The 108,932-nt window shown below is 32.3% G+C and overlaps 23 protein-coding genes across 35 annotated transcripts; 12 read left to right on the forward strand and 11 right to left on the reverse strand.

Moving 5' to 3' along the window:
- Window positions 1-4,754: 4,754 nt before the first annotated feature.
- LOC137819292 (putative WRKY transcription factor 40) lies at window positions 4,755-7,029 on the forward strand. Its single transcript, XM_068623095.2, has 5 exons — window positions 4,755-5,087; window positions 5,233-5,292; window positions 5,456-5,794; window positions 5,910-6,026; window positions 6,132-7,029. Exons 1-5 carry the CDS (start codon window positions 5,013-5,015, stop codon window positions 6,483-6,485), a joined length of 945 nt encoding a protein of 314 aa, XP_068479196.1. The 5' UTR covers window positions 4,755-5,012; the 3' UTR covers window positions 6,486-7,029.
- Window positions 7,030-7,682: 653 nt separating this feature from the next.
- Window positions 7,683-12,779, reverse strand: LOC137819291 (DNA glycosylase superfamily protein). 4 transcript variants are annotated; one of them, XM_090296829.1, is made up of 5 exons: window positions 11,903-12,779; window positions 9,113-9,170; window positions 8,953-9,036; window positions 8,585-8,726; window positions 7,683-8,402 (listed from the first exon to the last, which is right to left on the reverse strand). In XM_090296829.1, exons 1-5 carry the CDS (start codon window positions 12,387-12,389, stop codon window positions 8,310-8,312), a joined length of 864 nt encoding a protein of 287 aa, XP_090152955.1. In that variant the 5' UTR covers window positions 12,390-12,779; the 3' UTR covers window positions 7,683-8,309. The 4 variants fall into 4 exon arrangements, with proteins under 4 accessions (XP_090152955.1, XP_090152957.1, XP_090152956.1 ...); XM_090296831.1 differs by having other exon boundaries at window positions 7,683-8,427; XM_090296830.1 differs by having other exon boundaries at window positions 7,683-8,506.
- On the forward strand, window positions 12,777-16,244 carry PNSB1 (NDH-dependent cyclic electron flow 1). Its single transcript, XM_068623093.2, has 6 exons — window positions 12,777-13,803; window positions 14,540-14,730; window positions 14,877-15,134; window positions 15,354-15,459; window positions 15,673-15,758; window positions 15,871-16,244. Exons 1-6 carry the CDS (start codon window positions 13,213-13,215, stop codon window positions 16,034-16,036), a joined length of 1,398 nt encoding a protein of 465 aa, XP_068479194.1. The 5' UTR covers window positions 12,777-13,212; the 3' UTR covers window positions 16,037-16,244.
- A 66-nt stretch (window positions 16,245-16,310) lies between these two features.
- On the reverse strand, window positions 16,311-18,442 carry PLMT (phospholipid N-methyltransferase). Its single transcript, XM_068623096.2, has 2 exons — window positions 18,073-18,442; window positions 16,311-16,728 (listed from the first exon to the last, which is right to left on the reverse strand). Exons 1-2 carry the CDS (start codon window positions 18,315-18,317, stop codon window positions 16,479-16,481), a joined length of 495 nt encoding a protein of 164 aa, XP_068479197.1. The 5' UTR covers window positions 18,318-18,442; the 3' UTR covers window positions 16,311-16,478.
- A 7,815-nt stretch (window positions 18,443-26,257) lies between these two features.
- Window positions 26,258-28,866, forward strand: LOC137818322 (putative N-acetyltransferase HLS1). Its single transcript, XM_068621668.2, has 3 exons — window positions 26,258-26,733; window positions 26,977-27,107; window positions 27,888-28,866. The coding sequence occupies exons 1-3, from the start codon at window positions 26,509-26,511 to the stop codon at window positions 28,735-28,737; spliced, it is 1,206 nt and encodes a 401-aa protein (XP_068477769.1). The 5' UTR covers window positions 26,258-26,508; the 3' UTR covers window positions 28,738-28,866.
- A 1,979-nt stretch (window positions 28,867-30,845) lies between these two features.
- LOC137818323 (ACT domain-containing protein ACR11) lies at window positions 30,846-35,454 on the reverse strand. 2 transcript variants are annotated; one of them, XM_068621669.2, is made up of 10 exons: window positions 34,970-35,454; window positions 34,513-34,570; window positions 34,214-34,339; window positions 33,899-33,993; window positions 32,771-32,855; window positions 32,616-32,675; window positions 31,844-31,899; window positions 31,556-31,661; window positions 31,338-31,406; window positions 30,846-31,168 (listed from the first exon to the last, which is right to left on the reverse strand). In XM_068621669.2, the coding sequence occupies exons 1-10, from the start codon at window positions 35,104-35,106 to the stop codon at window positions 31,106-31,108; spliced, it is 855 nt and encodes a 284-aa protein (XP_068477770.1). In that variant the 5' UTR covers window positions 35,107-35,454; the 3' UTR covers window positions 30,846-31,105. The 2 variants fall into 2 exon arrangements, 1 of the variants encoding a protein (XP_068477770.1); XR_016516281.1 differs by lacking the exon at window positions 31,844-31,899 and having other exon boundaries at window positions 34,970-35,339.
- A 2,118-nt stretch (window positions 35,455-37,572) lies between these two features.
- Window positions 37,573-41,477, forward strand: LPA3 (Low PSII Accumulation 3). 5 transcript variants are annotated; one of them, XR_016516284.1, is made up of 12 exons: window positions 37,573-37,915; window positions 38,073-38,103; window positions 38,469-38,561; window positions 38,658-38,720; window positions 38,842-38,953; window positions 39,148-39,226; window positions 39,627-39,685; window positions 39,773-39,897; window positions 39,984-40,044; window positions 40,400-40,482; window positions 40,591-40,671; window positions 41,210-41,477. XR_016516284.1 is itself a non-coding variant. In XM_068621732.1 (12 exons), exons 1-12 carry the CDS (start codon window positions 37,638-37,640, stop codon window positions 41,267-41,269), a joined length of 1,110 nt encoding a protein of 369 aa, XP_068477833.1. In that variant the 5' UTR covers window positions 37,576-37,637; the 3' UTR covers window positions 41,270-41,477. The 5 variants fall into 5 exon arrangements, 2 of the variants coding, with proteins under 2 accessions (XP_068477833.1, XP_090152534.1); XR_016516282.1 differs by having other exon boundaries at window positions 37,574-37,915; window positions 39,148-39,233; XR_016516283.1 differs by having other exon boundaries at window positions 37,574-37,915; window positions 39,795-39,897.
- LOC137818358 (putative cyclic nucleotide-gated ion channel 7) lies at window positions 41,455-45,018 on the reverse strand. The gene is made up of 7 exons (XM_068621729.2): window positions 44,921-45,018; window positions 44,103-44,691; window positions 43,765-43,977; window positions 43,329-43,639; window positions 43,039-43,150; window positions 42,674-42,910; window positions 41,455-42,578 (listed from the first exon to the last, which is right to left on the reverse strand). Exons 1-7 carry the CDS (start codon window positions 44,977-44,979, stop codon window positions 41,844-41,846), a joined length of 2,256 nt encoding a protein of 751 aa, XP_068477830.1. The 5' UTR covers window positions 44,980-45,018; the 3' UTR covers window positions 41,455-41,843.
- A 1,580-nt stretch (window positions 45,019-46,598) lies between these two features.
- On the reverse strand, window positions 46,599-50,155 carry LOC137819455 (galactoside 2-alpha-L-fucosyltransferase-like). 2 transcript variants are annotated; one of them, XM_090295983.1, is made up of 3 exons: window positions 49,822-50,155; window positions 49,034-49,120; window positions 46,599-48,242 (listed from the first exon to the last, which is right to left on the reverse strand). In XM_090295983.1, exons 1-3 carry the CDS (start codon window positions 50,078-50,080, stop codon window positions 46,789-46,791), a joined length of 1,800 nt encoding a protein of 599 aa, XP_090152109.1. In that variant the 5' UTR covers window positions 50,081-50,155; the 3' UTR covers window positions 46,599-46,788. The 2 variants fall into 2 exon arrangements, with proteins under 2 accessions (XP_090152109.1, XP_090152110.1); XM_090295984.1 differs by having other exon boundaries at window positions 49,818-50,105.
- Window positions 50,156-52,567: 2,412 nt separating this feature from the next.
- On the forward strand, window positions 52,568-55,473 carry LOC137819572 (putative fucosyltransferase 7). The gene is made up of 2 exons (XM_068623456.2): window positions 52,568-52,796; window positions 53,886-55,473. The coding sequence occupies exons 1-2, from the start codon at window positions 52,568-52,570 to the stop codon at window positions 55,346-55,348; spliced, it is 1,692 nt and encodes a 563-aa protein (XP_068479557.1). The 3' UTR covers window positions 55,349-55,473.
- Window positions 55,474-56,449: 976 nt separating this feature from the next.
- LOC137819666 (putative fucosyltransferase 10) lies at window positions 56,450-58,648 on the forward strand. 2 transcript variants are annotated; one of them, XM_068623568.2, is made up of 3 exons: window positions 56,450-56,748; window positions 56,818-56,901; window positions 57,165-58,648. In XM_068623568.2, the coding sequence occupies exons 1-3, from the start codon at window positions 56,514-56,516 to the stop codon at window positions 58,631-58,633; spliced, it is 1,788 nt and encodes a 595-aa protein (XP_068479669.1). In that variant the 5' UTR covers window positions 56,450-56,513; the 3' UTR covers window positions 58,634-58,648. The 2 variants fall into 2 exon arrangements, with proteins under 2 accessions (XP_068479669.1, XP_068479670.1); XM_068623569.2 differs by having other exon boundaries at window positions 56,824-56,901.
- Window positions 58,649-59,671: 1,023 nt separating this feature from the next.
- On the forward strand, window positions 59,672-60,912 carry LOC150024846 (uncharacterized). The gene is made up of 2 exons (XM_090296484.1): window positions 59,672-59,812; window positions 60,393-60,912. Exon 2 carries the CDS (start codon window positions 60,446-60,448, stop codon window positions 60,599-60,601), a length of 156 nt encoding a protein of 51 aa, XP_090152610.1. The 5' UTR covers window positions 59,672-59,812; window positions 60,393-60,445; the 3' UTR covers window positions 60,602-60,912.
- Window positions 60,913-61,100: 188 nt separating this feature from the next.
- Window positions 61,101-63,272, reverse strand: LOC137818089 (putative F-box protein At3g23950). The gene has a single exon (XM_068621310.2). It carries the CDS (start codon window positions 62,957-62,959, stop codon window positions 61,793-61,795), a length of 1,167 nt encoding a protein of 388 aa, XP_068477411.2. The 5' UTR covers window positions 62,960-63,272; the 3' UTR covers window positions 61,101-61,792.
- Window positions 63,273-64,885: 1,613 nt separating this feature from the next.
- On the forward strand, window positions 64,886-66,036 carry LOC137819281 (uncharacterized). Of its 2 annotated transcripts, XM_090296813.1 has the most exons (3): window positions 64,905-65,025; window positions 65,301-65,410; window positions 65,578-66,036. In XM_090296813.1, exon 3 carries the CDS (start codon window positions 65,638-65,640, stop codon window positions 65,812-65,814), a length of 177 nt encoding a protein of 58 aa, XP_090152939.1. In that variant the 5' UTR covers window positions 64,905-65,025; window positions 65,301-65,410; window positions 65,578-65,637; the 3' UTR covers window positions 65,815-66,036. The 2 variants fall into 2 exon arrangements, with proteins under 2 accessions (XP_090152938.1, XP_090152939.1); XM_090296812.1 differs by lacking the exon at window positions 65,301-65,410 and having other exon boundaries at window positions 64,886-65,025.
- Window positions 66,037-67,560: 1,524 nt separating this feature from the next.
- On the reverse strand, window positions 67,561-69,178 carry LOC150024847 (putative F-box protein At3g23950). Its single transcript, XM_090296814.1, has one exon. The coding sequence runs from the start codon at window positions 68,971-68,973 to the stop codon at window positions 67,807-67,809; it is 1,167 nt and encodes a 388-aa protein (XP_090152940.1). The 5' UTR covers window positions 68,974-69,178; the 3' UTR covers window positions 67,561-67,806.
- Window positions 69,179-73,061: 3,883 nt separating this feature from the next.
- On the reverse strand, window positions 73,062-73,940 carry LOC137818305 (early nodulin-like protein 17). Its single transcript, XM_068621638.2, has 2 exons — window positions 73,777-73,940; window positions 73,062-73,531 (listed from the first exon to the last, which is right to left on the reverse strand). Exons 1-2 carry the CDS (start codon window positions 73,934-73,936, stop codon window positions 73,203-73,205), a joined length of 489 nt encoding a protein of 162 aa, XP_068477739.1. The 5' UTR covers window positions 73,937-73,940; the 3' UTR covers window positions 73,062-73,202.
- A 1,001-nt stretch (window positions 73,941-74,941) lies between these two features.
- Window positions 74,942-77,736, forward strand: LOC137818307 (uncharacterized). 2 transcript variants are annotated; one of them, XM_068621642.2, is made up of 3 exons: window positions 74,942-75,172; window positions 76,935-77,049; window positions 77,237-77,736. In XM_068621642.2, exons 1-2 carry the CDS (start codon window positions 75,013-75,015, stop codon window positions 77,024-77,026), a joined length of 252 nt encoding a protein of 83 aa, XP_068477743.1. In that variant the 5' UTR covers window positions 74,942-75,012; the 3' UTR covers window positions 77,027-77,049; window positions 77,237-77,736. The 2 variants fall into 2 exon arrangements, with proteins under 2 accessions (XP_068477743.1, XP_068477742.1); XM_068621641.2 differs by having other exon boundaries at window positions 77,400-77,736.
- Window positions 77,737-78,624: 888 nt separating this feature from the next.
- On the reverse strand, window positions 78,625-80,324 carry J8 (Chaperone DnaJ-domain superfamily protein). The gene is made up of 3 exons (XM_068621639.1): window positions 79,683-80,324; window positions 79,409-79,477; window positions 78,625-79,041 (listed from the first exon to the last, which is right to left on the reverse strand). Exons 1-3 carry the CDS (start codon window positions 79,899-79,901, stop codon window positions 78,856-78,858), a joined length of 474 nt encoding a protein of 157 aa, XP_068477740.1. The 5' UTR covers window positions 79,902-80,324; the 3' UTR covers window positions 78,625-78,855.
- Window positions 80,325-85,793: 5,469 nt separating this feature from the next.
- Window positions 85,794-88,851, forward strand: LOC137818308 (shikimate O-hydroxycinnamoyltransferase). Its single transcript, XM_068621643.2, has 2 exons — window positions 85,794-86,484; window positions 87,802-88,851. Exons 1-2 carry the CDS (start codon window positions 86,077-86,079, stop codon window positions 88,693-88,695), a joined length of 1,302 nt encoding a protein of 433 aa, XP_068477744.1. The 5' UTR covers window positions 85,794-86,076; the 3' UTR covers window positions 88,696-88,851.
- Window positions 88,852-89,178: 327 nt separating this feature from the next.
- On the reverse strand, window positions 89,179-90,081 carry LOC137818309 (uncharacterized). The gene is made up of 2 exons (XM_068621644.2): window positions 89,760-90,081; window positions 89,179-89,687 (listed from the first exon to the last, which is right to left on the reverse strand). The coding sequence occupies exons 1-2, from the start codon at window positions 89,953-89,955 to the stop codon at window positions 89,398-89,400; spliced, it is 486 nt and encodes a 161-aa protein (XP_068477745.1). The 5' UTR covers window positions 89,956-90,081; the 3' UTR covers window positions 89,179-89,397.
- A 1,670-nt stretch (window positions 90,082-91,751) lies between these two features.
- LOC137819648 (Glucose-methanol-choline (GMC) oxidoreductase family protein) lies at window positions 91,752-93,775 on the reverse strand. Its single transcript, XM_068623552.2, has 2 exons — window positions 93,515-93,775; window positions 91,752-93,431 (listed from the first exon to the last, which is right to left on the reverse strand). The coding sequence occupies exons 1-2, from the start codon at window positions 93,633-93,635 to the stop codon at window positions 91,903-91,905; spliced, it is 1,650 nt and encodes a 549-aa protein (XP_068479653.1). The 5' UTR covers window positions 93,636-93,775; the 3' UTR covers window positions 91,752-91,902.
- Window positions 93,776-96,717: 2,942 nt separating this feature from the next.
- Window positions 96,718-98,627, forward strand: LOC137818152 (mitogen-activated protein kinase kinase 5). Its single transcript, XM_068621404.2, has one exon. The coding sequence runs from the start codon at window positions 97,274-97,276 to the stop codon at window positions 98,363-98,365; it is 1,092 nt and encodes a 363-aa protein (XP_068477505.1). The 5' UTR covers window positions 96,718-97,273; the 3' UTR covers window positions 98,366-98,627.
- Window positions 98,628-103,297: 4,670 nt separating this feature from the next.
- On the forward strand, window positions 103,298-105,894 carry LOC137818153 (putative glucose-6-phosphate 1-epimerase). Its single transcript, XM_068621405.2, has 8 exons — window positions 103,298-103,558; window positions 103,642-103,716; window positions 103,811-103,867; window positions 103,955-104,115; window positions 104,198-104,338; window positions 104,628-104,730; window positions 104,830-104,929; window positions 105,540-105,894. The coding sequence occupies exons 1-8, from the start codon at window positions 103,466-103,468 to the stop codon at window positions 105,752-105,754; spliced, it is 945 nt and encodes a 314-aa protein (XP_068477506.1). The 5' UTR covers window positions 103,298-103,465; the 3' UTR covers window positions 105,755-105,894.
- The last annotated feature ends 3,038 nt before the right edge of the window (window positions 105,895-108,932 follow it).

The following is a 108,932-nucleotide window of genomic DNA, read 5'->3' on the forward strand; positions in this document are numbered from 1 at the left end:
TACCACACAATAAATTAGCATTCAGATTTTTAAATACCAATTTTCGTGCTTGTGTGATTCTTTATCAGTGAAATGCTTGCAACTTTACGTTTTTCTTTCTCTTTTTGAAAAAAAAAGTATTTTTCACAGTAAATAAACATAAAATAATGTTTTAAACTCTAAGATAAGAAATCATTGACCGAACATAGATTCTTATCCTGTTCAAATTGCACGTACGTAAGATAAATTATAATTTATCTTAATTATAAGGTTACCTTTGTTAAAAATTGTGAACCTGGTTGACTAATTAAATCATGCAATGAATAAACTCATTGAGGATATTTATAACATTCCTAAAGAATTGTGTATGAAGGAATCACATTGACGTGTATTAAAATTGAAGTTTAACAGTTAAGTACGTTAGATAATTATCTATCTAACTAATTTTTAATCGAAGTATATTTTGAGTTTCTCGTTTCATGAGAAGACAAGATAAAACTTAAGAAGAATTATAAAAAAAATATTTATAGATAGAATATGCAGAAATAGAGGAAATAAAAAAGGTTAAATATGACGTGGCAAGCTATGGTAACTGAGTTTGAGGGAATGAATGAAAGAGCCGACATAAGTTGACAAAGTCAAACAAAAGTCTCTCTGAGGTCAAATAATGTGTGATTGGTTCCATTGTTTCATTTGAAAACCAAAATGCTACACTGTTTCTGTCTCTCTGTACCTAGTTGCATGCACCAATCAAATCTCTATTGTCATCCAAACGAAACCACCAAAGGGTCAAAGAAACCACTTGTTCTCACACGTATGCTCTTCAACCAAATTTTTTTGTATAACATGTAAATAAATTTTAATTTATGAAAACTATTAACATTCATTATACATCACACAAAATTGTTTGAGGTTATAATGATTGGTGTTGTGAGAAAGTTTGTATTGGCTTCTATTTCTAGAAAATTTGTGATCCATTAAATAAGTTATAATTGTATAGATAAAATGAGCCTAAATAATATTGGAAGTGGTTGTATAATTACTGACATGTCTGTTGTTTGGTCGTTTTTTTCTTCCCACTCTAAGTCTCATTTTTTAATTGTTAGTGCTGAGTTGAGATTGATTTGAAAAAGTACTCCGATGATCAAGTAAATACTCGATTTACAAAGTCTATATTAAGAGCTGCTGATTAAAAACTTACCTTATATTTTTGTAGATGATTTATTTATAGTGTTTAGTCATTGACGGTTGTAATGGGTCAAATCTATTATATATTAGTGTTAGCTTATTTTTAAAAAGATTCTTTTTCGAGATGTTACCCAAATTTGATGGGACGTATCCCGTATTTTTAGGGAGTCTTGTAACTGCCTTAATTGCTATTTACTATTTACTGTAGCTATTTTAAATATGTCTTCAACCGGTCGATGAATCATTATCGAGACCGAATGACATGGTTTGTCTGATACTGACCGTTATGTTAATGATTATTTTTGAAGTTCTAGAGAGAGAAAGAAAGACCTTCTGGTTGAAGTTGAACGAATCCATTTGTTTTTTCAAGGGCATGTGTTGAGAAGGAAGACCATAAAGATTTGAATTCAAAAGGAGTAATTGTCTATAATTGGGTGCTGTAATTAAATGGACGTGGACATGGAGAAGTCCATGACTATGAATGTGCCGCAAACAAATTTTCTGGATTTGGTTTTCTAGCTTCAATTCAGTGGATTGACTTGTTGCCTTCATACCCGTCTCACTCCTTCTCTAAGTCTCTCACTTTTTATTATTCTGGTTAAAATAAATTCTGCATAGAATTTATTTTTGTACTGTACCAGTCAAGACTGGACGATCAAATAGGAGTCCAATGTTCGGTCAAGGCCGACCGACACCACCACATCCTAAGAAAATTAGCAAGGTTAATCAACAACTAAATATTAGGTAATATGTTCTTAATTACGTCCATATCCTTAATTCGGCCAAATAACAAAAAAACTCGTGATAATCATATATGTAGGCACAAGAATCAGGTACGTCATCATTATACACTAAATATACCAAGTGAATATCAAAATCTCACTTGAACGTCGAAGTATCTTTATCATCAACTTTGAGTTCACAGAGACGAGAGATAAAGAGATAAGAGGAGTGAAATAAATTCAAGTAGAATTCCCTTACTTCCAATCCTATTTGAGAACATCAATAAAAACCTACAATTTTTTTTTTTATTTCAAATCAAATACTTATCTACTATTATCATGCAAAACACACAATTTCACATAATTACCATTTCTTAAATCTTGTGTGGTATTCTCAGGATATGATAGCACCACACGAAACCTCTTAATTAGCACCCATTTTTTTTCATTTACTTACTTAATTAATTAATTATTACCCCTTAAAACAATATCCATTATCTGAATTTTGCTTTTCTCTCTTCTATGCTCATTTATCAGCACGATCAATCAAAAGCAAATGAAAATTTATAAATAAATATCACAAGACTTTATAAATATTATTTTTTGTTAAGAATTAAAACAGAGATACGCCAAACTTTGTGCCGCGATTTCTTCTTTGGCAAGAGATTTTCGCGTGAAAATCGTTAAGAAAGTCAATTTTTTATTTTGCTAATTTCTTCGTCGATCATTTCATATAACTTACCTGTAATTATATTATGTATTTATATATTTTATTCACTTTTGTTTTAATAATTTTTTATGCTCAGTTTTGCATATAAATTAAATGGTTACATTTAATATTTATCACGGTGAGAACAAATTATATTCTAATATATATATGTACAGAGGCAGATTAAATCTAAAAAAAATTAAAATTAGTTATATATTAATATTATTACCTAATACTGTCACTGAATTGTTTTTGTTAATTTAAACATGTTTAAAGTTGTTAATAATTTTTTTAGGGTTACCTTTTTCTAAAGTATTCTTTAGAAAGTGGAGGACTTGATTAAGAAAGACCGCACCCAAAACATGACTTGGTGCATCGTTGTGACTGAATTGTCACATTAATTAGTGAAAGGTCAAATATAACCTTATTTACAAACTAATTTCTACCAAAAAGTAAAAGCACTTTTTTATTTGACGATAATGTTTCTACTTTTTACACCTTCTCCATTTAATTACTTTCACCACACACTGATACATAGATATACATGATCTCTAAAATATGAATACGAATCTATATATTATATAATTATAAATTATATAAATTGATAAATAAAAATTTATATATAAAAGTATGTTTCAATCTTTTAGTAAAAAGATAGAAAGATGTTTCTCATGACTGGTTCAAAATGATTTATTTCTTATTTTTGTAATCATAATAAAAACCTATATAATAAATTTAAATTTTTAGAAAATTAGTGTATTTTTTATTTTTGAAATTGTGTCAAAATCGTGATAGAATTATTAGAAATTCAACAATTATTTTTTGAATTAGAAACTTCATCGATACGTGTGTTATATGAGTGTCCTACTTATATCGATGTCTGATACGAGTATCTTACTTACATCGATATTTGATACGTGTGTCCGATACAAATACACTATTTAAGAAAGATGTCCGAATATAATATAATAAGTGAGAAAAGTGCCTCTTGACCTTATAGAAAGTAAATAAATAATTGAAGTGTGGCCTTAGAAAATAGGTTATAATAGATGGAACGTGGAAAATGTTTGAAATAGCTAAAGTGAAAACAGAGAAAGAAGGGGCCACATGCAGAGAACCCCCACAACTTCAAAACAACAAAACACTTGCCTTCGGTCAACACACTTATCTTTTCAATTTTTCATTTTTCTATACTATGAAAATTAAGTTTTTCATTTATATAATTTAGGGTCAACTTATAAATTTACATAATTTTAATTAATTTTTTATATTGAATATCCAAAAGATCTTTTTAAAATATTTTGTTATTTTATTTTTACTATCAATAGACCTAAATTATCGTTATTTTTTTTGTCTCTAATTTATTCATCAACTTCTTTAATATTCTTCCAAACTTGTGGGTCAAGAGTGAGTTGACAGAAGAATTAAAAAAAACATAAATAACCATTATATGATCTTATTAAAAAATAAATAGAGTACATAGGTAACTGTAAGAAATTGAAAATAAATGCATAGCAAAGATCTTAATCAAGTTCAGGCGACACATTGGCCCATTGAACCCACAATTTATTAAGAATTGATTTAATGAAGAGGTTTGGTTTGACTTGGAAATCAAATTTCCTTATGAAGAATTCACCTCAGAGCATATATAATATTTTAATTTAAAAATGGATCCACAGATCTTATCTCTTATCTGCATAAGAGATAATAAACACTGAGACAAAAATTAATACGTATTTTACGAGTCGATATATGATACGTGTGTTCAACTCATGAAGTACCGAGCTTTATAGTTTTTTTTGGACTTCTAGTACTTATCTCTTATCTGCATAAGAGTGTTAAAAGGTAATAAATACTGACACGAAAACTGATAAGTATGTCTATTGAAAAAGAAAAATATTTATCATGATTATTGAAGAGATGTGCTAGAATTGTATTAGAATTGTCAAAAATTTATTAAATATTTTTAAAATTAAACACTTCATCGATACGTATTTTATGAGTGTCGATATATGATACGTGTTCAACTCATGACGTACAGAGCTTCATAGTCTCTTTTGGACTTCTAGTACTTATCACTTTGAGTTAAAATTAGAAACAAAACAAAGAAAAGAAAAAAAAACAGGAACAGAACAGCTTCATGGTTAATTAATGTTGGGGCCAGATCTTTAAATAAGCAAGTGGCTTTTATTTCGCATGTGTCTGTTTCCACTCAGTTTCCTTCTTCAACTTGAGTTCCTATAGTGCTGCCTTCGCTACCTACTCTATATATATGCTTCTTCTTCCTTCCACCTTCTGAAACTTTAGCCATTCATCTCCTTCCAATACACTAAACTAGAAACAAAGAAAAAAAACCAGTTGGGTTGGTTTAGATTTGAGCAACAGCTTTGCTACTTGTTTGAGTTTTGTTGCAGATGGATTGTTCATCATGGATTAACACTTCCTTGGATCTCAACATTAATCCACGCAGAGTTCATGAAGATGTTCCCGTGAGTATATATAAAAATAAAGATCGAATAATATATGCCATTCTTCTTGTGAAGAAGCTCTTATGGGAAAAGCTTTCATTCAGAATATTGTAGTTTGATATATATATATGGAAGTAGCTCATTCATTGTCGTGTGTTGATTTCAGAAGGAGGTAGAAAGCAAGCTTTTCTCGTTGGGAATGCCCAAGTTTAACGTGGAAGAAGAGGTTAGTTCAGCCACTTAATTGTTTCTTTCTTAACTTCCTTCAAGATCCTATTTTAGAATAGTTTGTTATTTGTTTGATGATGTTCCCTGAGACAAGGAATGGTCTTCAGGATCAAATTCTATGAATGATTCTAACATGGATAATGCTATTGGCAACATTTCAGTGTACTAATGAGTTGGAGGAGGAACTGAAGCGGGTGACAGCAGAAAACAAGAAGTTGGGTGAAATGCTCTCTGTGGTGTGTGAGAACTACAACACTTTGCGAAGCCATTTGATGGAATATACGAAGAAAAATGGTGAAAAAGAGACCAGCCCAACATCAAAGAAAAGGAAGTCTGAAAGCAGCAACAACAACAATAGTATTTGTGTTATGGGGACTAACAATGGAAACTCCGAGAGCAGCTCCACTGATGAAGAATCTTGCAAGAAACCGAGGGAAGAAACCATCAAACCAAAAATTTCGAGAGTTTATGTCAGAACCGAAGCTTCTGACACTACCCTTGTAAGACTTTCTACACTCTCCCCATTCACTCACTATTGGGTTATTAGGCATAGCAAATAGCATAGAATATTTAGGAGTAACTGTTTGACAGGTTTTTCATTGTATGTGGTTTCAGATTGTGAAAGATGGATACCAGTGGAGGAAATATGGGCAAAAGGTGACCAGAGATAACCCTTGTCCAAGAGCATATTTCAAATGCTCTTTTGCTCCAAGCTGCCCTGTCAAAAAGAAGGTAAATATAAGTAGGATCTGGTTATTCACATGGTAGTAGTAGGGTACTGGATCTTAAGCTAAGTTGCTTTTGCTTATTCTTCTTCTTCTTTTTCTGGTTATTCAGGTGCAAAGAAGTGTGGATGATCAATCTGTTCTGGTGGCTACTTATGAAGGAGAGCACAATCATCCCCAAGCTTCTTCCCAAATGGAGGCAACATCAGGTTCTGGCCGTAGTGTGACCCTTGCTTCAGTGCCTTGTTCCGCATCTCTCAGCACTGCAACTCCAACACTTGTTACCCTTGACTTGACTAAATCTAAGGGTAGCAACAACAATTTCAAGAGCACAAGAACTAAAGTAGATTCACCTAAAGTAAAGCAGGTTTTGGTGGAACAGATGGCAACTTCTTTGACCACGGATCCTAATTTCAGAGCAGCACTTGTTGCTGCCATCTCAGGAAGATTGTTGCACAATTATTAAATGGAAATTTGGTTGATGTTGCTAATTTAGTGTCAAACGTTTAAGTATATTCCAGAAAATAGAGATCATTCTTCAGAGCATAGGATCTCTCTATGTAAATACAACATGGAAGGCTGGCACATCTTTGATCCTTCAAGTGGAAAAAAGTTCTGCTAAGGATACCATGTTGAGCTGATTGAACAACAGAAAATCAAGTTCTGCACCACCCATCTGCCTCATCATGATGGTAAAGATTTAGCAAGCCTTTTTTGGACAATATATCTAGGATACCTCGGAGTAGGTTGTAGTAAACTTTATCAGAGATATTTCATACACTGCATCTTTACGGGTTTTGAATTTCTACTCCTTATTCTTCCACCACTCATTGTCTGGCAAGCCTATAACTCCATGTTTAACTGTACAGACTCAGGATCCTAGTACTAGTTTTAGAATTTTATTTCGAGAAATTATCTTATACCTTGATCAAGTATTGTAAGTGATAGTTTGTAACTCAAAACATGGAAGAAAGAAAAAAGAAAATCTGCATGATTAGAGTTTTGGACTATGATTGAATTTTTTTAGTAGTGGTTCCTAATAATTGAGTTTGAAATTGATTCAGTTTTGGACTCATTTAAATTGATCATATAATTCTCATAACAGTGTCTAGTTTTCTATAAAGGTCATTGAAATATAATTTCAAGCAGTCCATGCGCGTTATACAAATTAGAATGATTGTTTATTGAAAGCAAATTGCCACTCAAACAATAGTGTAAGCAAAAATCACCCTTTACGATGAACTGTTGAGGGTTTCAAATTTGAATAAAATATGGTAAAGAATCATTTTGGGTTACAAGGATTTCAAATGTGATTTTGAGACTTCCTAGTGAAATCATGAGCTTACCAAGGCAATATTTTAACTCTGATTTCCTGAAATTAGGTAATCCTGAAGTGTTCAAACATTAGTTAGAAAAGTCCAGCACTGTTCCTTGATGACCACTGACCAAGTAGGTAATGCAGAGCATAGTTGACGGTAAGACGGCGAAGACTTAGAAAGCAAAGTGCCAAAGTGAAGAAAAATTCTCAAGGGGCATGCTTGGTCTGGTCCCAATCATAGGATAAAGACCTAAAAGGAACTATTCATGGCCACAAAATAAAATAAAGGGAAAGTGAAGACAATTGCAACTATGGCTACTTAATATATCTTTAATACACAAGAACTTGAAGAAATGCCAAAGGTCATTTACTCATTTTTCTCTTCAAATACAATGCAACTAACTGTCTTCTGGCTATTTCATTCACATATGTATCGATTTTGTACACTCCACAATCTACTCATCTCCCCTTACAACTACTTGATTAACCACCATGTGATCTTTTTACTCAAAGCCATTGTAGTACTACTTAGAGGTGAAATTCATTTTGTTCACAGCCAGCAACAGACCCACCTCAGTTGGCTCCTCGTTTGCCTTCTCTTTGACCTTAGAGTTGAGGGAGCTTTCGTTGGCCATTGCTTCTGCATTGGAGGCACACTCCTTGAATCTGAAGCAACTCATAAGGTGGTCATTTGTTAGGCCAGCAACTTGCATGAAAGTATAGATTACTGTTGGTCCAACACTCCTGAAACCTCTCCTTATAAGGTCTTTACTTATGACTTCAGCTTTTGGAGATTTCACAGGTACTTGGCGTGGGTACCTGAACTGGTTGACTATAGGCTTGTGGTTAACAAAGTTCCAAATAAATGTATTGAAAGATCCAAACTCTTCAATTACCTGTGTAGCAATGGAAAAAAAAGATGTGCTTAAAAAGAGAAAATAAGTAATGCCCTCAATGTTTGACTCTTATAAACTAAAAAAAATCATGATACCACCGCCCCTTAAAACAAGTTGATTTGAGAATTTGTCTTTCTTCTTCCCAAAGTCTTCTTTTCATAATATTCGTCTGTGGGTCAGGAAGCAGGTTTGTTCTTAAAATTTTCCAAGGTAGGTAGCAGAAAAGTTTGAAAAGTAAGGTAAGTGTATGAGTTGCTTCACTTCAGCAAGAGCCTTTTGATTCAGAAAAAATTATAAGAAAATTAAAATTGAAAGTTTTAGAATAAAAATATCAGATAGAGAGAGGTTTACCTTACACATCTGACGTGCATTTTCAATTATTGATCGCAACCTGAGTTCTGATAGCAATGAGTTTGCAGGACTTCCTGGTGCAGCTATTTTTTTCTCATTCATTCTAGAAACAGCACTAGGATCAAAATCCAAAAAGACTTCCCTGTGTTCATGAATACACTAGAACAGTTAATCCAAAACTACATGCCAAACATTTTGTGTATATTCCACACAAAAGATCTTCTGAATCAATAAAAAACAAAACGAAGCACAGAAAGGAAATATAACGAGGCAATTATTTAATGAGCAACCTTTTCAGATGTGTATGTCTCTAATATGCCAATAACATATTTAAATCCAGAAAATATATTTAAAAGAACAACATATACCGAAATAGCTGCCTTTTGTTAAGAATAGTAGGCCATGTAAGCTCAGCCAAGGCTCCAGAGAAGCTGAGCACCTCAAACAGTTTCCTGCAAAAACCGAATTTCAGCATTGAGACAGTACCCTCAACGAAGACTCTACCCTCAACGAAGCAAACCCACGTACCTGTCGTCATGAACAGGAACTCCCCACTCGTTGTCATGAAAAGCAGCATAGCATGGCTCTGAAACAAAACACAACTAGTTAGAAATAAAAAATAAAAAAATAAATTTGCAATTATATGTTACTGTACCCTTTTATTCCTATTTAAAATTCAAACATTCTATTTATCCTTCCACTCTAGGCTGTCACAGTTGGAATATCAATCAAGAAAAATAAGGTATATGCACTCAGTGAAATTCAGAAGCACTAGTAGTATATAATGTAAAGCCATTTCATAGAAATATGTCATGTGCGAAATTTTCACCTCAGTGTCCGAAGTTGAAGTCTTGAAGAATGACTGAATTTTAGTGATGCTAACAGGCACTAGAGTACATCTAACCGACTTGATTTTACCAAATTGACAGGAAAAAAGAGCAATAGTAGTAACTACTGTCTACTCCAGTGCAACAAAATAAACAATTTAAACAGCCTCAGACTTTAGTGGTAAGGACAGGGGCTAAATTCCAAAAACTACAAGGGAGAAGGTAAGGGAAGGAAAACCTTTTCATGCTATGAAACACAAACACTGACAACTGACCTGAAGCATTACACGGGTACATCAAATGCTAAAAATTGGAGGACACAAGTATGACACACACATAAGGAGTATATTAGGTGGGATGCTCTTAACGAGAAAAAGCAATTCCTGACCATACAACCATAAATGGATGGTCAAGATTATTTCTAAGTAAAACAATCTCAATCATCCATACATGGTTATAAAATCAAATATTAATTCTTACCTCTCACATTGTCACTAGATTCAATCTCTCTATAGTCTATATACTAACTTCATATATCATATTCAAGTCTGACATTATGCAAAAAAAATCCTAAACAAACTTTTCATGGTAAAACTATATATGCACAAATAAAATAAATAATTTATAAATTTGAAGACAATATGCCCATGCGGGATCTGAGTTGAAAAAAACAACTTTTAAATTGGAAACTTAGGAGATGCGTGTTAGATGAGAAGCCAATCTGTCATACAAGTGTCCGTAATAAACACTTGTCTGACATGCATATATAGCACCAAAATGGAGTGTTTGTACTTCAAAGTTAGCATGCAATCCGCGAGACATTGAAAGAATGTAGGAGGGTCGACCAGAGTTCAGGGAGATAATCTGTAGCAACATGATTTGAGTTAACTAGGCTAACTTCCAAACGGCTGATTTCCATATACCTAGCAAGCACTAATACAATAGGACATATACAACAAATTAACACAATTAAACGACGTGACAAGGTTATAATACAATATGTAAAAATAGTATTAAATTAATATAAAACACAAATCTTAAATCAAAAGAGAAAATTGATGTTTTAAATTGTGCAAATATTACTGTTGACGTTAAAAAATGTTTTGATTTATTTAGATTTTAGTACGGTATTCTCATTTGTATTGGTACAAAAAGAAATTACCAAAAATTCTAAAAATGAAGCTAGGATTTTGGAGTATCCAAAGTTTCCTTGAGGTGTTCAAGAGAAAGACACAAGAGTCATGGATAAGTCCGAGTACCCATAACCTGAGTTATACAAGAAGAAACCCCAATTCTAACAAATTGCAAACTTTAACTCTTCACCACTATGGTAAGCCATGTCACTTATTAAAGTATCTTCATATTGACAACTGTGCGTGAACAGAAATTGTTCATAGATTTACCAGATATACTTATAGTTTTACAGATAAGAAATCTACTGCTATATAATGATTTTAAATTTAAGTGTATATGAAAATTTTAAGGGAATCTACGTGAGTAACACTTGTTTCCTTTGTCAAGAAAATTGTTGGATATCCTATATCAACTAGAGATATAGTTAAACTATAAGTATATAATTGGGTGTAAATTTCACCTTACCAGCCAGTTTTGTGAGGTTAAGTTAGATTAAAAATCTACTTTCTATTATGGTATCAAAGTCTATTTTATCAAGGTTTATTGAACCTATTGGATCACACACAAATATTTAATCTCATGCTCGAGATGTTCAGTTCTCAGGGTGAGGGGTTGTCTGAAAGATCTCATATCAACTAGAGATATGACAAAGTCATAAGTACATAAGTGAATGCAAATCTTATCTTACAAACTAGTTTTGTGAGGTTGAGAATTTCAATAAGTGCATATTAATGCTAAAATTATGAATTGCTTTATATAAATAAAATACCCCAGAGATTTTAGGACACCTGTTCATAATGTTTGATTAAAAATGAACAGCAGAGAATGCAGAAATCTAATCAAGAGATCATAGTAAATAACAGAGATGAAACAATAGTTAGTACTATACTGTTTCATTATGCACTTCACTCATACATGGAATAAAATCTAAGCATATCAGGCTTCCAACCTATCAAAATTAGCAATGTTCTTGACATTGACACATGCAAGCAGTCATACATACACATAAAAGGACAAAATCGTGCATTATTTCCGAGTCAAATGACTAGTTAACTAACTAAACTGCTAAATGACAAGGAGGCTTACTAAAGCTTAAACACAGGAATATTCCTAAAAACAACGTGCTTACTTTCCTATCCTGAAATCTCTCACTTTGCACAATGCAGTCAATTACAAGTTTACAAGCAAATGCAGCTTTTGTAACATCTTTCTCTTCATTCTCCACACTCATACAAAGGGGAATACACAGCAAACATGAACACAAATCCATCGTTTCCAAATTCACACTCACGCCTCAAAATCCATACTAGCAATGTCAGACCCAACAATAGATCAAACAAATAAGGAACAAAGATACCTGTATTTGGTGTAACCCAAGCACACCGTTTCTTGCCCTCCAAGCTATCACTCAAATCGGCATCATCAGAACCACCCACATTGTCAATACTCACCTTATCCGTCTTGGGACCACACTGCTTCTTCCTCAACTGCACACTAACCCGACGAGCCACCTTCCCACTTGACGACGCGCCGCTACTATGAGTGGAGGAATCCGTCGACGACGCGTCGGAGGAGTACGAAGCGTTCATCGAAGACAGATTTTTCAGCACGGCCTGGTGACGCTCCTGCCGCCGCAAAATAAACGGCGGAGGAACGGAGATGCATTGCGGTGGCGCATTTGAATGCGCCACCGGCTTCTTCTCTGCTTCCGGCGTCGATTTCTTCACCGGCTTGCGTACGTCGACGGCGGCTCGGACCTTGTTGCCTGCCGGAACGAGCACCGGACGCGCGTCGGGGTCGGCGACCGCGACGTTCATGGATCGGACTCTGGGTGGGCCCGACATTGCAAACCCTGCACTCAAAAAACCTTCTTCTCGAACTCACTCTCAGGTCAATGCCGAATTCGAAATTCAAAATTTAAACTTTCTCAAAGAGAATAAAAAAGCTATTTGTTTTTTACGAGTAAAGGCTTGGGATTTTGAAATTTGAGTAGTGGGATTTGAATTTCAAATGCAAAACAAAACCAAACCCTAAAGGGAGTGTGAGAAGAACTCTTTCAGCTGCTTCGTGCTGGTAACTACTCGCTCTCTCTTACTGAAAAAGGTAGAAGCTTTAGATTGAATGTTTGTGTGGTTCAGTCATGGAAGCTGAAATGGGAGTGTAGAGTGCTGAGAAAGTTGCGGAGAAAAGCAAGAGTGAGAGAAAGTTAATGGGTGGGAGAAATTTTTTTTTTTTGTGAATGGAAATTTCTGATGGTAAGTTGGTGGTGAAAGCAACGAATCAAAAGGAGCGTGTTGTGTGAGAGAAAGAGACGAAGGGGAGAGGAAAGTTGAAGGGTCACCATTCAGGGAGTGACACGTAGGAAAGAGAAATTTTCGACAGCCGGACACTTTTGTCGGATTCTTAATTGTTAATTCAACTGTGCTGCTGAGAGTGAAATTGGAGACTGGCACCCTTTGCCGCTGTTTTTGTAATTTTGTAACATTAAAACGACAACCATTGGTGTCGTCTTTGAGAGCAGCCAGCAGAAGAAGATTGGTGGGACCCCTTATCCAACGCTTTTCCACACATTCAAACCAGAGCTAAATTCTAATCTATGAAATAACTTGTAATATAGCATCAGTTCAGTACAACCATGGCAAAACTATAGCAACTTTGAAAAGCTCAATGGCTGCAACTTATTATAAACTGCAGAGTCCGAAAACTTTCCCACCTCTTCTTAGAAACCTACCTTCCATTCCTTCCAGCCATGTTTCACTGTTGGGTTCATTGGATTATCCCTTCCATTGTTCAACTAGAAGAGGATGCCATGTTGAAGTCAATGCTAAGAAGAAGAATCCTTGGTTAGACCCTTTTGATGATGGAGATGACCCTGAGATGGAGACTGGTTCCTTGTTTGCAAATGGGATGCAGGAGGAGGATCCTAGGCCACCAGATAACCCTGACAGCCCTTATGGCTTTTTGAAGTTCCCTTATGGATATTCTGTGGAGATAGCGTCCCTTGCATTGAAAGTGAGAGGGGATGTGAGGAGATGCTGCTGTGTGATATCAGGGGGGGTTTATGAGAATCTCTTGTTCTTTCCAGTTATTCAGCTGATAAAGACTAGGTATCCTGGTGTTCAGATTGATGTGGTGACTACCGAGAGGGGGAAGCAGACCTATGAAATGAACAAGAACGTTAGGTGGGCAAATGTTTATGACCCTGATGATGATTCTCCAGAGCCTGCTGAGTATGCTGATATGATTGGAGTTCTAAAGGTTGGCCACCATATATATTCTCTAAATATCGTGTGTGAATTAACAACTTTTCATGTTTAATCTACAGAACTATGGGACACCTTTTTATGGGCCCTAGTGATGGTTGATCCGTATTGCCTAAAATAATTATCCTTTCTATATGCATATGCAGATATAGAAAAAAGAAGAACCAAGTTAATTATCATCTCAGGATTAGATTATGGGTGAAATGAAACTGCTTATGAATAAAATTACAAGTCACGTTATCAGACAGCATGCTGGTTTTTGTCACGAAATTGTGATAATTTTATGGACAAATACAGGATTTAGATTTTAGAACATGCTATCTTGATTGAATTCTAACGAAATTTGCACCTGCTGGGGCTTGGGTGTACATATACTGCAACCAAATCTAACAATTCCGCTGTATTTTGCATGCTACTTCCCAAGATCCTCTTGAATGCAAAAACTTAACTTCAGTTCTAGACTAGTTTCTTAGTGAATCTCTTATTGTCTCATAGAATTTTAAAAATTCACTATTTTTCACTCCAATGAAAAATCTTACTTGAAGTCTTTACTTATTTTTAATGAGTCTCTTTTTATATCCCTGTTCATCAAGAACTCTTTTTGACTGCAAAAAATGTATTTTTGATGGTTAAGCAGCCTTGGTCGTTCTTGCTTACTTCTGTTCTTCCAATGGTATTCTTTAAGTTATTTGTTTGAAAAACTAACATAAGTTGCTGCATTCTGCTTACAGAATAGGTACTATGACATGGTCTTAAGCACCAAATTGGCAGGTCTCGGCCATGCAGCATTTTTGTTTATGACAACGGCCAGAGATCTAGTTAGCTACATCTACCCAAATGTGAATGCTGCAGGAGCCGGATTACTTTTATCTGAAACATTTGTACCAGATAGTTTAAATCTCTCGGAAGGAGGATATTATATGTGAGTTTATATAGTACACCACAAATACCTTATACTTAGGTAGATTTTGATGCCTTGGCTAAACTTGAAATAAAAAATAATCTTTAACTGAATTGAAGTTTTTCAGCATACAACTGAGAAAATTTTCAATGAGTTTGCTGGACTAGGTATCATCAGATGGTTGACTGGCTGGGAAGACCATTTCGAGATGTTCCAAGACAAACAGTGCCACCCCTTAGGGTGTCAATCTCAAGGAAGCTGAAGGAGGTTGTGGAGGCAAAATACCAAAAAGCAGGTGTAAGAAAAGGAAAATTTGTTGTAATTCATGGGATAAAATCAGATTCAAAGGCCTCCATGCAGTCTAAGGGTGATCTTGATAGCTTGCTACCCATTGAAGTGTGGGCTGAAATTGCTGATGTTATAAGGTATGCAATGCTTCCGAATGGAACTCTTGTTGAACTACAATTATTCTCAATGTCATAAAGAGTCTAACACCATGGACCATCTTTTGGACTTGTGTTACTTATTGTTTCTTAATGTATAAGACTTAATGATGTTCAATGAGTAAGTTCTCTAATGTAATTTTTTGCTTGTCTTCTATCATTGTCTGGTATGAATGTTACTGACAATATTTTGAGTGACAGAGATGTTACGCCACTTTTTGTCATTCCTCATGAAAAGGAAAGAGAAAATGTGGAGGAAAACTTCGGAGAAGAGGCTTCTATCATCTTCATCACCACCCCTGGACAGGTACTCAAATATCTTCTAGTTATTTCGCAGGCACCAAACACATAAAGAAGAAAGTAAAAGCAAAAAAAGGACAATGTAACACTGAAACAGTAAGTGAATAAATTATGAAATAAGAATCTTGAAGTAAAGAAAAACGGAAAGAAAAGAAAAGGCAAAATATAAGAGACAAAGCAATGAGTTTTGGAATCTTCACTCTTTGGTTGTATGGTTCAGTTGGCTGCACTTATCAATGACTCAGCTGGAGTGATAGCTACAAACACAGCTGCCATTCAACTTGCAAATGCACGCGAGAAACCAAGGTGATTTTATCATTCAAATAAATTATGATGCCTTTGTTTATTAGCATTGAAGGAATCATGCAACATAGAATCAGATTAATTAAATAATAGAAATGTTCCTCTTATTGTGCAGTATTGGACTGTTTTGCTCTGAAGAGATGGGAAACAAGTTTGTTCCGCAGGCTGAAGAGAAGAAATGCGTTATTATATCATCCAAGACTGGAAAGTTGATAGATATTGATGTTGAGGCCATAAAAACAGCAGTTCAAACATTCAATTTGGCTCCAATTTTAGTATAATGGAAGAGAGAAAAGGGGAAGTATTCTGTACTTCTGGTAAAGGGGTTATATTAATTGTCTTTTGTAATTAAGACAAATGTATATCTACATAATTATGGTTTAGTTCGTGTTCTGATAGAAAACAGAAAAGAAAAAATTGTAAAAATTTGGGTTGAGAAAACAGTGAAAGACAGAAATAAAACTACTGAAAAAAAGAGAGGATAAATCATTTTCTTCTTTGTTGCATTCATTAAAGTTAACCACTTAACGCTATGACTCGTTTGAATACATGTAATGAGAACCAGAAAGAAGTGTGCAGTTCATTAGAAGTAATTTGATGGAATCAGAACATACAAATAGAAATGTTCATTCCAGAGCTGTGGAAAGAAACAGCAGCATACAAGAATTTGGAGTTTCAGGTGCTACCAAATCCTCAAGTTCTTTCTAATCTACTGAAATTCAATCAGAGGAGTGGTTTGGCACGAGTAGATTGATCTTCCTTTGATTCCACATGCATGATAAACACATATGCTAAAACCCAAAGGAGAATGTATTGAAAAGGAGCAAACCAGAGGCATGCAAGAAGACTCATAATGCTGCCAACATATTGAGGATCTTTGATGAAACCAAAAGGGAACTCAGTAACCCAGGGGATATTTTTTCCAAAACGTACACCGTAGTATGTGCCGGCCTCGCCGAGTAGCTGATAAACCCTGTTATTTGACAATATTATCATTAGCCATAGACAAACTTCAAAGCAACAAAGTCAAGTAAATGCACCCTAATTAAAATTAAGGAAGGCTCATGAGATTATTTGGTAACATCAGAAGCTTTTCAAAATAAAAATGATATGGGAAACAAGCTAGAAAATTCTTAAAGTATTTCATCAAAAAAGCTGCCATTCCTCCAACTATTTCTACCTTTAGTATTTCATCCTGGGAAATCAATTTGTAAACCAGTATTTCATCTATTGGATTCACAATTTGTAAAACAAGGCCATTATTATACCATTTTTATTAATCACACACAGGAGTTTTGTGTTTTCTAGTCCATGATGAGACTTGGCAGTGAAAACTTGCCTTCTGCAATTATGACATGCTTATACAGAGAATCTGTTTAATTCTGGTTGCATTAAAGCTATAGTCATCCCAACAGAGACATCACAACTTCATACCACAACAAGATACAATATTTTTCATAAGCACTTCTTGTTGAAAAAGTAAAATACAATAAAATGAGTTTCTTCATAAACTAATTTTAACATAAAGATAAACTAATTTCAAATTTTATTCTTATTTTTCTTTTATGAAGAAACTTGTTCAAACATATCTGTATTCTTCAAAACATTTCCATCCCACCTCTTACATAGAAACTTAATCCATTAGACCAATTTTCAAATCAAACTGAGTGATTTGCTTCACAAGCATTCATAATGACTGCAGCTTACTACAACACCAGTAAGATCTGATTTGCATATTTCAGTTTTAGTAGACGCGGCACTAGTATAAATAATGTCTCACACAGTTAAAGTCTAACTAACCAGCCAACAAAATCACTGAATAACAAGGCTAGAATTAAGTTACACTAACCACACATTGTCCATAACTTAATCAGTTCGACAAGATTCCCAGAATAATGCCTTTATGTCACCACCAAATATACTAAACTAAACACTGCCAAAACTTTACAAGTATGAAATTCATCACCGTATGTTTAATTGCAGTTAGAGGGGTTCAAAAGTACTTTAACTCTCAGAAGTACAAAATTTTCTTTCTTTCTTTTGTGTCCTGAAATTCCCAGAAGTACTTTTCCAACTTTAATCCAAAGGTGGCCTAAACAAACTCCTTTTTCAAAAAGCCAACAGAGATCGTCAAACTTTCCTCATAATATTAAATGAACAACCCAGTTAAAAAGATGTTCCATTTCAGCATCCAATAGTAAAGTACATGAAAATAAAGGAAGCAACTTGGTAAACCGCAGTATAAGATCCAGAAAGTTGCAACATACCCAGAAGAGAAAACAAGGCAGAAATGAGATTTTAGAGAGGAAAAGAGAACCTGAAGTTTAGGAATTGGCCAAAAGCCAAAAGGGGCCAAAAGTAAAATGGAGGAGGCCAGTGAAATGTGGAGACAGAGAAGAGGGAGATGAACTGAAGGAGCTTCAAGAAATGAGCAACGTGAGCCATAACAGTAGAAGGGTCTCGGCCTCTACCACAGAGCTCCACCCATGATTGGGGCCAATTCCAGAGACAGTAATAGAAGGGAAACGGTGACAACATTCCAACAGCCGCTGCTATTCCCATAACTCTGCAGATCCTCTTTTTCGGTAACACACACCTTCTTCACATATCATATGCTGTCTTTTTCTCGCTTCTCACCAACCCGGGACACAAACACTGTCCATGTTTTTTTTGTTGGGTCCAAAATAATTATTGTGAAAATTACAATTTCTAAATATGGACTTAGTTGTGCGCCAGGATTTGTCTGGACCCTCTTAAATAATGTCTACGTCGCTTAAATAATGTATCTCGTTTCTCAGCTATATGCGATATTATATACACGATAGTGAAATGTTTAATTTAAAATATATTTATTAACATTTTTATATAAAATACTAATTTTTTAATGATGTATTTGTATTATTAAATGTTTAATTTAAAATATATTTATTAACATTTTTATATAAAATACTAATTTTTTAATGATGTATTTGTATTATTAAATGTTTAATTTAAAATATATTTAATAATTTTTTTATAATTTTAATACAATTAATATATATATATATATATATATTAATTTTAAAAAAATATTTTGAACCAGTAATAAGAACATTTTTTATTAAAAAAATTGAAACAAATATAGTTATTCACATAGTATATTTTTGTTGTGAAATTTATATAATTTATAATTATATAATATAGGTGAATTTAAAAAAAAAATGAGAAGAGAAAAACAAATGAACCTGTATAGATAATAAAATGTTAATTGGTAAAAAGAGTTAAGTGGCTGTTTTAGAATATTGATAAAATCTATATATTTTAATATCATGTGTAAAAAAATTAAATTAAATTTTCGTTATTTACATTTATCACTCTATTTGATTTCTTAGGTTAGCTTCTTGCACAATATTTTTTTCAAAGTGATGTAATTCTATCTGTTTGATTATGAGAATTATATTTGCGTTTAAAATTCTTTTCCTTTATAAATTTTGGTTTTGTTGTGTAATATGTAATTTTTTGTAACGTTAATAAAGCTCAATTAAAAAATAAATACAAACATAATGATCTAATTGAAAAAAGTAAACTTTATATTAGATTTTTATATTAGGAATTATAGAATGTGAAAGATATTTTCGGATTTAAAAACATATTTTGAATTTAAAAATGTATTTCAGATTCTATAATTCAAAAGTATTTTTTTTAAAAAAAATGGATTACAAAATTTAAAAGATATTTTTGAATTTAAAAATATTCTTTTACATGTTATGGAATGTGGGAAGAAGCTATGAAGGTGCAAAAAGATACAGACATAGAAGAGATCCTAAGTCCAATGAGATTACAAATACAAAACCCAACACTGTAAAGACTGTTTCTTTCTGCACCTCCATATCTTCTTCTCTCACCTCCATACACAACATGAAAATATATTTTTATTCTTTTTGTGTCACCTCCATAAACTAGTTTCTGGATAATCCGGAATACATTTGAAAAAAGACTTCCGGATTACATAATTCATAAGCTAAATAAGACTTTCAGATTATATAATTCGGAAAGTAATCATGCATATGAAGAAAGGCTTCCGGATTACATAATCTGGAAGCTAATTATAAATTTGAAAAATGACTTCCAGATTATATAATCCGGAATTTTATAGAAGGACATTTTTGGAAATTTAAAAATTTATGGAGGTGAGAGAAGAAGGTATGGAGGTACAGGAAGAAACAGTCCACTGTAAAAAAGTTATGAAAATGAAGGTTAGAAGAAAATTTGTGTATCCAACATTTTCCTGGGCTTCAAGCCCTTCTCCAAATATGTTTATTAATTTTAAGAATTTATAATATTTAATGAATAAAATGTGTAAACTTTTTAAAGTAGGAAAAAATTGACTAATATTATTTAGGTGTTATTTTATTTATTTTGGGAATTAATTTAATTTTTTACTACAGTTTAAAGGGCCAAAATAATTAACATATTTTAATGATTAATTTATCAATTCATTATTTTGAAGACTAATTTAAAAGGAAAAATTAATGGTGAGATTGAATCGGACATTTAATCGTTTATTAAAAATAAATTTATTGCTGTGTAATTAATGGTAACATCATTGTGCACACACCAAAGAAATAGAATGGCTTTAAATTACTTAAGTGGAAAAAATAAATTAGTTTAATAGTCTCTTTATCATTTATATGTTAAAGTTAAAGAACATTACAAATACATCTATTGTACCAAAGTAATAATAATTAGAAATATTTTTTATAATGGAGTAAATAATATGATATTTCTTGTAATTATTTGTGGAAATATTTTGTTTTCAAATTATCTATAACAATTATGTGAAAATGTAGTTTAAACTATATAATAAATGTTAAGTAAAATATAAATTATTATGGTTTAAATATGTACCATAACACGAAATTGGTTTTCGTCCATTGTACTTGTAGTATGAAATGATTGGAATAAGTTTTTTTTTACGTGAAAATGATTCAACTCAAAGTTCCACTTTATCAATCTATTGAAAGTAGTTGAATTGGAGATCAATCTCTAATCAAAACAACAATGAATTTAAAAAAAATATCAATTTGAAAAAAAAAAAAACAATCATTTCACACACAGAAGAATACAATTCAATCATTTTCATATTAAGTTTAAGACACAATTCAATCATTTCCGCACTAAGTTTAAGACACAATTCAATCATTTTTGTACTAAGTTTAAACCAGGAACGAAAACCAATTTCGTGTTATAATACACATACACTATCTAACCCAAAAACCAATTTCGTGTTATAATACACATACACGTATCTAACCCGATTATTATTTAATTTATGCATTTAGTTATTAAAGCAGAATATTGATGATTATGATGAAATGGGTGTGAGGTAGGAGATTATTTTGTAGGGTATGGACCACCTTTGGTATTGCAATGTATGTGATGCCATGCGCAACAATAAAAGTGAGAAACCCAAACTTTGATGCATCTTAGTAATCTCACTAAAACAAATCAAATAGATAGCTTTCAAGAAGTGAGTGAGGTTGGCACATCAATGCCTTTCGGCAACCATATTTGTGTTTATCATTAATCAAGATTTCTTAACACTCTAATTATTAACACCCCATAAAGATGGGCCACTTTAATTCAACTAACACTAAACAAATAACATGCATTCTTTTATAACCCTAACCTAAACTTTCATTCATCTCTTCTCATTAATATATTCTCACTCCATATACACATTATTCTACCCAAGTGATCAATTATTTGGGTCAACATATATAGATTAAACCTCATCTCCCCTTTTTCTTTTTTAATAAATAGGGAGAGATTCTTGATGCATGCAATTGACCAATCTTAGCTAAAGATGTGACTGATGTTTTAAAGAAGATTTATGTAATATCTACAATAATTTTATTTAAGGGTTAAATATATTTTTCGTCTTTTTATTATAATACGAAATTGATTTTTATCCTTAATTTAAACTTTAGACAATCGAGGTACTTGTAATATGAAAATAATTGGAATACGTGTCTTTATGCATGTGGAATCACTCCAGTTTGAGATTCCACTTACATCAATTCTTGAAAATAGTTACAGTGAAAATCAGTCTGCAATCAAAACAATAATAAAATTTGAAAAAAAAACAAACAATTTTTAAAAAAATACTAATAATAATTTCACATACAGAATGATCCATTCTAATCATTTTCATATTAAGTATCCGAATGGTCTAAAATTTATATTAAGGATGAAAATCAATTTAGTGTTATAATACAAAGACCAAAAATATATTTAATCTTTTATTTAATTACAATAGTTGATTTTCCTTAATGGGTTAATCTATTATTAAGAAAATTTTAATGAATAATAATATAGTCCATTTCTTTATAAATTGTTAGTTATATATAGGTATATGTTTTGGTCAATAGTTAACTCATATCCAAACAGCATGACATTCTTAATTGTTTATGTGCAGTTGGATGAGAAAGCCAATGATTTGAGACCACATAAGCTAAGGTGATAATAAAGTCTCCTCATATATTTATTTATTTATATGAATAAGTATATTACATAGCTTAAGGTGTTGTTTGCTTTAGTTAACATTTTTTTATATGGTTAGTTCTGTCGGTATGCATCCCTACACAAATTTACCTAAGAGTACATCTTTTTTCTATTTCTTAGACTTTCAAATACTAAACTTGCTTTTGGACTAATGGGGGAATATTTTTATAAGTATGGTTAGTATAATGATTAGGGATAAACCATATTTATTTTATATTTTAAAATTTTCCTACTTTTTAGGTGATGGACCACCTTGTTCATGTGATGCCAAACGCCACAACTTAAAGGAAGCTCACCATTGTTTAAACACAATGTAAATAATTTCATGTGTTTTACTAATTAATGTGAACATAGAAGAAACTAGATGCATGCTTATCACTAATTTGGAATGTTACTTTATGTAGTGCCTCATTCTTTCAACTTGCACACCTCTTCTGACTCTTTTCTTGTGTTCTTATGGAAGATTTTATTCACTCATACACCTATGCTTATTAGCCTCTTCTAGATTTCATCTTGCTTTTTTCTTTCTTCAACAATTTTACTTGTTTATGCTCACAAAATTGTACTTTTCTAAGAAATAAAGTTATGCCCTATAAATAAGTTTTGGTGCAAACTATGAAATATCATTTCTTGATGCATGTCAACCCTTGAAAAGAAATTGTATTTAAAAATAGAGTTAAATATATTTTTGTTCATTTACTATATCACGGAGTTGATTTTTATTCCTTGTCCAAACTTTATACCATTCATATACTTGTAGTATGGAAATAATTAGAATGAATCATTTTGTATGTGAAATAATTGTTAGTCTTTTTTAAAATATTGTTAATTTTTTTTCAAAATTAGTTGTTGTTTCGATTGCAGACCGATGCTCACTATAACTATTTTCAATGAATTGATGAAGTAGAACTTCAAATTGAATTAATTTCACATATAGAAAGACTCATTCCAATGGGTCTTTCTATATGTGAAATAATTGTTAATTTCTTTTAAAAGATTGTTAATTTTTCTACTGTTTCGATTGCAGACGGATGCTCACTGTAACTACTTCCAATGAGTTGATGAAGTGAAACCTCAAATTGAATTAATTACACATATAAAAAGATTCATTCTAATTATTTTCATACTATAAGCACTCAGATGGTACAGAGTGTGAACTAAAAACAATAATCAATTTCGTGTTATAGCATAGAGACGGAAAAATATATTTAATCCTTTTAAAACATTAATTTTGAGTCTAAATTGAAGAGTAAAAGTTTGTGGACTGAAAAAGTTTGAGGGTGAGTCCATAAAGTTTAAGAAACTAATAAACTCATAAACCATGGAATTTAATAATGTAAAGTTAGTTTTTTTGAACAGAATTTGCATAAATTCCTTGGCAGTCACGCCCACTTGGGCATTACTAATGTTAATTTTTGTTGAATCTTATATTCAGAAAAGATTGGTTAGTGTCAAAGTTATTGCAATTTCGATTTAGTCATTAATTTACTCAAAGAAGGAACACGAGAATATAGTCAATATAATTCTTCAAGTGAAATCAGAATCGAATATAATTTATTTGCACATTGTTATGGCCAGTCACAGACAAATCAAATTTTGTATGGTAATCTAAAATATAATAAACGAGCATTAATTAATGCTATCCCATTTGCAATATCATCTTTTACATATGATTAGTAAAATTAAATTTTAATTAAATTTCATAATTAACATGATTTATTATTTTTTTTTTATAATGGTGACTGGATTGAATACTTTTGTACTTTTGAAAGTAGATATTGTATAATGATATACTTTGTCTGTATTTTTATTTTTTAAAAATGCAAAACCAGCTCTTTCTGAAGATTTATTAAGAATAAACAGATAATAAATAAAATACAATTTGTAATTGATAAGTTTTTAAATATCTATTTAAATATATTTTATTTCTTAATTTCTTGAGAGAAAAAAATATTAGAATCTTGTATATTATAACCAATTTGTTTGAAGAGAAAATGTGTATTCTTGAAATAATGATTGATTCTAAACCTGAAGCTAAAATTATACCTGAATTAGAAATTTTCTAACAATCACTTTGTTGTCTCTGTCTTGTTTATTCTTTGTTTTTATTTTCATGCTCAAACCCCTTTTGTATTTATGGTTTGCTTTCAATTTGATAAAAAGTAAACTTTATGTGTTCATGCAAATTCGACCACATTCACCACTTTACTCAAATCATTTTATGAAAAGAATAACAGTAAAATTGATTCGATTGAGACTCTTGTTCTTTTGACAGAATTGATACTGTTGGAAAACATATTTTCAAGAAAAATTAGTATCAAAGATATGGCAGGAAGGTCATATGCAACATTAATGCAGTCACATCAGTTTTTCTATGTTTTCTAGGCATCAAAGTTCTGCAACCATGGCCTTAAAAAGAACATACGTGTAGCTTTGAGAATTAGGTGTTTTTTCAGATTAAGACTTTGATGTTCAGCTTTGACTATAATGGTTTCAAGAGAAAATTCAGGAAAACTAAAAGTGATAAAAGCTGAAGAACAATGAAACATATTTACCACACCCTTGATTATGAATTACCAAAGTTACAAAAACATTGATGATTGAGAACACAAATTCCTGATGTCAAAGTATATGCTTTGGACATATTATTAATATGGCAAATCAGAATTTGCAGCTCTATCTTGACCAGCTTCTGATTTTGGTGATAGTGCATTGATCATGCAAGTCCAATCAGAACCTTGGTATATGCATAGCTTTCTTCTGTATTAAGACCTCTCTGTGTTTTGATGTTGAGAGAGTTGTTTTTTGCTTTTGTACCATTTGCATGTATCATTTGGAGCAAGTGGTTCCAGTGATAGGACTCAAAGTGTCTAAAATTTTAGATTAAATTTTGCATTCCTTAAGAGGTAAGTTGTAGTACAATTGGACCACAGTGTAGCAGTTATGAATGAAGAAACTTCATCCCAATTTAGAAACAAGACACATCAGCTAATGAGATATGGGCTTGGGGTGAATGAAGGTTCTAGGGAGGCGCGTAGCCATTGAAAGAGTTGTTCTCTCACAACACTTGGCACCATTCTTTTAGAACATAAACAAACAAAGGAATGGTACGGTTTGAATTGAAAAAAGAGCTCAATTTGTGCATATGATGATGGTGATCAAAACCCCACTTTTAAGCCGCACAGTAGCATCCCACATGTTCACCAAAAACGTGGTGAAAGGCATGCTTTCTATACCACCTCCCCCAATAATTGGTGAAAGGAAAGTAATAAGATAAGGCCTTTATTTATGTATGCTTCAGGCTTCTAGTCTTCAAACACCTGGGCGAATCTTGCAGAAAATTTGCCATCATGATTCTAAAGAACACTAAATGACCCACCATCTCTTTTTTCATTCAACACCAATAAGCAATGAGCAATGAGCAATAACAAGACAGAACTAACTAGAGATGACACAAATGGTAACTAGTACTCAGTTAAATCACACTTCTGATCTTAAATCACATAGTTTGAAAGTGGAGCTTTTTTCTTTGGATAGGGATAAGTGATAACTACTCTTGTATGAGGAAGAAGGGACAATTATTCAATAGTTAAGGCACTACTTTGACTGCAGATAAACTTTACCTTAAACTGCTATTGCTGTCATTGTTGTTATCATTATTAGGACATCATTATCCTCATATGGGCATAACACATTGTGAATGCGAAGACTGGTTAGTGCACCTATCGTTGTTATTTCTCTTCCTTGTGCACATTCAATGGGAATGCTAAATGAATTTGAAATTTCAACCCTGGCATAGTTATCGAAAATAATGTGGTTTATTATCATCACAAAAAGTGTGCAGCCGCACCAGTGCTTATTTAATTTCGATATGTACATGATGTATTGGATCACGCACTACAAACAAAAGAAGATATGAACATGATGTAATATTATGGAATAGAAATAACAGAATACAAGTTTAGATTTTTTCCATCTTTTTCTTTGCATTTTTGCCAAAAGAACAAGGTCCACTAAACATTGGGGAGGTGCCACGTATGCATATTCTTGGGGCTTCTAAGATATATATATGCACATACAGATAGGGAGATGAGCATCAAAAGCTGATTGAAGCTAGCACAAGTGAGAAGAAGCAAGGGATAATTATTCATCTTCTTTCTCTTTGGCTTACTATTCATTGTTCTAATCATCTATACCATACCATATTACCATGTCTCTAAAGATAGCAGCAGAAATTTATCCAAAATCACCATCAGAGACAGTGGAGGAGCCATTGATTGTGGTAAACGAGTATGATGAAGATAGACACAAGGTGGCAGTAGAGAAACTTGAGAGGCTTTGTGAAGTTGGGCAGAGTGGAAAGCCATCTCTTGTCACTGACCTCATGGGAGACCCCATATGCCGTATCCGTCACTTTCAATTGCATGTCATGCTGGTAAGTAACCAGCTACAAATCTAACTAAAAATCTCATTATTTTTCAGTTTTGCACTGTCTTCAACTTCAATTGGAACACACAAAAAATATGTGAGTTTGGAATAATACTAGTTTCACACTTTGAAATTGTATGATAACCAGCTTGCATTTCTTCAAAACCAAAGTAGGATTTTTATTCTTTATATAGATCTGTTGCTGGTTTTGAGCAAGGCTAACGAGTGTTGCATTTGGTAAAAATAATAGGTTGCAGAATATGGAGAAGAAGGAGAAGTTGTTGGGGTGATAAGAGGGTGTGTAAAAACAGTTACAAGAGGGAATTCGGTTTATGTAAAACTGGCCTATATTTTGGGGCTCAGAGTCTCCCCTCGACACAGGTTCTATTCCACTCTGCTCATATGTTATTGGTTTGCTTGCTTCAATCTTTTTCTGCACTGCACATTAAAGTCATCAAAAGGAACTCAGAATGAGTACTTTTGATTAGTCCTTTTGGATTTTAATGTGCATGTGTATCAGATAAATACCAAAAGGACGAGTCATAATCAGTTTTCCTCCAACTTGTAAAAGCAAAAGTCAGTTCTGAAACTGGTTTTGCTTCTGTTCTGTTTGGCATTGGCAACTCCTCTTTCTTTCCTATTCCATCCCTTTCTCTTCAACTAGTTGTGTGCTTTCTTGGTTCTAATCTCATTCTGACCTTATAAAATAAGGGAAACCAAAAAATGAGAAAAAAAAGAAGCGGTGGAGGATTAGATTCTAAGAAAAAGAGAAGGCAATGTTCCTCGTATCATGGAAAGGTGAAAAAAGTATGGTTAAGCTAGCCTGTCATTGACACATGTATGATGTATCCACTAAGACTACTTTAATAAGAAACTGCAATTGGATATGATGTCTTATTCTTATATTCAACCATCTCACTGAATTTCGTACAAAGTTCTTCATCTAGACACCAAGGTCCACACAAACCTTACTTTTCCATTCAGTTCAAATATTCCTCATGATCCACCTCTAGTGCACTTCATTTTAATTTCCATTTCATCACTTTTAATTGCATATCTATTTCTAGATAAAAACATACCGAGACCAAAAAGCAGTAGGTATACATGTTTAGATACTTGATGAGGCAACAACAAGTAAAAGACTTATCTTGGCATATGCAGGAGATTTGGCATTGGCACAAAACTAGTTCAACATTTAGAGGACTGGTGCAAGCAAAAAGGGGCTAAGTATGCATATATGGCAACTGATTGTACCAATGAGCCTTCAGTGAATTTGTTCACAAAAAAATGTGGGTACTCAAAGTTCAGGACTCTAACCATACTAGTGCAACCTGTGCATGCTCACTACAAACCAATCAGCTCCAATGTTGCTGTGCTTCGCCTTCCACCACGCCTAGCAGGGTCCATGTATAACCAGTTGTTTGCCAATTCAGAATTTTACCCAAAAGACATAGACTTAATCTTGTCCAACAACCTTAACTTGGGGACTTTCATGGCCATCCCCAAGAAGTACTTGTCCAAGTTTGATCCAAAAAGGGGCATTCTTCCTCCAAGCTATGCAATATTAAGCGTGTGGAACACCAAGGATGTGTTCAAGTTGCAAGTGAAGGGTGTGTCACCATTGGCACATGCCTGCTGTGTAGGTACGAGGTTGTTGGATGAATGGATGCCATGGCTAAGGCTTCCTTCATTTCCTGATGTTTTTAGGCCATTTGGGGTTTATTTTGTGTATGGACTGCACATGGAGGGAAAGTGTGGTGCTCAACTAATGAAGTGCTTGTGTGCATTTGTGCATAACATGGCAAGAGATGGTGGTGGTTGTGGGGCCATTGTGGCTGAACTGGGCCAAAGGGACCCAGTCAGAGACGCAGTCCCACATTGGAGCAAGTTCTCATGGGCAGAGGACATGTGGTGCATTAAGAATCTTCACAAGGGTTCTTCTCAAACCTCTGATTGGTTCACTTCTAGATCCTCTTCACCAGTAATATTTGTTGATCCTCGAGATTTTTGACACTCTTATGGTTAACTTTTATAGAGGAACAAGATGAAAATGTGGCTAATGCCTTTTCTTCTGCAACTGTAAGCTGTAAATTAAGTAACTATTTCATCAAGTGAGAATGATATACATGTCTCCCATCAATCTGCATCTTAATCTGTTTAAAAATTTGAAGAATTTGCTATAATTGACCAATCTGATGAAAGAACAATGATTTCAGCAATGCATCTAATATTACACACACAAGCAAATATAGTTTTACTAACTGAAAATGTAGGACATGAAGACACAAAGATCGAGTTTCTAAAAAATTAATGTATTTTTTTTTAAAATTATGTTAAAACTGTTATAGAATTGTTAGAAATCCAATAAACATTTTTTGAATTAGACACTTTACCGATACATGTCCTATGAGTGTTGTGTCCAATACGTCCGAGCCTCATAGGTTATAAGCGGTTTTTTGTTTTTGTCACACTGCAAATAGTTTTCTTAAAAAGACATAAGTATATATGTTAGGTTTTCTATTAGGAGCTATGAGGAGGGTTAGGGAAGATGCTTACATGCTATAATATATATTAAGAAATGAACTTTAAGCTTAACTCAATCTTATAAAATCGGTTTATAAAGTAAAATTTGCACCACCCACTCCAACACACTCTCCTCATGTCGAGGTTATCAACTCATACATTATACTACATATTATAAGTGATCTGATAAGATAACAACTCAATAACGAGTTGACTGATAAGTCCAACAAACACTCATTAGAATAGACTGAAGATGACTCTAATAAAATCGACTTATAATGTGAAATTTGCATCCGCTCTAACCATATAAACCAAAATACTCATGAAATATATTGAAACAACTTTCTCCACAACATCTTTTAGGAAAAAATGAGCTTATACATTAATTAATTTATACTAATTAATACTCATTTTCTTATGTAGTTTTTCAAAATTTTGTTTTTAACTTATGGATAACCTAATTTAGTTTATGAATAAAGTTTGAATTTGTTTAATATTTGTCTAGAAGTCTTTAAAAATTTTCGTCGAAACAAGCTCATAATATTTTTCATTAAGATTTATCACAGATTTTAAAGGTAGATAAAGAAAATACACTAAACATTAATGTAAATCACAAAACATTTAACAAAACTTATAAACTAAAGAGTGTGGATGGACTCAATATGTTACTTCAGTTAAAGAGAAAATTTATTTGGTAACAATGAATAAATATATTAGAAATAAGTGGATGGAAATAGAAAAATAGGATGATTAAAACATTTGAAAACTAGGGTGAAAATGAGTGCTAGTTTAACAAAAGTAGAAAAAGAACAAAAATAATTTATTAAACCCAAAATAGTGAGTGCTATTGATGAGAAATCGATTTTTTGACATTAAATCAATAATTATAAGTAAAAATAGATTGTTTTCTCTAAAATATTAAAAATAGATTACTTTATCTAAAACACAGGTCAACAGCAGATTATAAACCATAATCGTTAATTATTTTGTAAGAGAAATATGAAAACAATTTAACCAAAAAATTAAAATACTCGAGCTTATACCTTTTATTTCTTTCTTCTTCCATTTTCATTATGCCATACATTTCTATTTCTGATCTTCTATTTCTATTTTCTTTGATCTATTTCCGATCTATTTTAAGGAAAAATAATGAAAAATAGAAACAAGAAAAAAAAATTAATACTTTCAATTAATTTCTTAAGAGAAGTAGATAGTAAGTGAAGGAGTTGTAAGAAAACAGTATTAGAAGATTATAAAATACATGGAAGTCAAATTGAAAATCAGTAAAATATTTTAACAGATGGTTAACATACATATTTCATTAAATTTATTTTAAAAATATAATAATTTTATGAATTTTATTTTTCAAAATTACTTATATTGCATGCCCCTTATAGATATATATTAATAAAATCCAATCACTATTAAGTGATTGAAATATTAAATTAGAATATGATATATAATACATGTTAATTTTTTGGTATTTATTTATAATTTATTAAAAAAAGATAAAACAGGATTCAAATAATAAATTTTGAGTATGATTTGTTAGGTGAGTAAGTAATATATAGGCACTATTGGTTGAAGAAAAGTAAAGAAACTAGAAACCTCTTTTTTGTAATTAGAAACTTGAGATACATATTATAAGTATTTTCAAGAATAAATACTCAAATTATTATATAAGAGTGGATTTATAATCCTATTCATGTTAATTCAACTTTATGATTTGATGCAGTGTGGCTATCAGGTAGCTGTATTCATCATAGGTCTTTCATATGACAAAAACAGTGCAAACATTATACAATCCCATGGGAGAGAGAACACAATGTGCTGCACCATGTTCTAAGAAGTCACACTCAAAAACTAGATTCCTCAGTTGTTGGACGCCTCAAGAAATATCTAAAGCTGTTAGCAAGAACCTGCCATATCATAAACATGAATCTAATTCAGTTTAAAAACTAACATGTTTGATAAAATTGGTTTCTATTTAGAGATTTTCTTGTAGTGATGACCAAATTTCATTAGAACCTAATTGCATGGCAATGTATGATTTTATTTTGATTTTTATCATTACAAGATTAAGCTTACCTGCTGCAGAGGCTTGATGATTGCTTTACCATTGTAGCTGACATGAAACTTTGCCTTAGCCAAGAGCCCCTGGGTTCAATGAAGTCAATGACAGATTTTTTATCAGAATGGCAATTCCATTGTTTTTTGGGGTCCAATTATTGAAGTGATCCATTCATTTTGAATGAGCATGTCAAAAAAAGTTGCAGGTTTTGGAAAAATGTTGTAAACATACACACCTCGGTGTCAAATTCTCCTGATTCAACATCAATGTTTACGTCAGTAATAATCTTTACAAGATCAACCAATAATCCAGGCCGGTCAGCAGTCTCCACATACAGCAAACTGCAGAATGGAAAACCAGTGAGTAACCACATCCATGTATTGCTAATGCAAAACTAGCACAGAACTTGCTTTTCTAAAGCCTCAAATATTTTGAAAGTGTAATATCATCAACCAGGCAATTTTTTTGGTTCAATTAGGATTTCTAGTATTGGTGTTAAGGAAGAACCAAATGAATGTATCACCTTCGATCTGGGCCATCATCGGAAATATTTATGTGGGTTGCTATATCTACATCAACCTGACAGATATTAACAAAGTATAAACAAGATTGTAGAAGACCAATATAGTCAGACAATTAGTTATAACATGAGTCCATTATTCATGTTAATGAATTTTACAGAGATGCACACGAGTTATCATCAAAGCTTTCTCATACACAAGTTAACACACCTCCAACTCTTTAAACAAGTTTTTTTTTTTCTCACTTTCAACCGCTAGCTTCTTGTTATCCTTCTTTGTAAACCTCCTATCCTTGAAAAAAATTGTCCTAACCTTGAAAAGTATTGCTTTGAACCTCACATGTAAAATAGGGGAGAATTGCTCTTCATTTTTCTATCCAAATTCCCAAACCATCTAGATTTAAACATTCTCTTTTCTATGTTATGTTAGAGGACAAACTATGAAAGGTATACATTAACATTGCTATAAGGAGAAACCAACATGCTTAACTCATTGCATGCCAAACAACACAAAGCTGCGGATACTGTTAGGAGTCCCGCATTCTTCAGGGTAAGTTATTTGGTACTAAAGTCTAGAAGTTCTCCCACCAAATGCTCTTGGGATTTTGTGGTTTCATATATAAAGAAAATATTTCCTGGCAGCTAGGATATCTTTTAACACCACAAAACAAAACTTCTGCACCTCACACTGAGTGAAAAAATAGAATCATATTTTACAATTCTTTTAGGTATTCATATTATACAATTGAAACTGAAAAGTATAGGCATTCATCACCTGCTCTTTTGGAGGCAAAAGTCCAAAAGCTGCTCCCAATGCTAACCGGTAACTTGACTCCTGGGCCACCAGTTTCAAAAGTCAAATTAGCAACTTCCTTTTGTCTTCTAACAAAATTAAGCTCCAACAAAAAATAGGGTAGTTGGTAAGTTTACCGGATGATATTGAATAAGATTATTTATAATTGTCAAACGAATTGCCTCTAACAACTCTGGATCTTCCACTTTTCTGCCAGTATCACTGCAAAGAAATTTCCACCAGCATATCCAATGAATTAAGATACTAGTTCAAGACTTGATTCAAGATAATTGTTGTTTAAAAAGTGAAATTGAGCCCAAGTTCCAGCAAGTTTCGCTTTTTAGAGTGAATTTCTAAAGTTTACGGGCCAAGCCAGTTCTGAGGTTGTGTTTCGCTACATATACTTGTGTAACTTGTAATCAGACACTAGAAATTTTCAACAATAATAGTGATTGTTATTTTGATCTTGCAATATATGATTCTAATATATATAATCAGATTATAGTATATAAATGAGTATAAACCTCACTTTAGAAATTAGTTTTGTAGATTAAGTTAGGCTTAAATTCACTTTTCAGGATAATATCAGAGTTTGTCCTAGTAAAGTTTGTTTTGGTAGGCCAGGCCTATATACACTTTATTAGAAAAATATTATCTAATTTTGACCACTCTTCATCGTGTTGGAATTTCTCCTTGATTGATGGAACATTTCTCAAGAAAAGTCATATCTCTTCATGAAGAATTACATCTTTTCATCAAGAGTAACACCTTTTCATAACCCTATATGTTCAATATACACAAGAGAAAGAGAGTTGTGTTTCCATCATACTTGGTGAGAATTGAAAGATGGTCATCTAAGAGAGATTAGGTTCTTAAAGAGAGACTACTTGTATTCTTATTTTCATATTGGAGATCTTTTACTGGGCTAGGTCCCATAGTTTTTCCTTGCTCACATAGAGAAGGTATTTACTTTAAAATTATTAGTGTTATTCTTCTTCCCTACTTTTAATTTATGCTTCAGCATAGTTCGTATTTTGCGTTCACAGGAGAGGGAATTTAGTATGTTAATTCCCAACACATCTACCTCTTTATAGAGGAGCCAACTCAGTTCAGACAAGAAGAAATGACTCACATCAGCTAAACAACATAATCATTCTTAGATACCATTTAGCATACATCAGTAATAACACACGAAGACCAATACTGGGAGCAACAAAAGCATTATAACGGTCACATACATAATGCATAATGCATGTAAAACTTACGCTTTTGTGATGGAAAACTTGTTGTGCTTGCCAGATGAATCCAGAAAGACATTTGCCTTAACAACATTGAGACCTAAGTTTTTTAATGCATTCATCTGCAACCCAAGTAGAGAGTTCGTTTTTGATATCCTCTTTCTATTACTGAACACTATCAGATGTGTTTTGACAAAATAAAACAACAGTAATAGAATAACACAATTAGACATTTCTTACCCTCATAATTTCTGTATTAAAATTATTAGAACATACATCCAAAAGTAAAAAGGAAAAACATTAGATAAGTGAACAATCTAATTTACTAAGAGAATGACTTACTGTGTCAAGAAGTGCCCCAAGCCGATCACCAAAAGTTATCTCCACCATGGTTGCATCAGGATCAGAGTCTTGGTCAATTATAACTATGGGAGTTGGAATGGTGTCAGTCTCGCCTTGATTTCCATCCTGTTCTTCACATAAAACAAATTGAAAGCAAATCTGTTACTGATCTGTGAACACAATCAGCAAGCATCAGAAGAATAAAGTTTTGGCTGTTCAGAACTCTGAAACTCTGATTGCTGTTTGAAAGGGTTTACATAGATTGCTATGCTAATCCGTTATCTGATCAAGACACATACCTCCACATCAGTAACAGGTGCCGCTCGAGGGATAATTGTAGTTCCAGAATATGACAATCTGACAAAAGTGCACATACAATTAACAAACACAATGTACACACATCATCGGGGTACAATCCCACTCACTTCAAATTTTAAACTTTTACTAGTCTTTCAGAAAAAAAAGGACAAGGGTGCAAAAGTATTTTGAGAAACTGTGAAGTGAATATTTGTCAGGAAACACTCAACATAGTCCTCCAAGTGTTCTACACAAACTAACAACAATAAAGGTAAATAATTACTTTCCTGAATAAACATGTCTAAGCAAAGGAACCATATACAGAGCAAGTTCCACTCGATCAAATTAAGAAAATAGAATACAGAAGCATTATAACAGCAACACAAAATCAGAAACATAACAAGAACATTAATAATCATAAATAAAAACTTGAACAGTGATGAATCAAATGAAGCATACCCTCTTGTGCTAGGGATGCGAAATGGTTTAGTAGCAGCAAACCCAGGCAAGACCCTCGAGAAAGGGGCGCTGCAAATGGGTTTCTCCCAAGCTCTCCAGCTACTGAAGTGGAGACCAACACTCATAACCACGACCATTTTGTGTTTTTGTTAGAAAAAAGCTTTCTTTAGAGCAATAACCTTGAAATGTTGAAGAAAGGAGCTGAGATGAAGAAATCAAAGTGTTGAAGAAGGCATCAGAGAGAAGAACTGAAATTGGGTTGAGAAAAGATTGATGCTTGGCATCGCACGTTACTCTCTAACAAAATCTGAAACGTCGATTCATAATCTGTTTGGGCATCTTTTGTTTTCGTGTGGATATGATGTTGTCCATTTGGAGTCACGACAACCAACCTTATTAACAACGTCTCGTGATTAAGGATTTCACTCAAACAAATTAAACTTTCATTTTGAAACATTTTTCAAGATTAAAGTATCTCTTCTTACATTGTTTGATTTTCTCTTGAAACAAGAAAAATTATACTTTGAGAATTGCATAATTAAATACACCACTCTACAATCTCTCAAAATTTCTTTGTCAATTTAGTGTTGGTTGGTAATAGACCACCACTCTCATCACAAATGCTTTATCTTTATTGATTATGTTTTTGGAAAAATCTTTATGTGTTTGGATTGCCTAATTAATATAAAACATTTTTTTTTCTTATAACATTATTTAAAGAAATTAACTTGATTTTGTATTTATTACATCCTTATCCCTTCCCAACTACCAACTTTCATGACTCATCCAATTTAGCTACCAACTTTCATGACTCATCCAATTTAGCTAACAAGTAAGAGTCATAATGCATGACTCATCCAACGGAACTCTAAAAATATTTAGAGTGGATTCACTATTTTAATATGCTAACTTAAATTAAATTCACATAATCTATCAAGTGTGGGGTGAGACAAGCTAGTTCGCTGCGTAATAAGCATCTATACCTATATATAAAGGGGATTCTCCTCTTAACTGCTCTTAATTTTTTTTTCTATTTTATTTTTATATTAATATTTAATTTTATTATTGTATTATGGTCATTGTGTCATTTTTTATTCTCCTCTTAACTGCTCTTAATTTTTTTCCATTTTATCCTTACTTAATAATATATTGTATTAATTTATTTTGGTTATTTGGACATTTTATAATTTCAAAAATTAATAAAATAATTTTAAAATTTATTTTATTTGTTATTATTTAACTGGAGAGTGGAGAAAATGGAGAGAGTGGAGAGATTGATTAATTACTTTTCTGGTTTAAAGATCTTTTTCTCTATTAAATACAAAAATTAAAAATATTTGTAATATTTTGTGGACCACGAGTGAAGATTTGCTACGTTACTTTTCTGATTTAAACTAATATTTTTTTTTATTAAAATTGATTTAAGAAACCGATTTTATGATTATCCATTGCACATAACCCACATATCCTACTTCTCACTTTCTCTCTCCACTACTCTTTAACTTCTCATTTTAATGTTATTAAGACAAATTGTTTTTGAAAAATAAAAAAAATACTAAAGAAATAAAAAATCGGATACACAGCACATCAGTGCATGTGTTCCCGCTAGTATTAATAAAAAAGATTTTTTTTAGTATCCCATCAAATTTTTTTCTGCATATCGTCAATCAAGAAATCAAAATAGTTGTTTCAGATTCTGAAAGATAAAATAGTTGTTTGGGAAAGATTTTTTTGAAATAATTTTTTTTCTTCTAAATTTTCATTTATCGACTTTATATTATGAAATTTAAATTCCAAAATTAATGAGATGCAGAAAAAAATTAATAAGACACCAAAATAATATTATAATAAAAAATATTTTTTTTTCTTATGACAGTTGTGGATCGCAACACTTATGGAGGACGAACCAACCCAATTTGTATTTTTCAGATCAAATGTTGACCAATAGTGAGAGCCTGCATTGTCTAATCACAAGCACCACAACCTATGCAACTCAGACACTTCTCTAAAATGGCGTGTCTGTGTCAGATACTCGTATCGGACACCGACACTCGTATAACACTTGTAGGACACGTATCCATGAAGTGTCCAATTCAAAAAGTATTTGTTGGATTTTTGAAAATTTTAGTACGGTTCTAACACAATTTTAAAAAGAAAAAATATATTAATTTTCTAAAAACTCAAACTTATTGCATAAATTTTTATTATGATTATAAAATAAGAAACAAATCTTTTTGAAACAGTCATGAAAAACATCTTTCTGGTCCAAAAAATAATCTGAAACATATTTGTGCACATAAATCTTGATTGTCAATTTATATAATTCATAATTATATAATATATAGATAGTGTCCCCGTGTCCTACATTTTAGAGATTATACGTATCTTCATATCCGTGTCCGTGTCGTATAAGTGTCCATGTATGTACTACATAGACCACAACACTTTATATTTGTAGAATTAGATTCTTAATTTTTATTATTTTTTGTGTTTTTATACAAATGTATTATTTGTTGAAAATAATTTTAGGGATTTGGAGGGATATTTGAGTAAAATGTATGTGATGAAGAGAATAAGATTATAAAAGGGACACGTCATCAAGAATCCTATCCTGTTAGTTAGTTGGTGGGAGTGAGAGTAGAGAGCAGAGAGCAGAGAGTAAGAAAGAATGGCGATTTCAATGACTTCATCTCTCTCTCACAACCTCACTTTCCTTCGCCAATGTCAATTCTCTTTTTCCTCTTCTCCTTTGCCTCAAACCCTTCCACGAAGCTTCACTGCAAAAATCCATAGCCTTCGACTTGGAAGAGAAGGTGCACCCTCCGATCCTAAGGCCGGTGTTTCCATTTACAAACCCAAATCCTACCAAGTTCTCGTCACTGATGCTGCCAATTCCCTTGCTTTCGCTCTTCAAGACGGAAAAATTCGCCTCGAAATCGATTTCCCGTAAACATTCTCTCCCACTTTCATTATGATTCATTCATTTTCCTTTTGTGTGATGTATGAATTACATGTTTTCCTGGTTTTGAGTCAATCCAAATAGGCAACAACTAGGTTTTGGTTGTGTTTTCCTGATTTTTCATCTGGGCTTTTTTGTATGCAGGCCTTTGCCCAGCAACATATCTTCCTATAAGGTACCATTCTTTGCAGTCTTTCACTAAATCATTGCCACTTTTGCGCCTTTCATTGTATCATCTAGTCTAGGCATTATAAGAACCTTGTGGTTGATAGACTTACTCAATAAGACTACATGTGTTTCAATGATTTTGATGAGATTGTTTAAAGAAGTTAATAAGTTCCTTCCATGGAAGCTTTTCCAAACACCCCCAATTAGATCTTAAGTTTTACTAAATAGTTCCCTGACTATATGCCAGGCTAACAATGATTGCATGCTTCAAGAAAAGAAACGTTCTAATTCATGATAGTTACTTGATCTTTGTGTTACACTCTTATCTGATTAAATTGCACATAATTTTCTTAAATTCCTAAATATTTCAAGGGATCTTCAGATGATTTCATTGATGCCAACATTCAACTTGCCTTGGCTGTTGTGAGAAAGCTCCAGGAAAAAAAGGAAACCAGAGCTTGCATAGTAAGAAAATACATTCTTTTCTTCCCTTCAAAAGAAATCCACAGATATATTTTACTCTGTTTTAAAAAATGTAACTACATTTGTTCCTCTTTGTAGGTATTCCCCGATAAACCAGAAAAGCGCCGAGCCTCTGAATTGTTCAAAACAGCTCTAGATTCCGTAATGAAAAAATAACTCATTATGAATTTCTTTCCCATCTGTCTAGTGACCCAATTCACATTCCACTCAACATTTTTCTAAAATCATGCCAGCAAAAGATCACACCATATTTTTCTTCCAGATTGATGGCATTACCATAGGTTCCTTAGATGATGTCCCAGCTGGACCTATGACTTCATTTTTCAGATCTGTCAGGAACACCCTTGATTTTGACTTCGAAGATGAAAATGAAGGTTAGTTCTTGGGGAAATGGCATAGTCATAGCTTTCTAAGTAATGGCGTTTTCCTAGTTACCATGTAAGATAAACTTAGGGGTAACAATTTATCAAATTATTCTTGGGACATTTATTGGTGGGGCAGTATTGCTTTCTAAATCATGATCATGATAACATAATAATGTTTTGACCATTTTCTTTCTTAAACGCAGGTCGTTGGCAATCTAGTGAACCTCCATCAATCTACATATTCCTTAACTGTAGTACTCGTGAACTTGGATATATAGAGAAGTATGTGGTATGGTGTTTCTGCCGTTAGATGGTTTACTGAAACTCTCTTTTTTCCTTTTCAATTATTCAATGTGCTGATTAAATTTCACTCTTATCTGCATTTGCTATTTTGCTTAGTCTTGGCGTGTTTAGTGAGAAATATTTAGTTTTTGTTCATCGGTGATCAATATTATGCAATAATTGTTCGTTGATTTGAGTTCCTTCATCTGATTTTCGGTCAATACATAATATTTTGCAACATACCTAGTTTAACTTCTAATTATATCCCTTCCAGTAGCATCATCTTAGATGTTGAAACTTGATCTAGGTTCTGCAATTTAAAAAGAATTTATTCTGCACACTTTTATTAGCTGCTTTATTTTGATGGATATCTTCTAATTTTGCTACTTGGGTTTTACAGGAAAAAATTGCTACATCAACACCAACACTTTTATTTAATCTTGAACTAGACACACTACGGTATATGTTGTACTCCTTGAGTTTTTTTCTGATAAGTTTTCATGCATGCCTAATTTCTTAACTATTTTGTATACTTATGCTTGACAGAGAATAATTATTGAATTTACAGTGCTGATTTAGGCCTTCCAGGCTTTCCTGCAAAAGATTTGCACTACCGCTTCCTTTCTCAATTCACTCCAGTTTTCTACATCCGAATCCGTGATTATTCTAAGGTACCACTTCTTTATTGAATTGTCTCCGTATATTGATCTTTTTATCAAATAATAAACATTGACTGTTTCCTCTTTTTGTTTTCAAGACAGTTGCAATAGCGCCTTATATTGTCAATTATTCTGGAGCCGTGTTCCGCCAGTACCCAGGTGCAACTATGTATATGTATGGGTATATGTATATGCATGCACAAACACCCACACACCCAACTTATGCAAGTTCAGATCATTTTTTTTTTCAATCTATTAACGCAATCACATTATATAAAATAAATATTGAGGTTAAAGAAAACTAAAATAAATATGTAATGCATTACTGAGAAATACGTGGAAGAAATATGATAGACTAATAAGTGACAACATTAATTTTATATTTTTATTTTTTTATTGTGATTACTTGCTTCTCTTTGTTGCTAGGGACAATTTGTTTCTTTTTGTATGACTACCACACTTTTATTTGTTGATATGGATGATGCACTAATTTGTTCCTTCATAAACTGTTCAGGTCCTTGGCAGGTGATGCTTAAACAAGCAGATGGTTCTTATGCTTGCATAGCAGAAAGTGCTGACCGGTTCAGCCTTGGCGAGGTAATTTCAAAATAATCCTAACATCATTTACTTATTAATTGGAAATAATTAGCCTCGTTTTCTTATTAGTTGTAAATAGTTTTCATGTTAATCCATTGACTGATATAGGCAAAAGAGGAGTTGCTAAGGGTCTTGGGACTTCAAGAAGAAGAGGGGAGCTCTCTAGAATTTCTTCGAAGAGGCTACAAGGTGTTAATCAGTTTCTGTTCCTTATATGCATGCTTCTGTCTTGTTTATTTCTGTTCTTTTAGTCCCGGGTAAAATTTGCATATTCATGATACACTGAATCCTTTATAATGTTTATGTCGTACATTAAGATCCAAAATACAATTCTTTACAGTCTGTTCACAAAGCTGAGGCAGCACAGGTTTCCATGTGCTGTCAGATTATATTCTATCCGTCTTCTTTTATTTGTTAATATACCAATGATTGAAGTGTAAAGTAGATTTGCATTCTCAATAAAATCTAATGGTAGACGCACTAGATAACTTCTTGTGGGTTTTATGTAGTGTTATTTTTCATTTTATTATTCTGACATGCATATGTAATCACCTTTTTCAAATATTTATACAAATGATCGAGCATATTCCCATTATGTTTTGTTTGAGCATTGAGTTGACTCACTTCCCTGCTACAGTGGGTTATTATTAGATATTATATCTTATTTGGCCTGTCTCTAGTTCAGTTATAAATAATAATCTATTGCCTGCTTTCTGTGATACTGCAGGCAAGCACGTGGTGGGAAGAAAATTTTGATTCAGAAGTATCTTCTGCATGGCGGACTTGAGTAGTGCAGTGTTAGCAGAGATTGTGTGTGTCGGCATATAGTGGGCAATGGATGTACTCATATATTCAAGGAAGATGGAACAGCCCAATATTTATTTTTCATCAGTAATCCTTAGTGTTTGATCGGAACGCTTCATCACAAGTACACAGATAATTTGACTTGCTTGGTATAGGAGACAAGAAAAATGGACATGAGTCTTATTGACGTATTTTATTGAGTCTTAAGCTGCTTGAAAATACTAAATATGATTAATGATTGTGAGAAGTAATACTCCACGCACAGTATAATCATTTAAACTTTTTGTACACTGTTAATAGAAAGCATATTTTGCGTATGCTCATAGGTAAATATTTTGATATTAATAGACATAACACGACAGCTGATACTAGCAAGCCTGCAGACGTGTGCAAAATGGCGTGCAATTAGATTATAGCTAAAAAACACCAGTAGAAATTAAACAAACCTAGACTCATGTTCTAGGTTACCCAAATCAAAATTTGTCAAACCATATAAGCTAACACCGTCAGTGATATCAGCTGATGAATGCATATCTTGCAAGTCAGGTGAAGGAGGATCAGTGTTCACCAAAATCACTGAAGTCAGGTTCTGGGGGCTTTTGGAGTTTGATCATGTCCTTGGAACTTGAACCACGAAGCCTGTGACCACGAAGTGCATTTGCTGCAAAGCGAGATGCATAGACGGTTGTACCAAGTCCAAGGGTAGATGAGGAAAAAGCAGCAGGTTCAGGACGCTTTACCAAGGCTCTTGCAGAATCATCACTGTTGTCATAATCAGAGTCATATAATTCTTCTTCCTCCCTCCTCCGCTGTTCTGCTATCTTCCTCCTGCAATGCCGCCTCCATGCAGCTTGAATGTAGATAGCAGCCCATGTTCTCCACTGCTGTGAATAGAAACGGAAGGTGTGCTGAACCTGTCTACTGTGGATGTGCCTAAACTGGGAAGCAACAAACTTCAACTCCTCTGCTTCCAAAGCAAATGCCTCCACCTCATTCATAGCCTTCACCGTCCTTGTTGATGATGGCAAGTTAGCTGCAGATTTGGGGTCCAATGCCCACGTTAGTAGCTCTTCTCCACAGAAGTCAGCTTCCTTCAGAAGACCTCTGTTGAAAAACCCACTTCTTCCACCATCTGTGGTGACACTCTCTAGACGCCCACGTATGATGAAGTGCATCTCATTAACTGGGTCCCCTTCCCTCACTATGTAAGTTCCCTCTGTATATAAACTAGGCTTCAATCGCTCACATATAGCATCAAGCAAACGTTCATCCATGTTGGCAAAGAGAGGAACCTGAATGAAAATACACGGCGTCATATTCACAAGACTTATCAGCACACGAAGACTTATATCTCAAAGCACAGCTATTATACTCAGTACTCACTCACCCTTCTGACTAAATTCAAACAAAGATGCCGTTTGATATCTCTCCTGAGATCTTTTGGAAGACTCTGAACTAAGCTCTCTTCATCTACTCCACGGGTGTTCAGCCACTTGTATTGGTCATAGCGTCTCACTCTTTCCCTTAGCTCTGGAGGAAGTAAACGATGATGCATCCATTGCTCAGAGTCACGTCTTTTGATCCTCATTTCCTCAAGACGAACTGACATTGATTGAAGGTACGTCTGTCCAGTTGCATGATAGCAGAAAGATTAGAATCCTGGTAGTAACTGACTCTAAGTCTTTTATTAATTTAAGACATCGATAATCTTCATTGACATATAAATACCTATAGTGCAAACTTTTTGTTTACCTGCATGTTTCCAATCAGAAGAGCAAAAAGGATAAGCCCCATAATAGCTATTACTATGGAAAACATAACCTCTCCAGGGTATGTACTGGTTAGAAGCCCCTGACCAAGTGTACTGTGGAACGCAAAACAGAAGGTGCTTTTTAGGCTTGGAAAATTTGGAAACTATAGCAATTTCATGTTATTCAAATGCACAGTGCTAGGTGTAGGCATAAATTAAAAAATAAGAATATGATTCTTCACCAACTTATCAAACGTATGTATTAACAACTGCAATTGTTGAGATTCTATACCTCAAGTTTTGAAGGCCCCACCATAAACAGTAGCAGAATTTAGGAAAAACTTCTATGGAAGCAACAATATCAGACTCTATAGCTTGAGAGAAGATTCCATAGCTAAATTCTGAGGAACCATCCTCCACATAGCAACGACTTTTCAGAACACCTTCGCTGACATTTCTCCAACTATCATACCCTGGCATATGCTTGTTCGAATTCGCACAGTACAAGAAATGTGTATTGCACCTTTCTACTTCTTTACAAGCATTCTTCCAGCAGGTGTCATTACGTTCAATGGCTAGTAAGTACCAGCAAGAGCCAGTTATCTGTGACATTGGAGAGTTGTCAGAAGAATGAACTTTCTACTTCATAAATTAATAAATTTTCTTCAAAAATAAATTGATTAGCCTGTGAACTAGGAAAGAAGGATTGTTTTATAACATGCACTTACATGACTAGCAAGCATATACCAGATCAAATAGTACATGGCCCCGAGCAATGCGTTCTCAGAAAAAACACCAGCTGTCTTTTTAACTTCTGAAGCTAAAGGTAGAAAACGTATAAACCTTGGAAAATATTGCAGGATCACAATTCTCAACAGTAACGTTTTTGTTTCCAATACCTCTACACGTCCTGATCTGTAAAGATATTTCCACACTACAATCTGCACCAAACATGCAGACAATAACTGAACCTCATGCACAAAAAATTTCCAAATATAACAACTTCATTCATAATTTACATCATTCTGTTTGTTAATATTCAGTAATGCAAGGTTCTTTCTCAAACCTGTGGTATAGGGAGCACAGAAATGAAGTCAACGATGAAGTAACGTCGTAAATATCTCTTGGCTATCTTTGTAGGATCTATGACAAGTTCACCTCGTCCAAATACCCGAGATGAAGGCGCAATGTAAGCAGTTCGGAACTGAAAACTTATGCGGATGAGATAAATGGCATCGCATATTGTTCTCATTGTGACAGCAAAGCTTGCTAGCTCATTATCTATGGCGAGGCAAAATGATTTGTGGTTGAAATAAGGAAGATAAAAGAAGAAGGGATCACAAGCCACAGAAAAAATGCATAGAATCTCAAAAAACTTGTTCCAGTACAGAAGGGTCTTGTCTTGAGGGTCAAATACTTTTTTCTCTGAAACTTTAAGGTCTTCAGGGAACACTGCCCATGTTGTCACCCCTGTCTTCAGTGATCTTCCAAATGTTTTTAGTCCATCCGAACCCTTCTTCACTCCTTGCCTAAACGATTTCGATGCTTTTTTTCTTCCTCGACCAGGAAGTGGCAGAGAATCTAAACTGAATCTTAATCTTTTCATCCCACTTGAGCTTGCTGGCATCGACAAATTCGAATCCAGATCATCCAACCTACATCATCCACTGTACGTCAGATTCAGAGACACTTACGTTAACAACTCACTCTTTGGATTCACACTACACAATCATTATTAATCAAAATGAAATTCATATAATAACCAAATTCACAGAACAATACAATTTGAACTCTGACATAATCGTATTCAACATTCTACATTCTACATTCAAACACAAACAGAACAGTAAAATAAATGTGCTTTTGTATTATATATATATATACCTTACGAACTTCTCCTTCTGGCCTCCAATATACTGTGACTTGTAACCAGAGTCAAACATTTTGAAGAAATTACATAACCGCCAGGAATACCAAATCTATCCAGCAGTTTCCTGAAATAAGAGAAAGTTCAATGTTTAACCACATACGATGCAGATAATCACAGATATGTCAGAAATTTTGTTTTGTACATGTAATATAACTCTAAACTATGAAATCCAAAGGAAGATAATGCTTTGAAAACATTGATAAAAACGCGGGAAGGAAACTAATGATCAAACATGCCACATTCTATGTTTTCATAAACCACGTCAATCCACAATTCTAAGAATGATGTTTTTCAACAATTCCATTCCCAGATCTAGATGGACAAAGACATGATAATATGAACAGTTTTCCATGATTTAAAGAGAAAATTGGAATATAACTACTTTTTTTTCCAATTCATGAAAGATGGAAAATTGGATCACAAAAAAGAATGAACAGAAAAATGTGGGTATGAACTTACTTTGATAATGTTTGAAGGGTTTGATTGTACAATGTTAAGGTATATTGGGGTGTGTGGAGGAATGGGAAGAGATGAAATTAGAGGGAAAAAAGGGATTGGTGGAACCTTTGACCGTTAAGACGGTTGAAGTTAAATGGGTTACCACTCATGCAGCTTTTTTTGGTAAAACAAAATTATCAAATCAAATAATGCTACTATTTCTAATTTCTGTGTCTAAAAAAAAAGGGACTCCAACTATTTTTTTCTCTGTTTAAGTCTCTTTCCAAGTGAATTTACAATAAAAACTTCATCTAATCATTCAGATATCACAATAAAATTATTAAATATAAATTAATTTTAAAGGCTAAAATAATCGATCATTATATTAATTAAATTAGACACAATTTTATAAACTAAAAAATTATTAATATTTAAAATAGTTTTTATTATTAATAAAAATTTATAAAATAATTTTTAAATTGTTATTTAACTATTAACTATAAAGCTTTTAGTTACTAACTATTTATATTCTAAATTAATCTCTATTAGTCTTTTAGAAACTAATTTAAAATATAAAATATTAGTAGTTAAAATTTTGATATATAAAGTATTTTATAATATTTTATTAATAATAGAAACCACATTAAATATAATAATTTTTTAGTGTTTAAATTAATATATAATTTATTCAGTATAAAAAATAATTTTATATTGATTAATGTTTAGTGTAAAAAGTTGTTAGATTCAGTATTATTTTTTATTCGCGTAAAATATGTTTCGTGCACTTATAATAAAAGAGGTATGACGTAATATATTTTTTACATGTAATAATTAACTCCTAAACGTAATAAAAAGTTGGGTAATATTTCCAAATAAGCAAAAATTTAGTTACTACTTTGCATTCTTATAATTTATATCCTTTTTATTTTAAAAAGTTTATTACTACAATTGCGACAAGTAGTATATAATAAAATAATAAATAGAATAAGTGAATATGATTTCTTTAACTGAATATGACTACAGTTGACTTCCTTTTTGGTTGAAACAATTTTCATATTCAGTTTATTTATAAAGATAGTTTTAAAACAAAATGATTTAATACGTGTAAATACAAAATGATTCAATACATGTCAGTGTATTTTTTTCTCATATTCAATAAAAAAATTAAATACATATCAATATTCAGAATTAAAGTTGGACATATTGAAATGAATTCATTCTGAATAAATAAACATAATTTATGTGTTCTGAAGTTAATCTCAGTCACAGTTTTGTACTCAAACTATTTGACATGGGAGCAATTCATAAACAGGAATTTGAATTCTTTTGCTACGAACTTGAAGATTCACAGAAAAAATGAAAGACAAAAAGGAGAGAACTACAACTATGTTCTATCATCAACCAGCTTCACACCAAAACTAAAATCCTTGCATTCCTTCAAACTTGAAAAAGAAGCAAAATCCTTCAATGGCTTTCCATCACAGTAATGCTTGGGAGGATGATGATAACAAGGTTCCACTGAGAAATCTTGTTCACAGGCTGGGAAATGAGTCTCATTACTCACTAGCTTGTAAAGAAGCCATGGCTTTAGATTTCCCAAACCTTGAGCAACATAGCCAAAAGTGGAGAGAGAGGTAGTCACCAACACATCAGATAAACTCAGCAGATACATCTCCATCCAAGCTTTTAAATTATGCTTATCATCGTTAAACATTTGCTTTCTTTCATGACTTGGCTGATAAACTTCTATGGATTCCCCACTACCCTTTGGTTTCTTTTGATACATCCTCCTTAAATTGTCTCCATACTCTTCATACAAAGATGCCACAAGAACTGCTTTTACACTTCCATTTTTTCCAACGGAGGAAGTTGAAGTTTGCAAATCCACTTTTGGTAGTATCTTATGATTCAATATGCAGCTCAAAACTAAGTCCATAATTGCCTGTTGTGGAGTGGAAACAGCATTGAATACTCTTATCTGCAAGCCTATCAGTTCATCTGCTTTGGCCAAGTGTGCTTGATAGTAACTGCTGATCAGTTCCCATGCCTCATTTGAAGGGTGAAAAAGGTAGCGACCCAGATGGTGAAAGACCGTGTCTTTCTCTGGGAACATTTTGTTAATCTCTAAGTTGAAAAGTGGGTTCATGAATAGAGAAGGAACAAAGTATTGATCAGACCTCAAGATCAGCAGAGGAGTCTTACGGATAAGATTTTGAAGATGGTCACAGTGAAATTTTTCCTTATGGCTGCTGTCGGAGTGGGAGTGTTGCAGATTGATAAACAGAACTGATTTTGAATTGCTGGCATTATCCTTCTCGATCTGATACGTTTGAATATAAATTTCTTTCCAGAAAGGAGAGTTGTGAGGTAATATCCAAGTTGAATTGAGAAAGGGCTCACAGAACAGTGCAAGCTTGTCTTTCCCAAATTTGAGAAGCAGAACTCGATCAGTGAGAATGGCATAAAGAAAAGTTGCAGCAATGCTAATGATTTGGTTTCCCAAGCCATTAACAGGTGTCCAAATGAGGTAGTTACACGTTGTAGCAGTGGCATTATTGTCCTTGGAGAGTTGAATCTTTCTCATGTTTCTGTGATAAGTTCTTGTGTTAGGTCCACAGCTTGCATGAATTTGTTCGTAGTTACGTAGTTTAGATATCAAATATGGAGAAGGTTTGTGAGGTGAAACTTTGCGGTACAAGTGAGATTGCACCCTGCTTATGCAAGATGATTCATCAAATCCCAATGTTAAAAGTCCACCAAGTACTTCGTCTCTGTTATCCACATCATCACGTGGAAATGATTCATTTCTTAAACTTTTCAAAGAACCGTTTTTCAAACCTGCGAATAGAACATCACAGATTATCTTTGCATGGTATTGTATGAATTGTTGTGTTACAATTTGAGGAAATTGTATATAAAAATCAGATGGTAATAAACATATGAATATATGTTTCGATCTTAATATATTTATTTTTATTTTAAATTAATTCTTTCATCTACAATTAATTCCTTCATAATTCTTTCATGAGAAGGTTAATTGTATAAATTAATAAATTATATCTCGTATCATCTACAATTACTTATTTTCTCTAGTATAAACAAAACATTCTCGAGCAAACAAAATAAGTAAGATGATGATATTTTGATATTCTAATCCACTTTACATCCAAGATAAAATATTATTTAATAAAAGTATAAATAAAAGGTAAAATGTTAAAATAATTTTTAAAATTAAAAAAATTATAAATAATTAAAATATTAATATTTATTGAGATGTGGATGGAGTATTAGTGTGAATTTTTTCTAATACTAATCGGTTAATCTTTGTTGTTAAAAAGAGCTATCATTATTCTCATATGCTATAATGTGATAGTTACTGACAGTTTATCATTAAAGTGTGTTAAGTTGTAGCCACTTATTTATATTTATATTTATATATATATATATATATATGATTTTAACATTTATAATTTTAATAATTAATTTAAGGAAAACTTTTTAATGACACCACGTGAAAAACATATATTTCACAACTCCATATAATAATATTTTTAATTAAAAAATAAAATAAAAATTATTAATATATTAATTTATTAGCATGTTAGGAAAAATAAGGTGAAATAACGCACCACCATCTTTTGCTGTGATATTCATAGTTCTTCCTTCATTAGCTCTATGTTCTTTATATCTTCCTTGCAGCTCCTTAACTCCACCACCTAGGTCATCAACAAAGTATAGTTAGAAAACTCATGCATAGGTGATACATTCATAACTTTCTTCAATATACAATTCTATCTTTTTTTAAAATTTTAATTTCTATATAAAATAACAAAAATATTTTTTTTAATTTTTTTATATTATAATAAAGTAGATTGTGATATATCACTCTTCTATCATCAATACATATGCTGCACACACATGGTGTTGCAGCTCTGCCTTCTGCAGCCGTACCATTTTCAGACTTACCTGCCAAAACCTTAACTTTGCCTAGTCCATTACAAAAGAGTCAATTTTGGTTTTTTTCTTTACTGTAATTCAAGATTTTTCATGAAACCTAAATCGAGAGTTTTTAAGTCTAACTCAACCTCAAAAAATCGGTTCAATGAAATGAGGTTTGCACTCATTTATATACTACGAAAGACTCTAATCTTTAGTCATAACAGTGAAAATATAACGTGGAAATGAAAATATTTTGTGAGAAAGACACAATTAGGGACACATATAAATGCATAAACAAAGTTAATTAAGCATAAAAAGTAGTTAATATGAAATAAACCGAAGGATTATTACACTAATGTGACAGGCTCAGTTCTTCTGATATCACATCAGAAACGGAGAATGAGGAATGAAAATAAAGAATGGGAAAAACGAAAACGTTATATGCAAATAAGTAAGAGTTGAAGACATTGTTACCTACCACCGACACGTCTTATGTTGTCTTCTGATATGTTGTGGACACTTTCTCCCAACTGAGAAACAATGGTTGTGGCGTTCTGATCTGGTTTTTCTGCTTCCCTGGCTTTGGAAAACCCCTCAAAAACAGCCAAAGTTGAGTTTGGATACATTGAAAAAACTATGACTGCAACAGGAAATGATATGAAAAGTACAAGAAAGAGTGTTGAAAATCTGTTGGAACTGATCCTCGTGTTCTGGGGTTTGGCTTCAAAGATTTCCATGATCTGTTGAGCTGCTAAAGTTGCCAAGAAAATGAAGGAAAAACAAAGAGTTCATATGATATGAAAAAGTACAATAATGTCACCCTATCCCTTAATAAATATTAATATTTTAACTTTTTTAAATTTGAAAATTATTTTAATATTTTACATTTTAATAATAATTTTTTTTTAATATTTTTATTATAAATATTAATATTTTATGTGGGTGTAAAGTGGAGAGGGTGGAAAAATATCTTCACGTGTTATAAAAAATATGAATTATAGATGTATCATTATCCAATGAAAAAGGAAGATGAAGTGAAGAAACATTGGATTCTGTGTAAGCATTCTTAAAAGACAGCCACATTTTCAAACCCATGTGAAAAATATGCAAAATATTATTTTCTGAATCAATACGAATGCGTGACGGATTGGTCACGCTGAATTTTTATATATATTTTTTTAACTATAAATATTGATATTTCATTTTTTATTCATATATTCATCTTATTATATTATCATAATTCATTAATGTAGTTATATTTCAGCAACCAATGGTGGAAGCAGTGAAATCACAGGCACGTGGAAGTAGAAGATCACCACTCATTTTTTTCCTTAATCAAACATATTTTAAAATAAAGAAAGAGATAGAAAACGATAAGAAGGGAAACCCTAATAGAGACCAAGGTTTTTTTGCATAACTCAATAACAATCAATTAAAATTCAAAAAAAATAGATTCATCTGGTTTTTTATGATTTTACATTTTTATCGTATTTAAATTGAATTGAAACAAAATTAATCGTTTAGATATTATTATATTAATTATTATTTTACTATATATACGAGAAGAAAACCTATAATCTGTCTAGCTTGATTCATATATATAGATATATGACAAAAGATTAATAGAGTATGCTTAACAGAGTGAAATGGATGAAAAGACATTAATTTTGATGTTTATGTTTTTGACTTTTGTACAATATTATATATATACAAGTGTGCATGAGAGTTAGATCTCATAGGTTATAGTATTTATAGAATTTAATGTATAAATACAATATAACTACTTTTGTTTCTTCTTTATCTCTTATTACTTATAAAAGAAAAGAAATAAAGTTATTTTAATAGAGTAGAAAATGAAATTATTTATTATGATATAGTATCAACCTATCATTTAAAAAAGATAAACATATCGATTATGGGTCGATCTTTTTAATATGATGAAAGGTTGTCAATCTTTGAAGAGCTTTTTAGTCTCATTAGCTTATGTTAGAAGTTGGGGTTGAGGTCATGGGTCAATCTCTCTAATATGATGAAAGGTTATTGATATTTAAATATCTTTTTAGCTTCATTGACTTATGTCAGAGGCTGAAGAATTTTGAGGTCATGGACCAAGTCCATTAGTATAGTCGAATGATTTATTTCCAATCTTTGAGATTTATGAAAAATATCTCATTTTTACTCTCAATTAGGAGAGAATGAGTGTAGATCATGATAATTGGCAGATATGTGGAATAGAGTTTTATGACTAAAAACAATACTGAAAGATGGAAAAAAAGAAGACCAGGATAAAAGTCGACACCTCAGCCGTTGCAACACCGCAAAATGTTGCCTGCAACTAACACCTATCGCATCCACCCCAAATACAACCTTAAAAATAACAATTCTCATTAGTGAGAACCTTCCTCCAGCCAAGCCATGTTACACTAACCACAAAAGAAACCCTACACCCCTCATTAAAAAACTCGGGTGTTTCTTCCTGCACCCCTATATTCTTCGAAATACTGAAATTACCCTTCATAGTTTTTGATGATTCCGGAATAGGGTTTCCATAAGCAAAGGGTGTTCAAGGAGAAGAAATCCAAAAGAAAAAAAAAATCATTCCAAAATATCATTTTCAAAACACATTTTTTTATTTATGATTTGGTAAATCCAAAAATTCATAAAATATGTTCCAAAAAATATGTTTCAGAAAAAATGTTTCGAAAATATTATGAAAACAACAATCCAAAAATCATTTTTAAAAGGAGTAAAACAGTTTTCTTAAAAAATAATGGGTGCAAAAAGACATTTATTAGAATGCAAAAAAAAAAATCCAAAAAACTCACACCAACGATCCAACAATCACTACACCTTAATTTAAGAATACTCAATTGACCCAAAACGATCCAACAAATAATATTGTTAGAAGTAATGTGTGCTCTCTCTATTGGGAACTCATTACTTCATTGAAGATAATAAAAAATCATTTAACCTTCTTGTCGGAACTTTAGGGTATTCTCAAAAAAAACATGGAAAAAAAAGTAATTCCGAAAGGTATGAACCAAATACATGCCGCATGCCGAAGCTGAACCACCGCTTTGTATCAGAAAGTGTTTCCACGTGGATGAAGGTGGCGTTTTTTTTTTGTAATGCTTACACGAATCCTATGTTTCTTCTTTTTAATATCATATCAAACTCTTTCTTTTTTCCATCGTTTTCTTCCCAACTTTAGCACCTAAACAAACATGGACATCTTTCAACCCAAACCCCACGACATTATCACTTCCAAGAGATTTTCATTCTTTCTTCTACTTTTCATATCAATTCCTGTTGCTGTCATACTTTTCTCAATCAACCCAAAATCAAGTTTCGATGTTTTTAAGGTCTTTTCCCAAGCCAGGGAAACAGCAAAATCAGATCAGAACGTTACAACCATTTGTTCTCAGTTCGACAACTTAAGACGTGTCGGTGGTGGTAGGTGACTCTTACTTGTTTGGATATAGTTTATAGTTTGGTGATATCTTAACACCGTGAATATTAAAATATATTCACTTCACATTCTAATAAAATGATATTTTAATGTTTGAATTTGAATTCTTACCAGATTTGTTTGTCTCTGAGAATGTTTTGTTTGTACTAGGAAAAATTAAGTAGACTGTAGATTGTGATTTTGTTATAAAGAAATAATTAATGGTATAATTTATTAATTTATAATAATTAATTTAAAATAAAGATAAATACTTATATATTTACTTTTCAAAATTATAATTAAAGAAAAAAAACTAATTAATTTTCTGAGTCTTGAAATCCTCTTAAAAGCAGTGTAATAACTCCAATCAAATATAGTAGCAATTAATAGAAATAATCTATTCATGATTTGTAATTTCTAAATATATTATATTTCTAAATTTCAATGACAAATTTAATTAATGGTTACAATCTTTAAAACTAAGTTAATTAATTATTTATTATTTTAAATATCATTATCTCATCAAATTTACTAGCAGTCCCAATTATTATAATTAGTTAAAGAGTTAAATTATCAACTATTAACTATGAGGTTAAGACACTTCTCTTAAATGACGTGTTTATATTGGATATATGTATTAGACACCGACACTCGTAGGATATGTATCAGTGAAATATTTAATTCAAAAAATATTTGTTGAATTTTTGATAAATATAGCATGATTCTAACACAATTTTAAAAATGATAAACACATTAATTTTTTAAAAACACAAACTTATTATATAAATTTTTATTATAATTATAAAAATAAATTAATTTATATAATTCATAATTTTATAATATATAAATTTATGTCAATATATAATATATTTTAAAAATTTTAGCGTATTTTCATATTCATGGGATCAGCGGTGTAGGCTATTAGTCATCTAAAAATTGATTTGTGCATTTATGAGTCATTGAAGACTCTTTACACAATTTACAATCACTTATATGTTTATTACCATCTGATTTTAATATACAATTTCCTCAAATTGTAACATAACAATTCTAACAATACCATGCAAACATAATCTGTGATGTTCTATTCGCAGGTTTGAAAAATGGTTCTTTGAAAAGTTTAAGAAATGAATCATTTTCACGTGATGATATGGATAACAGAGACGAAGTACTTGGTGGACTTTTAACACTGGGATTTGATGAAGCATCTTGCATAAGCAGGGTGCACTCTCACTTGTACCGCAAAGTTTCACCTCACAGACCTTCTCCATATTTGATATCTAAACTACGTAACTACGAACAAATTCATGCAAGCTGTGGACCTAACACAAGAACTTATCACAGAAACATGAGAAAGATTCAACTCTCCAAGGACAATAATGCCACTGCTACAACGTGTAACTACCTCATTTGGACACCTGTTAATGGCTTGGGAAACCAAATCATTAGCATTGCTGCAACTTTTCTTTATGCCATTCTCACTGATCGAGTTCTGCTTCTCAAATTTGGGAAAGACAAGCTTGCACTGTTCTGTGAGCCCTTTCTCAATTCAACTTGGATATTACCTCACAACTCTCCTTTCTGGAAAGAAATTTATATTCAAACGTATCAGATCGAGAAGGATAATGCCAGCAATTCAAAATCAGTTCTGTTTATCAATCTGCAACACTCCCACTCCGACAGCAGCCATAAGGAAAAATTTCACTGTGACCATCTTCAAAATCTTATCCGTAAGACTCCTCTGCTGATCTTGAGGTCTGATCAATACTTTGTTCCTTCTCTATTCATGAACCCACTTTTCAACTTAGAGATAAACAAAATGTTCCCAGAGAAAGACACGGTTTTTCACCATCTGGGTCGCTACCTTTTTCACCCTTCAAATGAGGCATGGGAACTGATCACCAATTACTATCAAGCACACTTGGCCAAAGCAGATGAACTGATAGGCTTGCAGATAAGAGTATTCAATGCTGTTTCCACTCCACAACAGGCAATTATGGACTTGGTTTTGAGCTGCACATTGAATCATAAGATACTACCAAAAGTGGATTTGCAAACTTCAACTTCCTCTGTTGGAAAAAATGGAAGTGTAAAAGCAGTTCTTGTGGCATCTTTGTATGAAGAGTATGGAGACAGTTTAAGGAGGATGTATCAAAAGAAACCAAAGGGTAGTGGGGAATCCATAGAAGTTTATCAGCCAAGTCATGAAAGAAAGCAAATTTTTAATGATGGTAAGCATAATTTAAAAGCTTGGATGGAGATGTATCTGCTGAGTTTATCTGATGTGTTGGTCACTACCTCTCTCTCCACTTTTGGCTATGTTGCTCAAGGTTTGGGAAATCTAAAGCCATGGCTTCTTTACAGGATAGTGAGGAATGAGACCCATTTCCCAGCCTGTGAACAAGATTTCTCAATGGAACCTTGCTATCATGATCCTCCCAAACATTACTGTGAAGGAAAGCCATTGAAAGATTTTGCTTCTTCTTTTCCAAGTTTGAAGGAATGCAAGGATTTTAGTTTTGGTGTGAAGCTGGTTGATGACAGAACAAAACTGTGACTGAGATTAAGTTCAGAACACATCAATTATGTTTATTTATTCAAAATGAATTTATTTCTAAATGCCCAACTTTAATTCTGAATATTGATATGTATTTAATTTTTTATTGAATATGAGAAAAAATATATATATACTGACATGTATTAAATCATTCTGTATTTACATGTATTAAATATCATTTTGTTTTAAATCTGTCTTTATAAATATTAAATATTTGTGTATAACTTAAATACGTACATAATTTTAATTAAAAACGTTAATAATAAAAATTATTAATGAAAATTTAGAAACTAATTTAACTATTTTTTATATGAATTTTTTTTTATTTTCAACTTTTAGAATCTAAATAATTTTTTTATGGGGTGATATTTTGCTAAATCGGAAATTAAAAGTGGAAAAAAAATGAAAACAGGACATGAAAATTCAAGTGATGACAGACCCTAAAATTGTCAAATTAACCAAATATAACAACAAAGTGATGACTGAATGTAAAATTTCATTTATTTATAGTTCATCTTATGTTTTTGTAAGAAGTCCATGATATATAATTCAAACGACTATACATTATTTTGTGATTAAAAAAACATGCTTTTTTAAATAAAGAGCAAAACCATAATATTTTACCTTTATATTTTTCTTTAAAAAATACATGTTTTTTATAAAAGATTTTTTTTTCTTCTTTACATCTTTCTAGAAATAACACATACTTTCACACAAAAAAAAAGAGATATTTATGTCTTTTTTTTCATAAATAAACACACTTTCTCATGATAATCCTTCATTATCATCATATAGGTTCTAATATTATTGAGTTAAACAACTAAGATGAAGCTATTTAACTCTATAACTTGAAGTGAGAAAGAAAATTCCATATAAAATCAATGTAAATACCATTAGAGCACATGTCAAACTTTGATTGGGGAACGAGATTGTGGACTTTTAGAGGAAGATTTATTCTGAAGCGTGGTGGTAAGAAATGCACAAGAATAAACATCTAAGGAAAGCAATCAATGCCAGCTTCATAAGAATAAACATCAGAAATGCTAAATCTATAAGTGGTCCTAAATCATGAACCATATTCTAAGAGCCTAATTAATTGCAGGTCTTTTTCAAAGTTTTGAAGGGTTTCGTTAGTTCCATTACATGTTAGGTGGTTGAAGCTGCAATGAACCAGATGAAACCGAATTCCACGAGTCTGAGGATGTTCTTTGTTATGTTTTTCATAGCTTTCCCTGTGTTTGTTACGGTTAACTTAGTGTATCGAAACTCTAGCTTCGGACTTTTCGAGGGGTTTTCAGAAGGCAAGGAACATAGAGGAACAACTCAGAATGTTACAACTCTCCAAAACGTAACACATGACAACTTGGGAAGAGAAGGGGATAGTAACAGTGTCAGCAGCAGTAAGTAACATGCATGAGTTTTTCTTACTCTTCCCATTCAACTTCCATTTGCCTTATTTGTTTCATAAGAACTAGGTGGTGGAGTTAAGGAACTGCAAGAAAGATCTCAGAGTCATAAAGGAAGAACTAAGAATATCACAGCAGCACATGGTGGTGAGTGATGATGCTATTTTGCTTCCAAAGAGTGATTTATTCCATTCTTTTCCCTTTATTCTCATTTTTCAGTCATTAAAAATTTGTTTCTCCCACCCTTTTTTTACTATTTCATTGTAACAGAAACGTTTTAAAAAGATCATTAGTTTTATTTTTATGTGTTTGTTTTAGTTTTTTACTATGAATAGAATCTCTAGGTTGTGGATATGGCATTTCTTCATGTTCTTGCTAACAAATCTATGATATTCTGAGTTAAATTTCAGGCTCAAGAACCGCTTCATTGAGAAGTTCAACAAATGATTCAAATTCACATATTGCTAATCTTGATGACAACGAGAAACTACTGAGTGGACTATTAACCTCTGGTTTTGATGAAGCATCATGCATAAGTAGGATGCAGTCACACTTTTACCGCAAAGCTTCTCCTCACAAACCTTCTCAGTATCTGATATCTAAACTACGTAGGTATGAAGAAATTCATAGAAGGTGTGGACCCAATAGCAGATCTTACCACAAAAGCATGACAAAGATCCAACACTCCAAGAACAAAGGTGTTGCTACAATGTGTAAGTACCTGATTTGGACACCTGCTAATGGTTTGGGTAACCAAATGATTGACTTGGTTGCAACATTTCTCTATGCTCTCCTCACTGATAGAGTGCTACTAGTAGAATTTGGGAAAGACAAGCATGGCTTATTTTGCGAGCCATTTCTCAATTCAACTTGGGAATTGCCTCAGAATTCTCCTTTCTGGAATGAAAAGCATGTGCAGACATATCAGATCTTGCTAGAGAAGGATAAGGCTACCAATTCAACAGCAGAGTTACCATCAGTTCTGTTTATTAATCTACAACACACTCGCACTGACCCAGAGAAATTTTTTCATTGTGATCATAATCAACATGTTCTTCAGAACATTCCTCTGTTGATTTTGCAGTCTGATCAATACTTTGTCCCTTCTCTATTCATGAACCCATTTTTCAATTTGGAGATTACTAAAATGTTCCCAGAGAAAGACATAGTCTTTCACCATTTGGGTCGCTACCTCTTCCACCCTTCAAATGAGGCATGGGAACTAATCAGCAGTTACTATCAGCAACACTTGGCCAAAGGAAATGAACTGATAGGATTACAGATAAGAGTGTTTAGTCCCAATACCACTCCACAGAAATCAATTATGGATCTTGTCTTAAGCTGCATGTTAAAGCATAAGATACTGCCAGAAGTTGATTTGCAAACTTTAGCCTCTTCTGCTAGAAAAAATCAAAGAGTAAAGGTAGTTCTTGTGGCATCTTTGCATGGAGAGTATGGAGAAAATTTGCGTGCCATGTATCTGAAGAAACATACAGTTAGTGGAGAAGTGATACAAGTTTATCAATCAAGCCACGAAGAGCATCAAAAGTCTTATGACAACAAGCATAATATGAAAGCATGGATTGACATGTATTTACTGAGTTTATCTGACAAGTTGGTGACAACATCTCTCTCTACTTTTGGCTATGTTGCTCAAGGATTAGGAAATTTGAAGCCATGGCTTCTTTACAGGCTGATAAACAACGAGACTGGTTTTCCATCCTGTGAAAAAGATTTCTCATCGGAGCCTTGTTATCATGTTCCTCCCAAGCATTATTGCAATGGAAATCCTATGAAAGACTTTGTTTCTTCTTTCCCTTATTTGAGGGAGTGCAAGGATTTTAGGTTTGGTGTAAAGATGGTTAACAATTCTATATAGAACCATGTTTTTCAAGACTTTTGTTTGATTATTTCAAATTAACTCCATTTTATCTCTTTTCCAACAGAAAATAATAAACTAAAAATAGTAATATCAATTAAGAAGGTGAAAATATTTGTAAATATTCTAAAACTAATTATAAAAATGCTAGGAAACTAAATAAAATATAATTAAATTTATTTTTAGAAGAGTATATTTGGAATTTCAAATTTTATTGGGTGCAGAATGCAATACCTAGTGTATTATTTTTTTAAAATCCTAGAATGTACTTAATTGTATTTATTTTTTTGCGTTATGGAATATGGAATTCAGAAAATTTTTGGATTGACATTTTTGGTAAAATTTCGGATCTACCAATCCATAATTCAAAATATGCATTTCACATTTAAAAATCCATCATTCAAAAAAAGCATTCCGGATCCACAAATCTGTAACAGAAATATGAATTCTGGATTTAGAAATCCATAATTAAAAAAAAAAGCATTCCAGATCCACCAATCCATAATAAAATTAGGCTTTTGGATTCTGCAATCCGAAAATCAATAATATATGCAAAATTTGCTTCTGGAACGTCCCCTCATCCAAAAAAAAATGATTCAGTTTCGGATTGATGAATCAGTAGATCACTCTCAGATCCCAATTTCCGGTAACTACTGTGCCCTTTTTCAAATAAAAGGTCAAGGCCAGTTTCGGAATTTAGAAAATTATGGGGGTGCAAGAAGAAAAACGTAGGGGTGCAGGAAGAAGAAGCCATTTAAATTTTATGTTGGGTGTACATTAGAGAAACAGAGTAATTTTTTTGTTTGAAAACTCAAACCTACTTACAAGCGAGAAGGCCCAAATATGAGACCCAACTAGTGAAGCCCAACTGAATGAAGGATTATAATCTATAGTTTAATAATAATGGTTTTAACAATGTTGCGTCGTTGATATTCTATATGACAGACAGACAGGTGGCAACTTTCTAGTGGTCCATCGTTTGCGTAAAAGTAACCTACAAAAGCTAAACCTTGTCTGTTGTAAAGGATGGTGCTGAATGAAGAGAATCTGAATTCCGAAGGAGGGAACTGAGCCACTGAACTCATATTTTCTCTGTTATTCTTCGTAGCCATTAACAATTTTTGTTTCGTTTCGGTTTCTCGCGAAATCAGATCAAGATCAACAACCTTTCACCCCTCGGTACGCCATTTTTCATTCCCTCTTTCTGTTATCTCTGTAAAGGAAATTGTTGATTTCTTTGTCTGTTCATGATTTTCGGGATCTTAGTTCAAAATTTTGAGAGCAATAGATAATTTGTGTGTGTGCGATTCATTAATTTGTTGGCAGTAGCTGGTAATTCATCATAACCATGTTTTTGTGTTTCCAGTTTTCTCTGAATCTAGTTATTTTGGGAATAGAGTAAATTATGAAGTCAAAACACTCTGTTTCACGCTGAACTCTGATTTTCTCGCCCGAATAGTTTAAATTTGTACAAATAGAAAAGTCAAATCTAATAACAGTCTTGCTCTTTGCATCGTTTATGTATTGTGCAGATAGAAATTATTTAGGATATTCAATGTGAGGATGAAATTGAGTTGGCTTTCTTGAGTTTCTTCATTTGAATTTGATGAATAATTTTAGTTTATGTTTATATAAAAGGGAGTGTGCCTTGAGAAGATGGAACCTTATACTAGTGATCACTGTGTTTGAAGATGGAATGAAACCACATAAACAAAGGGGATTTTGGCCTGATTCTGATTTGCTTTTTTTTTTCTGGCAGTGATCCTTGCAATACTAGATATTTCACTGCGATCAAGCACTGAAGCGACGGTGATGGGTATAATCAGGAGTTGCTTCTCTTTCATTGCAGGGACGGTGTTTGGGGTCTACGTGGCTCAGAGTTATCAAGTTCCTGATGTCAAGAAGGAAGCTGACACTGCTTTGATACAGGCCAAGCAAGTTGAGGAAAAATATCGCAAGTCTAAGTAACAATAACGATGATTAAAAACCCCACGCAGGAACCAGGTTCTTTCTTTTGTGTTTTGGCTTTTCTGAGTTTGGTCCTGCATTGTATAGGATCAGGTATACCTCTATTAACTAGAGTGAGTACTTGGAAAACACAAATTAGTGGAAATGTTTACACAGGTTTAATGTGAGTTATACTCACTTTCTTGAATATTGGATAACTTGTAATGGTATTCAGAATTGTATCGCGGGAGTATTTTGCCCGAAATGACAATCAAGGCATGTTCTTGTTATAGATCATACTGATGCTATCTGATTGGGATTTGTTCTTTCAAGATACTATACTTTTGTTTAACAAAATATGTATGTGTAATGATAGTGTGGAAAAGTTAAGCTTCTTGTTTGCAATCCTCCATCAAATCAGTATGAGTGTTATTATGATATACAAGCATGAGTATTTGAATATATTTATGGCCACAAGAATGAAATCTGATTAACAAAATATGTATGTCCTTCGTGTTGAGGAGAAATCAGTAAGAGTAGTGTTATTATGATATGCAAGCATGAGATCTTTGAATATATTTATGGTCACAAGTTCATATTCAATCTTTGGCAATTTCTTTAGATATGTTCAACATTCAACCATAAAGTAATAAACAGAGAAATGCTCCTTGTTTCAAACCCACATTATACATTTTTGTTTCATAAAAATAGATATTTATCATCCCGATGCACAAAATATTAGTTTATATCTTCACGTCTTTTTTAAAAAAAATTGTCAGAATGAGCTTTTGAAAAACGGGAGTTTAAAAAATAGATAATAGTTTATGCATGTCAAATTACATATTATATTTTTTTAGAATTTGATCATTTCATATAAAGGGGTTTTGTGTTAGGATTTGGTTTAACTTTTAGTAGTAATAAAAAATCACCTGAACTGAATATATAAAATATATGCAATTTGGTTTGATTTAATTTAAAATGTAATATCAAATTTGGAAATATTTAAACATGTCCATTCTCTGTAATAACAATAATTTATCAGTTGGATGTGTGTTTTCCTTAGCCTTCCCTGCAGGAGCAGAACAGAATAGAACACTAACATGAACAGAACAAAACAGTAACATGGGTTTCCTATCCGAAAGAAAGCAGAATTACATGTTCATAACATAAAAACTGGTTGAAATAACTAAACCAACTAAAAGGTGATTGCTTTCAATCACTTGTACTACAATGACTTTCTGCATATGGAATTGGAGAGAGCTCTACTTGAAAGGGACTGATATCTGCTTTGTCATAACCAGGGATTGGCACAAACTTGTTTGTGCGTAGGTTGGCAACAAAAATCCCATCGACATAGGAGTACAAATACACAATGTTTGCATCATAGGGATGGAAACCAGCTACACGCTTGAAATAATTACTGCAAAAGCTGGTGGGAAGATGTTGAGTCAGATTGGTCTGGTGCACCAAATACCATGTCAGAGGGTACCGTTGTTCCCACACTCTCAAATTGTTATTGGTAATATCAGCAATCCTCAGAGTGTCTCCTGAGCATCCAAGGTATCCAAAGCTCATTATGTTCATAGCATCAGCATCTTCAGGGTAATCAATAGTGCTAGAAAACAGAAAATTAGGATCAAACATAAAAATATTTTTACTCCCCATGAAATACAGGTACTCCCCAAACGCAAAACTGAGCATCCAGTGAGGAGCAAAAGCAAAGCCATCCACACAACGCGAATATGACCGTCTCCATTTTCCTGTCTGGGAGGAGAAATCCACCACTTCAAACCTATACCTTTTTTTTATAAAGGTTCTTACAATCACCACCCAGAAGCTGCGCCTTGGTTCTTCTTCTCCTTCTGTGGGATAATGACCATGAGAAAGGAAGCCAACAGCGTATAACTGTTGTCCCCTATCTCCATCAGAAAAAGAAGGTAAATGGGTGCATTGCTTGGTGAGTGGATCGTACACAAAGTAGCCACGCCCAGTTGTGTATCTGTTACTGCACAACAAGAACAAGCCGTTTGAAGAGCCACACAAGCTCCCCTTCATGATGGTGTCCGGCGATAGAGGAGCCCGGAGGGTATTGAATTTCAAGATTGAATCTTTGGGGAAGAAACCGAGCATGAGTTGGTGGGATGAAATGAAGGTCAGGTAGGTGCTGAAGAGAGAATGTTGGCGAGACACGAATTCTGTTGAGAAAGAAGGACTTGAGAGCACTCTCAGCCAACGTTTGCACACACACTTAGATTTCGCAATGGATCTAAATGGCATCAGAATCAAAATTTCTCTCAACAAACCATCAGGTAAGTTGTCTATGTTGGTCAACGAACAAGAAGAGTTCTTTGACGATGAGGAGAATGAGATATGAGCCATGAGAATAGACAATGAATTCAACACACACGAACAAATGCAGTTCTGAATAGTGATGAATTCTAATGGTTTTCCACACAAACCAGAGGTGACGTTACACTGTTGAGGCAGGGAGAAAGAAAGAAAGAAAGAAAGAAAGAATGAGCCAGTCAAATCTTGGTTTGGTCTTAACACTCTTCATTCCTCTCTACATTCTTCACCTTTTTATGCTTTTCTCTGCTTTTTATTCTTGATATCTTTGATATTTCAGTTAAACTAACATTTTAACTAACAATGAAAAAAAATATTATTAAAAAAAAATACAAAAATATGGGAGACTATAACAAACTCTTATGTTAATAAAACTGATACATGAATAGATGATACTTATTCATAAAGAATTCTAAGAAATTGTTTCATTCAATTTTGTACATTAAATTAAATGAAAGATTTCTTTTAAGAAAAATTAAATAACAACATTTATTAAAAAAGAAAAATGATAGTTTCGCAACTCTTTGAAGTAGTATATAACTCTTGACAAAACAGGTTTATAAATAAATATATACAATATAGGATAAATTTATAATTAAATTATATGAAAAATTAATAATATTGAATGTTGTAATGTAGTTGTATAAAAGATTGGAGTTATCAATGAATCATTACCCATTAAAAAATTAATTTTAGATACCAAAATAATTAGTTGCTGTATTAATTAGATTAGATTAAACTAAAAGGTTATTGGTATCTAAAATAGTTTTTGGTATTTATTAAAATTAAATCGTTAAAATTAAAAATAATTTTATATCGTAATTTAAGGTTTTTTTATCATAAACTTTTTATTTTATTTTATTAAACGATATGTGTTATGATTTTATTATAGTATAATTTATATATTACAAATATTTATCCATTATACATTTTTGTTTCATAAAAATAGATATTTATCATCCTGATGCACAAAATATTAGTTTATATCAAATCACGTCTTTTTTTTAAAAAATTGTCAGAATGAGCTTTTGAAAAATGGGAGTTTAAAAAATAGATAATAGTTTATGCATGTAAAATTACATATTATATTTTTTTAGAATTTGATCATTTCATATAAAGGGGTTGTGTTAGGATTTGGTTCAACTTTTAGTATTAATAAAAAGTCACCTGAACTGAATATATAAAATATATGCAATTTGGTTTGATTTAATTTAAAATGTAATATCAAATTTGGATTTATTGTTTTTTTAAGTTTGTTTTTATATCAATTTTAATTCTTTTAATATGACAATGAACAAAATAAAATAAACTTGGACAATTAGTAGCTAACTGTAAAAAAAAGTGTCTAAAACTGATTAAGCTATCATCAACTTTTTGGAAATAACATTTACATAATTTACGTAATAATGAAAACGCACACATGATAACTACATTACAAATCTCTTATAAATACAAAGTGTTTATTAATTAACTGTATAAATGTTATAACTGCACAATTTAACCTAATTAAAAATATTACATATTATTATTATTATAAGAATTGAGTCGAGAATTAATTTAGTATAATAGGATTCTATACGACAATAACAAATTATCAAATATAAGGCATAAAAATTACGACAAACGAAATATGTCAAGATTTTTTTTTTCCAATATAAAAATTAAATAATTAATGTGAATATGAGAGCGAAAATGATTATTTGACACATATCAACTGTGAATATCTTTTCATATGTTTTGTAAGAAAATATTTAAGAATTATCTAATTTAATAGGAAATAATCAGTGTTAGAAATGTTCCTAAAATATTAGTATTATTACAGAATAAAGAAAAAAGTGGTTAATTTAATTATGAACCAAAAATATATTTTCTCTCTAAATAAATTTGCATTCCCTTAAATTATTAAGATTAATTAAAAACAATAAGGCATGTACTCCGCAGTGACGAGTGAAACGACGCGTTTAACTGCGTTTCCGCTGTCGTGTTCTTCCCTGAATCGTTTTAGGTTTTCCAGCAATTAATTTACCGTCTCATTCCTCCATTTTCTCGTTTCGGTATCTCGCGAAATCAAATCAGCATATTCAGCCTCCCGAGATTCGGTACGATATTTCATTCTCTCTTTATATTATCTACGGAAATGGATTTGTTAATTTGTTGGTCTATGGATGATTGGAAGCATCTTGTTTCGAAATTTTATAGAACAATGGAATCATTTTGTGTTTATGATTGATTAGTTTATTATTCAGTTGCTAGCAATTCGTCATAACCATTTTTTGCGTACCCAATTTTCTTTGAATCTGGTTAATTATTTGTGATTAATAGAGTTGATTAGGGACGTGAAAAAACTATTTCTGATTGAAATGTGATTTTGTAGTTTGAATCATTTAGATTGATGCAAATGGAAGAGTGTTTTGTTCGAGAAGGTGAAACTGAAACCTAATAGTATTGTTGCTCTCTCTGCATCATCATTGTATTATTGTCCAGGTAGTTATTTAGGATGTTCATGTGTCAATGAAATGAGCTTTAATTCGTTGTTTTCATTTGGGTTCAATTGATAATTTGATGTTTATATAAAGGGAAGTGTACCCGAGAAGATGGAATTACTTCACACACAAAAATTGGCCTGATTCTGATTTGCTTGTTTCTGACAGTGATTTTTGCAAAAGTGATATTGCATTGCAAGTTTGCAACCAACCACTCAAGCAACTGTAATGGGTATAATCAGGGGTAGCTTCTTTTTCATTGCAGGGACGGCCTTTGGGGTTTACTTGGCTCAGAATTATCAAATTCCTAACCTGAAGAAGCTAGCAGACACTGCTTTGTTACAGGCAAAGCAAGTTGAGGAAAAATATCGCAAGTCTAAGAAGAAGGGCAGTGATGATGATTAACCATGATTAGAATCACCATCTCCCCACACTGGAATTAGGTTCTGGTTTTGTATTTTTTGAATATTTGGGTTTTGTCCTGCATCTTATAGATCATAGGATCAGGTACCCTTATTAACTAGAGTACTTAGAAAACACAAATTAGTGGAAGATCTTTATAGAAGGAAGTGTTCTTTGCATTTACAAACATATTATTAAATCCCATTTTCACGTGAATTGTTTTCATTCTTCTGTCTTTTGTTGATCCAAAATTTGATTTAAAATTTTGAAGTTGAAGAAGTGTTTGAGTTATACTCTGATTCGTAAGTATTCGATAACTTTAGCTCCAAGAAAGAAATTTGTTTGATGGTAATGGGAATTGTATGGCCCGGGGGATGTTATAATGACAATTAAAATTATTATTTTGTTCTGTTGTTTTTGGGGAGATATCTGATTTGGATTTGCTCTTTCAAAAATACTATGTAATGTGTTGTATTTGCTCTTTCAAAAGTACTATGGAATGTGTTGTATTTGCTCTTTCAAAAGTACTATGGAATGTGTTGTAGAAAAGTAAAGTTGATTACTAGCCTAACACTAACCAGGAGATTAAAAGGTAAAAGCACATAAAATCATTCGGTTTTTTCATTTAGATTTTACATTTGCCAATTGAACATTAATACTAAAAGGGAAACTTAATTTTATAGTTCTGCATAAATATGCAGAAGCTAGCTAATAAAGAGAAAGTTAGGCATTTTTATCTACAAATCATGTTCTTACCAAAATTTCTGAAAACTCATTTTACCAATTAGCTAAAGGTTAATAACTTTAATCCTTTTGTTGGTTGGTCTGCTCTAGAAGGCACTGGTGTACTTTAACTAAGGCCATAATTCATACATTGCTGTATTACAACTTAAATAACTGTACATCCTAATTCTTTCAGACATTATCCCAATATTGCAATGACATACAATAAGGTAACTCCTTTCAATGTGACATGAACTAATTATATCACAGTAATCATGAAGTGATTGATTGTATTATTAGTTACTGATGTAAAACGATTATTTTGTTTATTCTTACTTCTAGCAACTCAAATGTATGTAGAACTCAGAAGTCACAAATTTCCCACGAATGAGAATGAGATGCCCTCAATATGAAATTCTTTAAGTTTGGAATTTTCCATGTATCTTTCAAAGTGATCCTCGGAACTCCTGCTCAAACTTTATTGTGTTTATAAAAATCAAAATGCCAATTCGTCACAATTTTCATCTTTTCTTTTCCACGTCCGAAAAACAAAGTCATCTCGGAATCAAATCTCCAAATCTTTCCCTGAACAACCCAGAATCTTTTGTTTCTTACTTTTGTTGAAACTTGAAAGCTTAACACGTCTGAAAACATTAACTAGAGACAGAATACTACTCCCAAAACCCACAACTTTCTTCCAAAATCTTAAAAAGCTCATGCTTTTACTCTCTCAAATAATTCTCCTCGGTCCCATATTTATTTTTTATACACTCTCTGGTCCAAGAACTTCGTTCGTATCTTTTTATGAACTTGTTTGATAAAACGCACTATAATACCAATAAGTCGTAAATAACTTAGTTTTTCCCTATATAAAGCCCATCATGAAAATTTATAGAGGGCAAAATAAAGATAAAATTCGTAAAACCAAATCCAATCTCAGTGTAAAAAATATCGCAAATTATTTTAAATAAAATCTATAAACATAAAATAAAAAGTTCATTAGATTGAAATTTAATCCACTGCAGAAATATTTAAACATGTTCATTCTCTGTAATAACAATAAGCCTAGAATCCTCTCCTGTAAGTTATCAGTTGGATGTGTGTTTTCCTTAGCCTTCACTGCAGGAGCAGAACAGAACAGAGCAAAACACTAACATGAACAGAACAGAACAAAACAGTAACATGAGTTTCCTATCCGAAAGAAAGCAGAATTACATGTTCATAAAATAAAAACTGTTTGAAATAACTAAACCAACTATGAGGTGATTGCTTTCAATCACTTGTACTACAATGACTTTCTGCATATTGAATTGGAGGGAGCTCTACTTGAAAGGGACTGATATCTGCTTTGTCATAACCAGGGATTGGCACAAACTTGTTTGTGCGTAGGTTGGCAACAAAAATCCCATCGACATAGGAGTACAAATACACAATGTTTGCATCATAGGGATGGAAACCAGCTACACGCTTGAAATAATTACTGCAAAAGCTGGTGGGAAGATGTTGAGTCAGATTGATCTGGTGCACCAAATACCATGTCAGAGGGTACCCTAGTTCCCACACTCTCAAATTGTTATTGGTAATATCAGCAATCCTCAGAGTGTCACCTGAGCATCCAAGGTATCCAAAGCTCATTATGTTCATAGCATCAGCATCTTCAGGGTAATCAATAGTGCTAGAAAACAGAAAATTAGGATCAAACACAAAAATATTTGTACTCCCCATGAAATACAGGTACTCCCCAAACGCAAAACTCAGCATCCAGTGAGGAGCAAAAGCAAAACCATCCACACAACGCGAATATGACCGTCTCCATTTTCCTGTCTGGGAGGAGAAATCCACCACTTCAAACCTATACTGTTTTCTTATAAAGGTTCTTACAATCACCACCCAGAAGCTGCGCCTTGGTTCTTCTTCTCCTTCTGTGGGGTAATGACTGTGAGAAAGGAAGCCAACAGCGTATAACTGTTGTCCCCTATCTCCATCAGAAAAAGAAGGTAAATGGGTGCATTGCTTGGTGAGTGGATCGTACACAAAGTAGCCACGCCCAGTTGTGTATCTGTTACTGCACAACAAGAACAAGCCGTTTGAATAGCCACACAAGCTCCCCTTCATGATGGTGTCCGGCAATAGAGGAGCCCGGTGGGTATTGAATTTCAAGATTGAATCTTTGGGGAAGAAACCGAGCATGAGTTGGTGGGATGAAATGAAGGTCAGGTAGGTGCTGAAGAGAGAGTGTTGGCGAGACACAAATTCTGTTGGGAAAGAAGGACTTGAGAGCATTCTCAGCCAACGTTTGCACACACACTTAGATTTCGCAATGGATCTAAATGGCATCAGAATCAGTATTTCTCTCAACAGATCATCAGGTAAGTTGTCTATGTTGGTCAACGAACAAGAAGAGTTCTTTGACGATGAGGAGAATGAGATATGAGCCATGAGAATAGACAATGAATTCAACACACACGAACAAATGCAGTTCTGAATAGTGATGAATTCTAATGGTTTTCCACACAAACCAGAGGTGACGCTACACTGTTGAGGCAGGGAGAAAGAAAGGAAGAAAGAATGAGCTAGTCAATTCTTGGTTTGGTCTTAACACTCTTCATTCCTCTCCACATTCTTCACCTTTTTATGCTTTTCTCAGCTTATTCTTCTTCAAATGTGCATGATATCTCAGCTTGATATTTCAGTTAAGTTGATACTTCAAGTAACAAAAATCATCTTCTCTCATGTGGAAAAAAAGTATTATTAAAAAAAATACAAAAATATGGAAGACTATAGCAAACTCATATGTTAACAAAACTGATACATAGATAAATTATACTTATTCATAAAGAATTCTAAGAAACTGCTTTCATTCAATTCTGTAGATTAAATTAAATGAAAGATTTTTTTTAAGAAAAATTAAATAACAATATTTATTGAAAAAGAAAAATGATAGTTTCACAACTCTTTAAAGTTGTATATAACTCTTGATGAAATAGGTTTATAGATAAATATATATAATAAATGATAAATTTATAATTAAATGATAAATTTATAATTAAATGATATGAAATATAATAATATTGAAAGTTGTAATCTGGTTGTATAAAAAATTGGAGTTAACAATGTATCATTACCCATTAAAATACTAATTTTAGATACCAAAATAATTAGTTACTATATTAACTAGATTGGAGACCATTTTTTAAACTAAAAAATTATTGGTATTTAAAATAGTTTTTACAATTAAAAATTTATAAAATTGTTTCTAAATTGGTATCTAACTATTAGCTACCAAAGTTTTAGTAATTAACTACTTATGTTCTAAATTGGCCTCTACTAATCTTTTAGAGACTAATTTATAATATAAAATATTAGTAGCTAAAATTTTGGCAGTTAGCAATTTAGAAACTATTTTATAATATTTTATTAATAATAAAAATCACATTAGATATCAATAGTTTTTTAGTCTCTAAATTAATATCTAATTTAGTAATATAGTGAAATTATTTTTTGTTTTTAAATTTGGTTACTATTTAATGATTTTCTTGTAGTGTTTGGTATAAGTTATTTGAAAAAATGTTGTAACTTATAAGGTTAAGGAAAAGATAAGTTATTAAATTGATAATTGTTATTCTTTCAAGGATAAAATTTGGGGGAAAAAATCATTAAAGTAAACTAATTATTATTTATTCACATGTAACATTGAAAAAAAAATGTGTACATAGGAGGAGGATCTTATTATGTATTGTTTTGTTATAGATGTAATGTTTTAGAGTGGAAAATCACAAATACTAAATAATCATATATGAATAACAATAATGATGATAATAGTAGGGTGATAATAATAATTAAGAGAGTTACGAAAATGCGACAATAAGAAGAGATAACGACAATACAAATAATGAAATAATAATGATAATCATAATGACATTATTAAATATTGAGAAGAATAAAGTCAATACAACAATAACGCATACTTTCTAATATAAAGATGATGTAAGGATAGTGATGACAAAAATGATAATAACGGTGTTATAATTATTTTGGTTCAAAGGTATTTATGGGTTATATGTATAACATGAAGAAGTTCTCTCTTTTTATGCTTGAACTAGTCACAAATAAGTACAAATTTAATTCACTTTCTTATTATAGGAGAAAACAATTTCACAGTATATGGGATAGTGGAAAATGATTTTTAAAAAATCACAGATTAGTTGATCGATTCCTGAGATTCTCGTCAAGTATCTCAATCAGACCCATAAAAATGTGCTCAATGAATTTGAAGGGTCAATCTCCTCAAAATCAACGACTAAATATCATCTTTCGGGTGATAGCCTTCCATGACCGACTACGTATGTCCGACCCTATCAAAAGGGTACAATAATGGTGAAAGTGGTGGAGATTTTTTTTAACAATTATGAAAGCGGTGACTTTTTTTTTACAATAATGAAACTAATGGTGATTGTTAAATTAATAACGTAGATAATGACATAATTTTTTAAAATACTTTAAGAAACTTTAATTGATTATTGATAAATATTTTGAACACTATGAAAAGTAGTTTAAAACTTTTTTCCATTTTTTTTTTCATGTAAAGCAACACTAAACATAAATTATTACAATATTGGATACTAGGTACATAACTCTCAAAGCTAATTACATACATTTTATCAAGATTATACAAGATTATACAGCAATAAAATTGTTTCATACAAAACCCACTATAATAAAAAGATAATTCTTGTACTTAGAAACTACAATAATTTTTTTTTACAAATATAACACTCTTCTTTTATAATTTAGCATAATTTTGTTGTTAAACCCTTATAAGCTAAAAAGAATGAAAGAATCGTATGCTTTTTTTTTAGTGTATTATGTTTATTGATTCAATAAACTGTTAAGCACAACACTACATTTATTTATAAGAATTATAAAAAAAAAAATCGTTGTGATATAGTGTTTCTATTCTTTGTATCAAACATATTTTCGAATTTATTTAATTTTATGTTGACATTTGTGTAATGTAAAACTTTTTGCTTCGAAAATTTATCAAAATAATATGAATAAATTATTTGAACATTGTAATATATTATATTGAAATACTAGTTTTACTTCTACTTTGAACGAGAAAATATATGTTCGCTATTTTTTATTATTAACACAAGTAGTTTCTTTTATATATAAAGATGGTTAAGAAAAATTTACAAATAATAATTGTTAGACTAAAAATGATTAAATACTTTATCAATGACTATATATCATTTCTTTATCTTTTATTCTTATAAAAACTAATAGTAACTTGACATATGTCTTGAAAAGTTTTGTGTTTTTTTAAGGCTTATATATAAAACACTTTTAAGTATGAAAAACGTGGTTGGCTTGTCCAAAGCCTCACTGTAAGTTGTGATAAGATTTTAAGTTATGAATAATATTTATTACGAAAGAGTGTACTTTGAGAGGCTTAAAATAGTTCTGATACGATATTACAGTAGTGTGGACTTTAAGCCTAACTCAATCCCATAAAACCGACTCATAAGATTGAGATTTGAACCCACTTATATACAATGAAAGACTCTAATCTCTAGTCGATGTGGGATTCCAACAATATTTAGTATTTTAATTTATATAAAGTAGAAAATAAATATTTATTTTACGAAATTAAAATATAACAAGTAAATATTTATAAGAAATTTTACTATAACTAAAATTTATAACAAATAAGTAAATATATTTAATAATGGCTTAGTTTGGATTTTGTTGAATAAATTAAATTATAATATAAGATTACTTGTAATTATTGATAATTTAAAAAATAACATCACATACTAAATCTTCTTTTTAATATGGTTATAATGCAAAGATTCAAAATAAACAACAAAGGAGCAAAATCTATTTTGTAATGATTCTAGTGCTAAAGACTTTGTTTTGGAGAGCTGATTTATCCAAACTTGTTGGAACTAATTGAATAGAGTTTCACATTTAATATGAAGATTCTTACTATATGAATATGGAAATAGGTATAATTTTTTCTAAAAATAATTTATTCTTTATTTTTATAATTATAATAAAAATTAGAGTATTTTAAAAAATTAATGTAATTTAAAAAAATATATATTAAAATTGTATTAGAATGGTTAAAAATTTATTAAATATTATTTGAATTTAACTACGTATTTTTATTAATATTGTACAAGTATGAGGATCAGTGTTCAATACAGACACACCATTTAATTCAATACAGACACACCATTTAAGACGTGTTAGAATATACAATAGTTTCTTCTGAGTTTTTTTTTTTTTTCTGCATCTTTCTCATCTAAACATAGAAAGTACTATGATTGACAATGTTGTTGTTTTTTTCATAATCTGATACTGACGTAAATCAAACACATTTAATTTTGTAGTCAAACAAAAACATAAAGATATTAAATTTGTGCAGGAACCTTAACTCTAAAACAGTATTTTTTTTCAAGTACTACAGAGGTGTCAAGAAAACCTATTCTCTTTGTTCTGCATCGAAACTACAGAGGAGACTCTTGTACCCAGAATCGGAGACATTTAATTTCAGCACTAACAAAACAAGCTTACATTTGGCTTAGAAAGACGTGAATCAGAAACAAACAAGGAAGATACAGCGATGAATAGAGAAGAAAGGAGAAAAGAATGAGCAACAGCTGCTACATCCAAACAAATCCAAAGCAAGCCAGAACAGAGGACAGCAGCAGAGAGCGTTTGAAGAGCAGAGGAGAAGCTGAGTTTGGAGTTGAATGTTCAGCAGCAAGCGCAGAGGTGGGAGGTGGTGGCAGAGGATGGACAATAACAGACACCTTCATTCCACTGAAGCATTGGCCATTCCCACAAATGAAGTAATATCTCTTGGCCTTATTCAGGGGTATGAAATCCTTGCCACTGGTCCAATTCCCCACTGCCCCTTCTGTGGTGCAGTTGTCATACCCAGTTTGGTTCACCTCAAACACATTGTATTGGTTTTTCTGGTACCTGAATGCTGTTAAGAAAGCATGGAAAGTCAAAAAATAATACCAGTTATGCTACTGTCTCACTGTGTTCTGTTTTAGTGAGGAAAAACAGAGGAAGCATGTTGAAAATAGAAAGTGTGTCTAGATCTGTAAGGTGAAGTGAAGATGTAAGAAAGTTTTCCAGATCTGTAAGGTTAAGTGAAGGATCTGGCGTAACTATACAAGCAGACTGTTGGTAGAAAGGTAAAATTGAGAAAGAGAGAGTTTGACTAACAGATAAGGTCGCCGACATAGAAAGTGTGGTTGTTGGCCCAGAGAGTGTAGTTGATGTTAGGGTTCCACCCACGATTGGCACCCACAATGTGGTCAGTGGCGGTGGCTGCGGCGGAGATGAGTAGCAAGAGGGCACATGTGAGTTTCCATGAGCCTCCCATCTCTTCTCTGTTCTGTTCTGTTCTGTGTTGTGTGAAACAGAGCTGAAGGGTAGAAGACAGCAATTATTGCATTTGGGCCAAACAAAGTTGGACCTTTGGCAGCACACACTACTCTGTTTTAGTGTCACTCTTTATAAAACTTACATTAATAATACTTCTAACTTATCAAAATTATTCCTGTAATATTTTTTATTGTTGAATATAAAACCTTTCATATAATAAAAAAAAGTGTTTTTATTTATATTAATGGTTAAAACTTTGGTCTTTCAATTAAAAATCAAAGCTTGATATTTTGTTTAGGTACGAAATATTAATGAATAGCATTTATTGGAGGTATAAGTTGAGTGGTCAGTAAAAATCACATGTTTTTTCTTTTAAAAAATAGTGAGTGTGGATATAAAAAAATTTACATTGTAAAATAATTCAAAGTTTTTATTATTATAATAAAATTTTAAATAATTATTACAAAAATAAGAAATGTAATATATATATATAATAATTTATAAGTAAATGATAATGTGTATTTATGTTTAGTATGTGAATGTATATACTAATTATTATTACAAAAATAGTAAACTTTTAATTATTGTTATTTCATTTGAATCAAATCTTTTGAATAAAAATTGTGTTTTTTTCATTCTTGAATGCTAAACACTCTTAACAATAATAAAGGGTTTTATGTATGTTTGATTATCCATTAACACAAACTTAAAATATGTTTGTTTTTCTTGGTGCAACTTTTTTTTCACATTTTCCCCTTATAATTATGTTGTTTAAGGATTAACAGAATTTTATCTTATTATCATTTCACTTTATTCACCATAAAAAAATATTTAAAAAAATGTAAAAGAATTTATTTAAATTAATAGAAGTGTTTTATGATTTTATTAAATATTTTTCAACTTATTAAAATAAAGCCTACAATCAAGAAAAGAAAAAATTATATTTGAAAAGTTTAATTAGAATTTATAGTGAATGAACTAAAGGGAAAAAAAAAACTCTTAGTTTTTTTTTAATAAAAGGAAATTAGGGCTCTGTGAGTGGCCTGAGCTGAGAGGGGAAGTTGCGAAGGGAAGATGAGCAGCGACACGAAAACCAACGGCGGTGGCAACGGCGGAGGAGGATTCAGGTCGAAGGTGAATCACTATCTCCATAGCGGTGAGAAGAAGCATGTTTTCGTTGGTTTAACTCTCATCACCGCTGTTTTTACCATCCCATGGTTCCTTATGAACCGAGGTACACCCTTTTTTTTTTTATTCTAATTGGTTTCTTTTATAAATATTATCAGTTTCCCTTCAGTTTAAATTTGAGATCGCTGACAAAGTTTTGAACTTTCCCTTTACATTATCAATGGGTTGCTTCTGTAGCACTGTTATTTGTAAAGCTCTAATCTTAGTGTTATTGATTTTCTTAGGATTTGAACTTGTATGATATTTTAGCCTTCTAAGATAGCATTTCCAATGTACACAAAATTTCACCTTTTCCTTTGCAAGTGGTCGGGTTTGGAGGTTGTTGAATAAAGTTTCCAAGTCTAATTAGGGGTAAGCAAATCTTCAATTGATGGTTCAGAATTGAAAAGGAAAAGGAAAAAAATGTTTAGTTTAATTAAACTTGGTGGAGCTAGTGGCTTGCATTTGATCTTCTATGTTGATTGAAAGGTGTGGTACTCACATATTAGCTGGATATCTCAGATATTTTGCTTCACCAAAGTGGTTGTGTATGTTCTTATTGATGTTGTAATATTATATGTGCCCTTTTGCTGCTTAAATTGAATAATGTAAATTTATGTCAGAGGGATATTGCTAGCACCTTGTGTAGGATTCACGAACATAGAAAGTTCTGGCAATGGTGGTTTGGCATTTCGTACCAGCAAACTTTTACATGTAGGTTTTTAAACTGAGGTTTTGATTACATTTCTCAATCTTAGGAGTTCCTCAATCTTAGGAGTTCCGCAGTCAGTAGAATAAACTATTTGATATGATACTGTGATACTTAAGGTTTGAGACTCTCCTACCTAGTACACTAGTCTTTTGAGTTGGATTCTTCTCTAATGCTTAATTCCTAACAATTGATACTTCCATTGAGAATTGGGTTATAGAAGGACTGCTTATAAGCTATAGATGAAGGTGTCAACCGAATATTGATAGGTAAGTGAACCTGTCAGAAAAAAAGGCCACCTTCTTATCATCGGGTCAAGGTCAATATTGATGTCGATAGAGTGAAAGCCCCCATATGAACATCAATTCTCAAAGGAAGGTCTTGTAAGTCACTTTAAGTAAAACAAATAAATTTTTTGGTATGATACTTGAGCTTTGAGACCTGCGGTTGTATTCTTCTCGTGTACTTAAGTCTTAACTCTCAACGCCTCTTTCCCTCTTCCTCTGTATTCAAAAGAAAGTCTAAGACCTGCTCTGAGAAAAACAGTGTATGTAAAGTGGAGGAAGATGCATGAATGAAAAGATTGTTTTTCATGTAATTTGCTCCTCTATTTCTCCTTCATCCCCTTTTAGTTGCCAGTAATTGGTCTGTTGAACAAAAACTGGATGTGTAGTGGGATTGTTCAGATCCTAAGAAAGGCAATTGTTAAAAGGCTCCTCTAAAATTGCTCCATTGTCTGAGCTTCTGAGTGATTAGCGTCACATCAATGCATGCTAGGGATATCCTGGTCAAATACCAAAACAGTTTGGTAGATCTATTATGTTCATGTGCATGCTATGACATGGCATGACCATACAATTAAAACTATCCTGACATAAATGCATTTCACCCATGCTGTTATTTATTGCATCGTTTTATTGTTTAAAATCCAGAAACAAAGTTAGATTTCCTAAACAATTACTGTAGTACCTTCAATGATGTTTTTCTTTTTGATTCGTATCTCTAGATTGTCACACGCAGACAGTGTAAAAGTGTTTTAGATTTAGAATTTTCTTATATACCTCCATTTCATTGCGGCCGTTTAATTACTTAATCTTTTGAACTTCTTGTTTCCTTGCAGGGAGTAAACACCAGTCTCACCAAGATTACTTGGAAAAAGCTGATAAAGCAAGGAGCGAAAGGCTTTCATCCAGTTCTGCTTCTGCTAAATGATCTTCGTTAGCATTCTTTTCCAGGTACACTAAAGTGAAAAGGCATTACATATGTTTGTTGAATGCCCTTTTGTCTCTAGTTTTATTCTTTTGGGATGGAGATCCATTTTCATTTTGGCGTTGTCCTGTACTGATAAATCGGTCTTTTCATTTGGGAAAAAAAGAACTAATGATGTATAAGAAATTTTCCTTATATAATAAAATTTGTTAGGTATGATTTACCTGTTTGAAGCATAGTTAATGGATAGGGAAACTTCTCGTCAAGTGTGTGCACTCGCAGAATATGTGGCATTTGCATATAAGCATCGGCAATTCAGTGCAGTGTTTGTTGTAACATACTCTTATGTTGTTGTGTGGTTGATCAAAATCATTAGCGGATAAAAGAAGAATGTGACCAAATACCAATGCATGCCAAGCAGCAGTTTTGAAGTAATCCAAAGCAGAGCATTTCTTTCTCCACCTCCATGCATCTCTCCTACATCCTATGTATATGAAAATTTACTTTAGTCTTCTTGAATTGTGCAGTGTGAAAGTCAAAATGTCTCTTTTGGACTCTGCAATTCAGAAGTCATTTTTTTTGCTTTTGAATCACACAATTTAGTTTTTCTTAAAAAGAACCTTCTGCATTGTACAATCGGGATGATTTCCATAATTTTAGTTGTATTCAACAATACTTTGTCAAGAAGAAAATCGCCACAAGTTCCTCACCAACGACATTGTCATCTGTCCATGCCAGGTCTTCTCGTACTGTTTCGATTGCTCAATATGAACACACGTCCACATATTTAATTCAACTACTTTTTTTGTGAAAAACAGTACACGTTCTTGATTCCAAAAGAAAGAGGATTGAAGCAAATAAGAAACTACGGCAACCTTGCTATGTGAAAAATTCGCAGAGCTCAGTTTCTTGTTTTAAAAGTAGGTAAATGTTACTGAAACTATGGACAATTCTTAAAAACCAAACTTCAAACATATATCAACCTTACAAACTTCGACTTACTAATTCACATACAAAACAGAGAAGATTTAATCATCAGAAGATTTTATAAGAATTTCTTTTAGATAGAAGATATAGTCAAAATATCAATAAAATAGCTAGCTTATATTTTGATTACTTAAAATAAGATAATAACATTTGTGAGGTCGTTTGATATCTTTTAGGTATAAATAAGTTATTTTGATTCCTTGTGTTTCTGTCGTGCATCAGATTTAGACGGCCATGAATCCAAACATAAGTTTATTGTAATTTATATATCAAAATATCAATTTCATTTTGTTTGAATAACATAAAAACAAAGTATGGACAGATTGTGACGGGCAAACTACCCTACAAATGGGGCTCTTAAGGGCATTTGGGAGAAATAACAAGGTTAGGGTGTGACGTATCACTGGCAATGACCTGATATGATACCAAACAAAAACCTCTTTTCTGTGATAAATATGTGAAGATAGCACACTGCACATTGTGCACGCCTTCAACCACTTCTCTTTCGTTGTGGGAACCTTTTTTGAATACATACAAATATATGACCACAAAGTTGGCCCTCAAATTTTGAAAGACGTGTAGGGATAGAATAACAAGGAAAAGATGGCATGGAGTTATATGCAATACATTTGTATTTATTTTACTGCTTAAATAATGACCTTTTTTGTGATTAGTGAAGGTCATCATGGTATTAGTTTGTTTTCCTCAGCTCCAATGATACATAGAGGACTTTACATTGAGTTGAACTTGGACTATATACAGAGAGCACACTAACCACACCATTAGGTGGGGATCATATGCTTATTCAGAAGGCTTATAATTATGAACACAGTTCCTCAAAACATTCAGTTGTAAGGATTAATGAAAGAAGAGTAGTCACGGATTCCTGCTCCTTCCCACCCCATCCACTCCTCCCATAGGTCGCAATCTGGTTCGTTCATTTCTCCCACTGGCTCATCTGTGTCACCATCATAAATAGCCTCGTATGTTAGTGCCCCATTTAATTCTCCTCTCAAGCTCGCCATCACTGTCTGCAATCCAATAATCAACATCCATATCCCAATTAGCAACCTTCTCAAAAAACTTCAAAACTATGGTATGGCCCATATCATATTATTGCCCCACTTTCAGATGTATTATCAGACAAATTAAACTATTGCTTTTGGTGCAATTGTGGGTGTAATTTCAATTATTGCTCACACTTTTAACAGCTTTTATTATGAACTGTGTATATTACTTTTGTTGGGGAGGAAAAGATAGCAATGATTGAACAGCATAGAAAAACCAGCAAGTTCTGAGAGTCTAGAAAAACCAGTAGTTTTAATTTTAAACAAGTTTCCATTCTGTGTTAAAGGTAAACCATGCAATTGAAATCTAGAGAAGGGGAAAATAACTTACATCATAAGCCTGGTTGATTTCGTGAAATTGCACCGTGCAATTGTTCCCTCTGCACACATCTGGATGATACTGGAACAAACACAACACAATACAACATCAACTAATTAATACTGGTATAATTTTATAAAATAATAATAATTGCCCAAACACCACACAGTTTGTGAAAATCAAGATCAAAACAGCTAAACCAAACATGAATCCAATCCATGGGGATAAAACAAAAAAAAACATGGCAAAGACACGCAAAAGGGGAATTTAAGGTTGGGATTGAAACCTGCAGAGCAAGCTGTCGGAAAGCCTTCCTGACTTCAGATTCAGAAGCGCCCGTTTGCACTCTCAAGGTCTTGTAAGAATTGATGACAGAAGGGGAAGAATAAGAGCAAAAAACCCCAGATCTGTTCTTCTTGGTATGCTTCCTTTCCCTGCCTCTGAATTGCATCCAAGAAGCAGAAGAAGCATTACCCCCAACAACCCCAGCAGTCGCAGCAGCCATTTTCAAAAGGGGCTTAATCTCACAAAACGAAATATCTAAAATGAAAAAGTCAGAAGCACCCAGAAAGGATCTGGCGATAAATAATGAAGCTTTGATGATTTGATGAAGGGAGATGTTGTTTAGGATGGATGAATGTGCACGGCAAGTTGAAATGACGGGGAATCTGTGGGAAGCTAAAATATTGGGTTGATTTTGGTTAGTGAATTTGAATAATTGTAGAGCAGATTAAAGGATAGAAAATAAAGTGAATGAAAGAGATTTATATAGAAAAGAAATGAATGGTGAAATGGGAGAATCTGAGGTGGGAGCAATTCATTGTTCTTATCCATTGAGTCAAGGTGACGTGGATGTTCGGATTTAGAGGTAGAAGACAGAAAAGGAGAGTCTCAGAAAGACACATTGTTACGCTTATCTTAACGTTGTCTTTTTACATTTTTACTTGGTCCCAATTCATAACCCTTTCATTTCTTCCAATTTTAGCCTCAACACCTCTTTTTTTAAATACTTCCAATCACTGTTAGTTAATTCTTTTCAACTATTCCTTATTATTTTTAGCTTTTACTTGCTCTTATTTCATGACCCTTCTTTTAATTTCTTCCCAATTTAACCCACGGTTAATCTTAATTAACCAACGAGGTTCGAATATGTCTCTTAAATGGTGTATCTGTGTTTAAATGGTGTATCTGTATCAGACATCAATATTTGTATAATACTTATAGGACACGTATAATGAAGTACTATTAAAAAATATTAATTAGATTTATAATAATTCTAATACGATTTTAACATAATTTTAAAAAAATATATATATTATTTTTAAAAAAAATTAAATTTATTGTAGAAAATTTTATTATGATTATAAAAATAAGAAACAAATCATTTTGAACAGTCATGAGAAATATCTTTTCTGTTAATAAAATATCTTTTCTGTTAAAAAATATTTATGCACATAAATTTTTATTGTCAATTTATATAATTCATAATTATATGATATATATATTCGTGGTCATGTCCTATATTTTAAAAAATTATACATATTTTTATATTCGCACTCCGTATATATGCTAATTAGTCAACACCCCTTTTCATACAATGTAATTTTGTTATCAATATATAAATTACTTTTATTATCAAATTATGAGGGCAAGTTTTTTTTTAATTAAAATAAATACTAGTTGATGATAAAAATAAATGAGCTTATCTTGAAGGCATATGCGAGTGGATATCCTTTCACCTTTTGTAATGTGGTTCCTCAACCCTCCAACTTCACTTAATATTGAACCCATTTTTAGTTTTTCATGTTTTGTCTATTTTGATTATGTGACACGTCACTCTCCTTTTCACAACACAACGATGATGGTGTTTAAAAAAATATCTTTAAATAGATAAGGAGATGAAGATAAACAAATTTTCCTATCATACAAATAATAAAAAGACCAAAATATTCTTAGATTTTCATACACATATCAAATATGTTAGTTATAGATCAATAATTAATATATTAAATGTTTCCTTTAAAACAACCAATGTATTAAATCTATTTATGGGATTTAGCATTGCTTCCTTTGACTTTTTTATACATGTCACATCTCTTGTCACAGACAAAAGAAAATGTCAATTATATTTTTTGTTTATAGTTTCTAATTTGGATTAATTTAATTGATGTATCCAATAATAACTAGCAACGCAAGTTGTAATGATTTTCAATGGCAATTTCTAAGAAAAAACTATATGCTTCAAGTTGGGCCCAAGAGCCCTATCAATTTGAAAAATTATTGGGATGGAAGAACATACGATTTATTTGAAGTTAAAGAAATAGGTATATATATTTTAGACTAATTTTTTTTATATATATATTAAAGTGGCAATGGTTATTGGCTCATAAATAAATATGGATGGTTAAGGTAAATGTTGTGATAATAAAATTTAGAAAAATAAAATTAATGATGTGTAAAAATAAAGTATAAAGTTGAAAAAAAATATCTTCATTATCTAAGAATATTGAATACAACGAACATCAACCTTTTCACACAAACTCAGATGAAACTGCTCTTTCAAACGTCAGAAAATTATTTAAAAATGTAAAATTATGTTTTATGTAGAGTTATTTAAAAATATTAAAATTGATTTTTCATAATTAATATAAAGGTGCAAGGGAGACAAGATATAAAGATAGACAATATAAAGGGGGAGAATTTGACTATATTTTATATTCTTAATTTGAGATTAAAATGATAAGTTTTTTTAAATATTTTTAAACTCTATTATATAGATATAAAAATTTAAATTATCTATTAATTTGAAATTCTTTTAAATATATTTGAAATAATTATTATAAGAAAACCACCATAAATAACCATTTATAATTAAGATTCGTTTTTGAAGTTTTGTTCCGGAAGAAATATCATTTAATTTTTGAATTTTTTTTCTTAAAAACCGAAAAGCCTGATAAATAATATGTAGATAAGAACATTGGGTGTCTGTAAAGTGGATAGCAAGTCCTAGTCAGCATACACGTGGCGCACATGTAGCCATCATATTGATAGCATCAAAACCGTACAAATAAGTGTATTTATGTGATAATATCAATAGCGGATTAATTTTATGTATTAAAGTAATTTATGTAAGGATATGTGTTTTATGTGCTAAAATAAGTGTATTAATTAATTCAGAAATGATAATTAAATTTAATATATGATTAATTTTTAATATAATTAATTGTGTTTAAGATATGTATGAGTTTTTTTGTGGATTAGTTTTTAGTTTTATGAAAGGATGGTGGTTATCTTAAAAAGGAGGTGTGAGCATAGTATGCCGAGGGGTGTAAAAAATATAAATAGTTTAGTTTATAGTCATTTTTGGGCTTACGGTTGGACTAAATCAAATTCTCATATTTGAAAACATAAACAGGAGACAATAAGTGCTGATAGAAATTATTGGGTGCAACAAGCAAAAGTTGTGTCTATGCAGTTGAAATTGGGCTTCACAAAAGTAAGCTCAGAACAAAACTATGACATCGATATAGTACACTTTAATTTTTAATTATGCTTTTTTTTTTATCTTTTCGATTACATTCGATTGAGACTTTATATTCAAAAATTAATATTTTTTTTATATTTTAAGGGTAAATAAAAAATTATTTCATGTCTAGTAAGTTTAATATTAAAATAAATAAAAAATTACGTTTTAAAGATAATTTTAGTCTACTAATTTGAACATAATATCATAATCACACCATTAACTTACTAAATTGTTTTAGCAAAAAATATTTTTAAAAACCATCATTTAATTTAAATACACACGGAGTAAAATGTTAAAAGATATATGACATTTTATAAAGTATTGTGCCCAATTTAATAATTTTTTTAACCAACCCAAAAAGCTTAAGTTGGGTTCATGGATCATGAGTTGAAAGATTGAATTAAAATAGTTACGTAACAGTTTTTATACAAAAATAGTTATTATAAAATGTTCTAAAAATAAGAATAAAATTATAAAATATGTATACGAAAAATCAGTGTTTGATCGCACATTGATTTAAATACAGAATAGTATATAATCTTATAATAGGCACAATCTTGCATTTAATGGAATCTACGGCTTACAATGATTCAGATTTATGGTATTCCCATATAGAATAATCATAATGGTAAATAAAATGTACTTGGTAAGATTCTGATCAACTTTTTTGTTTGTAATATATAAAGACTTTGAACATAAGTCCTCACATTCTAGAAAGCTTACTCTATCCTTTTCCAAGAACCATTCAAAGGTAAGAGTTTCTGCTTTACCCAACATATAAAAGGGGTTAGAAAATTAGTATGAGTATTTTGTAATGTTACTTTCTAAAGAAGTATTATAGAAAGACAAATGGGTAGGTACAATTTATAAGTAAATTTGACTTACAATAATCACATTACATTAATTAATTTGACTCTAAGTAAGGGAGTTCAAGTATCTTCTAAGACTTATATATTTATAGAAATTTGATTTGAGAATTGATTATATACAAGTTCAAAATAAATTAAATAGTTTAGATAAGATCCTAACCTATCTCAAATATCGAGCTAAATGGAAATCATTTCAAAATCTGAGTTACTATTAGCCGTCACTCTCTGACCTTGGTCCAAAAAAGCATTTCGTCGATTAATACTTCATATTTATCATTACTTATCCTAAAAATAATCAAAGTGAATTCTCAATGAGGATGTCATCTTCTAAAATAACCATGCTCCACTGCCCTTTAAGTTGGTTGTTCTATATGCTACCAAAATTCATATTGAACCCTCTTGTTTGGTCGCAACAGAAGGTCCCAGGAGTACCGCTTCCACCTTGAGTTGGTCAACCCTCCTCCAACGAATCCTCCTAATGTTGTGTTGAAATATCCCAAAATAAACATCTCGTGTTTAGTGATATAGCTTGGGGATTGATACTTTCGATGGGATCAAACAATCAGAATGACTCTCAATAGTATCGTAGATGACCTTCCTTTACTAGTTTGGCGAGTTAGGTCATTAAGGCGAAACATATATTTGTATCATAACCATAGGCATGCTGGAATTTGCACCAAGCATCCCGAATATGACCAAGAAGATGCTTGGTCTTTCAAGGGAACCGTAATCTTTTTGGATATATCATCATCCGTGAGGATTTGTTTTCAAGAAACTTTGTGTCTTTCTTTCTCTTCTCGTGGCTTTTAAGCCACGTAAGGTACATATCATCGATCAAGGTCATTCTTCTTTTTTCAGTCTCCATTCCAGGTCATTCTCCTTGTACTTTGATAGTTGTTGTCATTTTTCTTCTGCCTCGATATGAGGATCTACTTTGGATTTCAACCATAGATTCAACCTTATTATGAAGGGTTGGCTTGTAGCTCCTTTACAAAGACATCAACAAACATCTCCTAATTTGGTTGATAAATTCGTTCTAAGATATCATAAAGTACCGGAGATAGTTCTTCAACGTCACTTTCTCTTGTTGTTTTATGTCAAAAAGGTCTACAATCCTAGAAGACTTTACTTTTTTGGCCGTAAACTCCTCCATGAACATTTTGGAAAAAAAATTGGAAAGATGTAATTGCCTAATCAAGAATCATGCTAAACCACTACAAGGTGGTTTCCATAAAAATACCCACAAACATGTTACATAGGACAACGTCTGATTCACCCTAGATCAACATCTAAACTCGAAAAACTTTGAGGTAGTTCTGAGTATGATTTTCGATACCATATATTGTGGTGGTTCTAACCTCCATGATTTCTCATGAAGTTGTTGTGTATTTTATGAAGTCTTGAAATATTTTTCCATATACTCTCTTTTTATCTAATCCCACAATTTGTTAAGGTTCAACTTTAAGCAAGTAAATTCAAGTCCCCTACTCCCTACCACGTACCATATCTATAGAGATTTTTTCTCCTAATAACCTTCACAGCATCAATTTAAGTTTAGAAAACTAATTGGAGAAATAAAATAAACACTATACAAAAAAAAATAGAGTTTTGAAATCCAAAAACATGGTTACTTTAAGTTCCAAAAAAATTCAATAAAAAAAAGGTTATTCTCACCAATCTGGCCACCCTATACATCGTCTAAGGGGTAACTTACATAACTAACAAACAAATGACCCAAAAGACAACCTCATAATACCTGGTTTGAAGACATTTCGAATGGTTTGTTTTGTTATTCCTGAATTTGAGGATGCTGTGTTATGCATGAAAGATGTGAGAATGAAGAGTGGAGTTGCGTGAGGGGTGGCGAGTCGATGACGTGAGCAGTCAGAACAGAGAACCGGACCCACCCAACCCAACTCTCTCTTTCTAGATAGGAGTTGGTGACTCACTCCATACCCCAACCTCAATCATTCATCACACCATCGTATCAATCTTTTTTTCTTTCTTTTTTTTTTTTTTTTTTTTTTTATATAACAAAAAACGTGATAAAGGAATTTATGGGAACACAGAAAATGGAAAAAAAGGAAGGTCTCATTCTCACCAACTTCTGATGCCAAACCATGGTGGTGCGGTTGATGAGGTGGCGTCTCTCCATTGGTGGACCCAGTGGGCGTGGTTGGTGAATCACTCAACCCTTCTCTCTTTCCTTAAAATCCACGACTCCTTCTTCACTTCCCACCCACTCTCATCATCGCAATTACACCATCTTTTCATTCATTACAGAGATGATCATCACCGTCAAGGAATCGACCATGGTGCGCCCGGCGGAAGAGCTCCACCGCCGTCTGCTGTGGAACTCCAACGTCGACCTGGTGGTGCCGAATTTCCACACGCCCAGCGTCTACTTCTACAGACCCAACGGCGCGTCTAACTTCTTCGACGGGAACATTCTCAAGGAGGCCCTCAGCAGGGTGCTGGTGCCCTTCTACCCAATGGCCGGGAGGCTCCGCCGGGACGAAGACGGTCGCGTGGAGATTGACTGCGACGGTCAAGGCGTTCTCTTCGTGGAGGCCGACACCGGTGCCGTCGTCGACGACTTCGGAGACTTTGCACCCACGCTTGAGCTCCGGCAGCTCATCCCCGCCGTGGATTATTCGCAGGGGATCGAAACCTATCCGCTCTTGGTGTTACAGGTGCGTTTTTCTTCTCTTGCTGAACTTTTTTTTGTTGAACTATTCGGAAAATAAGTCAAAGATTAACTTACCAAACGAGACGACGTATATTGACCTTAATGTCATCGGAAGTCATGGAATTTGGAAGAGATAATAAGAATAGTATCTGAGTTATGTATGAGTCAACACGACCCATGCTTACTCTGTTTTCCTTTTGCAGGGACGATGATGCTCCTTTCGCATCATCAATTTTATCTTATATTTCAATTATTATTTTAATATAAAAAAATAGTTGTCACATGAATTCAAAATTATATTTCATAATAAAATATTATATTAAAATAATAATTTATGGAATTGTAAATTTAAACGTAACTGAAAGGTGAAACATAATTTAGAAGAATAATTTTGATTGAAATACAACTAAAAAAGGCTTTATGTTACGCAATAACCATAAACTAAGAAATTTCAGAAAAAAAAACTCTTTTGAAGTAAAAATATTATGTGCTGTAATAATAACTCTTGATCTAGGTTTTATTATATCGAAAAAAATTATGTAATTTTTTTTTTACTTTTGTGAGATTTTATAAAATTAGGTGAATTTTGATAAAAGTTTTTTACTCTCAACACTCCTCTTAAATGGCGTGTCGGTGTTCGATACTCGTGTCGGACACCGATACTGACACCTGTAGGACACGTATAAAGTATCCAATTCAAAAAGTATTTGTTAGATTTCTGACAATTCTAGTATGATCTTAACACAATTTTAAAAAGAAAAAATACATTAATTTTCTCAAAATTCAAACTTTATTGTATAAATTTTTATTATGATTATAAAACTAAGAAACAAATCATTGTGAAACCAGTCATAAAAAAACATATTTCCGCTCCAAAACATAATCTGGAACATAATTGTACACATAAATTTTTATTGTCAATTTATATAATTCATAATTATATAATATATAGATCTGTGTCCTTGTATCCTACATTTTAAAGATTTTACGTATCTCCCGTAGCTTTTTCACCCTTCATCATGATTTTTATTATTTTTTATTTATCTTACAAATTGTATATAAAATAAGAGTGCTACGGTCCCAAATTACTGGTTAATGAATGCGGTTGGTGAATTAGACATTTGAGGCATGGTCCGAGGATAGAAATATCTTTCCTTTTAAAGTTTTAATTATAAATTATATAAATTAATAATAAAAAAATTATATACATTTATTTAAGTAAAAAGGTATTTCTAAATGATAAATTAAAAAAAAATGTTTCTTTATTTCTTATTATTAGCTTAATTATTTATGTTCAAAATTTGATTTTAAGAAATTTTAGGTGACGCACTTCAAATGTGGAGGAGCATCACTGGGAGTTGGTATGCAACATCACGTAGCAGACGGTGCCTCTGGTCTTCACTTCATCAACACATGGTCCGATGTGGCTCGTGGCTTGGATGTTTCAATTCCACCATTCATTGACAGAACAATACTCCGTGCCAGAGACCCACCACGACCACTCTTTGACCACATTGAATACAAGCCACCACCACCCATGAACACCCAACAACACCCCACAAACTCTCACACTGTACCTGCAGATGTCTCCATTTTCAAACTCACACGTGACCAGCTCTGCACCCTCAAAGCCAAGTCCAAAGAAGATGGCAACACCATCAGCTACAGCTCTTACGAGATGCTGGCAGGTCATGTGTGGAGAAGTGTGTGCAAAGCCAGAGCACTTCCTCACGATCAAGAGACCAAGTTGTACATTGCAACAGACGGAAGGTCAAGGCTGCAACCTTCTCCACCACCAGGTTACTTTGGCAATGTGATCTTCACAACCACTCCTATAGCTGTGGCTGGTGATCTCATGTCAAAACCAACATGGTATGCTGCAAGCCGAATCCACAATGCTTTGCTGCGAATGGACAACGAGTATTTGAGATCCGCTCTTGACTATCTAGAGCTCCAACCTGATCTCAAAGCTCTTGTTCGTGGTGCACACACTTTCAAATGTCCAAATCTTGGCATCACTAGCTGGACCAGGCTTCCGATCCATGATGCTGACTTTGGTTGGGGAAGGCCCGTGTTCATGGGACCTGGTGGAATTGCTTACGAGGGGCTATCTTTCATAATCCCAAACTCCACCAATGATGGCAGCGTGTCTGTGGCAATAGCTCTTCAGCCAGACCATATGAAGGTGTTTAAGGATTACTTGTATGACATTTGAGGAATCATGGTACCTTTTGTTGTCTCTAGACGGTATGCAACTGTTCATGCCAACCATTTCAGTTATCAATAGACTACATTTTTCTTACAAGTGTTATACTCTGTAACCATTTATGAACTTCACCAACAATTAAGACTTGTTTCAGAATTGTCTGCACACGTCTCTGTCAGGTGCATTTTATAGAGTAATGTAAACTGAAAAGAACTACATTACACTTGATAGAAAAGCAAATCAGATAAATTTACAATTGGGAAAGTTATAAGAACTTCAAAAACAAGTCTTAAGCAATGATCTTGAAAATAACATTGTAGAGAACGGATATTTAACATAATTGAATTCAGAGCAATGTAAAATTGGTTCCTTTTCTGCTTCTATACCATCACTTATCAGTACTAACCAAAGCCAACACAAGTTAAATCTTTCCATTTTTGCATCGACATATACCCTTGAATGTTTTGCAAATTGCATCACCCCCTCTAAAATTTCCGGCAAAGGTTCAAATATTCATTCATTCATATCATTCATATTACATTGTTATTCATTGATATGATGGATGAGAAGCTACGAATATTGAAAGGGAGGACACAAACTGATCTGCAAGCGAAGACCAAAGTATGTATTGAAAAAGGAAGTAGGCATCATATAGCAGCAATGAAAAAGAGCAACGTGTGGTAACCATTGTTTTCTGCGTGAATTAGTTCATCAGATCCAGTGGAAAGGAAATAATGTGACTGATATAGCCATGCTTACGCATAGATTAAATGTTGAGACCCAAAAGTGAGGCTTTGAGGGTGCTGAACTCTGGCGTGGCCGGCGAGTAACATCTGCACTGCCCCCAGTTCCTGTCTTTCCTTTCTTTCCTCCACCGCCTGAACTTCCACCTTGTGCTATTCTTGTAGTACTAACTACTTCGTCTTTGCACCCATTTTCAGTTTCATCAACTTTTTCTTTCAAAATTCTTGCCTCTTCCATGCTTATTCCATATAATTTCCCTACACCGAATACCATTAGTTTAAAGTGAAAGAAAAAACAATTACTTTGAAAGGCTGAAGAAGTGGGGGTACCAAGAAGTTGTTGTGCTTCTCCATTGCTCTGGATCAGGCCTTTACCTTCTGAAATTGATATGGCATGAATGCCTGAGATGAGTAGGGAAAGAACAAGGAATCTCACCACCATGGTAGGGAAAGGCAAGGGTGATTCTTTGTAAACCAGTTGGGTGCCAAAGGCTAGGACAAGTGAGGGTGACAGATTTTGAATCATGTGGTGTTGGGGAGGGTTATGGTATTTATAGGTTTTATTAATTTATTCCACCAAGTAAAGGTGAGAATTCACATTTGAGATCATACTTAGTAGGAATGGTGATGCAGGGTATTAGGAGGAGAAGTATTTGGTGGAGACAGAATAAGAAAAAGTGATGCCATTTCAGAGACGGTGGAAAAGTCTGAAGCTGTGAGGCATGGCTTGAAGTGTAATCATGGAACAGAAGAGGCATATTAGACACATTACTATACCTTTAGCACCACTATGTTCCTTTTATTTGCAGGGTAGGGACGATATATTCTACATAGATTGATTTCTGAAGTTCATGTTTAAGGCAAAATGCTTCGCAGACAAGAGAATAGGAATAATAAGTAAGGTATGCTTACCTAAAAAGCAATCTGTAAATATATTAAGACTACATTCTTTATTTTTATTAATATTCTTATTTATACAAAACATTGTAGATTAAAGTTATTTAAATATATTCTTAATCTTTTAAATTTTAATTTTTTTATGTTGGTTTTTCAGTTAAAGGGTTTCACTTTATAGGTGTTTTCGAAGAGGATTGAAACAAGAAAATTATTATTCCGGTCTACCTCTTTCATCTAAAAATGGTCTTAGTACTCTTCTTTTACCTTATTACTCTTTGTTCCCGTGAATTCTAAGCTCGAATGGTACCTGTAAAACGACGTTATAGTAAGATTTTGGTACTCGATGTTATCAGTACTGGATTATGACATATCCGATTATTTTGAATTTGTGCCTATTAATATGATTATTATGGGTCATTTACTATTGGGTCAGATTAGAAATTTGGATCTTAATTAGGAGTGTGTTACCTAATGTCTGACCACTGATTAGTCTTGTTAATCTTTTGTTTGGACATAATGGTTTTAGTAATATGGATCGGCTTTGATTGGATGTTGAACCTCCATGTATCCTACTGACCCAATCTGTACACTTGTCCCAGACTTGAGGAGCTTGAATTCAAAGAATCTTTGTGAGAGTTACACTTTTCAAGATGAAATGTGACGTTGAATTAAAAATAACATTTGTGATGATTAAAGGAATAATAAGATTAACAAATTAATGGGAAAATCAAAAGAAAAACTGTCCAATTTAAAGTAATAAAAAATATATTTAAATAAATTAAAATAAAAACATTTCGTGGTGTCTATTATTTGTTTTTTAAGAATAGATAAGATGAATTTGTTCAATTGAATCTCCTCAAATTAGTAGACCATTGGATAGGCTTGCTTGCTTCCATGCTAAAGTCCTTTTGTCTAAGCTTATTATACAATATTTTTTAATATATGCATTATATTTCATGTCATTTAGCCTAGATTAACTATATTATTAAACAAAAAGTATTTATTATAAACTAAATTGTATGCATATAAATTGGAGTGCTTATTACAAATATATAAAAACACTTTAATTAAATTAAATATCATACTTAACTTATAATAATTGATTCTAATATAACTATTTATAGCAACGGATTTCACAACAGTTTTAAGACAGTTTTCCAAATTATGTTTTGCACAATTTTTAGATTGGTCAATTTAGAAATTTTCACATCTCTAGTTTAATCTTATTTCTCACATGTATGGTAGTATTTTAGTCGTATAAATAAATTACAGTAACTTTCTCACTAAAGTATTAATAATTTCTCGCCAATTCTTTCTCAAATTAATTACAACCATACTTGAAACCAAGATAACAACTATATTTTGACATCATAATACATGGATATATACGTGAATGGATTAAAAAATAGATAGAGAATAAGAAAAGGAGTAATGTGAATGAACATAATTGTTAGTTTTATATTCTGGTAGTTTGAACATGGGACGTGAAAGAAGTGAGTTGGCGAATGAAAAAAACTATAAAATCCAAAATGTTGGTCTAAAGATGGAGAAGAAGGTGAATGGGTGCATGCAAGCATCATTTGTAATCGTTCCTTTCTGTGATCATCTTCAACCCAAAATACCGTCCGAGCATCATCAGGGTGGCCTGAGGATTGGTTCCCGGCGACACGCTGAAGACGGATCCGTCAACAATGCGAAGAGAATCCACTCCGATGACCTTCAGATGGGGATCAACCACCCTGCCAACCACGCAGCCGCCGTGGTAGTGCCAGATGGTGCTCACAGTCCGCCGGCAGAAATCCGCCATGCGAGGAAACTCCGTTTGGTGAAGCGGCAGGGCGGGGCCTATGAACCGGAAGTCTGCTTCCCCGAACCAGTTCGAGAATTTAAAGTCCTTCAAAGCCCTGCTCCTGAGGATTTCTGCTATCTTCCTGCTCCCGTTCACGCAGCGCTCAAGGTCCACGAGGTTGTCGAAGTAGTTGAACCTCACGCGGGGATTCGCGTCGACGTCGGTGGAGGCGAGTCGCAGAAAGCCGGCGGAGAGAGGGCCGGAAATCTTGGAAATGAGCGTGGCCACGGTGAGGTAGAGCGGGGAGCGGACGAAGGCGTTGTGGCGGGGGGAGATGAAAGGGACGACGTTGGATGCAGCCTCGATGTAAGCGCCGGAATCGGTAATCCCCACGACTTGGATGAGAGAATGGTCGAGTGGAAGCGAGGGGAGAATGGTGATTCCGTTTCTGGGATTATCGTAGAGGAAGTGCCCCACGTAGGGGAGGTGGTGAGCCACGGGGATCCCCCATGATGAGAGATAAGGCCTTGAACCGATCCCGCTCAGAAGAAGTAGCTGAGGGCTTCCAATGGCACCGGCGGAGAGGATCACCTCTCCGTGTTCCTGCAAAAATGCGCGGTGGTGCCTCCCTCTCTGGTCGCGGAACAGAGCTCCAATGGCGGTGGAGCCCGCCAGAAGCAGCCTCTCCACGGTGGCGTGAACAGCGACCTTGATGTTGGATGGGCGAGCGTGTCTGAGAAGATCCGCAGAGGTGTGTCTTCTGCCGGAGCTGTCGAACGTGGAGCCGCCAATCTTGGTCCCCTTGGCGTGGTCCAGAGTGAAACCGTTGTAGGGAGTGACCCCTGTTTCCAGCAAGGCGTCGCGAACAGAGGATTGCCACGTCTTGAGTTTGGGTCTGAACACGATTTCCTTCTCCACCCACTGGTACGACTGGTTCACCAGCGCCAGGTCCCACGGCAAGCCCGACCTCTCGAAGAAATCCCGGTGGGCTCGGCTGTAGAAGCCCGCGTTGATGGCGCTGCTGCCGCCAAGAACCCGCCCACGCGCGTTGGGCACTCCCTCCTCCGAAATGAAAGCCTGCGCGGGCGAGTCCTCTGTCTCAACGTTCAAGAGATTGTTCAAGAACCCTTCTTGGTTCATCAGGTTGGGGTTCCCGCTCCCAACGCCGCCTCTTTCAAGCACAAGCACTTTAAACGAGTGCGAGAGCGTCGCCGCCAGCGGGCACCCCGCAGTGCCGCCACCCACGATGATGTAGTCGTAGTATTCTTCAACGGGCAACTCGGTGGCGTTGACCACCATCTTCAGGTAACTGGGCTCTGATCACATGACATGACACAGTATGAAAGCATGGCAAAGCAAAGCAAAGCAATGCAGTTTTAAGATAGGAACAGTGATTCACCTTTATGTTGTCGAGTTTGTGATTCTTGGTGTTGAGAAGTGGTGGCGGAAGCAAACAGTGTGGTGCACAATATGAACAGGGCCACGTACTCTAAATGTACAGAGCTTATGGGTCGCTCCATGTTTCTTCTTCTTGCTTCTTGTTGAGAAGAGAAAGAGTGAGTGAGAGTAGCAGAGAACCAATTTAGAACCTTCTTTTGTAAGCTTCACAAGTTTTTATCACGGCTAATTAGCCAAACAAATACACATCCATAACCATATTACTTCTTTTAAGTTAATATAAATGGATTTATATCAAATTTAAAGAATCTATTTAACTAGATTTAAATTAGATATAGATTAAATAACTTTTTAGATTTTAAAAAATTAAAATGAATTTTTTTTCAACTCACTCCATTTTGTTTTCTTGTTTGTACATGGGAGTGTGACACTGATGGACCCAAATAGGACTAATCTTACCTAGCAGAAACACTGACAAACACCGCAATACGGATATACGAAAACATTTATGTATACAAGTATGTTCTAGATTATTTTTTGAGTAAAAATATATTTTTCATAACTGATTCACAATGATTTGTTTCTTATTTTTATAATTATAATAACAATTTATACAATAAAGTAAAGTTTGAATTTTTAAGAAATTAATGTATTTTTCCTTTTTAGAATTGTGTTAAAACCGTACTAGATTGTTAGAAATTTAACAAATACTTGTTAAATTGGACACTTTACGGATATATGTCCTACAAGTGTCATACGAATGTCGGTGTCCGATATGAGTATCGAACACCGACACGTCATTTAAAAGGAGTGTCCGACCTTTATAGATCCACCCCTTAATTGATTGGGTTGGATGATTAGGTTAATTAAAAAGATTTGACTTATTTAATTTTAGTTGGATTGGAACTAGTCAAAGAGTTGGAAGTTGAATTAACCCTATTAAAGTCTTACGTGCTCACTAATAAATAATACATGAACACTTATTCTAGAAATGAAACATTGAATAAAAAAATGATGAAGATTAAAATGATTTGATTTGAAATAATAAAGACATAATTAATTTTTCAATGCATATTTCTATTTGTAAAACTGAGTTCATCTCATTATCACTATCACAACTAAGAGATGAAAGCATTCTTTTGGTTAAGGACAAAAACATAAGATTATTCAAACCCATTGCTCGCTTCACATTTGAACAACAATACCAAAATAATTTCTTTATTTTTCATATCCTTTTCTACAAACCACCAAAACACAAGGAAAATTTATGGAAAATTCAGCTTTACTAAAGAAAATTCCCAAAATAATTTTCCTAGAAATTGACACTTTTCTTAAAAATGTGATTGAGAGAAATTTACAATCCTATTAAGATGGTATCATTGGAATTATTACACAAAGTCTCTTTTAAGTTATTTGTGTTAATTCCTTTTGAAGAAACTTTTTCCTCTTTTAAGTTCTCAAAGTCTCTTTCATCAAAATATACAATAAACTTTCATGGATATTACAAATAAACATTTTTACTTCTAAAACTTTAACTTCACTTAATAAAAAAAAATCAAATATGAGCACACACTAATTATTCTATTAGACCCACTATATAATTATTTAATATTTTGATAATGATAAGTTGACACCAATTTGATTTACTTTACATTCTTTTTATAAACATCATATAAAAAAAACTTAAAAACTTATGATTTTTTTTGAACTTGTAGTTGTTTTTTTTAATATATTTGTATTAATATTAAATAAAAACTAATTTTATAGAAAAAAAATAATTAGTTGTTATATTAATAAAATTAGATACTATTTTAGTGACTACAAAAATTATTAATATATAAATTAGTTTTTATTATTAATAAATATTTTCTAAATCGTATTTAATTAAATATCAACTTTAGATAGTTAGTAGATAAAACCTAGTACTAATTAGATACTAATTTAAAAATTATTTATTAATAATAAAAATTAATTTTGATACTAATATTTTTTTAAACTCTAAAATAGTATATAATTTTATTAATATAATAATTAATTATCTTTTGTCTCTAATTTTTTTTATTTAATAATTTTTTTTAATCTCCTACGAAATACTATATTTTCTTATGTTGAGCTTATAACCACATATGGTAAGTGGATTGTGTCCAATTAAAATTCAAAGCATTACATGATAAATAGTATTTTTTGTAACTTTTAAAAGTCTCACATTTTGTAATTAACTTATATTTATTTATTATTTTCAATTAAAAGATTTTGTTAAAAAATAATAAACGTTTTCAGAACTTAAAAACCCACTTAATTGAATGATACTAGGTGCATTTTTTGTCATTTAGTTAGTATTTGGATTGCAACTCCACATATCATGAGTGTTCAAGATATATGTGTATCTTCCTAAATCTTCCATGGAATTTAAAATTTTCCTCATAATACAAAAATGAAAATAATGTGAATACAATTTATATTTTATGTTAAAAATATATATAAATAATTATACAAATAAAAAAAAAATTAGTGGAGCACATATTCAGTGTTAAATATTACTTAAATGAAAACATCAACACTATATAATGTATTAAATACATATGGTGCATTATTAATTATTATACAATATATTTAATAAATACAAAAATAAGTATTATTTAATATTTATATAAATGCTATAGTAATAATGTGTGAAATATTAATTATATAGTATATTTAATAAATACAATAAGTAGTAATATTTAATGATTAATAATTAAACTTGATATAATAATATATTTTAAATACAAGTTTATATGAAATTCATACATTTACAAAATTGTTCTATAAAAAATATTAAAAAAAACTTTAAATTGAGTAATGGAATTATACACATTGAAACTTATTTTTCATACATCAGATTAAACACAAATTATAAAAAAAAAATATAAGAAACTTAATTTTTTATAAATAATATCTGTAGAGAAATTTATGTATTAAACTATACATTTTCTTAAAATCTGTTTTTTTTTTTCACGCTTCATTATTATTGTCTTGAAAAGTCCACGGAAGATCTAGCGTTAGGGTAGTTGTTATGTTTTCACGCTTCATTTAACAATGACGTGGCAAAATGAATTAGTTAGTGCAGTTTACGAGGTTAATTAGATAGAGTTAAGAAGTTGATTAAAGAAGAAAGGAGTGATTAAGAATAGATTAGAAGAAAAAGAGTGATTAAGTAGGAAAGTGTATGATAAAAAAGGGGTGTAGAAAGGAATGAGTGGAGGAGAAAAATAAAAGGAAGAGATGAAAATAGAACGTGGGAATGCAGTTGTTGCGTGTTGCGAATGGGATTGGTTTGGTGAGAAAATAATAATGAAGAAAAAGAAAAGGTGTGTTTGTTTGTAGTGTGGAGTGTGAAGAAGTGCGGTGTAGGGTACATGGCAATGCAATTGGTCCACGTTCCCCACGGGCCCTGGAGGCGCGTGGACCCCATGCCTTTTAAATCTCGATTCCCTCTTTTGATAGCTACCTCTGCATTTACTTTATCAAAAAATAAGTTTGTTTTAAAATTTGTTTGTTTGGGAAAGCAAAAACCTTTTGTTGTATGGTGCAGAGGAACGAAATCAAATCAAATCAACTCAACACAACACAAAACTTCTGCATCAAAATTTTCTCTCTCAAACTTCCTCGAACCTTCTCTGCACTTAATTTTCCTTCGTTTTTCTTATTAATATTATATTATTCTTAACACAAATATTTATTATATATTCTTTTTTTCACACTGGATTCGAGACATGAGATGAGGCCGATGCAACTCCCACCGCCTTCCGCCTCCGCATCCGCCGCCGCTCCGGGACCGGCCAACAGCAAGGATCAGCGTCCCCAGCGCCGCCGCAAGGATCTCACGCTGCCGCTGCCGCAGCGCGACACTAATTTGGCGGTGCCGCTTCCTCTTCCGCCGTCCACGGCGCCGGCCCAGGCCAGCGGCGGGGCCAGCCAGCAGCAGCAGCAGCAGCAGGTGATCCCGTTCGCGGAGCTGGAGAGGATGAACCGAATCGGGAGCGGGAGCGGGGGGACGGTGTACAAGGTGGTCCACCGAACGACCGGGCGCGTGTACGCGCTGAAGGTGATATACGGCCACCACGAGGAGTCGGTGCGGCGGCAGATCCGCCGCGAAATCCAGATCCTGCGCGACGTGGACGATCCGAACGTGGTGAAGTGTCACGAGATGTACGATCAGAACAGCGAAATCCAGGTGCTGCTGGAGTTCATGGACGGGGGATCTCTGGAGGGGAAGCACATCCCGCAGGAGCAGCAGCTGGCAGATCTGTCCAGGCAGATTCTGCGGGGGCTGGCGTATCTGCACCGGCGGCACATCGTGCACCGCGACATCAAGCCCTCTAATCTGCTGATAAACTCGCGCAAGCAGGTGAAGATTGCGGACTTCGGCGTGGGTCGGATTCTGAACCAGACCATGGATCCGTGCAATTCGTCGGTGGGAACGATCGCCTACATGAGTCCCGAGAGGATCAACACGGACATAAACGACGGGCAATACGACGCCTACGCCGGCGACATATGGAGCTTTGGGGTTAGCATATTGGAGTTCTACATGGGCAGGTTTCCCTTCGCTGTGGGGAGGCAAGGCGATTGGGCCAGCCTCATGTGTGCCATCTGTATGTCTCAGCCGCCGGAGGCTCCTCCTTCTGCCTCCCTCCACTTCAGGGATTTCATCTCCCGGTGCCTCCAGCGCGACCCCTCTCGCCGCTTGTCTGCCTCAAAGCTGCTCGAACACCCCTTCATTGCCGCTCCCCACTCCAACCACAATCAGCTTCCTCCCAATCTCCACCAGCTCCTCCCCCCTCCTCCTCCCCGGCCTCTTCCCTCCTAGCAACCCTCTTACTCTCTTACTTCTTCCTTGTAATTTTTTATTTATTACAAATCAATGCTACATGCCTCCCTCCCCGCACAATGGATCGATGGATGAACGAACCACTGGATGCCCCCACCGCCACATGCCTAGCTACCCCTGTTGCTCTGCTGCTTTGTTTTCGTTTTCATTTTCATACAAATCAAATTTCAATATTCCATTTTCAGCCATACATTACAATGTTTTCTTTCTACTTACCATAACATGCTGCCCTGTTTGCTTTGCTTTTTTGCTTCTGTTTCTTTTTTTCTTATCGTATCTTTTTTAAGCCCTCTCTGAGTACGGTGTGTTGGAGGCAACCGAATGAATGATGGGTGTGTTTGCATGAGTCTGGTTGAGACTGGTGCTAATAGATTCTGCTCATCTATGTATGATTATTTCAGAACCTAAGTGGGACTCGGCGTCAGCCTCAGCCTCCTCTCTTTAATAGGTAATCTATGTATCTATCTATGTATCTATCCATCTATGTATGTGTTTGTTGTGGTGGAGTCGCCAATTTTTCCCTTCTTCCCTTTTCAATTTTGGATTTGGCTGCTCTTCTACTCATTCTCATTTTCTTAAAACAAACATCACTTTTGTCTCTCTACGCCTCATACTTGCTATTGCTACCTATTTTCTGTTAAAATCGATTCTCACCCCTATGAAGCACCTTTAGACCCTTTTTTTTTCAATTGCAGTTGCTGTACACGAGTTTTTTTTATCAGTAAAAGGGATATTTTATTGCATTATAAGGAAATATGGGTAGCAACTTCTGAAAATTGATCATGGTTGGATTGGTAGTGAGGTGGAACATAGAATTTATGGTAGTTTACCTGTCGCTTTGCTTGCATACAAATGAAAGAAGGGACATAATCTTGTTGTGTTGTGACACTTTTGGTTTGGTTCCTTTTGTATTCCTTTGTCTGTCTGATGCTATTGTTTGAGTAATTGAGACTCTTCTCAATTCTCACTCTGTTACCCGGATATGAAATTTGAACTTCCATGGTTGTCGTTACTCTTCCCAGTTTCAGGTAGGTGGTGTTCTCTTCTCATACCTTTTGATCATTTTATTATTTGGCCCTTCTGTCCAGAACCTTTTATTTTTGTTTTGATTCGTTTGTTAACTGTGTCTGTCTTAAACGTTGTTCAGTAAAGTAATATACTCCCACAGGATAGAAATTGTTGGTGTAAAACTATCAAAAAGTTTCTCAACAGCCACAAATCTGTCGGTAGAGCGTTTAACATCGTTGTTGACGAAATTAAGTCAAATTTCACGGCAGAGGTCAACACAAAGTTAATATAAGGTTTACACGTGCATGACTATAATGTATATTTTTTAGATAACCAACAACAAAAGCTGGTCTTATAACTAAGTTTTTGGTATCTTAAACATGGTCTTTAAGTTCATACCATTGACATAGTATTACAAAATATAAATATTATAATTCCTAGGTTCAAATCGATGACCCAAATTATTCTCATTTTAAATCCAATGAAACTTATATTTTCGTTTTTATTTTGCTTATTCATACGATAAAAAAATGTTTCAAAGATAAAAAGAAAACTTTTTTTTCTTACTTTGATTATGTAACAGTACAAAGTACATTAAAGATTGAACCTGATTTTTGCCCTTTCAAACGTTTTGACTCAGGTTTATTTCTTCTTCTGTTGGTGTGATGGCTAGCTACTCTATATATAAGGAGAAAAAATCGCTAGGTTTTTTTGCCTCTGCTACAACTTGTAGGTTAGGAAGTTGTTTTACCTTGATTTAACCCTGTGTTTTTCTATACTGGTTCTGCAAATTTCTTCTTCCAGACTTGGCTTTGTTCTTCCATTTGGTTTGGTTGCATCTTAGTGAGTTATGGGTTACGTTAATTCAATAGAAAAAGAACACAGTATTTCCCAAATCCAGAAATTACTCGAAATGGAGCCATTGGGAGGTACCTGTGAATGGCAATGGCAATAATAGGTGGGTGAAGAAATGGCATTATGTATCCACTTTTTACAGCATACCAATGATGAAGAGATGAAACAGATACCCAAAATTGTGTTTGTTCTTGCTGCTTGCTAGCTATTCAAGAATTGCAAGAATCTGAAACACGTTGGTAAAGATCTCCACTACCAAAACATGGAGAATGAAGCTGAATTTAATGGTGTAGTTGGTTGGCTTAAAATTCCAAAGTCGTTGCAATGCCCGTCGTAAATAAAAGATTGCATTAAAAATTTATTCTGATTTGAATCTGAAATCAATACTCAAAATATTTTCCTTAGGTCAAAGAGTTGAATGTTAGGAGCAACACCCTTTGAAAAGGCACAAACTTTGAAATTTTCATTCATAGTATATAACAAGTGGATGAAAGTGGAGAAAAGTGCGAGACAGTTAGTTGACTATAGTTATATCAAGTGCTATTACATGGCAGCAACAGCGTTCACCGTTTCACCAACTATTTGTGTTTTAATGTGCATTCATATAGTTTGATTTTTTGTCAACATAATTTTCTAAATTTGATTGTGATTCAAATTGATTTTGAAATAACATATGTAGTACACACTCGCAGACACATTAATATATATAACAAATGTCTTCTAAATTCGCCCTTTCTTTTAATGTTTCACTCTTAAATAAAAAGTCATGTGGTATACCTCAGCAAAAAAAAATATATGATGAAATTATAATTGTACCTAGTACTATCGATCTATACGACCAAAATTATTATGTCTAAATAGAGGATTATCGAGGCTAATCAATGGTTCAATCATTAGGTAATATATTCTTAATCAGATCTAAATTTCCAATCTGATTCAATAACAAAAAGTCCATGATAATCGTATAAATAAATATAGATTACTAGAATTAGGTACATCATCATCCAGCACTAATAGCACCAAGTGCTGAAATCAAAATTTTACTTTGGAGTGTTTTTTACTTTTACAGGTATCATCCATGAAGTCGAGATAGTGAGGTAGAAGGAGAGCATGGTGACCATTTCAAGAGAAAATGAGAAGAGGTAAACCGATCGAGAAAGAAGATAATTGTTTGTTTAATTTCAATTCCGTTCGACAACATTAATAAATGTAAACTTTAGGAATCTAACTTCATTCTAGTAACTTATATGTTATAACTTTCGTCATCAAAGAGCGAAACAACGACTTGTGGAACATTTGTTTCTTTTTATATTTTTAGATAATGTAAGAACATGATTTTACTTTTGTCTTTATTTTTTTTTTACATTTTTTTTGTTATGATAGGACTTTCAAGAATTTAACATTATTCTTGTAACTTACATGTTGTAACTTTCGTCATCGAATAGTAGAATAACGACTTATGATAAATTTGTCTCTTTTTATATTTTATAGATAATAAAAATACGACTTTTATGTTACTTTTAGAATTTTGACAAAAATAAATTATAAATGTATAAAAGATATATTATATGAAGAAGTTTGCAATTTATTTTATTCATGTACTCTACACATATAAAGTAAAAATGTAGTAAAATATTAAATAGTAACAATATCTCAATCCTAACTTCCTAAATTTGAGTAATAATTAAATATATTTTTATATTTGTGTAAAAGATACTTTAAAAGCTAAACTATTTCTTAAAAAATAATTTAAATAAATATTCTCAAAATAACATAAAAATTATAGTCCTATGAACTAAATAAGAGAAATTAGAGAAGACTAAATATGTGATCTTGTCGTATGAAACTGATGTCAAAGTTAATAGGCTTGTTGTGTAAGTTTAACGGGTTTTATAATAAGTAAGTTGTAAGAATATTTGTTCTTTTTGTTCTTTACTTAGCGTAAGTCAATATTTAATTCCACGTCAAAACACACTTGTTTACTAAAAAAAAGAACCCAAAAACTACTACAACTTAATTTAAAATTATATATATTCACAGTATTTAGATTATGTATCCTTAAATAAACAAAAAGTAATTTACTTATTTATTTATTTAATAAAATAATTTATTTTTATTTCAAAATACTAAATAACTCCTCTTTTTTAAAAATAATATATATATATATATAATAACATACCTTTTAATAAATAAAAATAATTTATTTATGTATATATAACCGATACATATATAATAATTTACCCTTTTAGTAATTAATTAAAAAAAAATACTATTTATCCTTTTTAAAAATAACAGACATATAATAATAATAATTTATCCTTTAATATATATAATTTATTTTTTAATAATTGAAATGTAGACGTTTAAGTTAATATAATTTATTACATTGTAGTATATTTAATTTTTTATTCAAATTATTTTTTAAAATATTGTATATATTTATCAGATAAGAATGAATATTATTATTTATTCGATACTATAAAAATTAATAACTATTCCTTGCTTCAAAATAATTAAATAAATTAAAACAATGGTTACATATTTTTGTAATACATCTGTTATAAAATTATATATATATATATATATATATTAATGTTATTATTTTTTTATTAATTATTCATAAAACTATATATATTTTAATGTAATAGAAATGTAAATAGACAGGTAACCTACTGTATTTTCGCTGGTATATATGAAATTGATTAAAAAAACAATTTATTTAAAATTGAAGTGTACTTAATTTACTTTATGTATTAATTCTTTTTCATTTATTAATTTTTATCACTCAATTCCTTAATTTAAGATTTCAATTTATAATACATTTTTCACATGCATGACGATAAAATTACATAAATGCATATTTGATTTATGTAAAGGTATGTTATTACAGAATTTGTAATTTTGAATTTCATAAAATTTATTAAGAAAAGGGTATATTTTAATATAGATACATTTTTAAAATCGTTAAATTACACATTTAAAAATATAAAAATTATTTAGTGGAATTTACTTATAATGTATTAATAGAAGATGTATGAAACTATAAATAAACATGGCTTGAGTCTCTCAAATTCATGATCATCATGAATGAGGAAGACGAATATAAATAGGAATTGCGAATTGCGAATTCTGAAAATTGTGAAAATTCTGTGAATTGCGAATTCTGAAAATTGTGAAAATTGTGTGAATTGGGATTTCTGAATTCTGAATCTGAAAATGTCACGACAAACGGTTTACGTGCAGCACTGTAGCGGTGTCAATGGCCTCGAGAAAATCATTCTCAGAGAAGTTCGCGGCTTCTCTGCGGAGGTTTTCGTCGTTTTCATCATTCATTGTGAATTTTGATTTCTTCATTATCTATTGTTACAATCAATTGCATTCATTTTCTGCAGATTTATCTATACGGTGGTCAAGTGATATCGTGGAAGAATGATCTTGGGGAGGAATTGCTTTTTGTCAGTAGTAAGGTTCAAGTTCAATTTCCAAATGCACGCATCTTCCGTCGTTTTTTTTTTTTTTCAGAGAATTCATGTTTCGTTTTTCACACCATTTTTGTTGCAGGCTAGTTTCAAGCCTCCGAATTCCATACGTGGAGGTATTCCTATATGTTTTCCTCAAGTATGTGTGTCTATCCTTTTCCCTGTTTTCCTTTTCTTGCATTTTTTATTTTTTTTTTAAGAACTTCTGATATCTTGTGTTGTGCAGTTTTCGATTCATGGCTCTCTTCAGCAACATGGATTTGCAAGGAACAGGTTTTGGGCCTTGGATCCTAACCCCCCGCCGTTTCCCACCACTAGCACCAACAGAGCTTTCATTGATTTGATTCTTAGGCACTCTGAAGATGATGCGAAAAATTGGCCCCATAGGTATACAATTAGCTTAAATAATTATGATTCTGTTCAATTTAACAAGTTGGATTGAGGGAATTTTTTTAATAATTTGTTGTAGATATGAGTTCCGGTTGAGGATAGCTTTGGGACCTGCAGGAGATCTGTTGATGACATCTCGCATTCGAAACACAAACACTGATGGAAAATCCTTCACCTTCACATTTGCCTATAATACATACTTCTCTGTTACTGACATCAGGTCTATATCGGTCTTGTATCATGAATGAATCTTTTTCTCATAATTCAAATTTTCACCACTGCTGAAACATGCGTATATTTTACTTTTCATAAAGTTCTGGAAACTTCAAATCTCAAACAATGTAAAATGGCACCACACACTGTCTATTCTGTTTTGGAATAACAATTTGTTTTATTAAGATAACATGTATTTGCTTTTGGCCGTGACCTTGTCTGATATAGAATTACATTGCTTTGGGATTTATGACTTGTGTCGTATGTAAGATAATTGTCACCGTTCGTATGGGCAGTGAAGTGCGAATTGAAGGATTAGAGACACTAGATTATCTGGACAACTTGAAGAATAGAGAACGATTTACTGAACAAGGGGATGCTATTACATTTGAGTCGGAAGTTAATATTTATTTTCGATGGAATAGTTTTTTTCTCTGTTATTTATATTTTATTGCTTCAACTGCATAACTATTTTATTTTGGTCTCTTTATACCATAGGTGGACAAAGTATACTTAAGGACTCCCACAAAAATTGCTATCATAGACCATGAAAGGAAGAGAACTTTTGTATTGCGAAAAGACGGGCTTCCAGATGCTGGTGAGTTTTCTAATCTTGGTACCCTTCCTTTGTATGCATATGGATCATGTTGAAACGTGATATATTGTGAATGCAAGGGTAAAAAAACAGTGATCAAGTATTTGTGCAACCTATTTTGGTTACTCGTGGCATGAATATGTATATCTTAGCATGCATTTGTCATCATAGCTAGTCTCATGAATCATGATAAAACTATGTGTTTGATTCAATTTATTTATAAGGAATAATCACTCGAGTTTTCAATCCCCAAGGAAAACTTATGAAAAATAAATTATTATTTTTCCAAAACCATCTCAAACATGGACTAGAGCGATTTGTTCCATAACACTAAGATATGTCACATAATTTGGAGTCCAAATTAAGAATAAATAGCTTTTCATTGGCAAATTCTTGATTAAGTCATTTAAAGAATTGTTTCATTCAAGTTATAAACTTAACTTGCAAATGATGAATAAAACATTATGTATTTTTAATTTGAAATTTTTTTTTGAAAAGAGGGATTAGAAGGAAAAGGTTTAATTTAATTTTATTTAAAAACTTTACAGAGATTCTTTTACAACACTCGTATCATTCTCCATTAAAAATCACTCTTTTTTTTTTTTCTTTGCAGTGGTGTGGAATCCATGGGACAAGAAAGCGAAAACCATATCTGATCTAGGGGATGGTGAGTACAAGCATATGCTTTGTGTTCAAGCTGCTTGCATAGAAAATCCAATTACTCTTAAACCTGGTGAAGAGTGGAAAGGAAGACAAGAAATATCTCCAGTTCCTTCAAGTTATTGTAGTGGTCAACTTGACCCACGAAAAGTACTTTTTACTTATTAGGAGAATGAGTTCCAATGCATCTTTGTAAAGGTAATTCACTAAATCTTTATTGATTACAAATAATCATATTATATTAATACAAACTTTATGAGATTATGTATGGTGTAAATTTTATCCCATCAATGGAATTTTATAATAAACTATAAGCTTACTCAGTGATATATGCTAGATCTAGGCTGATGAAACCCCTTTGTATGAACAATGAAATACCAGGTTTGCTTTTATTTTTACAGTGAGTCACCATCTCAAATTTGTTCATGTGTTACATGTTTTGCACTATTGAATATGGCCATTCATAATATTCACAAGAAGACAAATATCCAATGATGTTGTTCTTGTCGAATCAAATTTAGTATAGTTAAGCATATTTCTTGTACCAAAACCTTTATTATAGTGAAGATTCTTGTTATATTAGAAAATGAATAAATATTAATATTGCTAATTATATTTTTAACCTTCAATATGATCGACTACGTGAGATATTTGTAGATAACATAGCATTTATATATATATATATATATATATATATATATATATATATGGATAACTTTGTTTCGTTGAAAATTTCACCACCAAACTCATATATCTTCTTTTAAGATTAAATATTTTCATGAATAATTAATACTTATTTATATTTCATTTTAGCTTCATGAATATTTATCCTTCTAAAACTATGATATAAACTATTGTGTTCTTCTCATCAAAGTTACGCAAAATTTATACTATTGACAACATATTTTCAGGGAAATAACTTAAGAATACAACGCTTATATTTAATAAATTTTATTATTATTAATTAAAATAAAATGAATGATGAGTATCTCAGGAAAATAAATATTCAGCAGGTTTTAAAAGAAAGCATTTCATTTATTTAAATATTGAAACTTCTCTAGAAAGTAATAATATATTTAACATGTCATAAAACTAATAACAATTTTCAGAATTTAACTTCCGTCAGAAAATATTATGACATAATCATCATAAAAAAATAATTGAAGTCAATAGAAAAATACTGATAGTAAATTAAATATAAAATAATTGTTTTTAAAACCAGTGAATAAGAATAGTGCATACATATATTGAAGGAAGAAAAAGCGAAAATGAAAATGAAAATGAAAATGAAGGAGAAGGAGAATCAAAATTAAAATGCAGAAAAATGAAACCTCTCTGTTACAATAGTAATTCATGCATGCATAATTTTTTTTATAGACTACTATTACTACACTTCGTTTGTAAGTATTGATTTAATTATATTTTAATAATTTATTTTTCATATTTAGTTTTTATTATTTACCAATAATCTATCAAGACAAAAGTTAAAGTAAAATTGTCTCATACTTATATGTGTCTTTTACATCATAGCATCTATATAATTTTTATAACATTAAAAATAAATAAATATATAAAAATTATTTTTATTATTTAAAAAATAAGAATTTTATGTATTTATAATTATTCTTTTACCATTTAACTATTTTATTTATATAGTTGGTAGAAAAATGTTTACTAAAGGAATATTGAGAGGAAAGAAGAAAAGGAACTTATTTTTAAAAAGAAGAAAAAGTTGTATTATACATATAAGTACATCTCATTTATACTATTTATTTTTAAAAAATTGAATTATTTTTTAACTAACCAATCAAAATAAATTAATTTTACAGTAATTAAAAAAATACAATATTATTTCATCATAGTTATCTTTTGCTCATTTAAATCTTTGAACCTCTAACTAAAAATTCCTTGAAATATATATTATTATTATTATTATTATTATTTTATGAGAGTATTACTAATCACCAATTACATTATGAGTATTATAAAATTTAGAATTGATTATTTTTATCTTTTTAAATATATACATATATTTTATGTTTGTTTATTTATTAACCAAAAATATTTTTTTTAATTAAACTAAAAAATAAAAATAAATAATATACTATTATTAATTAAATAGTATAAAATAATAAAATAAATTAAGATAAGGTTAAAAATAACATACAAATAATGATAATTATAAATAACATAAAACAATTAAAGTAAAATAAGGTTAGAGACATACATCGACTAAAAATATTTATAAAATAAACAAGTAAGAATAAAAACTTAATATAATATAATTTAAAATTTCACATTTTTCTCATCAACTTGTGTCGCCTTCCTTGGAAAATTAAGAATGATATACACATTTTATTTCTACTTCTAACTTTTGATTTTTTACTTTCTTGGTAAAATATAAGAATATGAATGTGCAAGTTCATCTCCTATTTTTTGTTTTTATTTAATAATATTTTTTGTTATTTTTATATCAGTATATGACTTTTTTTATTTCTATAATTTCTATAATATATTTAGAATTTCAAAATAATACAATATTTACATTATTTGATAATTATAATAATAATAATGCGATTAAAATAATATAGAATTTGCAATGTTACAATTATCATATTTGTAACCAGTAACAACAAAGATTCATGCATAATACACCCTCACTCACTTTTTAATTTGGGTTTAATTATATTACAATGTAATTCCAGTCTTTTTTTTTAATTTAGTTCCGCGAGTTTCAAATTATTATAATTAAGTTTTTTGTGTGACTCTTTCATTTGCATAAAACACTAAAAAAATTACTTGAATAAATAACTAAGAAACAAAAACTAAAAGGTTCCGTGTTTAAAATTTAATCAAATTTTACTAATGAAATTGTTTTTCAATTACCCACGATGAATACCCACTTAATTTAATTAATGAATAACCCGAAATATTTATCACTAATTACTCATGGACTTGTGGTTATCACTAATTGTAAATTATGTACAGATTTCTCAATCGATAAAAAATGTAGATAACATTAAAAAAGCTTTACCAACGGAAATTAGTTTAACCTTCGTATCACTTATTTGCTTACCTATAAAACATTTGTGGGTAGTTTATATTTACTTTATTTTAAATTTTATTTATTATAATTTTGACCACTTAAAAAATAAATATTAATTACTTTCATTTTACATATATAATTTTTTGTTTTTTAAATAAATTACATATTTACAGGTACATTAGATATCTTTACTCAAGGAGTTAATAAACACATGTGATTTGAAACAAATAATAAAATTGTACATGACCATATAAATTAGATGTAAATTTTAAATTTTGATATTATATTTGTTAAATAAAA

Source organism: Phaseolus vulgaris, chromosome 10 (genome assembly GCF_051622355.1).
Source record: "Phaseolus vulgaris cultivar YP4 chromosome 10, ASM5162235v1, whole genome shotgun sequence".
NCBI classification, from domain to species: domain Eukaryota; kingdom Viridiplantae; phylum Streptophyta; class Magnoliopsida; order Fabales; family Fabaceae; genus Phaseolus; species Phaseolus vulgaris.

What these genes read in the sequence shown, in the direction of transcription:
- LOC137819292 (XM_068623095.2), top strand. Translation starts at nt 5,013, where the DNA reads ATGGATTGTTCATCATGGATTAACACTTCCTTGGATCTCAACATTAAT. An exon ending in GAGTTCATGAAGATGTTCCC is followed by an intron (nt 5,088 to 5,232) that starts GTGAGTATATAT and finishes TGTTGATTTCAG; the next exon opens with AAGGAGGTAGAAAGCAAGCT. An exon ending in AAGCTTCTGACACTACCCTT is followed by an intron (nt 5,795 to 5,909) that starts GTAAGACTTTCT and finishes ATGTGGTTTCAG; the next exon opens with ATTGTGAAAGATGGATACCA.
- LOC137819291 (XM_068623094.2), bottom strand. Translation starts at nt 12,389, where the DNA reads ATGTCGGGCCCACCCAGAGTCCGATCCATGAACGTCGCGGTCGCCGAC. An exon ending in TTGGGTTACACCAAATACAG is followed by an intron (nt 9,171 to 11,902) that starts GTATCTTTGTTC and finishes GTTTTGTTTCAG; the next exon opens with AGCCATGCTATGCTGCTTTT. An exon ending in GTTCCTGTTCATGACGACAG is followed by an intron (nt 9,037 to 9,112) that starts GTACGTGGGTTT and finishes CGGTTTTTGCAG; the next exon opens with GAAACTGTTTGAGGTGCTCA.
- PNSB1 (XM_068623093.2), top strand. Translation starts at nt 13,213, where the DNA reads ATGGCTGCAACTTATTATAAACTGCAGAGTCCGAAAACTTTCCCACCT. An exon ending in GAAATTGCTGATGTTATAAG is followed by an intron (nt 15,135 to 15,353) that starts GTATGCAATGCT and finishes TTTGAGTGACAG; the next exon opens with AGATGTTACGCCACTTTTTG. An exon ending in TCATCACCACCCCTGGACAG is followed by an intron (nt 15,460 to 15,672) that starts GTACTCAAATAT and finishes TGTATGGTTCAG; the next exon opens with TTGGCTGCACTTATCAATGA.
- PLMT (XM_068623096.2), bottom strand. Translation starts at nt 18,317, where the DNA reads ATGGGAATAGCAGCGGCTGTTGGAATGTTGTCACCGTTTCCCTTCTAT. An exon ending in GGCCAATTCCTAAACTTCAG is followed by an intron (nt 16,729 to 18,072) that starts GTTCTCTTTTCC and finishes GTCAAATAACAG; the next exon opens with GGTTTATCAGCTACTCGGCG.
- LOC137818322 (XM_068621668.2), top strand. Translation starts at nt 26,509, where the DNA reads ATGTCTCTAAAGATAGCAGCAGAAATTTATCCAAAATCACCATCAGAG. An exon ending in TTCAATTGCATGTCATGCTG is followed by an intron (nt 26,734 to 26,976) that starts GTAAGTAACCAG and finishes TAAAAATAATAG; the next exon opens with GTTGCAGAATATGGAGAAGA. An exon ending in AGAGTCTCCCCTCGACACAG is followed by an intron (nt 27,108 to 27,887) that starts GTTCTATTCCAC and finishes TGGCATATGCAG; the next exon opens with GAGATTTGGCATTGGCACAA.
- LOC137818323 (XM_068621669.2), bottom strand. Translation starts at nt 35,106, where the DNA reads ATGGTCGTGGTTATGAGTGTTGGTCTCCACTTCAGTAGCTGGAGAGCT. An exon ending in CACCTGTTACTGATGTGGAG is followed by an intron (nt 34,340 to 34,512) that starts GTATGTGTCTTG and finishes TGTGAAGAACAG; the next exon opens with GATGGAAATCAAGGCGAGAC. An exon ending in GATGATGGCCCAGATCGAAG is followed by an intron (nt 31,662 to 31,843) that starts GTGATACATTCA and finishes TCCATTCTGCAG; the next exon opens with TTTGCTGTATGTGGAGACTG.
- LPA3 (XM_068621732.1), top strand. Translation starts at nt 37,638, where the DNA reads ATGGCGATTTCAATGACTTCATCTCTCTCTCACAACCTCACTTTCCTT. An exon ending in TCAAAACAGCTCTAGATTCC is followed by an intron (nt 38,721 to 38,841) that starts GTAATGAAAAAA and finishes TTTTTCTTCCAG; the next exon opens with ATTGATGGCATTACCATAGG. An exon ending in CTTGAACTAGACACACTACG is followed by an intron (nt 39,686 to 39,794) that starts GTATATGTTGTA and finishes TTGAATTTACAG; the next exon opens with TGCTGATTTAGGCCTTCCAG.
- LOC137818358 (XM_068621729.2), bottom strand. Translation starts at nt 44,979, where the DNA reads ATGTTTGACTCTGGTTACAAGTCACAGTATATTGGAGGCCAGAAGGAG. An exon ending in CTGTGCTCCCTATACCACAG is followed by an intron (nt 43,978 to 44,102) that starts GTTTGAGAAAGA and finishes TGTTTGGTGCAG; the next exon opens with ATTGTAGTGTGGAAATATCT. An exon ending in TTCTGATTGGAAACATGCAG is followed by an intron (nt 42,911 to 43,038) that starts GTAAACAAAAAG and finishes GCAACTGGACAG; the next exon opens with ACGTACCTTCAATCAATGTC.
- LOC137819455 (XM_090295983.1), bottom strand. Translation starts at nt 50,080, where the DNA reads ATGGAAATCTTTGAAGCCAAACCCCAGAACACGAGGATCAGTTCCAAC. An exon ending in CAACATAAGACGTGTCGGTG is followed by an intron (nt 49,121 to 49,821) that starts GTAGGTAACAAT and finishes TTGATGACCTAG; the next exon opens with GTGGTGGAGTTAAGGAGCTG. An exon ending in TATCACAGCAAAAGATGGTG is followed by an intron (nt 48,243 to 49,033) that starts GTGCGTTATTTC and finishes TTCTATTCGCAG; the next exon opens with GTTTGAAAAACGGTTCTTTG.
- LOC137819572 (XM_068623456.2), top strand. Translation starts at nt 52,568, where the DNA reads ATGGACATCTTTCAACCCAAACCCCACGACATTATCACTTCCAAGAGA. An exon ending in CTTAAGACGTGTCGGTGGTG is followed by an intron (nt 52,797 to 53,885) that starts GTAGGTGACTCT and finishes TTCTATTCGCAG; the next exon opens with GTTTGAAAAATGGTTCTTTG.
- LOC137819666 (XM_068623568.2), top strand. Translation starts at nt 56,514, where the DNA reads ATGAACCAGATGAAACCGAATTCCACGAGTCTGAGGATGTTCTTTGTT. An exon ending in TAGTAACAGTGTCAGCAGCA is followed by an intron (nt 56,749 to 56,817) that starts GTAAGTAACATG and finishes TTGTTTCATAAG; the next exon opens with AACTAGGTGGTGGAGTTAAG. An exon ending in TATCACAGCAGCACATGGTG is followed by an intron (nt 56,902 to 57,164) that starts GTGAGTGATGAT and finishes GTTAAATTTCAG; the next exon opens with GCTCAAGAACCGCTTCATTG.
- LOC150024846 (XM_090296484.1), top strand. Translation starts at nt 60,446, where the DNA reads ATGGGTATAATCAGGAGTTGCTTCTCTTTCATTGCAGGGACGGTGTTT.
- LOC137818089 (XM_068621310.2), bottom strand. Translation starts at nt 62,959, where the DNA reads ATGGCTCATATCTCATTCTCCTCATCGTCAAAGAACTCTTCTTGTTCG.
- LOC137819281 (XM_090296812.1), top strand. Translation starts at nt 65,638, where the DNA reads ATGGGTATAATCAGGGGTAGCTTCTTTTTCATTGCAGGGACGGCCTTT.
- LOC150024847 (XM_090296814.1), bottom strand. Translation starts at nt 68,973, where the DNA reads ATGGCTCATATCTCATTCTCCTCATCGTCAAAGAACTCTTCTTGTTCG.
- LOC137818305 (XM_068621638.2), bottom strand. Translation starts at nt 73,936, where the DNA reads ATGGGAGGCTCATGGAAACTCACATGTGCCCTCTTGCTACTCATCTCC. An exon ending in CTATGTCGGCGACCTTATCT is followed by an intron (nt 73,532 to 73,776) that starts GTTAGTCAAACT and finishes CTTTCTTAACAG; the next exon opens with CATTCAGGTACCAGAAAAAC.
- LOC137818307 (XM_068621642.2), top strand. Translation starts at nt 75,013, where the DNA reads ATGAGCAGCGACACGAAAACCAACGGCGGTGGCAACGGCGGAGGAGGA. An exon ending in ATGGTTCCTTATGAACCGAG is followed by an intron (nt 75,173 to 76,934) that starts GTACACCCTTTT and finishes GTTTCCTTGCAG; the next exon opens with GGAGTAAACACCAGTCTCAC.
- J8 (XM_068621639.1), bottom strand. Translation starts at nt 79,901, where the DNA reads ATGGCTGCTGCGACTGCTGGGGTTGTTGGGGGTAATGCTTCTTCTGCT. An exon ending in TCCGACAGCTTGCTCTGCAG is followed by an intron (nt 79,478 to 79,682) that starts GTTTCAATCCCA and finishes TGTTTGTTCCAG; the next exon opens with TATCATCCAGATGTGTGCAG. An exon ending in AAATCAACCAGGCTTATGAT is followed by an intron (nt 79,042 to 79,408) that starts GTAAGTTATTTT and finishes ATTGGATTGCAG; the next exon opens with ACAGTGATGGCGAGCTTGAG.
- LOC137818308 (XM_068621643.2), top strand. Translation starts at nt 86,077, where the DNA reads ATGATCATCACCGTCAAGGAATCGACCATGGTGCGCCCGGCGGAAGAG. An exon ending in ATCCGCTCTTGGTGTTACAG is followed by an intron (nt 86,485 to 87,801) that starts GTGCGTTTTTCT and finishes AAGAAATTTTAG; the next exon opens with GTGACGCACTTCAAATGTGG.
- LOC137818309 (XM_068621644.2), bottom strand. Translation starts at nt 89,955, where the DNA reads ATGATTCAAAATCTGTCACCCTCACTTGTCCTAGCCTTTGGCACCCAA. An exon ending in AGAAGCACAACAACTTCTTG is followed by an intron (nt 89,688 to 89,759) that starts GTACCCCCACTT and finishes TATTCGGTGTAG; the next exon opens with GGAAATTATATGGAATAAGC.
- LOC137819648 (XM_068623552.2), bottom strand. Translation starts at nt 93,635, where the DNA reads ATGGAGCGACCCATAAGCTCTGTACATTTAGAGTACGTGGCCCTGTTC. An exon ending in ACAAACTCGACAACATAAAG is followed by an intron (nt 93,432 to 93,514) that starts GTGAATCACTGT and finishes TCATGTGATCAG; the next exon opens with AGCCCAGTTACCTGAAGATG.
- LOC137818152 (XM_068621404.2), top strand. Translation starts at nt 97,274, where the DNA reads ATGAGGCCGATGCAACTCCCACCGCCTTCCGCCTCCGCATCCGCCGCC.
- LOC137818153 (XM_068621405.2), top strand. Translation starts at nt 103,466, where the DNA reads ATGTCACGACAAACGGTTTACGTGCAGCACTGTAGCGGTGTCAATGGC. An exon ending in GCGAAAAATTGGCCCCATAG is followed by an intron (nt 104,116 to 104,197) that starts GTATACAATTAG and finishes AATTTGTTGTAG; the next exon opens with ATATGAGTTCCGGTTGAGGA. An exon ending in TTCTCTGTTACTGACATCAG is followed by an intron (nt 104,339 to 104,627) that starts GTCTATATCGGT and finishes TCGTATGGGCAG; the next exon opens with TGAAGTGCGAATTGAAGGAT.